At 40.0% G+C, this 119721-nt stretch overlaps 1 protein-coding gene and 2 long non-coding RNA genes across 3 annotated transcripts in view; 1 reads left to right on the top strand and 2 right to left on the bottom strand.

The window, feature by feature from the left end:
- Window positions 1-789: 789 nt before the first annotated feature.
- On the bottom strand, window positions 790-33056 carry PLEKHG7 (pleckstrin homology and RhoGEF domain containing G7). Its single transcript, XM_068668185.1, has 16 exons — window positions 32346-33056; window positions 31148-31170; window positions 25907-26034; window positions 24023-24063; window positions 22067-22156; window positions 21405-21554; window positions 19801-19900; window positions 17244-17335; window positions 16516-16629; window positions 15019-15193; window positions 13375-13490; window positions 12511-12604; window positions 9153-9232; window positions 8536-8695; window positions 5552-5649; window positions 790-2385 (listed from the first exon to the last, which is right to left on the bottom strand). The coding sequence occupies exons 1-16, from the start codon at window positions 33054-33056 to the stop codon at window positions 2278-2280; spliced, it is 2280 nt and encodes a 759-aa protein (XP_068524286.1). The 3' UTR covers window positions 790-2277.
- Window positions 14905-101236, top strand: LOC137848762 (uncharacterized). Its single transcript, XR_011091509.1, has 4 exons — window positions 14905-15244; window positions 19150-19250; window positions 100134-100174; window positions 100900-101236. It is a non-coding gene; the product is annotated as an uncharacterized lncRNA (long non-coding RNA).
- A 16715-nt stretch (window positions 101237-117951) lies between these two features.
- Window positions 117952-119721, bottom strand: part of LOC137850276 (uncharacterized) — a 7546-nt gene continuing 5776 nt past the window's right edge. Inside the window, exon 3 of the long non-coding RNA XR_011092427.1 lies at window positions 117952-119721. This exon is cut by the window's right edge and continues 546 nt beyond it. This is a non-coding gene — a long non-coding RNA (uncharacterized lncRNA).

Genomic DNA, 119721 nt, shown 5'->3' with positions numbered 1-119721 from the left:
CTTCAGGTTATGGGAGGTTTCACTTATTGGATGAAAACCTCTAAAAGAGCAGAACTGCAGTGCAGAGAGAATCCAGGCGATCAGTGTGTGCCCCATGATAAAGCCACTATTGCATTGTGGGGGCATTTACAAAAAACTACATTTCAAAACTGAAGTAGATCTTCCTAGAGGCTTGGTGTGTAGACAGTAGAAAAAGTTTGAGAGAGGCTTTCTCTGAAAGGGGATTCAAGTTGAGAAGTTGATTTCTGCTTTGATTGTTTTCTGGGGCATCTTCCTCTCCAGACCACAAAAGAGCCCGTTGAGTTTGTCTCCCTAAAGACAGCCTGTGTGAAAGTACTTCCTTCCCCTAGGGTATCCCCCTTAGAGATGTACTGACCTCTGAGAGTACTGAATCTCCAGGACTATTTAGTTACCTGGTAAACTGAGCAGACCTATCTTAAAGATCTTTCTGGAAGGAAAAAAAAACAAACAAACAAAAAAACACAGGTGCAAAACACCCCCTTCTCTTCTGCCAGTTCAGAAAGCACAGGGCTTAATCTGACAGGTGTGATTTCTCTGGGCTTAAAAATCTTTGGTATCATCACTGATTGCAAGATACTGTGAGATTCTGTAGAGGTGCTGGGGATGGAAGGGTGTGACGCAGCACACAGCTGAGTGTGGCACCAGTGGAGATAGAGCACAGCTGTTGAAGCCAAGCTGTGGCCGAGTGTTTGTAGCATGCGTGGCTTCCTGGAGCAGCTCTGCTGTGTCTGCTTGGTTCTGCTTTTCTGCTGTATGCATTTACCCCGGGCATGCAGCCTGGGTAGCTGTCCCTTTCTCAGTAGTCTGTGACAGAAACTTGCCCACTGTGGGCATAAAAGGGAAGAGCAGGAGCACGTGCTGCAGTGACATCGGGAGGACGATGGTCCAGGCAAGTACACACAGCTTCCAGACCAGAGTTTGTGTGTAGATGTAAACCGCTCAAGTGGAGAAAACATATCATAACATCCTGATGGGTGGAGCTGGATTACTGGATTAGACACAACATTTGAATTTATGACTAATTTGATGCCAGAGCAGAGACAAAAGATAGGGAGGTATGCTGATTTAACCGTGAGTAATGCAAACAACTGGAACGGCGCTCCCAAATTCTTCAGCATAGTCTTCATCTGCGTGGTTTCTCTGTTCAGTTCACCCTGAAATAATTTGTTACTGAAGGGATATTCTAAAGGTTTGCTTCCATGCTTAGGGAGAGACTGACTGGGCACAACAAGTGGGAGAAGTGGCAGGATCATTTAGACCGGCTTTAGAGAAGTCTCTCTTCCTCTGCTATGCTAATCTCAGACTAGCCCAGGCTAATGTGGTGAGAGCACCCTCCCTCTACAGGAGTAACGTTGTGTCAACCAGTTACAGACTGTTATGTGGGGCTGTTCCAGCATCTCAAAAAAAGAAAAAAACGTACACATACTTTTACTATATGAACCATAGATCTGGGATTGCAATGAAGTATTGAATGTTTTAATATAAAAAGAATGTTTGAGTTTTTGAAGAAAAGTTGAAAAGACTGCGAAATTGAACCCTGAAGGCCGCACTAAGCGTAAATAATGCATAGTGACGGATCTGCTGATAATAAAGCTGTGAAAAACTTTGGGTAAAAAAAGTCCCCATTAGAAGGGGGACATCATTGCACTTCTGTTCTTTTTACATATTCTGTAGCATCTGTAGTTTATCTGAATATTAGATGTAAAGATGACCATTTTCAAATAAACAGGGCACTAAGCAACCTTTTCATTTTGAAAATTAATTGCTACTCAAAAAAATGTTTTTACTGATCTTCCCCCACAAGCTGAGTGTGAGATGTTACTTTAGTAGGTGAAAAGGCAGTAAGTACAGGGAGCTATGGCTAGTTGCCTACAATTTTAATTTTATGAAATTTATTAATACAATTTGAATGAGCTCAGAATAACCCCTCTGGACTTCTGGTGAATAAGTTCTCCTCATCAACATAGGTGTTTTTCCTGTCCTGCTTTCTAGGAAAGAAGTCGTGTTAACACTTCCCTGGATAGCAAGAGCCTTCCCCTAGCTGAAGCAAAGGAGCATTTAAGAGTGATGTGTTTGGTGCCTGGCTCATTCTCCCCCTCCGATGTATTCCTATATTCTGTGGTCAAAACTCATCACTTCTGTCTAGTCAAGTCAGAAGTCTGCTAGTGTCAGAAAATAAAAGGCATGCTGGAAGGAATAACTATGTTATCACCACAATAGTATTCCACGGGATCTGTCCATGCTGTGCTGGCATTATTAAATTTCAGAGGATTCAGCTGGGGAGCAGAAAAGTGTGCTTTTCTTGGTTTCATGTTGCTTAGTGTAATTGGAGATTGCCATTTCTATCTGCGACATCCATGTTTTCTGTAACAAGAAAAATAATCTGTAAACCCAGGCAGTCTGCAAAGTTCTAGTAATTCAGACAGATGAACGCCCGTGAGCTTTCAGCTGTATTTGGTGTTTCTTCAGGCCCTTGCTCATAATTCCTGAAACAAAAGTGAGTTTTCCTTGAGCCCCAACACTCCCCATTGCGAAGGCCACAGCACATCACTAGAATCTTTCTCTGGAGCCAGAGATTTCCAATGAAACTTTACTTTTTGGTATAAAGATGGGACTTTAATGCTCTGTTTGCTTGAAATTTTGAAATTTGCTGCAGGCTATTTCACCTGTTTTTGTGTAGCATTTATTAATTTAATGCTGTCCCTGCAGTTTGGGCTCCCTGCTACCCTGATTAAGACAGCTCCAGTGCTATCAATATTGCAAGTTGTTGGCCCCTCTGAGGTCTGTCATGTGCTGCCACATGAATTTCAGTTTCCTGCACCATGCTGACAGCATTCATCTCTACATCCCCTATCATCCAGGTACGAAGGCAGGGGGTAGTGGCTGGAGAGAGGGGTTTAAATACATCAACGTAACTTCTTTCTGTGCTAGTCCAGATGGTCTGGGTCACAGAAGCTGAGCTGTCTCTGAACTGCTGTGATGAGACGTTGCAAATTGTTTGGCAGCAATACAAGCTGGAGGTCTAGCTGTGCTTCTGCCACCCCAGGGTTTTTGTTTTGCCTATTCAGTGGCTGCTCTCCCTGCTGTAAGGCACAAAGAGTCCCTGGGCTTTGATGCAGGGCATAGAAATGCATGAGAGGCAGCTCTGCTTCGTGCTACTTTAGGATTCATAAATTTTGTTATTGACCCATCTGGTTGCTTCCTATGTGTGTTCAAACCCCAAACAAGACAAATGCATCACTTTGGGAAACAGAAAGCAGAGGAGAGAGATTGCATGCTGGCTTCAGTACAGGTGGTTGCTCTGGCCCCTCTAGAACTGCCAGCAGAAGAGGGGATGATGAGCTGGGCAGTGGTGGTCGCACAGGGTTGGCTGGGCAGGAGTGGTCCCTTATGAGTCAGGGTTTCAAATGTTTAGGTTTTTGTGGCTCAGAGAGGAGGACAGGGAAGAAGGGTGGGGCAGCTGCATGGAGTGAGTAAGAGCAGCGTATTTCAGTTCTGTGTTTTTGTGTGTCTGAGAGGGAGGTGGGAGTGGGGACAGGTGTCCGACGCATCTCCATTACGTACATGGTGAATACTCAGGCAGCAAAATCCAGAAGATGTGCTCCGTGTGCAGTCAATGCGGAGCTGTATTCTGGTGAGCCAGTGAACATGGGCCTTGTGAGCGAACACAGAGCCCAGGCAGGCCCCTCACAACACTGGGAAAACTTGGGGGTGGCCTGCAGTGTAGCAGGCCTCTGCTTGGGATGACTCAATGGGAAAATGGCACCTACGTCTTCATTCAGCTTACCATCTCTCTTGTGACGTGGTTTATCCGATTAAAGGATCTGATCAGAGCTGGCAACACTTAAGGGTATTTTTTTCTTAGAGCACAAGAGCTTTCTACTCCCATGTGTGATAAATATTCCAGGGAAGGTAGGAAACCATCATGGCTGAATGAGGACCTGCTGGTCAAACAGGCAAAAGGAGGAAGTGCACAGATAGTGGAAACGTGGCCATGTGCCTTGGGAAGAGTACAGAAACACTGTCTGGATGTGCAGGGGTGGGATCGGGAAAGCTAAGGCACTGACTGAACTAAACTTGGAGAGTTGTGCAAAGAATAACAAGAAGGGGTTCTACAGGTACTTTTATTCAGGTAGATAATGGTGGGACAAAGGGGGAATGGTCTTAAACTGGAAAAGGATAAATTTAGATTAGATGTTAGGAAGAAATTATTCCCTCAGAGGGTGGTGAGGCACTGTCAGAGGTTGCCCCAGGGAAGCTGTGGCTGCCCCATCCCTGGAGGCTGGATGGGGCTTTGGGCAACCTGGTCTGGTGGGAGGTGTCCCTGCCCATGGCAGAGGGCTGGAACTGGGTGGGCTTTAAGGTCCTTTCCAACCCAAGCCATTCTATAATTCTATCTACCTCAAAGTCCTGATCTGATGGCCCTCACAAATATCAGTTGTCTTAGGAAGATCATCATCCTTTCTGTCTTGCAGATCATTATCAGCTAAAACTGTGAGGCCAAAACTTTGCTAAAATTAGTAAAGTTTGTTTTAAAAAACATGCTGACTGTGCTGGGATTGGGTTTAGGAGCAGAAATATAGTAGTTTATCCAAAACCGTGGTGGATGGGGTCTATGTTTCTGAAGAATCAGGGAGACAAGTCAAAATGCTGTAATGTTACTACATCCATGTGAAAAGAGACTTTCAGTGCATAGATAAAATGAAACTGGGAGAAGGTGGTTGTTACCTGGCATGAATACTTCAAAAGGGAATGGTAATATTTCAATCACAGGAGATGGTAACTGCTTCTTAAGTAGATACTTATTCCAAGTAGGAACCAGTGGCTTGGAAATGCAAAGAATTCACTTATTGTTTTTTCCCTGAAAAAGTCTGTCTACTGTAATTTATTTTTAAGAATTAGTATTAGTGGTAGTCAGATTTTTGTGCATTAGGTACTAGAGAATGAAATTCAACTTACAGGAAAAAAAAAACACCCAAGCTGTGAAGTGCCTAGCACACTTTCAGATGTTAAAAACAGCACTGCTGGTAGAAGTGTGATATGGTGTGAAAGTGAGGGGTAAATTTATATAACAGTAGAATTAATCATGCCATCTGTTCAATCTGAAACTGCAAAAGTGTGCTGTGCATAGATGAACACAATTTTCTGATCTGGATACTACAGATATGAATTGGGGGGACTGTTTTGTTTTTGACTTCTCTGGAGGAGCTGACTGTCTTCATTTCTGTTATGCAAGAAGTGTCATTTTTTTTTAAGCAAACAGAAATGATGTTGTTTTTCAAAAAAGATATGGCTTGCTATCAACCCTGATAGAAAGTTGGTACATGTTCAACAGTAAAAATTCTGTAGCAAATAAAATGTGTGAACCAGCGCTTTTTTTTTTTTTTTTTTGGTATGTTTGTTTTGGTTTTGGACAAATGTCACAACTTTAATAGATTCTTAGCACAGCATGGCCACTTTCAGGCTGAGGTCCTCCTCTAGGGCAACTGTAGCTGTGTAATTACAGAAGAAAAAAAGATGTATTACTTACCTTGGCAATCTCTGTTTGTGTTTGTAGCAAGAAGACTGCTATGCACTGTCGATACCTATTTTCATGCTGTATTAGGAAAGCATTTCTCAGGCTGAAGACTGAAAAAAAAAATGTGAAGAAATTATATAAATTTCCTCATGCAGCTGCCACTCCAATTTCATATCACAGTCTACTAATGGCTGAAAATATGATACGTGTTGTCATCTTTCCTGATTCTTAATAGGGCAAGGCACCCTTCTGGAGTTAATTTTTGTTATATGGGAAGCTTTGTTAATTCAGAAAGTTAATTCTGCTTGTACTAGTTTTATTTTTAATACAATTTTTACTCAACCATTGTGTAGCTCAGTTGCTTTTGAGTCTTGCTGAGGATTGTTAAAAGAAGCTTCCATTCAGAGCAGACTAAAGCATAACTGAAGCTAGAGAAGTACAGGTATCGACAACTTTTATCTGATTTCAAATATGTCCATTTGAAGGCTGCTATGTAGGGAAGTGGCTGTGCTCTCACACTGGTGTTGGGCTTGGTCTCTCCCTGGAGTGTATGCAGGGTGCAGTGACCCATTGCAATGCAGCAGACTCATTTGGCATTGCTTTTTGTGGCCAGTATACATGTACATTGCTGTAAATGAAGCAATGGTGAGCAAGGTGAGGGGCTGCCCCCCTGCAAGTGGCAGCCCTGAACCCACACAGCCAGGAGAGAGTACAGATCGCAGACCTCAAAGCATTTCTGGAGGATAGAGTGTCCTCTAATCTTGGTTTTATAGAAAAAGAAAGGAACGTAGACCATGTTTAACCATAGACTAGTTAAATTACTGTGGTAAATCAGTTAGCAGCAGAAATCTGCAGCAGCAGAGGGGGTACGTTACAGAACTCATGCCTTATGTCCGCTTGTGGACAAATGAAAATACATTTATTTTTTATTATTTTTTTTAGTCCTTAATATGAATTTGCTGGGTAGTGCTCAACATCAGACCCTCAGCAGTGTTTGTCAAAAGAGATTCTGCAGCTGTTACAATTACTGGTCTTATATACAGTGACAGACTGGTGGGTCTGGTGCCGTCGCACTTAGTGTAAAGCATTCTTAGTGGAGCCATAATAATGAATTGCAAAGATTAAATCCAGATCAGAACGTCAAAACAAAAATAACTTCCAAGTCAGAAAGTATGGTACTATTCATTGCCTTCAGAGATGGATCCCTACTATTACATGTAAAGTTGCATCTCTGGTACAAGGTCCTGCCATTCACAGGTAGTGAGTTTTTCCTCTTACCCCTTCACTGAAATGTGGAAGGCTTTGGGCTAGCAGTTTTGCTTGTTGCTTTACACAAAATGGTGAAAATGTGAACTGCATCCTCCCTGTAGTTATTTTTATCAATATTTTTACTATATTCCACTCCAACAGGTGTTGTATTAGGATGGGCCTTCCAAAGTGTAACAAGACTACAAGTAAATAATGGAGAATTGTGTGGCTACAGACAGTAATAAAACTGGTAGGAACATATGGGGAAGAAAACCAGCAATGAGGTCCAGAGCGTGGGGTAGGCCATAACCAGTGTTTAGAGCCTGGCTGGGATGCAGCAGGTGATTTTGTCTGTTCTGCTGCTTGTGGCTAGGTCACAGGGAGCCTGGTTAGAAATCCCTGAATATAGCAAATGGCAGCTAGGAAAAATTCCTCAGATATTATTCTCATATCCTGTGTGGCTTTTATGCACGGTGCTGTACATGCAAGCCGGAGGGCTGCTGCCATGTCCCCCCCAGCAGCCAGAAGCTGCTGATCCTGTGTTGGGCCTGGGCTTGGGAAGGGCCATGGGGCTGTTGGGGCTGCCCTGGCTGCCATGCTGCTGGTGAGGTGCAGCCACTGGATTCATACCGGGTTGGCAAGGGGATGTCTCAGGTGGCAGATGGCATCTGCAGGACGTTTAAAACAAGGTTATTCTCCTCTGTTTTCATCCACTTCTCATCTTTCTTCAGTTTCCTCTTATTGCCTACCTTCGTTTCACGTCAGTGTTGATGCTGAATGGTAATTACCCGAAGTGAATAGGTTATCATAAGTTTTATGGGCTCTAGGTTTCTTTTCCACGTCTATTGATTTCCTACAGAGTGCTCTAGCTTCCTGAGCTTTTCCTCCCTGTCCTTGGGGTTAGGATGGCTGGCAGGCCCTGGAGCCCAGAGTTTTGTATTTCTGTTTCTCTCTGATAGAAAGGAGGCTCCTGGGGTCTTGACAGTGTCAGGTCAGTGTCACTGAGGTGTGTGAGACCTTGTCCCAGAGGATCAGACTTGGAGGCCTGATCCAACCTCTTATTTGGTGACTGCATGGATGCTCCTTAGGCAGGGCAAAGCTGGATACTCTCTGTGGAGGCTGGTCCTCATTCCCTCTTCACCAAAGGGCACACCAGATGTTACCGGAGGTGGTTTTCCATGTCAATGTGTTTGGAAGCCTATGAGCAGGGAAGCATTGACTTAGGGTGGGTGATTTCCATCCTCTCAAGGGCCAGTGGGGAGGTGAGTCAGTGCAGCAGCAGGAGGTAGATCATCTCTCCAGCTTCCTCACATTTTGCTGCTGTACGCATAAGGACACCAAGGAGAGTAGTGCACTGTAGTGTTGGGAATTGGGACAACTGAAAAAATGTTTCATAACTACTGTGGGATTGACAGCGTCCTTTGGAAATAGCTCCAGGGACTGATATAGCATGGTAAGGTGGTTAGGGTAAGAAAATACTCGGCTCACGAGATAGAAGTCATTGGAGTCTTCATACCTTCTATGTGGTGAATATCTAGATCTGAAAGTTGCCAGTATGCATGTGAAAGTCACTGTTATAGACACTGCAGTACAAATGGATCTGTGAAGCCAACCAGTGCTGAGACATTGGCACCCCATGCTTCTGGGGGTGGTTTGTGGGCAAGCAGTGTCTAATCCTTTCACCGCTACATACACAAATGGATGAAGATGGTATTTATGAAAACATTCAAATGCACCCAGGCACGTACCTGTTACGTGGATGGGGTCAACATTTTTCAATATCAGTCTGTCCAGTGGGATGGGCTGGTCAAGGACTGAGCAAAACCCACCTTCTCTTATGAGCGACTGCAGCTCGGGAGTGAGGGAAGGACAGACAGGGATTATGCCTGTATCTGAGCCCCCGTATTTCTGGGAATAGAAAATGAACTTGATTAGCGGGTTGTCTGCCATCTGCTCATGAAGTAGAGGCAATAAACAGCCCTAAATTATGTACTTTGTCTTATCAAAGGTGTTCAGAGAGCTTATTTGCCTAAGCAACCCTAGATATCTTTTCTCTGAAAAACTTATCAGTATCCGGAACTCTCTTGTCAAGGTCATGGCCTGTATTAAAACAACACTATAGGTACACAGGCAGGAAACAGTCAAAGGTATTCAAAGATCCCCCCAGCCCCATTCTTTCAATATCAGGAGCTCTTCTCCCTTTCTTGGAAGTTATTTTACTATTAGCATAAGGAAATGTTGCCTGTCTTTCATGCCTATTAGTCATCTTGTATTTTTCTTGCTGAATATCAGCCTTCCAAAGTACATTCAAAATATTTACCAAGCCAGAAAATACAATAACGTCTGCAACAACATCCATTATTACCTTTTTGTTACGTTTAATTTTGGTAATTAATAGGAAATCATCAAATAGGAAGAGGTAGACATCAAGGAGTTTTGTGCTTTCTGAGGAAGAAAACAAAAAAGTCAGTTTGGCATGATTATTTTAAGGAATGCTAAGGAATTTCTAAATTGAGGCACATCTATGAATCATCTTACAATACTTTTTTTAAAAAAAAGAAGCATGACTTTCAGCATAGTACACAACTACTCATCCCCTGGTCTTCACTCAAATACAGTGCTTGTAAGTCATATACGCCTTTTGATGATTTTGGCTCTTAATATTTGTACTTTGTAGCAGTTACCACTTCATTATGCAAGAATAACTACTTGCCTTCCAGTAAAAGTGATCTGAATCACCTGCAGTTCCTATGAATACAACAGCTGACATGCTACGAATCAGCAAATTCTAACCAGTAAACAATGAAATTTCTGAAAATGTCAGAGAGAAAGAAATAGTGAAGTATTGGTATCTAGAGATATTTGTTTGCAGCCCTCTGCACAGACTTTCACACTGATGAAATGTTAACTGATAATATCACAAAGGCTTTTCAAAAACTATACAAAATAGAGTTGGCTTATCTTTTCTTCCTAATTTGGAGGTTGTGAGGATGCAAGGAATATAACAACAGATGTCTGTGAGAATGGTTCTAAGTTTTTAAGGTTGATCTCCATGCCTTGATGAAAATTCAAGTATTGTTATTATATAAATAAGGGAATAATTTAACAGAAGCAAGAGAACTTTTAATCAACATGCTGCTGGGAGTCTGGCTTTTAGGGTTACCAGGACGTTCTTTCCATAACTGGATTTGCAGAATTTGGTCCTTTGATCTCTTCCCTGTTTACAGTTCCTCCTACCTCTTTCCATGAACCTATGTTTCATCTCCCTATTTGGTCTCAACTTACTGCCCTATGTAACTTCCAGAATTACTTCTCTCTGCTGCAGGCTTTATGCTTTGTAATATCTCTGCTGACTGCTCTGTACTGATAGGGCATCTCTGGGCATGAAAAGCCTAGCTACTGTTCACTGCAAATAGGGATGCTCAGAGCTATTGCTTCCAGGTAATCTGCAGGATGATAAAATGCTCTCTTGCACGCTTGGTTCTGAAAGGCATTGGCTTGAAAACTCATCTCACTAAGATTGTTTAAAACATTTTCTATGAAAAGGAACTACCTTGAAGAACTTACGTGCTAATTGAGGATTCAGCAGACCAGTTATCATGTATTAGAAGTCTTTTGAAAAATTTCTGAAAAATTTTTGAAAAACTTCTGTGAGTTTCTGTGAAGTCAAAAACTTGGTATGGTGTTTTCCACAGCATCTCTTGTACAGCAGTAGGCTTTTGTGGGCATTACACATGAAAGAATTATTTGTTGCAAACTCTACTGCTGCAGACCAAATTTTCTGTTTCTTTGATCTATGCTGTGTTCAGAAAACCAACGAATGGCAGCAGTTGAAAGAGACCTCTGGAGGTCCCTGGCTGAACCCACCGCTCCAAGAGCAGGTCATTCAGTGTTTTATCCAGTCAAGTTATGAATATGTTCAAGGATGTAGACTATGCAACCACTCTGGTCTGCTGCACCAATATTTGACCACCCTAATTTTAGTAAGGTTATCCAAATATCTAATGGGAATACCCTATGCTGCAGCTTGCGTTGTTACTTCCCATCCTTTCACCGAGCAACTCTATTAACTTCCAAAAACTTTCCATGTTTTTCACAGAGTGACATGACAGCTTGATCTGGCAGAATGCTGATCGGGAGCTTTCTGATTGTCTTCTCTCTGACTCCCAGTACCACTAAGCATCAATTTTTGATTGCACTATTTTTAAATAGAAGCAGACAGCAGAAACACTTGCTTCCTGAAAATTCAGACAAAGCACCAATGTTTCTTCAAACAAGATTTCTAGCATTTCCTGTGTTATCTTCCTGATGCTAGGATTACCAAAAAAACATGCAATTGTGGTCTCAGAGATTGCAGTTTCATTTGAAGAAACATGGTTCGCCTCAAAGACAAATTTGTCTGAATCTGTTCAGAAGTATGACATTAGGACACACTTTTTGTTGCATAGCACTGTGTTTGAATAGTGATTTCATTTTTGTCTTGAAAGATATTTCATCTGGACAGGCGGCCAAATGCCAGGCACTTTTATACTGCAGATTGCAGGCATCTGGCTGTCTTGGGTAAGATTTATGCTTATACCTTCTTCTCCATTTTCTAATTATGTACTGCAGGAAGAAATGTAGCCCCCCGAAGGCTACCCTTACCTCACTGGATCATGTGCTGGTGTCTCATCAGAAGGGCAATGAGTGCAGAGGGGAGCACTGGCAGAAGAGAACTCAGTGGCTTTCTTCCTTCTCTGCCCACCATCCTCTAAACATCAGTAGCAATCTTATCTTCTGCTTTCCATGTGCCTGATGTTGCTGCACCTTCGCCTCTGCCACTATAAATCTCCTCACATGGGAGGAAAACCAAACCCATTGATCCATGGGCTGTGCCCCTTGACTGCTCCCTCTATGACAGTGATGGTGGGAGGCAGAAAATTTTGGGTGCTCACTCCCTTCACCTCTGCTCCTATTGAGGTGGTGAAGGAACTGTAAGGCAGAGCTGGGCTCGTTTCTGCCAAGGCCCTGCTATAGCCCTGCTGCTTCCAGTGCCCTCTTGGATGCTGGTCTTCTCCAGGCATGGAAAGCAATCAAACTGCCCGGGCTCTGCTTCAACGCCCAAGTGGGACCTCAGTGCTACACGTGGAATTAGGGGCACGTCCTGGGAGACTGCTGGTAATGAAAGGGAAGGCACTCATCTTGTTTACACATTACCATCTTGTTCCTAGATGTCCATCACAACAGCAGTCTGGGCAGAGATAAGTACAAAATAAAAAAAAAAAAAAAAAAAAAAAAAGGAAAACTGTCTGGACTTCTGGACTTTCCTGTAATTTTAAATACAACATTTAACAGATGTGGTGCCAGAGAGGTGGGGTTTGTTGACATCAGTCCCCGGGTATGTGGGGCAGTTTGTATGAGACAGTCTAAACTTCCTGATGTCCTTTTGCCACATTCTTGAACTCGACAGTAAAACTCTCCCTCTGAGTGACAGATGTAGGCAAGTCAGTCTGATTTCCTCTGCATCTGGCAGATTGAATATCCAGATGTGACAAGAAACAATCATGCAAATTACTCATCCTTTTGGTAGTTTGGGTATTTCTTGGCCTCTAACTATCCGTATGTTTGCTTTTTCTTCCCTGCATCTGCCTGAATACTATCACAGAGGTTCATTCCAGCCCTGCCATAACAAAGCATAATTCTATTAAGCCAGCGCCTATTAGAGAGACATTTAGGGCCATTACCTGCTAGTGTTAGTCTCCCTTCATGGAGGAGAAGTCTGCTCGCTGAAGACAAAATGTTTTCACTGCTATTTTCTCTCAGGTTTTGTTTCAAGCACTTGACCCCAAAAAGAGACAGAGAGAGAAAAATAAAACAGGGAATTTTGCGTTTCTGATTACGAACTGGGAGGCACCCAGCAGTTAAACAGACAACATCTCCTGTTATATCAGCCTAAATTCACCACATAGCTGATAACTGATTGTGGCTGTGTTTCATCAGCAGTGCTTCTCTTTAAATGTGTTTAAGGTTTTGAAATGTTAAGCTGTATTTTTTCATTTCTGGAGTGAGTTTAATGTTTTCTGCAGTTCTGCACACAAATAGATGTAATCCTTGAGGTAAGACCCACTTGATGATGTTACCATAATGCTGGTTAAAGTATGTCTGTCTGGGTAAGGGAGCAACCACAGCAGAAAGGTGCATCTGTTCCCAGAGACGCTATCATTTTCTGTAATGGTATTCAAGTAGGGATTTCTTTGGGTCATCTTGAGGAGTGGAAGAGGAAAATAATTTCTGTTTGCTGTGCTGCTTATAAAAGGTATTAATAGTTATATTTATCCCATTTCATTCTACCCTCTAAAAGTAGACCCTGGCAAGTCCTCCTGGTCGTACTCCCTCTGATGCTAGCAGAGAGCAAGCCATGCTGCCATCCAGGGGACTGTGCGTAGCCTGCACATTCAGCTTCAGCATTTGCAGTGCTCAGGCTGCTCCTGCTAGAGCAGAGTCACCCACAGCAGCTAGAGTATAGGCAGACAGACAGCTTTAGATAACACTGTAAAGATAGGAAACTGCCTTCTTTCCACAAGGAAAAATGCCCTTAAGGTGCTTACCTCTGGAACAAAGAATCTCTTGTCGCGATCCCAGATTTGAGGCCAAATTATGACCTCATGCAGCTGCCGGAACTTCTGAAAGTTGTCCAGCCACTTGACTTTGCCTTCCAGATCCCCTGAAATATGTAAAGCATCAGTTACTGCCAATACTGGCAAAAATAGGATTGTTTCTAGAAGATGCTGAATACTGATTTTCTTCAGTGGAAGCCAAAAATTCTCATGTATGAAACACTGGATGAAGTCCTCACCTCACTGAAATCAATGACTAAACTCTTCTTAGGTCAGCAGAGTTTCCCAGCAGACCCACACCATACATGTATAGTGATGAAAACCACCTTATTTTTCTGAGACCTGTTCTGTGCTGGGTCTTTTTGTTGTGTGGCTGTAAGGCCAGGCTCCTCACAAAATCTGTCAATAAGAGAAAGGATTCAAGTCTCCTGTAGGTGGTAATTCTGCCATTGGAGTATTTATCCAGGAAGCAGGAGCAGGTTTATCTATGTCTGGAAGACATGTGCTTTGTCTCATCTTCCAAAGAGACGTTTAAACCTTCAGCCTCCAGGATGGGGGGAAGAACAGCAGCGTCCAATCCTTCAGAGTCACTGCTCCATGAGCAGTCCTTATTTGTTTTTTTGGACTGGACCCAAAGAGGACAAGAGCTTTAATCCTTGCTCCAGAGACCCACTTAAATTTAGTGGGTACTGGGGAAACACCTGGAGAAAAACCCTGCCATTTTTCCTCCACAAAACTCAGCAAGAGTAGGAGCAAGGATCCCTCTCTCGCCCAAAGTTCAGCACTTGGAGGTCATGCTGAGGAGCTGAGAGGTCCAGACTGGGCAGCAGTGACCTCTTGCCGTGTACTTCCCTGTCCCTCAGGGCATGCAGCACCCTGCTCTGCAGGTGGGGATGCGGTGCTGCCAGGCGCCTCTTCCTGCCAAGACTGGCAGGCTGGGCATTTTCCCCACTGCTTGTCTTGTCTTTGATTTGCGTGGGCTGCGATATGACTTTAGAGAATAAACCTGTCTCCTGATAGGAGACCATAAGGCACTTACAGCTGTGTTTATGGCTTCCTGAACAAGACTGAATTAATAATTTAATTGCTTAAAACAGGATCCAGGAAAGAAAAATCTGCCTGGACCAATCCCTCCTTTTTCTACAGTAAGTAGGAAAAATCTGTAGCTGCAATAGCTCTTCTGCTACTTTACATGGTAGGACCCTGTCATTTAGCAAAAGGTCACTGGCATAATATCCCCCTTGTGAGTGGTATTTCATCCTATTAAGGGTTAGCCCCAACAAATCCTCCCTAGACATAAATCCAAGTCAAAGACTTCTTTGTTTGAGATTTTTCTTTATTTGTTCCAATTTGTGATCTGCTTTTAATTGTTTCCATGTCACTGCAGATGATTCTGTGCAAATACAAGTGACTCACTGATTTGGGAGTCCTGTGACCTTGCTCAGAGAGCACAGGGGTGGCACCAATCATTTCCTACAGAATGAGGAAGGACTCAGGATTGTAGAAAGGCATGCGTGTCCTCATTGCATCTCTGCAGGGAGACCGGATCTGTTTACACTCAAAGCACATGCACAAAAAGCCACGTAGCTTCCTAATTGTTAATTGCATACTTGACTTTTAACCTTAGCTACTTACGTATGGACTTTTCCACCTTCTCTTTCACTGACCAGATAAAGGCTTTCTCCATTTCGTCAGTGCTCCTCTTCCAGATATTGTTTAGGAGGAGGGGATAGCGGGTCAGTCGATGCAATGGAGCAACCAGCAGCTCCGGCAGGTGCAGTCTCTTGCACTGTTCGTTTTGTTCACACCACTGCTGAAGACAAAGAACACCGCTCTTAGGCCTCCTTTTGCTCTCTGGCAGGTAGGTACAGCTTTATACAAATGTCAAACAAACTGCTTTATGCATCATCAGCTGTAATGAGACAAGGACTAATTAAAGAATAACTTTTTACACAGTGAGAGCAAGTGCAGTGTAAAGGCTCCACCTCTGTACAGGGGGAACCACACTGCTCCTTCCCATTTCAGTTATTGTGGCCATGCTGGTGGATGAAGCCGTGCTCTTATTTGTTTGCCATTTTAATTCCATCAGGAAAACTTCAGTCTCATTTGAGGGCCAATTTTTACGTTCAACTGCTACTTTCTACTAGTGACCTTTCTCCTAGACATGAGTGTCTGAAACCCTTGTCGGAGAGGGAGTGATGTCCCTGAAAGCTGCAGCGTTTGCAGCTGTTACAAAAAGAAAAGCCTTCTTTAGATTTTTCTTCCTAAGCTTGTAACATTGAAGATCAGTCTTAAGCATTTACACTGGTCAGAAATAGCAGAGCCCCATCCCCAGGAGCTCTGCAGCTACCCTGGATGCAGTTACTGCTTTTAGGCAGACACAGTGTCAGCAGAGACAGAGCCTGCACTATTGTTTTAACTTTACAAAGACTTGCCCAATAGCTCTTTTCAGTTTTATATGAGGGAAGTAAACATTCATCTGCTGGTAGTGTTTTGATACCAAGTTCTACATCTGTTCTATCTGTAGTCAAGCCAAACCATGGGGCTAAATCACTGCCATTGCAGAGTGGCTGCTTGCCCTGCTGTCCAGGATGCTGCTTCCTCTCTGAGGGGATGTGGATTAACGAATACCCTTGAGCCCGGTCATCTTCTACAGCATGCAATACCCTATACGCTGTGATCCCATTCAACATTTAAACCAAGCTGATATGCTGGACATGTATCAAAGGAAAATCCATTAGAGGTTTTACAATGTGGCTTGACTTTTTTTTTAAATCCATTTCACTTTGCTAAAGTGTAGGTCACCATGTCAATGGATTATGTGCAAAACATAACATGCTCGATGCTGGCAGTATGTATTTTCTGCCTGCAAAAATGCAGCCAGATTTTCCCTTCTAGCTTTCCACTCTGGCCTGTTTTAAATTACAAATATGGACTTTCACATGCACAGGGGAACATATACTCTGAAGGGTGACTTCTTATGCATGATTATCCCCTGCAGTTTAATTATCTGAGTAAAATGCTACTTTAACAGTTTTGCTTCCAGTGAACTTTTCTAGCCTGTTGTTAAAATCTTTTCATAAGACAGAAAGCCAGAAGACAACAACAACAACAATAAAACCATCACTTTACTTTCAGGTAGATGCCAAAATCTTCTCTCTGTCTCAGGTTTTCCAAGTAGTAGACAGCGGATGTATAATTGAGGCAATAAATCTGGTGTGTCTGGCAGAGGTCACCCTGGAAAAACTGCAAAAGAGGCTTGGAATCTTGTCAAGAAAGAAAAATATCACAACAAAGGCAGGAACAACCCTCTTCATTTTGTAACAGGGTTTTACCTTAGATTTCCTTGTACACAGGAAAAGGGTCTGTGCCCGCCTCTCACTTAGCAGGCACAGGCCAAAATACATATCCCATTGAGATCTTAATTAGTCACTTAAATACATCTGTGGATCTGGTCCATGGAGTAAAGGGAGGTTCTACACGATGGATTGAAAGGAAGCAGGGTACATCTGGAGACAGGGTCAGGATCTGGCCTCAGGAAAACTTCTCCCACAGAGCAAGAAGCTCTGTTGATGGCAATGTCTCCAGAAGGCCTGGGTTGTGGTTCCCCAGGAATGGAAAATCTTTCCATGCTCTGTTCCATGTACAGGGCAGCTTTCCATGACCACCTCAGACATGTCAATGAATAAAAATAAAAATGTCCTACTGACAGGAGGTACTTGAGGCTAAGACCAAACTGCCTGTGACAGATGGCATGTCCTTGACTGACTTGACTGCTTTAAGGTAACCTACGAGCTATGACAAATGGTACATTGCAAAGATCTGCTGAGATTAAACAAAAAAGCTTCTGATTATGTTACCTTTCTGAGTATGGAGATGAAATCCGTAGGCGACCCTGACTCGCTGACATGTTCCTTCACAATTTCAAAAAAAACTTTCCACAAAACTGAGACTTATCTAAGCAACAGGGAAAAAAAAAAAAAAATTAGTATGTCTGATCTGCCTAAGTTTAAGACAACTTTATTTCTCATTCTTGGTCTTTTCAAAGGCTTCAAACCTCATAAGACACCTATGCTTCTCTCCCTGATGTCGCTAGAATTAGCATCAGAATTACACCCAGAGCTTTTTAATCAAACAGAAGATAAAGTAAATCTCTACAAACACCCAGTTATGTCATGATAGTGCCATATGACAAAAGCTTTGAAACAGGATTCTGGTTATTTCATTTAAACTTATTTTACAGTAGCAGCTGTATTTGATAGGAATCAACATGGTAAATTACAATGGATGAATGGTATCTACTTGTAAACATTGTGTGTGACAGAGCTGTGACAACTGGAGGAGACCCTGCTATTTTGAAGAGGACACCATCTTTCATACTTTGACTTTGTTTCATGCTCTGGGAGGTGTGGGAAATTTCTATAAAATGCTATAAGATGAAACCCCCATATTCCTTGTAAGTTAACTTCAAGTTCTTTGTGCCTACACTGTCAGTCAGAAGTGGGGGAAAGCCTGCTCCTAAACCCCTGCTCACCTCCCAAACTGTTTGCACTCATATTCATGACCAGACTGAGTTTTGGGCCAAAGTTTTGGTCAGTCTCAAAGACAGAGCTGGATACGTTCAGCACATTGGCAGAGACCCAAACTCTACACTGTCCATGGTTAGAGCATACAGCAGCCTTGCACATACAAGGGGTGTCAGATGTGTTTGAAGGATCTCCCAGGTCTTTATCTTTGTCATTTTCTTCAGGCATCGTTCTCCTGAAAAATTTGCATATATTACCTTATTGCATTACCTGGTATTTCCCTGTGACCAGAAGTCAACATTGCCCTCTGTGATACTGCTATGAGTTGTTGTTTTAGCTGTATGCATTGCTTTGTTTGATGTACTTACGAGGGCAGGGTTGCTTATAGGACTAGGTTTCTTTCATTTTAACAAGGGTTCATTTTGCACCTTTTACAGCATGCATTTTTTCCTGGATTCAGCCTGCTGTCAAGAAGAAATGCATGCTATATAGTGCATGAAAAAAGCATAAAAGGCAGTGAGAGAAGCTACTTTTTTGTACATTGGTCCAGTCTTTTATGTACAACTATGTACAATAAATGATCATTTCTCTTCCTCATTAATATGGACAACAAAATAAGAAAACAAAATGGAAAATACATTAAAGATAATTGTCTCAAGTCTTGATCAAGCTCTAGCCAAGCTCAAAGCATTTGTGTTCCCAGAATGGCACACCTTCTTTAAGTAAGAATGAAATAGATTAGAAATTACACATCAGCTAAACTCTACTAGATGGCTGCTTGTATGATTTTTGTCCATGACAAACACAAGAGCACAAATACATTGGTTAAAATCTCTTTCCTTCTGCTTCTGAATATGTTCATCTGGTGAGTGGTCAGCTACTGAGCAAAGATGACTTTCTCATGTATTTCTACTTAATTGTTCCTGCTCTGAAGAACTTTCCTGCTCTTCTTGTTTTGCCTAAAAATTGAGATGTTAGTGGTTAAGGCAAGGGTGTAACAGTAAAGAACTTGAAATAGACAATTTGTTTAAGACATTATCATGTGTTACGATATGATTGTGAGCAGACATTACACTTTTGAAGCTGAAGAGCCCCTTCCAAAAATCACTTTGCTGCTAAGGTTGAGGTGTTGAGTTTATTTTTGTCCCATAAAAGAGCTCTAAAGACAAGAAAAACTTCCACATTGCTAATGAAGCTTTGTAAAAGATATTCTTGACTTATTGTCTGTTTTAACTTTCAGGAGCTGAAAATGATCTCCAAGCAACTGGGCACAAGTGGCAGAGTCAGAGAGCATCACAGCCAAGCCTTGTCTTCCTCTTCCTTCTTCCTGGAAGCTGGAGGGTGAGTAGTAGTACATGGATGCAGAGCATCAGCTCAGTGTTGGGGGTAGCCACACCAGGGGAAACCCTGGCTGGTGAGGGATGGTCAGCATTTTATTTTTCCTTGCTCTGCAAGAGTGGCTTAGTAGATAAAAAGGTCTTTGTGCCCATAAGTTTGAGAAAGGAAACTTGTTATTGGAGTTATTTTATAATTCTTAGTTTTGCAGTAAGAATTGTGTAGTTGCTGTCTGCTTTCACAAATCCTTTTAAAAGGACTTTACTTTTGAGAAATTGTCTCAAACTTGTGTTTACTTCAGAAACAACTGTTGAATGAACTCTCCTCCATGCCTGTTTATCTTTTGCTGGAGGCATGTGAGAATTTGCATTAAAGACCCCCACAGAAATACCAAGCAGAAATGATGGAAAGACTAATTATTTGAACTCATTTCCTGTCTTGGGCATTGAGTCTGAATAAAGACCTTATTGATGGATCCTCATCTCCTTTTATTGGACTGGTTGGTTCCTAATCTCAGTAAGATTCCCCACCATTTATTTATTTATTTATTTAAAACTCACCTTGTTTAACTCCTCCAAGTTTGCAAAGAGTTTCCATAAATCCACATCCAAGAGAAATTCTTTACTCTGGAGGTATTTTAGAGTGTTCATAAATATCTTTAAAAACAAAACAAATGCATGCTATTTAGCAGTTTTGCCCATTATATATATGTAATTTTATATATGTGTGTATATATATATATATATATATAATATTTTAATGAAAAGAACATGTAACTCTTTTGAAAAGATTTTTTGATTTTGGAGAGAGCAGAAGATGATGCTGTGAGAAAATTTTTCTGCCATGCCTGAAGGCTAAACAGGGCTTTGTGTAAGGAGCAGGGCATGAGGGTTGGCTCTGGGGTCTTCTGCAGCTACCACATAAGTAGCAATGTCCCTGCCATGTTCTCTGTCTGCCAGGGGCTGCTGATCTGTGCAGGTCTGTGTGAAGGAATTAATAGTATCAGAGTTGTAGTGTGTAGGAATTAATAGCATCAGAATTGCATAGTTACAGAGTTCTATGACTTTTCTAAATGCTTTCCTTCTTAACCCATGCTACACAAGTTGGAGTTACTATGGAAAAGAGAAAAAATGTTGGAATAGCATAAGCAAAGGACTTGTGATGGCTTTCATCTCTTTGGATTGTTCTGTTAACCTGTGTTGAGTGAAAACTGCATTTGTATTGATTGGCTGCTAGGATGCTATATTACCTAAGGTCTGACAGTGATCTTGGAGCTGTGCTAAATCTGGCCTAAAGCTGAAAAAGGCTTAAGAAATGTAGATTATTAAGTGGAATTTTTCGTATGTGTGTGAAAAGCATTAATGAAAGAAAACCCATCACCCATGTGCTAAGACTGAAGAGCTAGTGAGAGTGTTTGCTTAGCCTTGCATAATTCTTTAACTGCCACAAACAGTTGACCTGAGAACTTAGTTGGGGCTTATGGTGATTAAGTCCCCTATGGGTATTCATTAAATCAGTGAAATACCTGAATGCTGGGAAATACTTAAAATAGCAAGTATCTGTAAAACTGGACACCTAAATTCAGCGTATTTCTTTGGCAGCAGAGTTTGGGAAACTGGTGTGGACTGAACATGGGTCATGTGGGGCTGGTGAAGGTTTGTCTGTGAAGTCCTATATAAGATTTAGCAAGGAGGCTGCACATCTCCTGTTATTCTCATCCTTCCCAGGATTCACTTTTTTTTTACCTTCTCAGATCGCTAACCAAAGAGTCTGTAAGTAAGGACACTTCAATCCTACCTTGGACTTATTGTTCCCTTTCCCATCCTTTTCTGTGCTGCTCCACCAAGGAGGAATTCAACCTGCTCCCTATTTATTCCCTTTACTTTGCAGTATTTATTGTACTGCCTAGATTACTTACTCATCAACAGATAAGATTAGTGAAATATTTTCTCTGTTTTTCCTTGAACTAATACTAATATATAAATTTTTTTTTTTTGGGGGGGGGAGGGAGGGTGGAAAGGGAAGGAGGAGTTGGGAAGCAATAGCCTATCATTCCCCTGTAGATGCCAAAGGAGAGGGTACAGATGGCTTTATGTCTACTGTGCTGTCAACAGGGCAAGCAATGTTTCATCATTCTTGAGAAATGAAATCTTAAGTTACCATCTTGAGAACCAGCAAATGATCCAGAAAGTAAGTGCATTCACTTGTGAAAAGTTCCCACACCGCTTCTTCTTTTTTGACTTCCAACCGGCTGTTGACATCTTTCTGCTCAGTCTGTTGAGCCTTTATAAACTCATGCCAAGATTTACTCTATTGATTGAGGAAGAAGAAAAAATAATTGACTGTCACATCAACTCCTTCAGACCATATGAAAAGAATCTAATATCTATTTACCCATATAGAGTCTGGCTGACAGTATTAGTAATTCTTCTGCTGAAAGTTTGAAGTTTTCATTAAAAATATTTAAAAACCTGACATTTTCCTCTAAAATATTCATAACATAAACACACCGAACTTGAAAGTAGTGCAGAATAATAGCCTATGTCTGTAGGATGCTGTACCAAAAAATAGTGTGCAGCTTGCAAAAGCTAATTAATGTAATGTGTTGTACTGGTGCTGCTGGAAAGCAGAGATGGAGGATAGCCTCCTGTTTTTCAGATAGTAAAATCAAGGTACCAAAGGACTAGGCTTTTGAAATGCATTTCATATCCAGATTAATGTAATAAAGTATGGTAACTTGAAAGTAAGACAAAAGTTTTATCTCCATCTCTTAGAGCTTAACAGATAGCTTTTATGGTACAGTATACTGAGTATTTTGATACCTTGCAACAGCAGAAATCATATGTGCCGCAATCTGTGATCTTAACAGTTGAAAGACAGTTTTCCAGATCTTGCTTCTGTTTGTCTTTACCCTGTTTAACAACAACAAAAAAATCACCCCTGATTCATACAGTGTTTTGAAGATCAGTGAGAAGTTTACTCAGCTGAATAACCTTGCTTTGATCTCTAAGGAGCTTGCCCTTAACCACGTGATTTTCTTATATTTCCATGCTTTCCTGCTCGGAGATGAGACAGCAATGGCAGGCTTATTTGTACTTATGGGTGGTGTGTGTAGGTGGCTTTGAGGTGTGGGTGTGTAAGATCTTGTTTATGTAACACAACGGTCTTAGGCAGGGCAGATCATTGGTATGGCAACAGACAATGGACTGCCACCACAATACGGAACAAATAAAATATTTTGTTTCCTCCAGCACAGCCAGAATTATGGGACAGCAAACTCATATCTGAAATCTTCTTCCTGCCATCTTTGGTGTATAAATCTTGAGAGATTATTTATTTATTTATCTTAATTTGAGTTTTGTATTAAAAATAACTCCTCTAGTCAGCTGCATAGCAGCGTCTGTAAAATGAGATCTTAGAAAGCTTAAACAGCAACTGGATTCTGTTCATGTAAGGGATCATGAAAGAAAAGCTTTTGGTTTGGCTTTATTTTTCAGGCCAGCAGTGCCATGTAAAAAGTTTAAGCAACGTTTAGGAACCCAAATTTAGTTCTGTGAACTTAGATTTATAAGGAGTGTCACTAAGTTTTATCTGCTCTCTGGAACTATATACACATACTTCATGGATTGCTATTGTCTGAATTTTAGGCACTGAATTTAAACCAACTTTGAAATATGTATTTAACTATATAATATTTGAAATTCACAATTTAAGCTGAGCTCTTAGTTCTGCAAGATGTCTTGAAAAGGAGTGGATGTAATGCACCATGCTTAACCAATACATTAAAAATGACTTTTTATATATTAAATTTTATGCCATGTAATAATATCAAAAATCACTTGACTAAATATTAACTGTATTTTATTGCAAATTTCAAATATTTCAAAGTCTAAACTGTGGTTTAGGCTGTGCTCCTTGAAATTCTGTATAAATGCTGTCAAACGAAGTGGGAACTCATATATGCTAATCCAAGTATTTGATTTACTTGCATAAACTTGTCTTTGACGGTAGAGATTTAGAAAATAAAATATAAAAAAAATGGGTAGGAAAGTTTCATGAATACATCTTTAGGGGTATAAAGTTATCAAGACACTTGCAAATGGTTTTGAAAAGAAATTTGGATACCATTGCAAGTGAAAATTTTCATAACAGAAGACAAGGGAATGTGTTAGAAAAGGAAATTAACTGAAAGGTGTTGGTGTGTGCTTTCATTGGAGAGAATCAGGGCACTCATGAGGACAGGAAAGGTGTAAGAATGCATCTAAAAAGCCAGCTGGAAAGGTGAAGCTCAAATACCTTCCGTATCAGGCAAAGTAAAGTTTGGGCTGGCATGCAGAAAATACATGACACAGTGAGTTTAAAGCAAGAATGTGAAAGAATTACCAAGGGTTTTGCCTGGGGCAGCCTCTCAGGGGTGCGGCTCAGGTGGGTGAGATGCAGGATCATGACCCTAGTGACACTACCCATGGCAGAGCCTGCCACAGCCACCATGTGCTCCCTCACCCTGTTGGGGTTGGGGGTGAGTGTGCTGGCTGTCTTCTCACACGTTACGTGCAGTGTCACCTGAGGCTGTGCTGGAGTCACCCTACCTTTATTGCAGACGAACGACCAAGCAGGTGCTTGGTCCCAGAGGCAGGTTAGAATTCCATGCTCTGCTCGCCTGCTGGCTGCCTTTCTTCAAGGGCAGTAGAGTGAAGAAACTCTTTTTACCCAGGTTCAGGTTAGTTGTGTGAGAAAGCAAGGTCAGTGCAAAGGAAAAAACATGGTGAAATACTCACAACTCCTCTTTTGGCAAATGGCCACCTTGGCTTTTTGGACTCTAATGGGTAAAACAAATGTATTATCAGTAAAGAAACAAATAGCTAAAAATAAAACTGTTATTTATGTTTTTTCCCCTTAATGAAGACTGATATACCATACTTTACTTGGCTCAAATTTAGTACTTTTGTTTCATCAGTTTGTGCACCAGACTTAAAAGCCATTAAGGCTGTTGGGATGGTGTCTGGTTGATGCTGAACTTTCCTGCTTTCTGCAGATGATCAGTTTGTGACTGACAATTTTTAACATGGGGAAATGCATCATACCTCAGGCCAATTCTTAAAGATATCCATTGTTCTGAAAGAAGAATTAACCTACATCTTCTCATTAGTGGTGTCTTGGAATTATGCAGATACTTATGGTACTTTGTACGAATCTTTTAAATTTGCTACACTGTAAAAGTATCATTGTCTGTACAGAGTAGTTTCTGCAACAGTAGGAATATCTTTGTGGAAAGTAGTGTCCATGGGATCACAGCTGTAAAGCATCCATGTATAAGCAGTCCTAAATTCCCCAAGCCTCAGAGCTGTCATGGGGCTAGCACAGTGGTGCAGGCTGTAACTCATGGTCCTCAGAGAGGCCCAGGGAAGGCTGGGAATACAGATGGAATGCACTGGTGGGAGGCTAGAGATGGCTAAGGTTGTACAGCAAGAAATATGGAAGGATTTTCTGAATTTATGTTACCTACCTTCAGGCCTATGTGTCACTGGGAATTGCAGTTGAAACCTTCTTTTGAATTTTGAAGACCTTGGCCATTGTTTCTGGGGATGGCCAGGTTATTTGTTTTTGTGAAGCTGATGGTTATAACCCTATTTATTTGTGGTAAATTTTGATCTCTGGTCACCAGCATATTATAGTCTTTGGCAATCACCTGTGCACTATACCATATTCCACAAGAGAGATTTGTAGAAACTGCTCTCAGGTCAATACTTCTGTGTTGGAGGTTCTCATGAACAACATATAGCGATGAGTTGGGTTTGCTACCTTTGTGATTAGAGCACTAATTGAAAAGGTAGCGTGGGGCTCTCTCTTTCCTCTGCTCAAACATCAGTGTCCTAGAATGTGCCCAGAGAAGGGCTGCGAAGCTGGTGAAGGGCCTGGAACACAAGTACTGTGAGGAGCAGCTGAGGGAACTGGGGTTGGTTATTCTGGAGAAGAGGAGGCTCAGGGAAGACCTTATTGCTCTCTACAACTACCTGAATGGAAGGTGTGGGGAGCTGGGGGTCAGCCTCTTCTCACAGGTAACTCTAGTGATAGGACTAGAGGGAATGGCCTCAAGTTGTGCCAGGGGAGGTTCAGGTTGGAAATGAGGAGTCATTTCTTCTCAGAGAGAGCAGTCAGGCATTGGGATGGGTTGCCCAGGGAGGTGGTGGAGTCACCGTCCCTGGGGGTGTTCAAGGAAAGGTTGGACATGGTGCTTAGGGACATGGTTTAGTGGGTGACATTGGTGATAGGGGGATGATTGGACCAGATGATCTTGGAGGTCTTTTCCAACCTTAATGATTTTATGAGATAAGCATTTGTAACTCGACTGCTTGCAGATGGAAATCCTGACCTGGCCACTGGTTGCTCCTGTGGAGGAGGGATGTAATACGTCCTGCCTCCTTCAACTATCTCTTACATTTTGCATTCAACAATAAAATGCAGAAAAAAAAATAAATCAAGACATTTTTATGAGCACTGTAGGTGCTTTGGTTTTGCTTAACAGAATCCCCCATTGTGGCTCTGTTGTTTTGTGTGGCATTGCTGCACCGATCCTCCTCCCCTCCCCATCCCATGTGCACACACACGCCTGTTGCAGCTTTTGCTGGGCTCAGATGAGCAAACCCCACACTGTATCTGACCTGCGTTTAGCAGCAGGGCTGTGTGGGGCAGGTAGTCCAAGGCACTGTCTGACACCAGGAGGTCTCCAGGGAATACCTCGAGTCCTGGCAAACTCACTACCACAGAGCTACGCCGGCGCTCGGCTGATCTGCAAGAGGCAACAGCAACATGTGTCAACTCTCTCCTCTTGTGGCTGCAGAGGAAATTCCTGAAGTGCTCCTTCCTGATGTGGGAGGAAATGAGCTAAAATCTAAATCACAGTGGGTATGACGTAAGGTATTATAGGAAAAAAATAGAAGAAAACTTCAGTGATCCCAGCAGATATCCCGTTATCTTTACAACTGCACAGTGCTGCTGAGATTGAGGTGTTCATAGTCATGGCCTGCCTCAGAAGAGGGGTACTCAGAGAATTTAAATATGAGAAATTCCTGCGTTCTTTGAAGATTAAGCAAAAAACAAGGTGAGACTTCAGGATATTTTTGGCACTGGAGTCCAAAGGAGCAGTTACATACTATGCTTCTACTGACATGTGCCAGTACTTTTGACCTTTATATAACTCAGGAGATATCAGGAAAAGACAGTAGAGTCTTACAGTTAAATGTTTGTTGTTGTTATTGTTTTATTATATTTAACCTTTTAGTTAGTTTGTGTCATTCTCTTTCTAAATCTTTAAAGATTTTTATGCTAATTCAGATATGTTGTATTTTGAATATAATGTGATTTAGCAGCCCTGCTGATCTGCAACAAGTAACTCCAACTATTGTTGTTACTAACGGAGGGCATTGTCTGGGATGTAGATCCATCAAGTGAAATGACACAGGCATTTTGTATCCAATGGTGTGTTTGTGCCAGAGGCTGCTTGCATTCAAATACAGAAATTATTGATGCATATTAAATACTTTATTGAATTTTGCTAATAATTCACACCCATACCTAATTAATGGTGTTAGCATATGGTTGCAGAATGACTGGCGTCTGCAGCTGCTATTCTACTGTCTACCATTGACTGATGCAAGCAGACCACATCTGATTTCAAAGGGTCGGTAACAAAGTAGCTGAGGAAGGAGGTGTGAAGTGTGTGTGCACATAGAAAAATGATCTTTTTTAAGTCTCCATTTATTGTGTGTAGTAATTTTGGTTAGTTAAGTATCTTTCCTTTATATTCTTTGCCTAGGCAGATGTCTTACTGGGAATATTTAGCCCTTTGAGCCCTTTGCCAACAGTTGATGTGAAACCTTGCAGGCATTTTTTTCTTTCTTTTTAAAATTTGTTTCCTCCTCTCCTTTCCTTCTCCTTTCCCCTCTACCCCTCTCCCCCCCCCCCAAGTGCACAAATAGCCACTTAAAAATTTATCATTTGGCACATGGGTTCTGAGGTAGAGAACTGCTATTTTATTTGCATAGTAGGAAAGGGAGATTTTTTTTTTTTTAATTATCTGATGGTGACACTGTTTGCAATTGTCTTAGATAAACCAACTAAATTGTACGTTGTAAAGGAAAGGTCTACTCCTAATAACTGACAGCTGCAGGCTGTCGGGAGGGCCAGGTCTGGGACTTTAGCACTTGAAACAAGCATTTTAGGGCTTGAAAACTAAGAGTTGAGGATCTTACAATGTGCAATTTATGGCTTCTCTAAAAGCTTTTCATTTTCTGATAGTCCTTCTGAATTGGGAACATAACATCTTTTTTATTTATATTGAGGAATTTGCAGTGAATCTTCTATGAGTTTCCCCATGAAATTAAACATAGCCCATGGTTTAAGAGCTTTTATGGATGGGGTCTGTTTGTTGGTTGTCCGCAAGCCTGCACCAGTGCAGTGGAGACTGCTTCCTGATGAGGTGTTCTGAGTGCTATCTACTGCAATTCTATGTTTTGGAAACAGTTGTATTAAGATACTTCTGAAACCACTTGTGATTCCACTATGTAATCTCTTGGTCAACTGGATTATTATATAAACTGGATGGTGCAATATAATACAAAAATAATCCCAAAAGTTGTCACTCCTGTACTGGGAAATTCAGGAGACTTATTTCAACTTGGCAAAATTTCATTGTGAATTCAATGTATTACTGATCTTTAAAGTATCTTGCCTACTGCAATTTCATAATATATTTTGGAGGTTGACCACTTATGTAGATGAATAAAGGGAAGCACGGTTTCATTGTAACAGAGTTAAATCTTGTTATTTCCCTAGATAAAAAAGGTCTTGAACTTCAGAGACACATCTAAACAAGCTCTTCATGTAGGAATGCAAGCCTGTGATGTGTGGGAGCATGCTAAGGTCACTTGGATGTGTATCTACAACATACCCTTGCATTCTGACATGTCTGGTGTGATTAATGACTTACATGCCTAAATTATGTACTCACCCTTCACAGATTAAGGTACAGATACAGGTATCTGTGATCATCTGGCCTGGTGCCTGTAGATATATTAGGTATATTAACTGCTTTTGTTGATTTTTACTGGAGAAATGAAAATACGTAAGTGCTGTGTGATACAATTTATCAGTATTTGGGTCAGCATGTGATGTTTTACCATCTTTTCTTGCCTGCTGACCCTGTAGCTTTGCCTTTTTTCAATAGCTTGTGTTTGATTTTCTTACTAAGGGCAGGGTGCTGTGGTCCTTGATTGGTAGGAATGCTTGTACTTTAGGGATGAATTTGATCACAAGAGGAGATATCATCTGTGCAATAATTCCTCCTTCAAATCTACTTGTTTTGTGAAACAAGATAATGTCATGTTACAAAGATATGGAAAATTGTTAAATATGCTGAAGCAGCTCATTGTCTGGAAAAATAAATACCCTGAGTATAGTTGTTCCTAGGGCATGGAGAGTTTCAGATGACTGCTTTTTAGAGGTGTGTGTCCCAGTATGTTCATAATCTTAGCCTACCAAGACCTTTAAATGTCCCAGAGAACAGACATTTATATGAATCCCCATACTTAAGTGAATACTACATCGAAGTATTTTAGGGTGGCCATGGTACTGAGGCAGTTGTCAGTTGATGACACTGTTAACCAAATGGCTCAGGAAGGGTATTTGGACTCCCTGCCTTAAAGTGTTTGCAGGACACTTTATGGGTATATGAGACATTGAAAGAGGAAGAGGAGTACTTCAAGATGGCTGAGCCCAGCTGTCTCAACTCACAGAAAATGACCTGCAGGTACTGAGAATACTCTTCCTTAGCATTATGTCTGTAGGAAATTGATCCAGTTTTGCACCCAGTCCCTGATACACTGAACAGGGCAAAGAGAAAACGAGCTCAGAGTAAATTTAAGACTTTTTAAATCAACATTTCCTTCCACTGCAGTGTTGACTTTAGCTTCTCACCCTGTCTCCACTACATGCACCTCTCTCTCTGCTGCCCCTCTGGTTCTTCGGTTTGTTTATTTTGGCTGATTATTTTTAATCAGCATCAGTTCAGCATGTTGCTATGTTAACAGAGACGTACTGCCATTACTTAGAGCTGTGTGAGGGAAGGCTGCTTAAAATGAGCGCTGCTGCTTAAAGAAAGGCTTTTACAAGTACAACCTGAGAGTGAGGAGAAGAGATGTTCATTAAAACTGAAGGACAGCAGCATGTTTTTACCCTGGATGATATGTGAGGCAGTGTCAAAGGAGGGTCGCCATTTGTCCCAAAGTTCTTCTAGACCGAGGGAATAATCTGACACTTCAGCACTTCTCTCTGGCTGTGTTAATAAGGGATTAGCTGTTAAGAAGTTAGACTAATGGTTTGGGTAAGGGAGGAGCTGCATACAGTCCTTGCCCAGACTGCGGATCAAATTCAACTTGACAAAAAAGTTAAAAGCAGAAAATAGGGATTATTATTTTACATTTCTGCACATTCAAACATTGGTCAGAACAACAAATAGAAGTTGTAGTACATCACCTAAACCTATTTTTTCTCTTTCTTTCCTGCTGGTAGCCAAGGAATAAAGCTTGAAATGTTCCCTGTGTTATTTCTTGATTTTTTTCTTTGAATGTCTGGATGAAAGCCCAGAGGCAATATCCTAGCTGGCATGCTGGTATGTATTGGATTCCCTCTGAACCTGCCAGGCAAATGGCACCAAGAGAAGGTGTGTGCACTAAATGTTTCATATTCTCCTGTTTTTAGCCATTTGAAGTTGATATTCTTCAAATTTTCACCTGATTTGCTATTAATCATGCAAATCTTCACCCTAGCAGTAAACCATGCTAATGCTTTATAGTTTTGCACGGGGTCAGTGCAGATAAACTGTTTTCATAATTAGACACAAAGATCTCTCACCCCTCTCTGCCACCCATCCCCTTCTCCCCTTTTCTACTGTAAATTCAAAAGGCTAAAGAGTGTTTTGAAAATTGCAATAATTCAGAAAATCTAGGAAGCCTTTTCTACAGTGAACGTGTTATTTCAGCTGCATGCACACATTTGTTAAACTTTGTCTAGGGAACTGTGTTGCATGTTGATTCATGGACTGTACCAGCCTTCTTCACCCCTCAGTCCCAAACACAAACAGACTTGATACACAAACCTGTTGGCAAACTGCTAATAATAAAAGAGCTTGTACCTCAATAATGTGTAACTATGGGGAAGAAGAGATACAGATCAAATAATGATATCTGCTGCCTTAAGAAGTGAAACACAGTAAGGTAGAGTCACGAAACCAATGTACTGCTGTTTGTTGTGAGGCTCCTTCTGTCTTCTCCAAGCCTTGCTCATCAGTGCTTTTAATGTACCTGACTCACCTGCATGCCTCACCTGAAATCTGTGAGGGAATCATGCAGTAAGGTGAACAATGCAACATCAGTGGGAGAGGTATTTTGTAGGATTAATGATCAGCAGCAGTCCTAGAGCTGCTTTGCTTGCATCTGAGAACAATATTGAGCTGTTCTGCTAGCTTCTTTGCTCCTTTTTCCCTCCCACAAAGTTTTGAAGAATGCCACTCAAGATTATGAGATGTTTCACATTCTTCAGGCTGAAATTTGACCCTACTAATCCAAACAGCCAGACCTTTTGGCAGTTAGTTCCTAGTGCAGAGCTCTCTGATGATCCAGCTGAAGTATTGTGTGAAATATGTCGGGGGAGGGCCACCTTCAAAAGAAAATCTCACTAAAAAGTTTAGTATAACACACTGGTGACAGGCATGTCACAAAGTAAATCTACAAATTAAAGTAGAATTATGCGTACATGCCTCACTGTTCAGATTGTCTTAGTGAAGTTGATTTATCAAAATATACAGAAGTGAAGCTTAAAATGAGATGAAACAAATATATGCATACCTTTGTATAGGCAGTCCACTCTTCTGGAAAAACAAACAAACAAAAGAAAAAAAAATAAAACAGAAAAAAAGTAAGATATCCTCATTACTTTGTCAGAAAGCAAGCAAGTAATCTAATGTTGTGAAAAAAAAGTACTGATTCATTAAGAAAAATATACTACATACACCTAGACACTGGCTAATTATTTCCGTTGTTGTGGATAAGGGAGCAGAACTCATTTGATATCCAAAATGTATTCAATATTTGATGGGGAGAAAGTACCTTTAGTTTGTGGAACAATGCTGACTAGTTATTAAAGAGACATATACCTATTTGACACCATCCATGTTCACTGAAACCTGTCTGGGCTTTGCATGAGGATGGAGTCAAGCAATATAGCTCAATATAGCTTCTTGTGCAAGTGGTGCAAAGCCTTTGACAGTGAATCTGGCAGCAAAGCTGACTTGTGTAGCACCTCTCCTTTTCTCCTCAGGGTCTGTTATGGGGGAAAGCTGACCAGGAAAAGCTGACAAGGAAAGGAAGAGGGCTAGCTTCTCTTTTGCTTCTTTTTGTTTACTGATTCTGGTACTCATCACACCAGTGTTTCTTTTTTTTCAGAAAAGATTGCACATTTGGCTGCATACAAATGGAGGGGGAAAATGAATGGCAGAACTAGGTAAGAGGACACAAAGAAAGGGAATGGGACCTTTCTTAAACCTTAATGTTTGCTTTAGTAGTAGCAAACCTCAAATTGGGCTCAATTGTGTTGAGTGACTTAATTCTCGGTTGTGCTGGGGTAACTAATGCTATTTAGTAAAAGAGAATACAGAGCTGCCATGGCTTATGGAGAACCCTGCTGTAGGACTCTGGAAAGAATATAACCTTCTGAAACTCGAGCCTGTCCTGGATAAGTTACTTAGTCTTATTTTTTCATAGCCCCACAGCAGTTACACTGGCCCACCAGGGCGAATGGACAGAGGTGGAAGGAGTGGCCATGCCACTAACAGTAGACTAGGCCAACGTGGTCACTAATAGCTGGAACTGTGCTCTTTTTTTGATTTGGAAAGAAAATTCTCCCTTACTGGTGAGTGTAGAAGTTGGTCTGTTATAGAAATGGAATATGGGCTGGGTGGCTGCTCAGGCTAAGAATTAGGCCATAATGGCTCAACACCGAATATGTAAGACTGCAAAGGAGGTCACATCATATCATTCCTCTTACCTGGATAGCCTCCTGTGGCATACAGCTGGGGTGGGGGAGTCTCCTAGGCAGCGTAACATAGTTGGCTTGCCAAGAGTTTTGGAGCATCTCATTGGGACTGCCATTTCTTAGAGGATCTTTTTGGCTTGGTAACTTTAATCCAGAGCTGGCAGACTCTGGATCTGCTATGGTTGTCTCCGACTTTGCTTTGGAAGACAATAATTTTGCATGGACGCAAGAAGGCAAAGACAGTGAGGAAGATTTAATGCACCGGGGTGGACTTTTACAAATGTGGTGGAGAGAGCTGGTGTATTCCTTTTGATTCCCTAGCTGAGTTGTGTTAATGGAGTCCTGAAATGTTGGTGCTTGTGAGGCAGAGGCCATCCGTAGACGCCTTAAAGTTGGAGAGGTGGAAATTCTGGCCAGAGCATGCCGGTCAAACTGGAAAGGTGCATGATGACTTCCAGTGCACTCCTCTGTGGGAAGCTTCAGGAAAAGAGAAGAAGACTCAGTATACCCACGTCTTCGAGTGAAGTCACTTGTAGGCATGGTGGTGTCCATACAAGCTGATACTGGTTGTGTTTCACAGGGACTGAAGACATCTTCTAGACTGCTGCTTCTACACAAAACAATATTTTCTTTATGAAGCTCATTTTCATTCTTTAGAAATTCCATATTGGTGCAGGTTCCTTTGACCAAGTCTGGAGAATAATCAGAACTTTGTTGTTGCATCTTTATTTGTAGCATGAGGATTTATAGCTGTGTGCACCAAGCAAAAATGATCAGAAAAGGTTTTTAGAAACTTGCTGTATGTTTTTTTTTTTCTTTTTTAATGAGAGAATACATAAATTGAAAAAGTCTAAACAAGATAACGTAGGTATGTGCATGAATACAGAAACTATTGCCTGCAGTTCGAATCCTGCTTAAATGCAGGTTTCAACAGCTCCAGAACAGTATTTCAGTGAACTGTGAGTGTGCAAGCAGTGTCAGCATCAGTCAGCAGAACTAATTAAATTGTAAAGACTAGCTGTGTATTTAGGAACTGTGCTCATCTGGTGCTGCAGCCACCTAATTTCCTGTTGCTACTCCCCCTAAATGAGGCTGTAGCACTGCTGTACACAGGATAAAAATGAAGTCGCTAGCTCTCAAGACTCCTACTGGTTGCTAAACAGTTTACATACAAATACTAATTACTTGCTGAAAGATTAAGCAAATACAATTTATCATTTATGTAAGGTGAGTCCAATCATTCTTTTCTTTTCTTCAGGAAAAGTATTTTGTAGTAAACATTATGTATATGTAATAAACTAATGAAAAAAACAATTTATCAAATAAAATTATCTTTTGATTGATGAGTAAATATGTTCCATGACTCATGGATCTCTATTTTAAGGTATTTTGATGACTAGTCTCTCTAAAACTGGACTGACATTTCAAATTATAACTGATGATTATTAAACCTCTTCAGCTTTAATTCATCTGCTTCTTTTGCTAGGAGGAATCTTAAAGCTGTTCATGATTGCTGGCTTGGTTGGGCACTATTATTTATTAATTTATTTGAATGATTTTATTCACACATACGTTGGCTTTTTTTCTTGAGCTATTATCACATGTTGAATATTAATTTTGAGTGACTTTGTAGTCCTCTAAAATGGATTTGTCAAATGACAAGAAACAAATTCTTTCATCAGGTTTGCCAGTTCAAAATACTGTTATTTACAAACTCTTCAGCCAGTAGAAGACAGTCATTCAAATGCTTACAGGAAGCAAAAGCATATATTTACAATGGAAATGGCTTCATTCACAAGTGTAGTGAATAGCCACAAATACATTAGCATCTGCTCATTCTCCTTTAATAAATAAAGGTTAATTAATGCATAGGCTCATTAAAATGGACATAAAATCACATTCAATATATATCAATATATAATTGTTACAATAATGAGTAACAATTACTATATTCCAGTTTTTAGTAAAGATACAATTGCATACCATTGCTGTGAACACATTATTGCTAAGTGATCTTTTAAGACTTATATTTTGTGAAGTGCAATTACATCTAGATATAATAAGGAAAAGATATTGCAGAATTTTATAGACAGATATGGAATTTCCAGATATTTATGTAGAATTCTATTGTAGAAATAGAAAAGATTAAAGACATATTTTCATGGAAGTTTCATATTAAACTTAAAAAAAAAAACAAAAAACAAAACAAAAAATCCCAAAGATAAAAGGTAATGAAAAATAATATTTTTAAAGTAGAAACTAAAGAAATTGTTCTTAAATGTCTCAGCAGCAAAATATTTGTAAAGAAAATACAGTGTAGAAAATTCAGAAATATCCCCCACACATGCAGAAAAATTAGTGTATATGATTAAACTTACCAAGCTAGCTAGGTGAAGATTTACCAGCTTCTAGAATGTCATGTCCTTTTAATGTGCAATTAAGTCAAATTTCCAACAAGTGCTTGATTAACTGCATATTAGGCTTAGGAGCAGAGACAGTGTTTTCTCTTTTAAAGCCTCCTTACTGAATGCAGTTATAGGGAACTAGTTTTTCTTCTTGTAGATTTGTTTCTAGGGGATTTGTTTATCAGGTCAGACGGAAGTGGCTTCAGGATCAATGCCCATTTACAAATGGTAACATGATCCATACATTTTATTAAACTTAATTCCCTAATTAATTCTTATTTTGCTTTTCATATTTTAAGCTTGGCAAGAGGGATGTCAGTCAAGTGCATAATACACTGAAAGGGCAGATGAAATGCCTCCACCCCTCCAATAACACATTTTTTGCTTGTCTTGATTCATTCAACTGGATCTAAGTATGCATTGTTCATCCTTCATGGAAGAATAGTGGTGACGTTATATCCTTTGGTTACATTATTTACAATCATATTTTTATTTAAGCAAGTGTGCCGTCTGAGTAATTCTGAACACAGACATATTTTAGCACTGGAGTACTTAGGAACTCATCTTAACATCCATAATTCATATATCCCCTGTGCCTGGCACTCTTTACAGTTGTGTGTAGTGCATAAGCAGACTTGTCCACTGCCTAACTGAAATCTTTAGAATGTACTTTAAAGCTGATACTATGATTTTATTTCCATGCATTCTTATGTGAAGGTATTTAGGTAGCCCTTTGCAAGCACCAGTCCCCAAATCAGTACAGGGTCTACCAGACCAGACCTTAGTCCTGCTCAAGGAAACCTCTTCCTAAATCTAAATCTAGCCTCAGGTTCCAAATGTCTAAACATTCAAATACTACTTTTCTTTTTGCCTACATGTAACTCAGAGGATGACAGAAATGGTTAGGCATGAAAGAAGGTTGTTGGTAGGACTGAGCAGTCAATTTGGTACCTAGGAAACTGTGCCTGTTTCAGGAAAATGACAAGCCTAAATTGTGGACTGGTGCTGGAAAGGGATACAATGAAAAGTAAGTATTGCAATTGTTCCTTTTTCAACTTCATGTTTAGTTTTCTCACCTTTCAACATCTTCCTTGGTAGAAGAGGGTTAACCTCTTACTTTCTAATAGTTCATGGAACATCAAAGAGTTTTTACATATTTTTATATGTATATATGCATTTTGCTACTGTCAGAGACAGAATTAACACAGAGCTAAGCAGAGGAGTATGCATTTGAATAGCTTAGGAAACACTATGCTGGCTGATGGACTGCATAATAAGAGGGCCAAAGCAGAGGCTAGAATTTGGGTTTGAGTTAGAGCTGGACTTTAGTCCAACAGAAATGTATGAAATGTGGGATGATGGCTTTGTCATAAGATCACTATGGTAAAAAGGGCAGAACCTTTGTCCATTTGTCCTCAAAAACTTGCATGTTCTCTACATTGAGGTAAAAAGCTCTCTGTGTCTCACTCTTCTTCCTCCAGTCCTCCACTGATAGAGCTATCTGGAAATGGGCATTACTATGTTTTCTTTCAAATGACTTTCAGAATTTGGTGTATGCTGAACATACTCACCTAGCCATTATACTCTTTGAGCACTGCTCCCAGCTTTGCTTTTAGTCCCTTGAACAGATGCATGCTTCTGAATGCATAAGACATTTTTATAGTCCTTCCAAAGTGAGTGAAGCAAATGGCATGTCTTTGTGATCCTGGTAGTAGCCCTGTGGGTTGTGGCAGCTTTGCAGTAAGACCTGGTCTTAATAATCAGGCTGTGTATTCTTACTGGTCTGTTGCACTCTTGAAGGAACAGACCAAGCATGATAGATTACCAATTCAGCGAGAATTCAAGTCAGTACTGGGAGCTGTAGCGCAAGCCGAGTTGGTCCTAAGGTAGCATAATCTATGCTGTGTGTGTGGGTATCCTAATGAGGGGTTAACACTTTAGAACACACTTGTAGTCTTATTCTCTGGTCTGTCAGTGAGACTCTTCTAAGAACATTTCTGTGGGGAGAAAGTCAGCAGTTGTGGTCTCAGCACAAGGCAGTGTAGATGTAGTCACGCTGACTGAAAGTCGCTGGGCAAAAATAACTCATTCTTGCTGTCCAACTCAAAGCATCTGAGATCTGGCTTTCAATATATTTAGTTCTGATTAGCTCATAACAGGGTCAGAGCACAGATGCTATTGACATCAGCTGCAGCTGTAAGTACTCAGCTCCCTTGGGACTCCTTGAGACTTCAGGTCTGAAGTCAAGGACCCAGATAATAAGGAACATGCATTTAGTGACCCCTTGTGAAAAGTTCAGTTTGGGCAGTACCACAAAGAAACCATGAAATAGATGGAGAAACACTTCTCTAGGTAAATGTTCACATGAGAACTCCCTTTTCTCCCTTATGAGCCCTAGCATCCATCACCTTCATTTCTCAGTTTTTTAGCAAATGAAGAACAGTGGTCCAAAGACAGCAGTCTCCTACATGCCTTAGTGTTGATTCATTCCCAGAGCTAGGACATCCTGTACTCTGAAGAAGGGTCCCATCCAACATACAGCATGCAGGTACTGTGAAGCTGGTGTAACCAGCACTATCATTTGAACTGATCCCCCCCCTACCTCCCATTTAGGCTTCCCCAAGGAAGCCTAAAAGGCTACTAAAGGGGATTTATGCTCTGGCACTTTCTCATTTCTTGGCACATAGCTTTGCAATAAAAATATTGGTCTTCCAAATTCCTACAGCCTTCTCCCATCTCTAATTAAAGAGAAAATAAATTTCCTTTTCTCAGTTAGAGAGGAAAGTTGTGGCTTGTATCTGAGCTGCAGGTACAGAACAAGCAAATTCAGATGAACATCTCTGTAAGTGTGGACAGAATCCTTTAGAAATTTAGCAAGAGATGCAGGGTTCACCATTTTTCCAAGGCTTTATCTTAGCCAGAATTTGAAAGACTTTCATTGGACCAATATGAATTCCATAAAAATGAACAAACAAACAAAAACTATTCCAAATGTCTAATCCAAAACCAAACTTATAAAAGAATTCCCATTTTGTTATGATACATTTTGTTTCTCTAGATTTTCTCTCTCTCAACAAAACAAAACAGAATATTTTGCCTGAGAAGTTTCAAAATCTTTAGTTAATGGCAGACACCCATTATATGAAATCTCTGTCAAATGGTTAAAATTTGACAATTAAAAAAAAAAAAATTAATTATGAGAGCAAGTACTGGGCCAATTTAACATGCATTGCCAGTTCTGCCTTTATAGTGCTGACAGTGGACAGTAATACTTCTAGAGAAGTTAATAAGAGAGGCAACACCTTCCTACCAATACACAATGATTTCTGTATAAAGCATTTATTATTTACCTTTCTTTGGAGTAAAAGAAAATATGATGCATTTAACAAAATAAACAAAGCAAAAGATAAAAAACAGTATTCATGGAAAGCTCTCTAAAATACCCTGAAAAGCAGAGGCCTTTTCTGCTCTTAGAATGAACCCCCATGGAACTTAAATGGTAATTTTTCTGCATATCCAACAGCGAATGGAGAAAAGCTTCTTTGTCTTCTGAAATGGAAATTCAGAAATAAGTAACACCCACAATATAACTAATAGCCAAAAGAGATAAAAGTCAGAGGGAGGCACAGAATTGTTAATTTCTCAAACACTTTTCTGTAGGAAATCTTTTATTTGATTTGAAATCATCTCTAGAAATTTGTATTAGGCTAATGATATGTAAACAAATAATGAAGGAGCAGCTTTGTTTTGGGCTGAAGTAGAACAGAAATGACTTGACTGTCTTAGCAAAATTTCACTCTACCTAATTTTGATCTGGGCCTAGTGAAGCATTTTTTCAGATGGGTAATGCTTTTGACCTTAAAGACAGGTCACTTAAAGAGTCAAAAGAGTTTTTCCATTTGAAGAGTTTCTTAAGAGTATATTTAGAAGACAGCATTTATTGAATACAATTACACATAATATCAGTTACTTCCAAACTACATAATTCATCAAATCTACTGTTTTTAAGAAGTCTTTAGACAGCTTTATTTATACTCCCTTTTATGTTTCCTTTTCTCTCCTGAGAGTTTCTTTATGAACGCCTTGGGGGTCAGCTTGAACTTTAGTTGTTCAATCACAGCATTGATAGCTCTTAGCAATCTAGGTAATTGCCTTTCCTGTCAGATACTGTGCCTGGTTTTCATCTCTCAGCACCTAATCTAAAAACTCATCATATCATGCAAATTAGAATACCGAAACAGAGGTAGAAGACAATGGCTAAAGGATCAGGTCTGAATCTCACCTGGCAGATCAGAGAGCTTTTGGCCTGCTTTCTTCAATTTCACATCAAGTTATTTGGAAGAGTAATTCACCTCATCCATGTTTAGACAGGCATGCACCTAAAGCAACTGTCCTTGTGGCAGTGGTAATGCCTATTACATACACAATGTGATTCATGGGATAATTCATCTGACCTGTGTTAGGTATCTGTTCTAGGATCTCAAGAAGATGATGATATTATTTTATTTTTTAAGTATTTATTAGTTTTTAATGTTATTGGTAGACCCTGGGCTGCCCAGTCCACTGATTTGTTGGACCATGACTTGTGGAGCAGTGAATTTCCACTTGTGGCCACCAAAATTTTAAGGGACCAGCTCTATCCGTTGCATGTTCATATGTTATGAAATGTTATATTATGAGAAAGAACTGGGGGGAGTGGCTTACTCACCAAAGGGTCATGCAGCCATCCAGAGGGAACCTGAGAGGCTCGAGAAGGAGGCTGACAAGAAACTCGTGAAGTTCAACAAGGAGAAGTGCAGAGTCCTGCCCCTGGGGAGGAATATTTCTATACCAGTACATGCTGGGGTCACCTAGCTGGAAAGCAGGTCTGCAGAAAAGGACCTAAGAGACCTGGTGGACACCAAATTGAATGGGAGTTGGCAATGTGCCTTTGCTGCTAGGAAGGCCAATGACATTTGTGGTTGCATTAGGCAAAGTATCACCAGCAGGTCAAGAGAGGTGATCCTTTGATCCTTCCCCTCTACTCAGGTGAGGCTGCACCTGGAGTCTACTGTGTCCAGTTCTGTCCCCCTCTCCCTAAGTACAAGAGAGACATGGACGTACTGGAGAGAGTCCAATAGAGGACCACCAAGATGACCAAGGGACTGGAGTACCTCTCTCCTAAGAGGAGATGCTGAGAGCTGGGGCTATTCAGGCTGGAGAAAAGAAGGCTGGGGGAATCTCATCTGTGTCTATAAATACCTGAAGGGAGGGTGAAAAGAGGATGGAGCCATGCTCCTTTCAGTGCCCAGTCACAGACAGTGGGCACAAACTGGAATATGGAGATTCTGTTTGAACATCAGGAAAAATTTATTGTGCAGGTGACAGAACACTGGAACACACTGCCCAGGAAGGTTGTGGAGTCTTCTTCCTTGGAGATCTTCAAAAGCTGTGTGGATATGGTCCTGAACAACCTGCAGTAGGTGTCCCTTGGGGCTGGACCCAATGAGCTCCAGAGACCCCTACCAACCTTAACCATTGTGTGATTCTGTGAAGTTGATGGGGACCAATGGGATTTGTCCCAGATTGCTGAAGGATTTAGTAGATGCTATAGCTGGGTATCGCTCAACAATTTACCGAAAGTCTTGTGAGTCTGGGGAGGTCCCTGCTGACTGGAAGCTAGCCAGTGTTATACTGATCTAAAAGAAGGGCATGAGAGAAGATCCAGGAGACCACAGACATGCTAGTCTAATCTCAGTATCAGGAAAAGTTATGTAAAAGATTATCCTGAGTGCTATTTAAAGACATTTAAGGAACAAAGCTATTATCAGGCATAGTCAACATGGGTTCCTATGAAAAGAAAGTCCTGTCCTAGTGATTTGATCTCTTTCTACAATAAGGTCACCCACTAAGTGGATGAAGAGAAGGCAGTGGTGAATGCAACCTCCCTGGATTTTTGTAAGGCCTTTGATACCAACCCTTGCAGTAAACTTATGGACAAATTGGCCAGCTGTGTGTTGAACAGGTTCATGCTGTTGCAGGAATAAAGGTGGAATGAAGAGAGCTGTAGTTTTCTGGCTGAAGGCAAAGCAGCATTGAAATGAAGAAATGAATCAGTTGGCAAATCATCAGTCAGGAGTACAGAGCTGAAATCTGTATGCTTGAGTGTTGATAAATGAGACTGATTCTTTTGCTTTAATGTGGTTCCCATGACCGCTGTCGTAAAATTGAAAGTTGCAGACATTTTCTCCCAGTTACTCTCATAGCTATCTTTTCTGCATCTTAATGTAAAAGCTATAGGCAGAAGAGTAACACTGAATCAGAAGAACCCAGCACTCTTATCACCACGAGCACTATACAAGGCTCTTATCGTAACAGGTATTGATTGGCCAGCTATGGGATAAATCACAAGATAAATTTGTAGGTGAAAATCATAACTTTCCATTAACAATCCATTAACTGGCTTTTATTCTAGCCTTATGGATTTTTATTTTTATTTTGCTGGGCAGCCCTCTTTGGCATACCACCAGAAAATGTAATGCTGTAGAGAAAGGTTTTGAAACAGCCCCCACCTCCAACCCACAGCACTGTTATGCTTTGGCAATGGTTTATCCAGATAGCTGGGTTTAGTGGATACTGTAGTCCTGCCAAGACAAGACATACTGTAAAGAGTGACATCTGTTTCTGTTCACTCATCAGTGGCTTCTCACATGATAATCATAGTAATGAAAATGACAGGATTCCAATCAAACATATACAGATATTTTCCCATTCTTTGTATGCTTTTTAGGACCTAATGTGCTGTGAGAGGAGATTACTGTAGAACAACAACAATAAAACAACACATTGTGTAAAGCTAAAAACTCGTATCTATTCTCATGAAGCTAATTCAAATTTATTATAGAAATTCAACATATACACCAAATTTCTGTGAGAAGAATGTATCAGCATAATTGAAGGGTGAGTTAAAGAGAACTTTGGCTGCACTTCCCTAGATGGTTGCCAGATGTTGCCCTAGTGTTAGTTGGACACAATGTTAACTCATCCTCTTCACAAATTTTTGTTTATGTAGGACATATCAGTCTGCTGTTTGGACATACAGATGATGGATCATTAGTTTTTAATAGTCACATTTGAAACATTAAAAGGTGGTGTTCACATGTTATCAAAGAAATAAATGTGGAATATGATTTTATGTTAGGAAGTATAAGGTATAAAACCAGCACTGAGCATTGAACACTTTTAAATTTTTCAAGTGATGTAGTCAGTTCGGTTCAGCAAAATAACTGGGATTATCTTAAGTTATCCTGGCTGAGAATTTGTAATGTTTATTTGTCTGACTCAACCATATGTGGTGTTACCTAAGTACAATGAAGCTTACCATCCCCAAAACTGTGAACCATTGCTTTGAATTTTAAATGAATTTAATTTGTTATTGGATTATTTTTTTTTTTTTCAATGATGGAAATGTAGATCATTGCTCCTGATGGATGTTCATGGAGATGAGAGAAAATTCATCTCCACTATAAATTCATAAGATATTTCACCTGTGAATTACCATGACTACATCCAGCCATATGGCCTATTTCTTTTAGTTTTAGTTTAAGGAGAAAAGATAATGGAATAGAATAGGGATGGTATTTGTTACAATGAAAACATAGGTAAATGTAGAATAGTTGTGATATTTTGTCTTTCTGCCACCTGGCAATTTCCTTACCATCCTCTTTACCTACCTAAAAACACCTTGGAATTTATTACGCTACAACTGACTTTAGAGTTTATTTTGGTGTTGACAGTCAGTAGGCAGCTATTAGTTCAGACAGCAAGATCAAAGACAGGCAAAAGAAAGCAGCTTTTTGTTACATTCATTCTCAACATAAAGCAAAACATGCTTTGACTAACCTATTAAAAGAGCCTAGTTCATATACGACATAAACATATTATTGTGTGACCACCTCTAAAAATCCCTGATCTGCATCCATGTGTCCTGCAGAACAAATCCAGAGGTGCTACTGACCATCTGAGAGCATCAGAAAAACAGGCAACGATTTCCTTAGAGCTGGAAGTCTATTCCTTGTTGCTGTGCTTTTGATATGTTAGATAGAAACTGTTATCGATTTTCCACTATAACGGAAAAAGCCACAGATTCATTGTTTCAATAAGATATTCATATGCATTTCTGTATTTTAAATTATTGATGGCACCCTATGATAACATATAGGTACAGACTACATACATGATAACATAAAGCTACAGACTACTATGAATAGCAATTCCCATGGACTTGATTTCAGCTATTTTGGTAATCAACACATTTAAGTGATTTACACATCCGTTTTAGGCATAAGACGTGGAATTTTAGCAGTATTTCTTAGACCAGAATTGCACCCACCCCCTCATACACATGTTAATCTAACAGATGGATTAATATAGTCACAATTTAAAGATTAGTACAGTTGCAATTCTTTTGTCTTCACTTGCAGAAAGAATTAATTATTTCGGAGTATAATTTCCTAAATGGGAAAAGAACAGAGTAAGTGCATCAAGTTACTTTACTTTTGCCCTGGGTTTTCTTTTCTTCAAAAGCTGTGATGGTTACAGAATGTATTCCACAACCCTTTACTGAAAGTCAGGGTTTGCCAGGTGGACTCAAGTCAAGAAAAAAATATTTGGTGAAAAAGTCCAAAGAGATCAGCAAAAAAACAATGCAGATACAGATGGGTATATCTCCTGATGGTAGATACTGGGCAGTGCTGAAGACAAAGATTTTATAAAAAATAATGAGTGCTGTCAATAAACAAGCTTACAATTGATTATCAAAAAAAGGTAAATAGAACTCAGTTGATAACCATATTTACAAAATATTTATCCTTGATATTTAAGTTGTTATTTTTCAGAAGAGTAATACCTTAAGCAGACAGCTGTAATAATAAGAAAGGCTATATTTATTTTGAGATGGAGTTTTGTATATATATTCAAAACAGATTAATAACAGAACTATTGGTAAGTATAAAGTGGCAAGCTTGCCGTATATAGATTTTTATTGAAAAAAAAAAAGAGTAAGTTTTTTCAATTTGTTTGAAAATTTGAAATATTCAGATAAATTAATAGGATGGTTACTAAGTTATTTCTTTGGCATATTGTTGAGTCACCAGTGGACTCATGGGCTAGTTTCACATCCCCTGCATACAAAAGTGATTGCTTTCCACTATACAAAAGGCTGAAACCCTTATTTCAGTGAGGGTGGCAACGGTCTCAACATTAAAATCAGTGAGCCTTGATATTTTGGGTTGAAAATAATGCCTAGAACGAAACTTTCCAGTATAACATAACTTCTATGTTTTCCAGTTGGTGTTCACTCCATCCATTTGCTAAATAAGACCTCCTAGGACCTCATCAGTCCTTGCCTCTGAAAGGCACCTTGCTTTGTGTCAGGGATGAAAAACTGAATCTGGGGCTAATGGAAGATTACTTATGACTCATTTCTGGTATTGTCTGCTTTTCCTGAGATGCAGAACCACACATTGGTTGGATTTGTATCATCTGAAAGAGTATGAACCTTCTGCTCTCTTTCTGTAGGAGAAGGATCCTGGGTCTGTGAAGCTGCCAGGCTGGAGGCTCCCTAGACCAAATTGGTGTGAACATATCAGTCAATAGAATTTCTTATGGTGGTGTCTTCAGATCACGGCATCCTTTAGCTTTTGGTTCTACCAAATTTGTTTCATACTTCACTCTTTCATTCTGTTAACTTGTTAGCTCTTAACATATAATGTGAACTGGTAAAAACCTTGGGTAAATGATTTTTTTTTTTAAATGTTTAGGACTGAAATTTCAAATTCTGTGAAATATTTTTAAGAGCTTTAAGTTTTCAGAAACCAGAAGCAGTCACTAAAAAAACATGAGATACATGAGTATTATTTTCACAAAATATTTCTGCATTGCTAAAAAATCTGTCTTGTTAAACAGTTCTTCCTTTATTTCTATGTTATGAGGAACACTTCAATATAGGAAACAGAAATATGTCATGAGTGTGTCATTTCTGAATAAATTCCTCTCTAAAAAGTTATGATAGCTGAAAATGATTATTGTGAAATTTTCCTTCCAAAGAAAACCTTTTTTTCTGCAGAAACTCAGGAGTGCTTCAATTAAAAAAGGTGGCAAGTCTTTAGTAACTTAATCTATATTTTATTTACGTTTTCTTTAATATGATTTTTTTAAAGTAGTCCTTTAGCTTTCTTTAAATACTACCTAAGTAGCTCTCAAAATTATCTTCATAAAATAGACTCAATAATTATCTAATTATGTCTGAAAGCTGTTTGAAGCACGGTTCAGATCTAGATCATCTCATGAATAAATTTTCCAGTCGGCAGATGATGCCATCTGCAGCATGCCAGCACCATGTTCATCACTGAAAAAAAAAAAAAAAAACAATAAAAAAACCCCACAGATCTGTTTAAACTGCCAAAACAATCAGTTGTAATAATGGAAATGATAATAAATAAAATGCCGTATTATTAAAATGCCTACCTACTAGTCTAAGTACATTTGACATTAATTCGTTTAGACAGTCCACTGCATTAAAACCATTATATTTATTTAAAATTGGTGAAAAGATATTATGCTTGAAAGCTGGGTGGAATTTTTGTAAGCCAATGAAATCAAAGAAAAACTGCTCTTAACCTAAAAAGGAGAATAGTATTAAGTTCTATTTATTTAGGATTAAAACCAGAGGAATGCATCCAGCTTTATGAACCTTTGCAGGTACAACAAGCCAGCAGACCTGTATGCCAAAAGAAAACATGTATGCCAGAAAGAACAAAGACATGATCACATATAGGAAAGATCATATATAGAAGTAGATCACAAATGGGAGAAAATATCACACTTCCAAAGATCCCACTGTTCCACAGTGGCGTCTGAAGTACAGCCAGGTCTCAGGATGAGTAGTCTATAGCAACCTCACACATTGTTACTGGTTTTCTTCCACTCGTATTACTATTTAGGTTATGTTGATTGTGGGTCATAGCCTGGATGTAGACACTGTTGGAACATCTCACATGTCAGTCCTTCTCTCTCCTGGTTTAGAGCATTTCTCAGAGCAGTAGTAGGACTTGTAATACATGGTGGTAAGCAGGCATGGTGGTAAGCAGGGCCTCAAAATGCGTAGTAGTTGTTCAGGAGGAACAGCAATGTATTACAAGTTTGAATTGGAATTTGCTTTTCTGACTGCTTGACTCTACACTGAGCTTTCTTCATAATCTGGATGAGCCTCATGATCTATACATCCCTGTAAAACAGACATCAGTCCTCCTCCACATACTATCTATCAACCTTTAAGGGGGTTGGAAAAAGTTATCACTAAGAGAGTAGCTTCTTTCATAAACAAATGAATTTTTGTGTACCCAAACTATTACTCTCTTTGAGAAATGATGGAACACTGTAAACTTTTAGGATCAAATAATAATTTAAGTTAAATGAAACACTTGGAAGTTATCTGGTTCAAGCCCTCACTAAATATGGAAATAATTGACTTTGATCAAGGAATATTACATATTCTTCACTCCTTGTATGCATATTACTCATTTTGCCTTGTGATATGGACAATTCAACTGTTCCCATGACACTTGGTAAATATCTTGACTCACTCAAAGAATTTGTGTAGAAACTATGCATGTGTTGATGAATATAGGAAAAATATATATGTTAACGAAAAAAATAATGGAAAAGCCACTCAAGGGGGAAAAAACACGAGGTCCTAAATAAGAACAATTTTTTTCTCTTCTCATGAACAAAAGAGAGGGAGACAACTCCTTGTGAGAAAGGAGTGGTTAGGCACACAATCACAATAATTGCAGTTTAGAATAAAATATATCTTGGAGTAATATGTAGATATGCTGTCTGAAACCTCCTTTTAAAAAAAGTTACAGTGAAATTCAGTCTACTGAAAATAGTAGCTTTGACTACATTCAATGAAGATATTACTGTCCAGTTAAAATCCTTGTTCTTTTTTTTTTTTTTTTTTTCTTTCTTGTATTTATTGGCTCTCAAACCTCTTCTGCATTTCCTACTGCTTGACTATATAGATAGTTACAGCAGTGGGCTTATAAAGCATGCAGGTGAATTAATGTAGGAGCCAAATAATCACAAGAGGCACTAGTCTGCAGGATGTAACTCTTTCATGTATGCATGACACTGAAGATTTATCTGTGCTCTGGAGGTAAAACACAACCTAGCAATACCCACATACATGACTGTACAAGTTTTCTCTGTATGTATATTTTTGTGTATCTATGGATACATACTGTGAAAACTTGGGAAATTTTCTGGCCAGAAATATGTTGTTGTCATTGTAATATGTGTGACTTTCAGTAATCAAACTGTATTCAGTGGTCATAATTAGCTCTGTCACTGTATATACTTTTCAAATTATGGGTCACTGTTTCCACTGACTTCATATTTAAATTTTGTCAAGTGTCTCGTAAAAGTGAATATTATGCAGTATAAGTAATGAAGGAGCTAGCTATAGATCCACAGTTAAAGAAGAGTTAAAATTTTTATTTTAATAAATTATTTTTCCAAGTCATATACTACTATTCCAAGGCATATACTACTTATGCCATAGTGATTTGCCTTGGAGATGTCCCTCCTTCTCCATTGATTACAGAAAGACTACAGTTTGTTTGGGGAATAATCCCTAAAATTCTACCCTACAGCAGGAAAAAGTTTTCTGAGTCATGTAGCTGCTTTGTATGTAGACATTACTTATATTTTGTTGACCTGGCATTCATACAGTGCTTACAGTTTTACGATATCTTTTTTCTTTGATGCATTTATCCTAAACAAATAAGACTGTGCTTTGAGCTAACTTCTTGCTCACTCACTAACTTAGTTTGCCTTGCCAGGAAACAGAAAGTTGTCATGTTTTGGCTTAAACTGAGGCTTTTTAGGATGATGACCATGAATTTTACAGACTTCATTCCTAGCCTGAATGGACAGTGGTATTAACTCTTGCCCAAGCAAAACCAATGGCTAGAGATCATTGAATAGCCAGGAAGGGGTCCAAAGTGTATTTAGCTCCCCAGGCAATCATAATAATAAAAACATGTAAAAACCCTGCACCCAAACCCATTATAGTAAACAGCCTAGTGGACATATATATATTTTATCAATACCCTTTTACTCCTCACTTTTACAGACCCAAGCACAGAACTAAACTTTCTACCATCTAATACCCCACTGTAGTTTTTTAGTGAAAAGGCAATTGCGTCTGAAAGGTTTAGAAATATTGCATATTGGATGGAGTAAAAAAAACAACCAACCAAACAAACAAAAAAAAAAAATCACCAAAAAAAACACACATATTTACAACTGAAAAGGTACATTATTTTTAAGCTTAAAAAAAATCTAAAAATGTATTGGAACTGGTATAGTAATTGTCCCCCTTGGACTGCAGAACATTATGTTTTTGCAAAGAAAATTAGGTTCTAATTGACTAAAATATGAACATTTGGAAAGTATGCTACTAGAAAAAAAATTAGTTGCTATTTTGAAAGAAGTGCTGTGCACTTGCATACTATAAACCAAACTCCTTGAACTCTAAAACAATTACAAACTAGATAGGACATAATTTTAAAAAAATATTTATGGGAGTCCACAGTAATGAAAGATAGTATTCACAATTCCATCATATATTGCTTTAAGGGCATCTTGGTTCCACGAAGTAGAATAAAATGATAGGATTGGACTAGTGTCTAGTCAAACACCAATAACTTTTGCATGGTTGCTCTGTAATTATTGTCTAAATAGCATAGCTTTGAAGCAGTAGGGATTAGCCTTTTGAAATGTTATCCTCAAAGGAAAAGTACAAACAAACAACAAATCCAAGTGGAATCAAATACAAAAGTTGACATTAACTCAAGAGTACGTTTACAGAGTTAACCACTAAACGTCATGAAATGCCACAGTTTGGTCTGGCTGTGTAATTTGTGCTGCTACTGCTGCTTTGTGTGCGTTATCTCACAGGCTGATTACATGGATGTCTGAAGTCCCTCAGACAGAATCTATCAGATAGAATGGCCCCATACAGACACAAACCTATGCATGTGTTCCGTGTTCATTATAGATTTGTCAGTAACCAGTGGCAAATTGGTGAATGTGAAATTAAAGGATAGGAAGGTATTCAAATGATGACTAAGAGTAATCAAAGCCCCATAAAATAAAAGTTAAAACTGTCACCTCAAGCTCCATGAAGGCCTCTGTAAGGGGATTTCTAGGTGAAGTCTGGGATATAACCTTAAAATTAAATTGAGGGAGTATGAAAAGCTCTCTGCAGATTGCAAGTGAATGTGTTGCTTTTCCTAGAAAATTAAAGTTAGAAGTTAACACAATACACAAAACTGAGATCTTGCCTCAGAGATCAGCAGCTGAGACTTCAGAGGTTGCCTCCAGCTGAGACCACACATGAGATTTCCACATGATGATCACACTTGATACGGGTCTCTGTATCTGTTCTTGCTTCAGTCAAAGCCACTTCCTTCTATGCCAGTTTTATTTTGGCAGGCTGCAGAAGGTTCACTGAGCTGAATCTCTCACCTGCAACTTCCTGAAAATCCTTTCTACTTTCACCTGACCAGAATGGAAGTTCCAGTTGTGAAACCTGGAACAGGGAAGGAGCTTCCCTAGTGCATACTGGTGTAAGTCACAATTTTCCTGTTCTCCTCAGCCTTGTTCTCATAGCTGGATCTGCAGTGAGGCATATGTGGAGAGCAGGGACAGGGATAGGCATGTCTGAGATGCACATGCAGCAGCATCTGGGAGGTAGTAGAGGGAGGTAGCTGAGACTTTATGGCAGGCAGCTGTTGTGAGAAGACAGGGCACTGCAAAGCTGGGACATAAATAGCCTGGGAATCAGGAGCAACAGGAACTCATAGGAGCAGTATCTGTGGTCATCATCCATGCTCTGAAGCATGTGGATGCAGAAAAATGCACCCTTCAGCCTTGTAGTCATTCTCTCTTCTTTTCTGAATTTCCTTATTTTCAGACTGTCTTTGATAGAGAGAATTCAATAGATAGGGTAGCAGTCTTACAGGGCGGTGTAAGAAAGACTATCACCTTTCTTCTTCTCTGATGTAGTTCTGTGCAAAGAGCAAAAAAATGCACAGCTTAATCCATTACCCTGTGACTTCTCACCAGACACCTTGTCAAACATGATATATTTCTTACTATCATTCCCTGCATATGGTACCACAGCCAGACTTTTCCTTTATCCAACTGATTTCAATGTAAGATAATGTGAGTGAACAGCTGGGCAAGACTTCCCAGTGTAGAAGAACCTTACCGAAATTGGATGGAAGCTTTCACTGGCACAATTTTTCCTGGCTTCCAGCTGCTGACAGTACAAAACTACCAGTTTATATGCAGTCTGCCTACCTGTGAGATATTCCTGGGTACTTGGAATAAGAAGTTGGATGAACAAAAGGACTGATATATCATGTGAAGGCGCATGGGTGTCTGGTTCAATTGGACGCTTGTGAAGCCTGTTTGGAGTAATTTCAGGAATTATTGGAGAGGCAGGTCATTTTCATCCACTTTCCTTCCTTTCGATGTTTAACATTGATGTTTTCCTAGAAGGTTGGTTCTGATAACAGTTACTGGGACTGTCAGCTGTATTCCCACCCTCCTTCTGTCAGACAGGCAGATTTTAAGTGAAATCCTCATCCCTTTGTTTTAGAGGAGGCAAGTCATGTATTAAGACTCTTACTAAAAATAACAGTGGAGGTCTAATTTATGCAAGCAATATGAAAATAGCGTCAGAGGCTGGAGGCATTCATAGACCGACTTCCACAAATGAGAGGTGTGCTCTGTCATGGATGGAGGTAGCGAGCAGAAGTATCAGAGCCAGGACATATGATCCTCCATTGCTCTAAAGCATCACCACAGTATCTGATGTTAAGAAGAACCATCAACAGCAGACTTGTTCTTGCTCCTGGACAGACTGGGAGAATGGTCCATTCTCCTATTAACATTAGGGGATCTATTGATGGAGGAGCTATATGGCAAACTATCTGTATTATCCCCTAGGCATAGAGTTGAGGACGAATGAACTTTTATGTTGTTCACCAGATGCTTTTACCAACAAGTCAGGAGCTAGTGATTGATGGGCAAATAGATTGCCTGGGAGGAAAGGGGAATAAGCCATTTCAGGAACACTACTGAGCAGAGGATGTGCTAGGCCCAAAGGGACTGTTTCTCTCTTGTTTTATCTCGGTAAGCCAGAGGGAAATGCTTATTCAAACATGTTAAAATTCATTAGATCTTGAGAGAGGAAAGCAAAGCCTGGGTAGCCAGATGTTTGGATGGGGCAATTGCTAATAAGCTGTTATAGAAGTTGGACAGGAAGTGGCAGTCTGGTCACAATAAAATAATAATATGCTGATCTTTTCTGTCTTTTTGTGTCCTACCCCCCTGTGGCTGACTGCTTGTTCCTTGGAGATATCAAACCCTTGGCCACAGCAGTTAGAAATGTGGTTTAATCAGCTGTCATTTTGCATCCTGCTGACTGCTTGGCTCCCCTTTATCCTCTGTCCCAGATGGGGGGCTCTCCTTCCACTGATGATTTACTTTGCACTGTTCCTCTGCTTGAAGTACCGACTGTCCTTCCTGAACAAGTTCTTCCTTGGTGTTATGTAAGGCAGAAAACAAACCAACTCCCCCCAAAGCAACTACATTTATTGTCAAAAAATATCATTTGTTGATGTTTGTTTATTGTATAATACTGGCAGCTGAGCAGCCATTGTCCAGGATAGTGTGCGTAAATCTACACAGCACAATGGGCTGCTGTGTGAGCATACATTTTCTCTTGTGTTTTCTTTAGCATGGGCAATTAAAAACAATATAGAGCCATTTCAGCCACAAACCCTGGGCAAGGAATTAAGAATTTAACAAAGAATTCCTTCAAATTATTGTAAGAAAAAGCAGCTGAAACTCATTTTCATAACAAAATGAATGACTTCTAACCTTTTGGTTGTGCAGTCTGAACTGGGAGAGAATACTAGCCCATTAAAAGTTACCAATGGCTACCATAAAACAAGGCTGACTTCCAAAAGCATAGTTCATGTGCTAGGGCTTGCAGCCAGACTTTTCCGGGAACAGCAGCAGGAGGAATTAAAGGACTACTTTCAAGGCAGTCAACTTTGCTGGGATCAGACACCAACAGTAAGATTTCCTGTGGATTTGTAATCCCAATACATACCACAGAACCTTGGTATTGGTGGACATTTTATCCCTGGCATGGATGACTTTTCTCCCTGTACTGTGAAAAGAAGGAACATTTTCAGATTCAAGCCACCATTTTTTCACTAGTTCGTATTTATACCCACATCTTACCAGAGGAAATCATGGCAGCTAGGTGAGCACTGTTAACTTGACGATGCTGTGACAGAAGAGGTTGGTGCAGTTATTCTTTTTTTTTGTTTGTTTTTGTTTTAAAGAGATTTCAATACATGAACCTCTAATATTTTGCTGGTATTTGGCCTCACAGATATTTGTGTTTATAGGCTGGCACACTAACTAAAAATGTACTTTTTGCAGGATCTAGAATGAGACCATGAGACATTTCTGCAGACGTATACAGGGAATAAGGCTCACTAACTGAGAGATACTCATAGACATATGTAGCCATAGTACCTATTTAGGAGCTCAGCAAATGACTTTAGAGAATGACAGAATGGAAGTTGTCATGGATAATGAAGTCTGAGAAACTGGCCCATTACTACCTTCTTTATGGCCTGTGGCCGGGAGGGGTCTCAGATTTAACCTATCTTGAGCTCTTTTAGGGCTAAAAAATGAATGTGTCTTGCTTTTTCCTTTGTATCAAAACCAGGAGGTAAAGTGCAGAGGATGAAGATGAGGAAAGAAAATGAAATGATGGCAAGGATAGTAACAAAGCAGTGGTAATAGGAGCACAGCCTTCTAATGTCTCCTTGATTGACAGAAGTGAGACAGGAGGATGTGTCTCTGTCCCTAAATCTTGGAAGACTCCTGAGAAAACAGAGATGGCTAGAAAGAAAGGAGGGTTTGTAGCAGTGGAAGTGCTGTTGCGGATCTTAATGGAAAGCCATCATGGGTCATGTAAGAAGTCACCCAAGACTACGAGTCTGATTTGAAAATTTCTCTTAGCATAGCTATTAGCAGGAAGGATGATATACAGCAAAAATAATATATTTTTTTCCCCTTTTCCCCTTTTCTGATTCTCTTATCTATATTCCTGTCTTTGAGCTTTTTTTTTTTTTTCTTTTTTTCAGTATTTTCTGTTCAGCAGTCACAGGCAGTGTGACTTAGGTTGCTCACTTTGATATAAAGCAATCCCTTGATTTGGACCTCTGTAGCTGTGCCAGAATATTTTGTGTAATTCACTATACATAGACCTTGCTAATATGTTCTCATGACTGCCTCCAGCACAGCTTTTGCTAGTTAGACATAATAATTGCAGATAAAAATTTATTATTATGAGATGTCAATAAAGTGAGGAGACACTCTAGTCACAGACATCAAAACATGAGTGGTAATTTATACTATACATACTTAATTTATTATAGTTCTATTTTATTTATTTATTTATTTATTTTATTGCTGTAGAAACACTTTCATCAGCCCTTCACATAATGCCTTGAAGATAGACACTGCAGTGACTGAAGTCAGTGAACCCTCAACACACACAGCATTGTGCTTCAGTCAAGAACATTAAACAACCCTGTTTTTATGACTTGGGGTTAGCAAGAGTCATAAATGTCTGAAAAAGTTCTTTACCATCCACACAAAATTAAGTGACTAGTTCATTCATTTATCATACTGCATGAAGCCATAGAATTTCTGTTCTTTTGTGCTGGGATTCATGGCATCAACAGCATTGCCTTTCTAGGAGGTGATGCACATGTCAACTGTTTGATGATGATGGAAGTAGCTGAACCACTTCTCACTAAATAGTATTACCACAACAAGATACTTTCTGATTTACTGGAGACTTGACTAATAACTGTTATTTACTGTACTAATAAAGTCTATGGCCATGGTGACATGGCCACCTAAAAAATAATCGAGCAGTCTATATCTGGTGCCTGACGTGGTTCTAAGCAGTAAAGCTGATATTGGATGTTTAGTGGTTTCAATAAGTTTGGAGATAATGTGCTTTTGAGTGGGCCCCAATGTTTTGAGATCAAGTCAGAGTTTTAATACTGTGCTTTCCAATCCCTTCCAGTTTGTAGATCTTTGAATTTCACAGAATCACAGAATTTCTAGGTTGGAAGAGACCTCAAGACCATCGAGTCCAACCTCTGACCTAACACTAGCAGTCCCCACTAAACCATATCCCTAAGCTCTACATCTAAACGTCTTTTAAAGACCTCCAGGGATGGTGACTCCACCACTTCCCTGGGCAGCCTGTTCCAATGTCTAACAACCCTTTCGGTAAAGAAGTTCTTCCTAACATCCAACCTAAAACTCCCCTGGTGCAACTTTAGCCCATTCCTCCTCGTCCTGTCACCAGGCACATGGGAGAACAGACCAACCCCCACCTTGCTACAGCCTCCTTTAAGGTATCTGTAGAGAGCGATAAGGTCGCCCCTGAGCCTCCTTTTTTCCAGGCTGAACAAGCCCAGCTCCCTCAGCCGCTCCTCGTAGGACTTGTTCTCCAGGCCCCTCACCAGCTTGGTCGCCCTTCTCTGGACTCGTTTGAGCACCTCGATGTCCTTCTTGTAGCGAGGGGCCCAAAACTGAACACAGTACTTGAGGTGCGGCCTCACCAGAGCTGAGTACAGGGGGAGTTTGTGGATAGTGAATGTAGATGTAGAAGTTTCTGAAAACTGTATATATATAGTTAATTATAAAAAAATATATTAACATGCCCTTCATAAAATTCTTATTTTGTAGACATTTTAGAAATAGCCCACAGGACTTTGTGGATCTGTAAATGACAAATTGCAAACAACTAATTTAAAGCATAAAGGAGAGTGTCCAGTGAGCCATCAGCAGGGACAGCAGTGTTTATTAACGATGGACAGAGAGCAGAACTGTAGTAATGCTAGCATCTTTAATACACATTTGATGAACTGTGTTCTTTGATCATAATTCTGCAAGGTAAAGTGTTTGCTGCAGAACAGCTTGCCATCTCTTGGCTTTGTACATGTCTACGCGTGTGTGAGTGTATATACATGTTGCTGTAGTGATTGCTTCACAAGGAAAACTGATCTCTGTGAAGCTACCATAAGAGAGGTTTTCTTCGAGTGATGATTTTGAAAGTTGTTAAAGTGCAAGGACCAATCCTGTCATTGTGTATGATTTATCTGGTGGGTGGGAAAGTTGTCTGCAGCACAAGGATTTATTCCAAAATGTAAGAAGCTGCAGCACTGTAGGAATTTTTCAATATTTGGATGTACTGATGTGTGAAAACTTGTTTGCAATATTTGAAAAATAGCCTTAGAGTAGGATAAAATCTCTCTAGGTTGTAAGAAATCCCATTATTCATGATGTAACTGTAAAAAAAATCTGCACAGGGAACAAAATAATAAATGTCCATTAATTTTCCCAGGAAAAAATAATTGCCCTTTTTCAGTTTATAAGAGCCAAAAGGCTGTTAATCATTAGTGGACATCTGCCACATGTTTGTGAAGACAAATTCAAACTGAAAATCAAGCATTTTTCTCTTTTTATGATCTCAAAACCAGTTTTACAACATTATATATGTATTCTTACAGACATGCATACCTTTCTGAAGGTTTTCCTTCATGCTTATTTTCTGAGTATTTTTTCTGTTTTGTTTTGTTGAAAAGTCTATGAAATATGAGCTATTCATATTTTTGCTCAACACAAGGTGGCAGTAAGACATTGTCCAGTGACATACAATAGCTTGGGCCTCTTGATGTTTTCCCTCCTGTTTACTTATCAGTCAGATAATAAAAGCTCTCCTGATGAATGAACTTTGAAAGCGAAAGAGTTTGTAATAAGACATCTAAAAAAGATGCATAGATGAAGAAAACATCCCAGTTAACATCTGAAACAATTTATTACATTATAGCAAGCCACATTGTATAACACTGTGGACAGTATCACGAAATGCTGCATTTCTTTCTCTTTCTTCCTGTTATTGTTTCCTTTGTATTTGCACATTAAATAAAAGCTTCTCAGGGTAAAGGGGGAAATTTACCAGGTTTAAAGTTTTAATCTAGCAATATTCCCAATATTTGTTAAGATCCTGCATTTTGGAAAGGAGAAAGCTTTCTACTTCAGTTCTTTGTTTTCTAGAAACCCCTCAGTGTCACTGAATTGAATAGTAGCTACACTGATGAACTCCCTTTGAAAAGCTGGGGGAGGGAGGAATGAGGAGATAAGTGCTATTAGGAGAGGGATCTTTCTTGTTCTGGGCAGATATAGATCATATGGTAACAATCTCAAGTGCACACCAGTGAGTTGCAAATGTAGCTGCTGTTGTTTTTATTTATATTCATATGCATAATTCCGGCAAGCCCAAACTAGATTCAAAGCATGGCTGAGTTACCAAACATGTTAATGTGATTAAAATTCATCCTTGTGGGATGGTTTATTGTATTTTAGGTCCATCTCACTCCCAGCATACAAGAATACCACAAAGCATTTATACGTCATGATTTTGGCTGGCTGTTCACCTAAAATAGAGCTTCAGCAGGATGATCGTAACCTCCCAGCGGCCACTTGGTTTGTCTGTAGCCTCTCTATACACTCTCGTACTTTTTGAGAGCCAAACAAAAATTATAGATGTTTCAGATGAGCTGATTTAACGGAAACTCTGCCTTCTTGTTTCACAAATTGTACACATGTGGTTTATTTTCCAAGAACTGGTTGGCAGAAATCTTATTATTTTGTTTTCCTTCAGAATGATTTACTTATAGCTTCTAAAATACATTGCCACTATTGATATTGTGAGATCCTGTGCATGTTAGTCATACACACAACTTAGAATAAGTATCCCTTAGAATCTTATAAAGATATAGCAGTTTTCTGTTGTTAAAAGACTGCTAGATGACAATGTAGATCTACCTCTTCATTTGCTTACCTGTTATACTTCTCTTTGAATACTTGCCACCATGAGATGAATTAATTGCTTTTGAAATAATACAGTTTTCAGAAAGGAAATTCCTAACTATATGATCATGAATTTATATTGACTTCCACTATAAATAATAGCCCTTACAAAGCACTCTTAAACTGGTATTCACATTGTTCTTAATGTGTAATTCATGTACAAGCATATGCTGTGAAGTAACAACATGGCAAACAGTAAAACTCATCAGCTTGATCAAATATGCCTTGAAATAATTCCTTGAGATAATAATACAATTGTGGGTCAGAAGGACTCTTCTGGAAATCTTCTTAGGTTTTATCTATTGTCCAAGAACAATGTTGTCCTAAATTTTTTGTGTCAGTTTCATGATTCTGAGTGCATCATAAGATCAGTTTAATGACTCTGAGTGCATCATAAAAGCAGTAAAATGTTAAGTATTGTTATTATTAGAACATGAGGTGCTGAACTATCAAGCTAGATGTCTTCTTTTTATAGAAATAAAGATGATAAATGCTACATTATTTTGCTACTACGTGATAATTATTCACAGGGAATCAGGGTTTCTGCTTTGATATATGTCTGCAGTTGTCTCGGATGGAACTCCAACAAATTTGAGATGGAAGAGTGATTAGGAGATTGAAATGTGAAATGTAAAATGTGAGCTCTTCTATAAAGGAACCTTCTCTGAAAATCTCCAGCAAATAGTGAGGTCTCCCCTTCTAGCATCTGATGACATTTCTTTGCAGTTTTTACTTTGTCTTTATTTTAATCATGCCACTTAACGAGCCATTTGTTGAAGCTTGTAAACCTAAAATAACATTACATTTTTGTCACTCTTATATTATACTTGGAATGGCTGAAACACTAGTAAACAGTGCTATTCCACTGAATGCCAAAGGGAGAAACATGGAAAAAAAAACAAAAAAAAACCCCCACACACAAAAACAAAAACCAAAACAAACAGTTGCATGCTCCAAGAAAGAAATCGGAGGTCAAATGGTTTTCATGGGAGACGAACTACGTGGCTGGGACAATCCTGGCCAATTGTGGGTTACAAAATCCCTCTTGAGGCTTAATCATGGCCAACTGCTCTATTGGCTTTCCACTTTTACATCTGTTCATGGGTGTGGATATCCATCAAAAGGGTTCTTTTTTTTTTTTTTTTTTTTAAGAAAGCAAGGGCAAGATGTCAAGATAGGCTCTGTTGGAACGGATAAGCCATGCCTCTTGCCTCTTGCAGACTTGCTTGTGGTCTTCACATGAACAGCACACAGCTTCCTGTTCTTAAGCTTCTCCACATATTGAACAATTTTCTCGCATAAGCCATGTTTTGTACACACATGATATACAGACAGCGTGATTTCCACAGAGAAGCAGGATAACATGGTGGTTGAAGATACTTTAAGGAGTCCGAAAGCAAGATAACTTGTCTACATAAACAAGGCCTGTCTACTAGTTCTGAAGCATTTCTTGCTTTCTGCCTCTAATTCACTCAGTTGCTTCTATTTTCATGCAAACTCATTATTTTCTAGCTCTTTTCCCACACTTATTAAGCTGGTACTACAACTATTAGTTACAGCTGAGTTCAGACTTGAGCATGTTATTAAAAGGAGTAGCTGTGCAGTTTAAGGCAAACCAGTCTGAAAAGATTTCTGGCTTAAACACTAGTAATTTCTGGAACCCAGTAACAATTATACCTCTTTCTTTTCTGAGTGTCCAATTAAGTAACTAATTATAAGTCTGTATCTTGGTGTGGCATGAAGTATGGACTATCATAATGTGTTATGCTTATCGTGGCATTCACCTCCTGCACAGAGGTGGGGCTTTTCTTTTGAAAGTCAGGGTTGTGACCAACAAGCAGCTAAATAGTGGGGTGGTACTTTTGCAGGCAGTCACTACTCTGTTTTATGAAGCTGGACTCATGGGTTACAGGCCAAGTTTTACTCACAAGTTCTCCGTGCCTTCATGCACAGAAAAACATTATAATTTTAAGTATTTCTTAACTGAAAGCTGGAGGAATTGTGATGAGTTTTTGTTCTTACAGTAGGTCATGAAGCCAAATAAACCTTAAACAAGTAGGGAAAGACATAGACTTTTCCCAGTGCAGATCCTGGAGTTGGTTATCCCAGGATGACAAAAGGGACTTTGAAGCTGAATTGTAAAATTGTAGCATGCTATGAAATGCATGGTCCTCTTAAATGATCAGTTGCTCTCAAGCTCATTTCTCATCCTTGAGAGCTGAACTCCTCATGTTCTATGCAGTGTTCATCCTCTGCAGTTTGAGAACAGACAAGACTAAGACATAGATTTCTTCTGTTTTCATGAGAGAAAAATCTTAGACCCACACTGAGTGCCATTTCCATCTTTTCAGTGATATCTTGTCAGTGGCTCTGGCTGAAAAGTAATAGAATTAGATTCCCATTTGTTTGTTTGTTAGAGCAAACTATTTTAAGGAGACTTGTTGAGAAAACATTTCAGATCCTGTATTTTACCCTATGAAACATTTGTTTCTATTCTGAACTATGTAAACATTCTTGTAGGAACATGTAGATAACACCACCTAGCAAATACCCACTTCAATTCACAAAACAGGTTTGCAAGATTCCTAAATGTGGCTTCTTTATGCAATGGTGGCATTTCCAGCATCTCTGTCCCTTGCTTATTTCCTGGACTGGCAAGGACTGGCAAGATTAGAAACCTATAATTCCTATAAATAAATAAATAAAATATTTTAGGTATTTCCAGTTGGATTTAGAATGAACATAGGAAGTGAATGAGAGCAAAGGAAAATGCGTGAAGTAACCATAGGAAATGTTGAAGTTAGAGATACTGGCATGCCTAGTCTTGCTAACAGATTTAGGTATCTACTTGCAAGCCCAGGCTGAATCTTCTGAGGAAGGATCAGACTCCATAACTGCTCTGGGGACGTGGACTCCTATCCCTGTCACTTCTGTGTTACTGAATTCCTAAGAGTAAGATCTCTAAGAGTGAGAAGCAAAGGAGGGAGAAGAGAATATGTGAATGACAAGAATAATTACCAGGGCATTTTCCTTCACGTCAAGGTAATTTCTTTTTTGGTCTGGATCATAGGCATACTTTTGTCTTCAGTATCTCTGTTTTGAAAAACAGGAAATCAAGAAAATGTTACCGAACTCTGAGAAAAAAAATAATAAAAAATGGTACGTTTGTTTGCCTGAGGCCAAGAAAATGAAACTCTGTATTTGATTTCACCTGTATTACTTGAAAGATCAAAAGGTTTGCTTGACATGGAGGGCAGAAGAAACTGGGGATTTTGTTTGAGACTCAAGGTAAAGAGATTAGATTTTCTTAGCTTTTCCTGCCTTTTACTCTTTGGCAGAGAATTGGGTATACAAGAATAAAAGTTTATTTGTGGCAGGGGAGGAAAATTAATGCTAGATTTGACTGAGGTTGCCGTTGATATTTTACATGGAACTCTAATGAGATGCCCAAATCTAGGACTAAAATCCCTGTTCTCACAGAACAAATCAGTCTATGTTCTGGTTCATTAAGCAGCTTATTATATGTTCAGGTAAGCTTTTTCCACATTTGGCTGTTTCTCCAGGAATTAATGACTGTCATTATTGTTTTCTGTCCTTATGTCAGCTACTCCATTCAATTTTTCATCTGTATTTTTCTAGTAGGAAGAGGTCATGAAGTTTGCTCTGTTGTATCACGCTATTGTTAGAGTTTTTATTGGCTTTACATGAAGACCATGCCCACAAGTTGAAAGTCTTGGTTTTAAATAAACCAAGAAAACAGGGAAAAAGAACTAAGGCCTCCTATAACAATCCACCCACTCAACCTGTTAAGTTTTCAAGAAACATGTGGATGTTAGGTCCATGCTAGAAAACAGAGCAGTATGGATTTCTTGTTTCCCCTCGTTTAATTCTGGCTTGTTAATGGTGTTAAAAAAACATAAACAAAAAACATTAACAAGCTGGCCAAAGCAGAAGCTTTAAGCTTCAGAGATTTTTGATCTTATTAAAACTTCAGTAGTGGTAGCACACAGAATTTTGCAGTTATTATTGGCACTAGAGAGACCACAGAAACTCCATGTGAGGCCTTGTGATTCCTGTAGATGGGTCACTGCAACAAAACTAGTCTGTAGTAGGCTTCATTGAGCTCTATGAATGTGTAGTTTTGTTGTCAGTACTTTGAATAGTTTGAAGCCCTGGTTCAAAAGTTCACTTTTTTTCTTGGCTGGAAGCGATGTTAAAAGCCTTCCCTGGGGAAATCGTACTGCTGTGTAATGAGTTAAAAGTACTGATTTATCACATCTGATAGGTTAAAAACAAACAAAGAAAATGTATCTGTGCCAGTTTTAAAGTACAAGTTTCAAAATTTTAAGGGGTGTGAGTTCAGAGTGACCCCATTCCCAGTTACCTACCTCTACATATTTCACTACACAGAAGGGGGGATTCTGGGTCTGTGAGCTCTAATGCTATCCCTATATTATAATAAGGACCTGAAAAATGAAATGCGGGTTCCAGATTCACTGTGGAGACCCACTGTCTAAACCTTATCTTTTCTATTAACTAGCTTGTACATCTGAACTGACAGTATAGGCACAGGGCTTTTAGCTTGGCTTCCTGGGTGTCAGTCAACCCTGTCAGCCCTTCTGACCATCTGGGTGCTGCTCAAGCTGAGTGCTGACTGTCTGCAGGTCCCAGGGTGATGGCCTAATGGCTGCTGTGTCTCCACAGCATTGAGCTGGTACCTGCCCTTAACCAAGGAAAGAAGAAAAAAGCACATGCCTACCTTAGCTGGAGTGTGACAGAGTTACAGAGATATCTCCTGAATTAAATTCTAGGTCAATAACAGAACTTGGAAGAAAATTGCAGTCTAATACTTTTGCATTAATGAGGTTAATTCTCTGAATCAGGCATCTATCCCTCATAGATGGATTTACAAAATGAAAGTAGGATCTACTGGTATATTGGTAGGATGCTTTAATTTATTTATTTATTTACTGATTGATTAATCATGTTGAGGAGAAAATAAAATGTGCTTTCAATCGACAGAAGCCCTTAGAGATCCAATTCGCTGTAGATTCACAGGGGGATTAACTAATGTAAATGACTGTTAACTTTGGCAGGCCTACCTTACACTACAAAAAAAATGATCATGTTGTATCATTACTGAAGGTGTTTGTCTAAAAATGTCCTTCTGTTATGTTAGATGATGTATGAAGGTACCAGGAAAAGATGATCACATCTTCAGTGAGAACTTAAAGCCTCTGAAAGTGAGAACATCCTTTCCTTCCTGCAACAACAGTACAGAGGGTCAGCTTTTGCTCTTTGCATAAAAAGTACTGCAGAGAAGCACATGAAAGAAAGTGTTTTAAAAATGCTCTTTTATATGAGGCACTTCATGCTATCAGCTCAAGTGCCTCTTGTTTTCTGATAAGACAAGTGAGCAATATGAAATACTGAAGACACAGTGGAAGCAGTACAGTCCTTGAACCAGACTTTCATGTTAAAATGGAAATAAAATGCAAATGTCTGTCTTGCTGCTGCATGCATTAAACCACGATGATAACAGCGTTGAGCTGAGTAGGAAATCATTTTTTGATGGATATTATTAATGGAATATGGTACAGATAGATCAGCTAGATTGATGCCTATTTTTATGAAAACTTGTCAAATTTCTTTTCTTCCTTGGGAAGTTGTGGGAGACTTTTAGCAACATTTACAAAATATTTTTTTGTAATAAGTTCATATTACAAATCGACAAGCTGATCAACAAGCTGTGTGTTGTGGTGCACTGTAGTGAATTAGGATTCACAGCCCTGAATTAAAATGTGTCTTTTAAATGAAGAGATGATTGGACCAAGCATTGACACCTAGGATATGCCAACCTGTATTTATGTTTAGGATTGCCCTGACCCAGCTGCAAGGCTTTGGACTTGGCTTTCTTGAGCCGCATATTGTTCACACAGGCCCACCTCTTAATGTCCCTTTGGATGACATCCTTTCCCACCAGCGTGGCAACTACAACACACAGCTTGGTGTCATCCACAGACTTGCTGAGGGTGGACTCCATCCCCCTGTCCATGTCACCAACAAAGACGTTAAATAGTACCAGTCCCAATACAGACCCCGGAGGAATTGTCACTGGTCTCCAGCTGGTTATTGAGCTGTTGACTGCAATGCTTTGAGTGCAACCATCCAGCCAATTCCTTATCCATCAAGTGGTCATGAGAGGTGAAGGGGAAGGCCCAGCAGGTATTACTGTTTTTAGCAACAATGCCTCTGCTTCACCTTGAAATTCGTAGCTCCTGTCTCATCCTTTTTAGTTTCCCCGCCTTTTAGACAACTTCCTTCTCTCCTCAAACTCTCTTCCTCTTGTGAGACAGACTCTTCCCTACTTTGCCATTACAGTCATTAGCAGATAGTCAGCCTATGCCAGAGGGCCCTGACTTACCATGCTATAAAGAGCCCTTTACATGAAAACAAGCAAACAAGTTTTCCTGGTTTCCTGTTACCAGTGGAGGGAAAAATCATATTTACCATTGCAATTCTTCTCCCACCTCCTGTAAAATGCTACCAGCCTTATACACAGATGTGCACAGATGCCTCTCTCCCAGACGTGTAAGTCAGAGGAAGGTAATACCACAGAGCAGTATATGAAAAGACAAGGGGTAAGGGGGAAGATGAGAGTTACAGAGATGTGAGACCAGAGGAGCAGGGTGACAGGTACAATAGCATATTGTGAGGTATAAGAGCACATCATTTTTGTCAGGTATGACATGAAAATGCATGAGAACACCCATACCATGGTTTTCTGGAGATATGGGGGCCCTCAAGTGCTCTAGAAGCAGTATTCCAAGGCTGGCAGCATCCAGGCTTTAGGGGCTCTTGGAGCACTGCATGAACCAGGTGTTCCTGATGTTTTCCTTCCCTGTCTGCAGCCACCCTTTGGTACTCTGGGTATGGTACAGGATGGATTATTGAAAATGCACCCCAAAAATTGATGCTTGTGGGAGTTGCTGGGAAAATGTGGCAGAAGGAGGGAGTGATAGTCATTCTCTAGCTTTTGCTTACAGCCAGTGAATTGTGCACTTACATTGCAGGCATAAAGGACAGTCTGTCTGAAATCTCTTCCCCATACAGTTACTCACTTATCATGGCAAGATCCCCTCTGACCTTTTCCTTAGAGAGGTTCAATCCATTTTGCTTACCAGCCTCTCTGTAAGACAAATTTTTCTTGAGAAGCTGTTTTTGGAGCCCTCTTCTGAACTTAACATATTAACAGTATCTAAACATATTAAACAGTATCTAAAGGATTGAGCAGTTAAAGATATATTATTTGCATTCCTATTCCTAATCATTATTATTATTTGTGTGTGTGATTTGAATGTGTGAATCCTTGCAATGCTAGAAGTGGTTGTAACCTAATATCAGCCGGAACAGTTTGTAACTTAATATCAGCTGGAACATGCCTGTGTATGTCACTCTGCTGTAACGACATTGCCCTATATTTACAAAAGCTGGTTAATGCTCAACGGATGAGATTAAAATAAATGTTTGTGGGGCAGAACCTGAGGAGAATCTTGTAATAGCAGCACATGAGGGATGTATCCACATATAATGTAGCAATACCACTTTTTACTAAACAGCTTTCTTTTGCTAAATAACTTTGTGCTCAAGCATGATCTGATTGAAAGGATTAAATAAATTCTCAGAATCTGTAATTGCATTTTCTTTAGGCACGTTAAGTCACAGCAATGGCAGCATCAAACAAATAGAATGATTCAGACCCTCTGAATCATGAGATTTAATAAAGAATGATCCATTAAATGCAATATTGCCTCCCTGAGAGCTTCTCTTACACTTCAGGCCAGAAAGCACCTATCTTTCCTCCCTCAGCTTGGATGGGAATTCATTACAGATACAATGTGCCATCACAGCACATGTGCCTGCTTCTGTCTGAGGGTGTCTGTGCTCAGAGAAAAGCTTCAGGAGGGGACTGAGTCAATCTGAATGCTCAAGAAAATGTCAGTACTGCCTCAGCCCTGACTCCCAGCTCTCATAAAGTCATCTTGCCCCGTCTGAGCCTGGTGGTCCAGCAGAAAACAGACTTAGCTGGGGGTTTTATGAGCTGACTACCTTCTATGGTTTAGTGAGCTGAAATGCCTCACTGAGACAGTGCCAAGTGCCAGTGCAGGTAGAAAGGCGGAAAAAGAAGAAACACTACCAGGAGATGAGGTCTGGGAAGAGGAACCACTCCCTTGGCAGTAGCAGGCTGTTAGACCATTGTATTTTGTCTTCAATTTTTCACTTTCTACTTCAGTGCCTAACAGGGTACTTCCTTCCTCATTGTACCAGATTCCCTAACATCTCAGTTTGCCTTTTGCCCTCTACCCTGTCTCTGGTCACATTTTATGGCCTTCTTCTCCTCTCTGCCAGTTCCTGTGGCCAACCCAGAAACCTATTACCTTCTGCTGAGGGCAGTCAGGCTTCAGCCGCAGAGGAAAGTATGGAAAATGGCAGGTCCTTTTGGCAGGTACATTATTCTTCCAGTGACTCAGAGATGTTTCCCTGTCCAGTAGCTCACTGCTGCCTGAATAATCCCTTCTTGCCTTAGCTGTGCCATGCCACTGTAGACCTTAGCTGCTAAAGACCTCTTGCTCCTAATAGATTTGGCTTCCAGTATTTGTACGAGAATCCCAGCAGCCAGTGCTTGTGCAGAGCCCTTTGTCATGGCCACAGAATAGTCACAGGTGTGTCCTGCCTCCTCCCCAGAGGAACCCCGTCCCACTGAAAGTGTCACCAGTTTGACCTCTGCTGGCGAGCTGCCGGCTCAGCTGTTTTGACGTGTAGGTTGCAATGATTTGGCAACTGACTTACAGGGGTTGGAGGTTCAAGGCTGAAAGTCCCTATTTTAGGCCACTGGTGAGAGTTCAAAATAAGAAAAAAAAAAGTGACTTCAGCTGTGGTTCAGCTGTGGTACTCTGCATTAATCTCACAGAAGAGAGTCAGACAATATTTCAGCAAGCAAATAAATTTGCAATGACACTATTCATTTAAATCTACATATTTATGTGTCTCTACTTGTCCATCTCTTGTACACACACGCATTTTTACTCGGCATACCCAGAAAAGTGAGCAATAGTTCATGATGCCAAGCCTTTTTCTTTGCAGAATGTCTTCTGAAACACAGTGATCTCTGGGCAAGAGCAAGAGCTGGTCAGTGGCAATGCATATGCACTGAAGGAAACATAGCACAAGTATCCACTCGCAAGAAGTCCTAACTTCATCACTGGCTGCTCTGTGCCCTTCAGTAAGGCAACCTAACCTCTCTTCATCACAGTCCTTCACACAATAACTGGAGATAATAACCCTTAGAACCAGAGTAAATAGGTTGATAATTTAAAGATGAAAAAATTATAAAATGATACTGTATTGCGTTTACTTGCAAAGATTACAAAGCATTCTGCACAGTACAGTGCAGCCAGCTCTAAAAGCTTCAATTTTCTAATGGCGCCTTTTAAAAGCTTAAAGTACAATACTTGTACAACGCATGACCTATTACTGCAGTCCCTGACATTTGGGGAAGTTCTCACTTCTTTTAATATATAATTTTGGAACTATGCTTTCTCCAGCTGGAAAATCTCCCAATTAGAGAGTTTGTTTTTCCTTTAACAGTCCCCACAGCATTAAGAAAACAGGGCCCAAATATCCAGACTAGGTTCAAGATGCAAGAACATGTCAGAAGCTGAGGAGAGGATGGCACAGTGCCACCAGTAAGAGAACAGTACGTCAGTTACAAAGCAGAGAAAACAAGCAGAAAGTGTGCCAACTTAGGAGAATTTTCTTGTTATGCCTTCAGTTTCATGGCCATACATTAGAAAGTGACTTGGCAATTATTCTGAAACTTCAGGTATGCCTCTTCTAAGATCCTCTAAAAATTCTTTCTTACCTAATAATTCAGAATACATTTTTATTTTTTTTTTTTGTGGTACAAAGATGACATACATAACCAGCAGTCTCTACATACCTGCTGAATGGAGTCTTGTGCTTGTTGGATCAGAGCCCTCAGTTCAACACTAGGAAAAATGTTGCACAATTTCTTTCACTTTATGAAACACATCTGTTCAAAGGCCAGTTCCAGTTGTTTGAGACTGTTCCTTCTCACTTTTCCTCTAGTAACAATTTGTGAGTTAGGGAAAACATTGGGTGCAAGAGGTTACCTCTCCTTGGCCTAAGTATTTGTATTTGTTTCCACGTGTCTACTTTTATATGACAAAAACTGTCAAGTTTTAGCAACTGCCTCCTGACAGAAGAGCTATTTACATGGGAGTGTACCAAAGCAATCATTGTTTTATTTGCCATTGAGCCCATGCTGTTCTCTATAAAAATCTAAACCAGGGGCAGAAACATGACCATAAAAAGAGTTGAAAAAGAATTCATCATGAACAGAAAGCCTTGAATAAATAGGTTATTTTCAGATCACTGGCCTTTTTTAATAAGTTTTGTGACAACTACTTGCCAATAATAAATTATTTTGATATTGTAGAAATCTTACCATGAGAATAAATGCAATAATTGTTTAATATTTTATTTTCATTTACTGGTAATGTAAACCCTAGGCCAGTGTTGTGTTAGAGGTAGAAGGCAAAGGAAAGAAACTGCTCAGAATAAAGCTGATGTGTAAATGACACGTGTAGTTTTCTGGTCTAGCAAGGAGTTGTTTTAATGCAGTTTTTCACATGTTAGTCTCTTGACGAATCAGATCTCTTTATAACCTCGCTCATCCCTATTACACTGTGGAAGTATAACTTTTCCTTTACAATCGGTCAGGCTATTTCTTGGAGCTGTTCTGCAAAGCAGGCTGTGGCAGTGCCTGGCACTACCCTGTGTACCCGGATACTCTTCATGGGGGACTGCTGGCACCTGTGAGTCCTTTCAGTTGTGCTGCCACCTGTCACCCTGAGTCGCACTTCTCTGCCAAGCTGTATGCATTGTTCCTGCTCCTATCTGTGTACCTTTGCTTCTTACTTCTGCGCTACATCAGCTTCCCTCCAACTGTGGTCACAAATGGTAGGGAGTCATGAAGAGACTCAGAGGAGGTCATGAAAAGATTGAAAAGAGACCGCAAAATACTGGAAGATGTCGAGTTAGTTGGCAGCAGCATGGTACTTCTCTGGGTGAGGAAATGAATGCTTATGCTTGCATCCAGTAATGACAGCCTGTTCTTCCTTTCCTGAGCTGGAGGAGCAGAGCTTCTGCCAGCTCAGAGGGAGCAGAGGGACAAAAGGAGGTGCATAGGAAGGCATCTGAGACACAAAAAGAAGAACCAAAAAGCAGGGTTGTGTTGGGAAACTGCTTGAAATTTATAATACTTTCTTTGTACCCCAAACTACTGAAAATTCCCTCTCTGTTTATCCCTCCCAAAACAGGAAAAACCTTCACAATGGAAAACAACAATATTAATGAGAAAGCATTTTCTATCTATCACCTGAGTTCCTCGATTTACCTCATGGTCTCTCTGCTTGAAAAAATAAAGCTCTGCATGACAGGGTCCAAAGGTTCTAATCAAATAGCATTCATAAATCTAATAAATAGTGCTAATAAAACAGATCTAAAAAATAGGTCAATAAAGTAGAAGTCATCTCAGTGCTCTTGAACTATAGTTTTACGAGCATATTATTTGAAAACAGAACAGACTTGCCATGTTCACCAACAGTCACCCACAAATCCCTGACTATTTGGGGATGTCTATAAATATAGTAATGGGGTGGTGACTATCTCCCCCTCCTTGCATGGATCCATACAGCATTCTCAAGGAAGCTGAGGGGATATGGAGCAGCATCAAGTCCACAATCCTTGCTGCTGCCCACAGTGGCATTTCCAAAGCTTCATGTTGATTTGGTAAGGCTCTGCTTTCAAGGCAAGAAAGATACTGAAATACTAATAATCTTACCATTAACTGTACTATTTCACTGTTCTGTGTTTAAATTAACTTTTTTTTTTTTTTTTTTTTCATTCACTTGGTACTCTCTGTTATTGCTATTATTAACAATAACTGTATAAGCCATCTAGTTGTATTATGGAAACAGCTCACAGCATAGACCTTGAACCTTGAACAGCACTGAAATGTATCATATGCTATTTTCTTCTTGTGTTTATCCACCCAACTCGCATTTATACTTTTCATCTCCCCTCTCTTTCCTTAGGTTCAGGGTGTTTAACTATGGCAAACTCACACTGCGTCTTTCCTCCTTTCGTATATCAGGGTATACCTGCTGAGGATGTATTTTGCCTCTGCTGTGGCTCAGGGGTTGCTGAAGGGGAGCAGGGCCATGAGGTGCTGGGCTGGAGCTCCAGCAGAGCCTAGATGGGGCTGTCAGTATGGGTGTGCCTGTGTTTTGTCCCCATACCCAGCAGCCCATCACACCTCAGGGCAGACGTCTGTCCTTTCTGGTGCCAGTGCCAGTGCCTGGGAGAGCTGGCAAGCCCCTGTGAGCCTGGCAAGGGGAGAGGACCAGGCACTGAGCCCTAGTGATGCCGCTGACAGCCTGCCTGCCAGTGCTCTGAAATGTTACCCTCCTGTAGTTTGGCTTCCAGGTACCATGTGGGTAAATATTTACACACGCAGCCACAGTCATAAAGGATGTTCACATCAGCTTTTTTTTTTTTTTTTTTTTTTTTGATCCTGATGGTGCCTTTCCTTCCCTTTCACTCCCCCATTGGCATATTTGGAGAACCTATTTTTACTCTTCCTTGAGCTGTGATAAATGCATATGTACCAGCCAGATAACACTTGTTCATTGTTAATAACAGACTTTGAAAGAAAGTTCATTATAAATTAACAATTCTTAACTGTAAAGGAAGCCTGGCTTTGGATAAACCAAACAAAAAAATTAAGATCACTTTCCTTTCCTTTCCTTTCCTTTCCTTTCCTTTCCTTTCCTTTCCTTTCCTTTCCTTTCCTTTCCTTTCCTTTCCTTTCCTTTCCTTTCCTTTCCTTTCCTTTCCTTTCCTTTCCTTTCCTTTCCTTTCCTTTCCTTTCCTTTCCTTTCCTTTCCTTTCCTTTCCTTTCCTTTCCTTTCCTTTCCTTTCCTTTCCTTTCCTTTCCTTCCTTTCCTTCCTCCCTCCCTCCTTTCCTTCCTTCCTTCCTTCCTTCCTTCCTTCCTTCCTTCCTTCCTTCCTTCCTTCCTTCCTTCCTTCCTTCCTTCCTTCCTTCCTTCCTTCCTTCCTTCCTTCCTTCCTTCCTTCCTTCCTTCCTTCCTTCCTTCCTTCCTTCCCAGAAAGTAAAAGAAAATAAAAGGTGGTTTTGTTCCATCCTCACAGCCTTTTCAGCTGTCTGGACTCTTCTAGAATCTTTTGAGTTTAGGCTGAGTGTTAGCTTGTACCATCAGTACCCAGCATACCCATTTTGAAAACAATACAGTTCATCATAAATACCAATGTACACATTCTTGTGTTTCTTGAGTCAGTTTGGTAAAGAATAATTTCTTTTTAACTGGAGACAGTGCTTGAAACTGTAATGAAGATAAACAGGAATGTCTTTGCTAGAAGTTAAAAGCTATCTCAGGAAGACAAACTCTTATTGTTATTATATAGCCTTCTCAGAAACTTATTAGCTTATTAAATGCTTGAGTGATGGGACTAAATCTGTATTTCACCAGTATTTGCAGATAATGAATCAGCGAGAACACTGCTTTACCAGCTGTGACTTCATCAAAGGCGAAGCAGAGGTGAAAACGCTGCGGCTCCCCTGCTGCTCCATTAGCAGCAGAACTGCATTCACCTCGCTTACATCCAGCTATTACATCTCTCTGCCAGCAAGCCTTTGTGTTGCTTTTCCCCCGCCTGCCGAAGAAAAGCAGGTGCCGTGCCGGTGAGTCCTGGCATCCGTCTCTCTGCCCATGGGCACGGGAGGGCGTTCATGTTTGTCTCGTGCCATGGGCCAGGCAAGACCATTCTTGCTGCTCTGCCTGGCAGGCGGGAGGAAAAGTGTCTGGAGCACCTTGCTGCTCTGGGAAGCCTGCCTCCAGCGCTCTCCCAGGAGCCTGGCCCCACCCTGAGGATGGATCCCTCCTGCTTGGGTGGGGACCAGGGGAGGGAGGCCTGAGGTGTGCCCAGCTACGTGTGTGCAGTAACGCCCAGAGGTCCTGTGTGGGGATCTGGGCCCTCTTGGGCATTCACAGCAAATACGAGGATCGATGTCTTCCTTATGCATCAGGGAGCTGAGGCAGACTTCAGTCAGCAGCACTCACCTGTTGCTTCCCACATGGGAAGCGGCAGCCATGGAGCTGGAGCAGACCCGTCTCTGGCGTGGCAGGGTGAGCTCGATGTCTGTACCCTGCACATGGTAGCATGTAGTCTAGTTAAAGCTGATGGAGGCAAAGACATACATGGCGAAGAAGAGATGGTAAGGGTAGCAGAATTAGGCTTGGTAAAGCTAAAAACAGAGATGGGTGAAGTCTTAGAAGAAAAAAATCATAAAATGATCAAGCTACTGTTGTACGGACTATTTGCCAGGTGATAACATGGAAGGATGTTGTTCATAACAAATCATAAGCTGGTTTTCTCTTAAAGCAGCCATTTACAGAAATGCTCCCAAAGTTGGGTAGTATATCCCACATGAACACCCAAATATGCTTTGAGACTTCTTACAAGTTTTTACTCCTTCAAACTTCAATTCCTCCATCCCTCTCTATTGCCTCAGCTGGAGGATAGCTCTGTGACGAACATGCTGAATCTTTTCCATTTGTATTCCCCTATAATTTCATGCCTACTTTTTATCTTGGTTCATTTTCATGTACAAAATGTTTCATCTGAATGGAAAGCTACAAGCTAAAAACTAAATTATTAGTTTTATTTGTTGTATTAGCTCTCTTGCAGTAATGTGTACAGAAATAGTTATGAGTGCGTATAAGTTGTACCAAGCCCTGAATAGATATGAACAGGAGAATTAAGCCATATTGAATATAATCTCTGGCTGTGTTTAATTAAACATTTTAAATAAATATAGCTAGTCATTTAACAATAGGCAAATTTGGATATTTTCTTACCCTGAGAGAACCTTTCAGTGAGTTTATTTTTCAAAGATAATGCTTTATATTTACAGTGCAGAATAAGTTTGACTAAATTAACGACATTTTTGACTAAGCCTGGAATTGTTTAAGGAGGTGCAATAAATTTTTAAATACAGATTGAGGATCCTATCCTTACTGTGAATGGAGAGGTTTTTGTTCCTGGCTTGGTTTGTTAAGTTCCAATGAAATCAATCCCTCCACATGTGACTCATGCTCTGATTGATGCTGCTGCACTAGAAATTCCCCATGTTGGCATTTATGTAACATTGGTCAAAATGCCTTTTTTGTATTGACATCTTGATTCTGGTGTGGCATACGGTACAGAGGGATGGAAAAAAATGTTCAGATTTTACAGAACCAAATGGAAAAACTCCAAATGAGGAAAGCTTTAGACTACTTGAAGAATAGGAATGGTCAAGCTCTAGTGCCAGATGAGCCTCTATGTTTGACAGTGGATATACTCCAAAAGCTGCCTGAGGCAGGAAGGCAATCCACTTACCAAGCAGCAGGAGGGAAGGCACTTCTAGGACACATAATTTTCCCCCCTTGGAGCTAGGGGAAAGGTTTCAATTAGAGATTGGTGAACCTGGTGGTGTGAGGTTTTGCAAACCTCTCCAGCAGATTTATTTTTTGCTTCACAACCATAGCCTAAGTTTCAAACTTCTAGTATGCACTTTGAACTCAAGGCTAATTCTATCTAGGAAAACAGGTAATTTTTCTCTCTTTCTTTTGGCAAATGTGGAACCTATGTTATTATATATTGTAACTGAGACCAGCAAAACTGAATGTCTGGTAAATGTTACATATGTATGGAACTTGCAATTTAGTTCTGTATTTCTTTCTTCCCCACCCTGTCATGATGAGGTTTCCTATTGCCTCTCTTAAATGTATAGCACAGAACAAGAAGCACAGGGGAGAACTACATCTGCATGGGGGTGTTGCATAGAGGAAGTCAAGCCACCCCAATACCCTTTCTGATGGGTTTCTGTGTGTAGGTGTAGAAGTGTCTCTAGATAGAGCCGCCCTTTGTAGAAGCTGGCTGGACATCAGTGCTGCCTGAATAGTCCCTGCCCTCCTATTCTGGGGCTCAGTGCAAACTCTGTGGCCATGGTAAGAGAATCCAGGAGGATCTCCATGCAGCAGCCTAGGAAAGTGTGTTGCCAGCATCCTTTTGCAGCCTCAATGAGAATTAGTATTCCTGTCTCCTTTACTCTGCCCTAATGCTTACCTGCCCTGAAGAAGCTGGCTCATGAGGAGAGGAAAGAGGAAGCACTTTAATTTCCTCTTCTACCTTCTTACCTTCTAAGCATGTAAACTAGAAACAAGCTCCAAATTTGAGTGGGAATTCAGCTCTCAGAAAGTATCCTGCCCACCTACCCACTGCCACTTACAGCTTCACTCACAATAAATGCAAATGGAAAGTTACTTCATTTTCTCACTTCCACTAGAAAATGGTTAAGTAAGACTTAACAGGCTCTATGGAAGGCTTTACTGATTCAGAAGACTCCCACATTATTGACAGTATGTGTGTTTTTTTTCAAAAAATGTTCAACTTTAGTCATTGAGTTAGGTGTTATTTTCTAGTAGCATTGCCCAATGCTAAGGAACACATCTTCAATGATGTGGAGCATCTGGATAGAAAATATCTCAGTGTTTGCAGAGTGTATTTTATAAATTGGCTTGGAAAATCCTGTGTACTGATTTGGTAGGGTGGAGGGGAGGAAGAAGAGGAAAGGGAAAGACAAGGGATAAATGGAACTGTGTTCTAGCTGTTGCTGGTCCATCTGCCAAAGCTGTAACAAGATACTTGTAAAGCAGTAATCAACTGTATCGGTGCTAAATTTCATTTAAAGTAGGGATGCATGGTAAAAGAATCTATAAAGGATTAGAGTGCTAAATTTCTCTGTTAGCTTTCCAAAAAATGTTCTGGTTGTCATGAGATAATTCAAAACTCATTTAGAATTGCTTTCCCAAAGGAAATATTAGGTAACTTGGCACAAGTATATTTTTCTGACTAAAATACTTGACATTTTGGTTGATGATGAAACACGATCCCCAGGGCTGAAGAGTCTCCTCAGAGTTAAGTTCCTGGATGTCATTGACTCTTTGCCTTTCACTTTGCTCCCTTTGCCTTTGGTCTTATTTGTGAGCATGTGCATGCATTTGCCTAATTCATGGCCTCCCAATAACCTTCTGAATTAAAACCTTGTCCCGCCCACGGACCCCAGATGGTCTGTAACATCACCACAGCTGTTCTCAGCAGCAAATAGGCTATGCACCTCTTCCCATCTCAGCCCCCTGCAGCAGCTCCCAGAAACACTGCAGCCTGCCCTTTGGGATTTGATCTCCAAGCAGTCATTTCCTCTTCATTTTGTGACTAAAACATCCTTTTTTTAATTTATTTTTAATTATTTTTTTTTCTTCACCCTAATCATCAGTTTTAGATGGTAATGCTTTCCAAGTGGAGTTAACAATCTGGAATTCAGATTGTAGCAAGTTTCCAAGCTGCTGTATCTGGCAGGTCTGATCTACTTCAGATCACTTGCTGTGGAGACGTCACGGGCACTGTACTTCATGAACAGCCCTGTGGAACCAAAAGGTGTGCCACAGTTTGCAACACATTTGCAAACATTTTAGATCATCTCTTCAGCATCTCAGCCAATTATCCTAATTACCACTCCCTGCTGATTCTTGCAGTTTTGTGCCATAATCTCCCCTTTCAGGGCAGAGTCAGGAGAGCTGCCCTGTGAAGCTAACCCACCAGTACTTGAAGACCTTTCTCTGATTTAACACTACTCCTCCTCTTGCACGTAGTAGCAGAATCCAGAAGACCTCTTTCCTAGGTGGTCCCAGGACATGATTTCCTGGGTTATCTCAGACTCAGTTACAAGGAGGGAGGGATGTCTGAGAGCCTGCCAGCCCAGCAGGCCATTCAGGACACAAGGTGTGACGTGAAAGCACAGAGACATGCTCCTACAGTGCCAGCATGTGCACGTGTCTAAGGCTCTCACCTGTGTTTGCCAAACAACCAGCACAGCCAGGTGTGGCCAGCCCCTTTAAAGCTTTGACCCCCTCATCCCTTTCATGACCTGACTGCTTAATATTTGGTGACTAAAGATCCTGTGCCAAACAGAGCTGGTGCAAACCAGGCCCTGCTTTCTTGCTGTGCGTTTACCTAAAGCAGAGGGGCAGAGCAGAGAACTGGGGAATGCTGGCACGTTAAACCACTGCACTTAGCTTCCTCAGGGCCATGAATTGACAACAAGAGCATCTCATGTTCTTCAGGGCAGTTTATAACAGCTCAGATGGAAATTAATAATCAAATAAAACACTGCCATACTGCAGTAGGAATGCCCACACTGTACCTGGCATCAGGGAAAGGGATTTACTTATCCTGTGCATAAGATCTTTCTGGCATGAACTTTCTTTGTCATATATTGTAAGAAAATGTTTCAGGGTCCTTTTCACTAAAGGGTGTATTGGCAAGTGGAACATAAACAGGCCCTTTTTGCAGAAGTATTAGCTGAACTAATCTTTTTCCTATTCTCAAAGGTTATTCTCTCTCCTCCCTTACATCCTCTACCCCATGCACATTTGCAAATCAGATTTGCAAATCAGAGCTTCTTTGTACCTGGGAACACTTCCCCAAGCCCTGAACTCCTCCTGGAAGAAATCTCTAGTTCAGAGCTTCTTAAAACCATCTTCTGTTGGTAGCACATCTAAGTCAGTCTCCATTAATGACACGTAAGCACTGATAAAAAAAAAAAACTAAGACAAAAACTGTTTTCTGACTGTTTTTACTCTTTGAATGCACACAAAATTCATTTAATTAGAGAGTATTTCAACATCAATATCTCCAGCTTGCAGGAAGTTATTACCTCTTATGGAAATACTGCACCAGTAGCCCTAGATAGTGTTAGTGACAGTCTGCTGCAATGAGTTTTGAAATGCAGCAGACTCAGCGAAGGTGTGACATCATGAGTGAAAAGACTTGGGGCTGCTTCAGTTTCTGTTACACATTTAATATGATTCCTTTTACTTTCTCTCTCTCTACACTGCTAAGTTTTTGAGAAATGGTGTTAGCATAAAACAGACCATAGAGTAATGCTGCTGGATGCAGTTCAATGACTAGATCATTTCTTATTTCTCTTCTTGAGAAATAAGAAATGATCCCCCTGAAGGGTGTCAGGCATGATAGTCCTAGATATAGATCTTCAAATCTAAGTTGTTATTATATACATATTTTATGTCAGAAATATATTTGTGTTTGAATATACAGATCTGTGTATATGCATGTATAAATATATACCTGTATGTGTACACGCTTATACACACATACGTGTTCTTGTAGCCTGTAACTTTATAAATTACATAGGTCTTAAAACTTTAAAGCTGAGAGCTTTCAGCTGAAATCAAATCCTTATATTATATACCCTATTACATTTTCAATAAGAGAAATTCCCTGCTCTGAGCAATTTGCAGTGTAAATAAGCAGAGAATGGGAGATTATGCAAGTGCCAAAATACATAAAATGAGCCCTGGTTAACACTGTAGTACTCGGATACTCGAGTGAGTTGATAGTTCTGCAGTGCAGATGACTTCATGCTGATGGAGATATCTCTGCTTGTCTTACCTTCCTGAACAACATTAGCTGCGCAGATGCAAGCTTGCTCCTGCTGACACTGTTGCACTGTGCCTAGGTTTCTGTGTGGTGGAAGCCCCCAGAGAAGTAGGAATTTGCTCTGAGCAGACTAGCTAAGCTGGTCAGCTTTGTACTGTGTCTCACAACTGTGCACTTGTGTGCATACCAGAGATTCAATACCACATGTAGGAGAGTGAGCTTGGAGCACTGCACACATGCAGAGCATCTTCTGTTTACATGCACATGCAGTACTCTCAGATGCTCAAAATGTTAATATAAGCATGGATTGATCAGGATTATTATTTTATGCAGACTCCAGGTGCTTTTCTCAAAAATTGTGAAATAACCTCATCTTCCACTGGGCAGTTGCTGCAAAACAAGAGTGGCAGGAGTATAGATCTACACTAAGAAAAGAAATGTGTTTATTCATTCCTACTAGCACCACTGAGCTCAAGGAATCATAGGATCATAGAACATCCTGAATTGGAAAGGATACACAAGGATCATTGTATTCAATTCCTCTGTCCTCCAAGGAGAGAGAGTAGTTTCGGGGGACCCAGTCTAGAAGTTTGACTTGAATTTTGCAGTTGGCCCCAAGAAAATGAAAAATCAAAGCAATCTCTAGCATGCCTCTTCTGCTTCTCAATGTGCATATGTGCCCACTGTTTGCAATAGTGTGTATGGTGATGTCACACAGTGCTTACATGTGCTCTAGCTAGGCTGTTAGCTTTTCCCCTTCCTCACATCACCAGGGCAGAAAGACCTATCTTTGCCATTCTACAAAGACAGATATGATTTGAGATAGAGGGCACACAGATTCTTGCAAATCCTAACATGACCCAAAAGAGTACATCCGTTGTTGGTCTCCTTTTGCAACACAGTTGAAATGCCTTTTCACAGGAAAACACATTTCCTGCATCCTATGCTCGCTAAGTCTCAAGAGAGTCCCATTGTGTGGAGCTACAAGAGGAGGCAGTACAGAGTATTTCTGCTAACAGCGTTGCAAAAGTATCTGGACACCTCATTGAAGAAGGGAAGCAGTTAGTGTGAACCACTTTATCGGCAGGTAGATTGCAACATGAGGTTTTGTTTATGGTGAATGGTAGCAATAAGTGTATATTTAATTAACAACAAAAATATAATGTCATAAACCCATACACATCACTAAACTATTGCACTATAAAGGCTTCTGACTTATTACATAATTTATGCATGCAGCTCCTGAGAAATGTTGAGTCTCTTACTAGAGAAAATTTCTGTTTTGTTAAGAAATTTACTTCAAATTTCTGAACAAACTTATGAAAATTTGAGGAGAAGTGATGTATCTTCCAGGCAAAAGTGCAGCTTACTGGACATTAAGAAAGCAGTGGCCCAAGCACAGTGCCAGCTCTGCAGAGTAGCTCTCTTGATGTAAATTTGTATCCCACTATACCCAGCAGCAAATCCATCAAATATTCACAGTCCACTTTATTCCTGTTTATGTGCTCATGCCATTATGTTGCTTAAGAAGTTCCCAAAGAGGTAAGCACTGGGATAATACAGTGATATTTGTGAACTGGATTAAAAAAAAAAAAGAGGAAAGTTCAGTTGGTTAGTGCAAAATTAGTACAGTGTTTATCAAATTTCATTAGAAGTCAAGAAAATTTGTTAGTGTCGCTAATGTAAATAACAATTCTTATGACTTTGCAGAGCAGTCATATGTCAGCCAATTGTTGCATGTTAGCTGCAACACTCTGTTATGTATGGTATCTCCACAGAGACCTTTATAACCTTAGCATAGAAGTGTGGGTGCTTTGGAAGACATCATTTCTAAATTCTTCAGGCTAGGAATTTCCTTGATCCTATCAGAGATCAAACTCTTCTTCATATGGTGACCTGTCATTATCCTTGTTTAACCTAAAATGAAAACTCAAGCTCTGTGTCAGGGCAACATTGGCAAACTTGAACTTGATGTGTGTTGAGCTATATAGCATCCACAGCATATCATGTCCATGCTAAATGTGTTTTTGCTTCCACCCTAGCGGAGAAAGAACCAAGCAAAGCATATAAAACAAGTCATGGCTGGCCCTTTAGCTGTTTGTGGGCAACTGTTTTGCAGCTGGCATGCACATGAACCCTTGGAAGATATACTGGAAAAGGAATTTAATAAGCAAAATATTACAAATTCTGAAAATGTTTATGGGTATACAAAAGACCATTTTTCCTGAACTTGGGGACCATTGGATTTAAAGTGTTGAATAACTATTTTTAAATATTTCTTCTTCTAGAAAAATAAATAAATTATTTTTGCTCCTCTTCCTTTCTAAGTCTTCAGATTTGATTTTGTTTATTTTGCAAAAACAGAGAAAGCAGTGCTTCTGTATGCGTAATATGTTCTCTAAGCTTTATCAAGAATGATAAACTTGGAAGCACGAATGATTTCAGATGATCATATTTATTGTTTTCCACTCTGTTTATTCTTGGTAACTTGAAGGATTTTTTTCAGAACGATGTTAGTGACATTTTTCTGTTGCTTCTCTGTAACTCCCTTGTACCATCACTTTATTTTAAACAAACTTTTATTTTTGAGTTGAGGTTGAAAAACTTTAGATCAAAACAAAAAAATCTGTGATGTGAACTAAAGAATTTTTCATTTTCTGCTTTGTTCAATACACTTCAAAACTGAACTTTTTTTTTTTTTTTTTTTTTTTTTTTTTTTTTTTTTTCCTGGAGTTATGCCAGCCTTCAAAGACCATTGTTTTGAATATGTGTTAGGTGTTTGACTCAATTGTGTTCCCAGATAGAAATAGACTTTATTTATTCTTGGTTTAATTGTTCATACAGAGCAGCTCCTCATTAAGGAAAAAGCATGCAGAATTGCTACCTTTCCTCTCCCTGAAAAAAAAAAAGAAAAAAAAAAAAAGAAAATTCATGCTTGAAAGGTGAATGTGAAGGCAAACTTGCAAAAGAAAGCTGGTTTCTTTCAGATTTCAGTGCCTGTGACCTTTATAACTTCTCAATTAAAAAAAAATCCTGCTGAACTAGCCATCCCTTCACAGTGCTTTCTCATGTGTAATAATCCACATCCCTTTGGTGTAGATAATTACATCTCTTGTGGAACTGGATTACTGCCTTGAAAAATTAAAAAAACCCTGTAGTTGTATCTGAAATGCCAGGCTAATATTAAGAACAATACAAAAGGTATTAAAACCCTGCATTGCAAAGCTCTAAAAATATACATTTTATTACCATTTGCTCAAAATAATTTTTCCATTGATTTCAACGCTGGGATAAGTACTATAACAATTACTGAAGTCAGTGACTTACATGCTGTCTTCACGAGGCATGGTTACTTAATTCATTAGAAATGATGATGCCTTTGAGCCTATTTCTGTTGCCCTAGTTGTGTAGCCAGGGGTTTGGTAGAGGCAATCTGTACCTAGTACCATATTTCATGGTGACTTCTGGCCTTTTAAGCTAGGTGTAGACACATTTAGAATTCCAGTCTCTTCCTATATTCTTCAATAAATTCCAGTGATTTGGAAGATTTTCTGGCGTTTGCTTAGATAATGTAAACTGTATCACACTCTCAGGGTTTCATGAGACTTCATCTCTACTCTTTCTGTTGATTTACAACTATTATGTACATTTCCATGACAAATCTTTTATTTCTGCCCATTTTTACCTCACCCCATGAGACGCATAGGAGACTCCTGATGAGAGAGAATGTCTGTCCTGCCATCTGTCAGCCAGGAAGCCACTGCCAGAAATTTAGTTATGTCCTTTGGTCTGTCTGAAATGTTTAGCAATGCTCTATATACACTATCAGGAAGAAGCTCTACAAGTGCATTACAGTCCCCCCAGCAGAATTACTGATATCTTAGTAAACCTAATAATGTCTGGTGGGGGGAAGCAAGTGGAGGGAGGAGGATTTTTCTTTAAGCCTGGAGACAGTATTGAAATATTTAAGTTAATGCTATGAAGAGATATCATGGTATACATAAAACATGAAGAGCCATGCAGGAAAACTTCTAATATTGTGGTAGCTTTGCAAACACAGATGGTGTAGCACAGACAAAACATAATATTGTTCGGGCATTTGTTAGCTTGCAGTCCTTTCCTAAACAATATGGTTAGTTTAAAATCTATTAAAAACAAAGGAAATTCTGTCTGCCTCCTGCCCAGGTTGGAAGGAACAGTCTACTTCTTTTAAAAATGCCTTGTAGCATATCCTGTGCAAGGTATGCTAATGCTGTCCTTTCAAAAGAGGCAGAGATCGGATTTGCCTCTAAACATGTTTGCTTTGTGTATGTTTTTTTTTTTACAACCAAGCAGTCCTCATGAGCAGTATTTCAGATGCCAAGAGGAATTAGACTCAGGCAGCAATTTAAAAAGAAAATTCTTCTAAATAAAGCATATAGAACCATATGTTCAAGACTACTGTGAAAAACCCCTCAAGAGCACTAAGCCTAATGCTAACGTATGAAACATTCCTACATAGGAACTTAACATGATTGTAGGATTTTTATTTTATTTATTTTATTTTATTTTATTTTATTTTATTTATTTTATTTTATTTTATTTTATTTTATTTTATTTTATTTTATTTTATTTTATTTTATTTTATTTATTTTATTTTATTTTATTTTATTTTTTAATTTTTAACTTGTGGAGAAGGGAGGTCAGTTCAAATCTTAGCCCTTTCCTTTGTCTTGCAAACTCAATGAGTGTTTCTGAAATAAGGAAATGTGTCACAGATGGATCCTATAGCCTAAATAAAACCTGTGTAAATCTGTCTTGATAAATGTAAACAGTCAAGCGATATTTTTTTTTTCCATTAATACTTTCTGGAGAATTGTAAACCAGTTTGTGTTACATTTCTGTATTTTCCATTGTTAGGTGTTGCTAGCTGTTCCTGTGCTTGCCCGTGCATTTTCTAATAAACAAAGGTTAGGCCTGGTGTCTCATATCTGTTAATATAAGATCACTCAGAAATAGCTGGAAAGAACTTTACAGCAAAAGATGATCAAGCGTCAGCTCTGATAATATTCACTGTCATGGAAACTTCCTGGTCTAAATGTATTACATGGAAAAACTGTTCCTCAACCGAAAAACCTTTCCCCTCTCTTTCCTCATCAGTGCCCACTTGGGGTGTTAATACCTAGATGAGATGCCAGCTCACTGATATCCTGCCAGAGAAAAAGTCTCAGGGAAAGAAGCTTTCAGCGCACTCTGCATTTCTGAAGTGCAAAGGAGTGATGAGGAGGGCTGTGCTGAGGCTGCTGAGTGCTGGCTTAGCAGATCTAGCTGTTCACAGCACAGCTGGGCCCCAGCTCTGCTGCTGAAACTGGTTCGGCAGAGCTCTGCTCCCCTCTGATGTGGCTGCCCCTTGGGAGCTGTGTTGCTTAAGCTCTTGGTAGGTGGTTCCTTTCGACCTCTCCCTCACTGTCAGTCTCAGATCTTGATGCCTTTATCCCCAGTCCCAGACTCTGTCCCAGTCAGCATTGCTGGTGGTTTCAAAGTGTGCTTTTGGCAGTGGGTACAGAAGCAAGCAATTATTTTTCTAGATAAAGATATGGGGCACTAATTCTTAACCACTCCAAATGGCAACACGATGGCAGTCATCAATGGTTTTGATGCCAGCCAACATGTCCAGGTGGACAGCAGAGCCCTTAACTAACACCAGGTTATGAAATGAACAATAGTGACACTGATGTGCTGGCTGGTGCAAGGGCACCAAGGCAGTGTGTGAGTTCATTGATGAACAGAGTATCCCCGCTGAGAAGGCCCAGGTTCCCAAACTGCAATGCTCCCACTCTTGCTGGAAGGGCTGGTAGTTCTTCTAGGGTGACAGTTGAGTGTCCTCGTGGCACCTGGTGGTTCTTGCTGGTCACCTCCTCAAAGGAGAGCAGCTTCTCTATCAGGGGAAACAAAATCCTGCTAGGACTCATAGCCATAGAATCAGAGAATGGGTTGGGTTGGAAGGGATCTGAAAGAGCAGTTAAAATGTGCATAATCCCCCCCCCTGTCTGGCTTCAGTAGCACAATGCCTATCTTGAATGTTGAGCCCTTCATAAAGGCATCAATCCATAGCTCCTCATCACCCGCCTCTGTCTAAGCAAAGAGCTAAGGCCACCTCCCAGCCTGCAGCTTCGCCAGTGCTCAGCCCAAGGCCGTGTGGTTCCCTGCCTTGAAAAATGAAGGAAGAGTGGCAATTTAACAAGATTCAGCTGCACTCAAACACACGTTAAATAATGTAATACATTTTCAGAAACCTCATTAAATAGTCATAGGACTTCTCTTTCTTTTCCTTCTCATCATTGCTGAACAATTAGCCATGCATTTGTACATAAGTGGGAGTTCTATCCTTTCTATAATTAGAGAATACTATAATTATAGATGCCTCCAACTCTAATTAGCCTTGGGCGGCCACCTCTGAGATCAGCCTCTGCATATGCAGATGTACACAACCCTAGCACCAGGATGCTCAAAGGCATTTTTTTTCCCTTTTAACAAAGCAAACTCACCTTTGCCTTGCCATTCTTGGGACTCCTAAGAGATCTGTTATGCACAGAGTGGGGGTGAGGTGATTTTTGATTTATTTGGCAGTAGGTACATCCTACATCTCCATTATCTTCCTATTTTGTAGTGCAGGAAATGAATGGGACAGGGAGATGGGATCACAGAGCAGTAGATTCTGCTCTTGACTCTGCAAAAGATTTATGGAGTAGTTTTGCACACATCACATCACCTCTGTGACACTGTCTGTAAAAGCAAGATGATGATTTTTAATGATTTTATGAAATGTTGTCAGCACTTTTGTTGAAAAATGCATTGCATTCTTAATAGCAGGTGTAGATCAGTGGGAGAAAAAGGGCTGATTAACAGCAAGAGTTTGTATTTATGCATATTTACCAACCTTAAAAATAAAAAGGAAAATATTAAGTAAATGTCTGATAATTTTTATTTGATGAAATTTTATATACTGGTTCTTTAAGAGTAACTGAAGTGTTTTTTAACACCAAGATCTTGCAATTCATTTCATTTGCCGTATGTTGTTAGAAAGATATCTCTTCCTTTTCCTAATGACTTTTCCTGCTGTTTGTCAGTGTGAAATGATCTTAGAAAAGAGAAAGAAATAAGCAATATGATAAGCAATAAGAAATAAGCAAAAAAATAAATAAATCTGTGTCAACATACTGCATTACCCAAGTTGAAATCTTTATTACCAGTACTACCAGTACTCCACTCTCTTTACTCAAATATCTTCTGTGAAGTCTCTTCAATTATTCAATTATTTTTTGTCAATGAAATGAATTTTAAAGGTGCAAACTATGACATCCTGGGAAGGGGCGTATGTAGTTAGTTTATCAAAGGCCTCAATGAAGCTAACTAAAAGTGCCTGAGAGTGTTGGGGTGAGGGGTGAGGTGGGGGGGGGGAGTCATTCTTATGTGTCTAATACCCACACTTAATCTTACAACTGTACCATGTGTGCTTAGAAATTAAGCTTAACATGAAAGTATGAGGCTTTATTAAGTAGAAAGACAATGATCCATAGAGGAAGACATTTTTTAGGAAAACTTTTTTCCATACAATGGCCTTGGTGGCAGCATCTCATGTACTACAGGCAAGGCACCATGAGTTGAAGTGGAACTCATTTACCAGATCCACTTTGTCTTATGACTACAGAGATTTTAGCACAGGTGTTGGTTTTGTGGAAAAAAACTTCAGCTCTATTTCCAAGGCACAGAAGAAATAAAGTGAGCATATATGAGAGCCAGGGTCTGTTCCCTCAGGTGGGACAAGCTGTGTTAGGCACTTGCTCTTGTACAAGCCAGCAGCTCAGAGTGATCCTGCATGTGCCCATATCAGCTTGATTCCCTGCACCTTCCACATGACATCAGGCAGGGATAGACCCTGGCTGCAAGCATGGTTCAGGGACTGACACTCAGAAATCAGTCTAGGCTGGAGCCTGATTTAGGAGAAAGTGGGGTGCAAGGGGTCATGGCTCTTATCCCTCTCAAATTTCTTTTAGGCATCTCAGACAATTAGGAAACTTCCCCAGTTTTCTGTGATACATGGGGTATAGAGTGTCCCTCTCTACTTGTCACAGATATTTTGATGTTAAAAAAACAAACCAAAAAAAAAAAACCAACTATGTATGTGTCACCTTCTTTCCAAACCTATTGACTAAGTTGCATTATATTCAGAAGAAATGTTAGAAGTTTCATTTCTTTTAAAGGAAAATTTTTATTAAAAAGCTCATCATTATGAGCTTCTCTCAGTTCTGTTTTCTTTTTATTTTTATGGTATGTGAGGAAGAAACTTTGTTCTCTCTTTCTAGCAGTGACCTCATAGGCCTACAGTACAACGAAGCAGTTTTAAAGGAATATCTATCTCTCTATCTGAGTCTTGACTTGAAAGCACTAGAAAGTAACCATATTGAAAATATTAGCTGACCTTTAATTTAACAGAACTAGTTGATACTACTTCCCTGAATAGACTGTGAAAAAAATCCCCCTTAGACCAGACAAAAATACCCCAAGCATGCGTGTAAACACTAGAAAAAATACTTATTCTATCACAGTTAAAAGCTTAAATGAAAGAAACTATTTGGATAGCTTGGAAAGAAATTATCTGAAATATATGTGTAGATTCATCTTTAAATTTATTTATTTATTTATTTATTCTGGAAGGGTGATTTCTTTGCTTTTTGTAAGATGTAAATTTGGATGGAGCTGCTTCACCCTTGTGAACTAGAGCCATTTCCTTATAACCTTGGAATATTTCAGAAATGCATAATTCACCATCAAATGGTTCAGAAAGGAGATGTGTTTTTCAATAGCTTTTGTGGGTCATGATGTAACAGATAAAGTCTGAAATAAGAAAACAGATAATGTCCAGCAATATTCTCCAGTGGCATCAAGATCGGCAAACTAAACATTAGAGTTACCTCATTTCTGGAATCACTTTTTTTTTTTTTTCAAATTTTGGGGAGCATAGAAGGACTGAACCTTGTAGCATGCCCTGAAATAGCTATTCCAATTTAGAATATTGAGGAAACCCTAAAGCTACTGAGTCCTAAAAAAAAACAACTGTCTTCCACTTATAAGACATCTTGCTCTGCCTTCATAATCTCTGTTAATGTCTTGGGTAGAGAAGCCCTTGCACTGAAATATACTCTTTGTATGAATAGATCACTGCTTGCATGCTCACAAGCTGCTGGCACAAATCCTGGTTTGCTCTCATTATGTTTACTCTGAGATACTTGGCTCAACAAGTGGACAGTGGCACAGCAAAGCAGCTTCCTGAGGTGTAGGATGTAGAAGGGGGATGAAGTTTTAGCAGATGAAGTTTGGTGGCTCTTAAATATACTGCATCTGAAAAGATGAGTCACAATAAAAACAGGTCAGAAATTCCACCTCATGTGTTTGCTCTTTGAGAATACTGACCCTTGGTGCTGATATGGACCGAGGACATAGCTTCATTTCAACACAGGTCCTGTAGAAAACAACCATACTCTTGACAGTCCAGCTACTCCCTTCCCCAGCAGCCAGCCTCTGCTGTAACGAGTTATTATCCTTGGATCATTTACAGCTCCTGATTTCCTCCTAGGAAAAAGTCTGAGGAAGTGTATTTAAAAGCTTACAATTTGCTGTGATCATTAAAATAGTATGTGCCTTAGGAGCCTTTTTTAAACCAAATATATATATATATATATATATTTTTTTTTTTTAAAAAGAGTTGGCCAGTATAATGGTGTTTCATCTGTTGCCATTAAGAATATTTTCTTAGATTCCTTTTGAGTGGGATCCAAACAGGGGAAAGAAAGATTATAAGCATTTTTGTCTCAGATAATTTGGAGCAGAGGCATAAAACTTTTTTTCACAAAAGTATTCACATTTTTCCATTAGCTTGAAACTTGCACATAACTCATACAATGAAATACTTTATAGTTGCCTTGTTTTTCTCAGTACAGCTGCAAAAGTGAGCTTCTGCCATAAATACCGAAAGAGAGATTAAAACTGATGAAGGAATGGATGCTAGACACCCACTTTTCCAAGGGATGAAATTTTGAATGGGAAGGGATGAGCCAGTATCCATATTATGGATGCTGTACAATGGAATGGGTTGACAGTCACACTTTTTGCCCTTGAATTTGGTGTGAGTGTGAAGTGTGCTAGAAGCGTTTGTTTCACTAGTTGTGTCAATGATGGCCCATATTTTTCCAAAATCTCCTTGAGCCTTGGCATTTCTCAAATGTCAGCAATAAGTCACTAGTGTGATACAAATTTTCACATGGCTGCCCTTACTGTTTAACTATACCGTTTCCAATATTGTTGAGTATTAAAAGAAAACAAATTAATGCCCCTTACCAGCCTCTTTTGACACTAGGCCCCATTCATTTCTTTGTGACCAAATGGAAAGCGACAAGTGCTTCTTCACAACATGCTGGCTATATGAAGAAGTGTTGATAACATGGGTTGAAAGACACAGTCTGGTGCTACCATGCCCAGCTGTTTCTTCACTAGTTACCATTGTGTTGACTGCCTTTCTTTTCAGGTTGGCAAGTGCGTTTCCAGCTAGCCTCACATTTTGTCTCCAGGGTACTGTATCTTTGGTGCCGTTTGCCAGGACAATAGATGAGCCTCTTTACAAGTTCTGAATGAGATGCTTTTGTGTAGACTTAATCTTTGGTGAAACAGGTTTGTCCCTGCTGCTTACAAAATTTGCAGCGCTTGGTGCCAAGAAATGCATCTGCTGTTGGCCCTGTCGCTTTGCTCTACTGAAACAACACTCATTTTGTGTTTCTGGGCTCTGCTGTGCTGATTTACTAAAGATGCATTTTGAGGAGAATAATTTATTTTTATGCTTTGTTATGGGGGTACCTTCCTAACACAGGGTGTACAGCCCAACTTTGGGGATAATCAGGTTGAACTGACTTAGAAGGTTAACTTAGAAAGTAAACTTCAGATTTAAGCCCTGAAATTTGCTGTGGCTTTCTCTGGATATACCCATGGAACTTGTAGCTGCTATGCTGGCCATTTTGGAAATTGTCTGCAGCCATGTGTCCTCCTGAGACCAATCCCAAACACCCCCATTTCTTCATAGATTCAGACCGTGTATCAATCTTTTCTGATTTGCTGGTAGGTATTGTTGGGGATCCTGGACAATATCATCTGCATGGACTTGGACGGGGGATGCCACTGCAATACGTGCAGACAATGAGGGCAGGCAAAGCCTGATAAAGCCCAAGATAACATATTTTGCAGGCTCAGATTTCTTGAGATTTCTCCTAGGGAATGCCTTATCTCAAGCCCATTCCTGTTAGGAGAGCTGGCAAGTTTAATATTGTGTCTGGTCTTGAAGCAACTCTTAAAATTTACTATACACATGGGGGGAATGCTTTCCTGCAGAAGGTGTGAATTACCTTCTTCATTAGATGGCAACCTATTTATATATATATGAACTGCATTGCCCTTTAGACTTTATTTTTTTTTTAATGTCAGTTTGCATTAGATATTTTGACACCTAAGTGAACAGATTACATGCATATTTGTATGTGATTCACATACCCTGTGCAATCCATGATTTTCTTGTCAAATGCCTATTCACACTGTATTTTGACTGGTGTGAGCCATACTAAAGGACAGCCATTTGTACTCACCTTTAGAAGCTCTTACAAAAGCAAGAACTCTACATAGTTGTTCCTAAATCAAAGTTTAACCCTTTTTCAAAGGACAGAAAAAACATTTAATGTACCACTAATTGGTTGAACTTTCTATTACCTTCAACATATTCAACACTTGCAATCAAGAAAAGCTGAGGCTGATGCCAAATACTGTGAAGCAGAGAGGATAATATGAGAGGAAAGGATATTTTTTGCAGTGAGCTCCACCTAATCTAGGCTCTGAGTTGTCATTCTGACCCTGTGTTTCAAGTTATAAGCAAGGATATCCTTGTGTTGGCTGTGCTTCAGTCTCTGCCAAGGACAGCGGTCTGAGAACAGCAGATTACCATCCTAAAATAACAGAAGTCAGAGAGGGATAAGGTTGCCTGTCAAGTCCAAGCACAGCAGAGTTGTCTCCTGCTACACACTGCCTGGTGCTTTGTACAGACTGTTTATTAGGGCTTCATGTTCTTGCTGGGTCTCTTGAGAGACAAATTTTATGTTTAAAAAATCTCAGCTGACAACCATCCTAAACTATGACTCCCTGTTTAGCAGTTATGGCCTCCTCCAGTAAATGCTTAAATGGATGGCACACCTTATAGAGGGTTTGAAAAAGAAAGTGGGACAGCCTGCTCTGTACAGGGTAATGGACACTGGTGTCTCGAGCTTGAATGAAGACATGGTAGTTAATGGAATTTCATGTCTCCTCCCTTAGCATGCAGCTGAAACAAATAGTTCGTTTGCTGGTCCATCACAGTATCCCTGAGCAGCAGCAGAGCATGATGCAAAACTAATGGATATCCTGAGATACGCTTCTGAAAGAACTGTGGCACATCTGCCAATTTGCTCAGTTTCCAAGAAGATCAAACTTTTGATTTTATTTACTATGTCTGGCTGCAATAAATTAAAGTCTGAACCAGCTTCCATTTTAAGCCCTTTCTTGTGGAAAGCTGACTCTGAGGGTACAGTTGCAAACAGGATTATGTAGGCTGTCACCCACTGCCTTTTGATAACCACTGCTCTGGAATTGCTGAGTCTTCTGTAATGTTGCCTGGAGATTGAAATTGAAAGCCATGTCTCCCACTCCAGTGGATATTTTCTCCAATGGCATGTATAGAATAACACTATATTTACAATAACTAAAGTGGGATCAGAAGAACATTTGGTAATTTTTTTTTTTTTTTTTTAATTATTTATTTGTTTTAAAGTGAAATGAAGATTGGAATGCACCTTTCTTTCATGATACAGTTATAATTGTTATCACCATGGACTTAATCTCTTTCATATTTTCTCCATTTTTACATATTTCTTATCAGCTACATTTGTAAGTAACATAAGTATATGCAGATCTGGTCTTCCATTCTTTTCCTGCTGCCTTTTCTCCTTATGACGTGCTTGTAATAGCATGTCCTTTTGGATTGCAAGCCTTGCAGGGTAGGCCCTTATGAGTGGGATCAATTCTTCCCCAAGTGAACCACCTGAAATCTAGCCCTCTAGTCTAAGCTTATTAACTGTGTTCCCTCTCTAGTCAATAAGGTATGTCAGATACCAGGCAAGATGAGCCAACTCGCCTGGCTAAGACACCACAGTGAGGGTGGGCAGACTCTAGAGATGGATTCTTCTCTATATTGTGTAACATAACTTCAGATACTTGATATCAGGGTGTAAATTGTGGTGTCATGCTCTGGATTGCTCCTTGGAGCCTAACAAGTCATCTAGGTTAAACAGGAAGTTCTCTCTCTCTTGGGACACCAGCAATGAGCTGGGAGTAGGATCTTAGGAGCAGGCTGAGCTTTTTTAGGATGGGTGTTGTATTCAGTAACATACAGTGGTTAAACATAGGACAGTGTCTGGTTGGCACATTGATTAACAAGACAGTGTGTGCCGATGATGAAATATATACCCTGTCACTGTATGCTGCTGGCTGGGCTGTAATGTAAGGTAACAAACTAGCCAGTCTCCAGCCTGTTCCAGTGCTTATACCCATCTTACTAACCTGGAAGATGGATCTTTTTGACCTATGATACTCAACCAGATCTGCTGTCTAATTCTTCATAGCAATGACCCCTGTACACCACAGAGCTACTCTGATGCATTGACCTCTGATGCATATATCTGAACCTCAAATATATCTGATGGTCTAAGAAGGTAGATGGGCTTCCTAATACTATGGACTGCATTTTTATAGGCACTGTCCTGCTGACTTCATTCAAAAGGATTTCCCATTGAACTGTAATGCAGTCAGGATTAAAGGCTAGGGCTTAACAGACAGTCAGTTAATGAGCACGTTCCTTACTTCTGATTTTGTTCTATAAGTTTCTTCTCATGCAGATTTTCTGTGTCGTCTTTTCCTTTCCTTTGGCATCTTCTCTCTTGGTTACTTGCTTGTCTTACTGCACATTGTGGTGTTTCACACCACTGTAACACAGCCAGAAGACCTTGCCCAGAGCATTTATAGGAATAAGACAGTAGAGGGTGCAATGTGAGCAATAAAATTATCTTCTAGATACTGTCTCCTTGGATCATGATCACCTTTCTGACTCACCAACAAAAACAAATCCACAGTCAATGCCTGAGCAATGGTACTGTGAAGATAGACCTGTCAGTTATGAGCCTGATGGATAGCTTTAATGCAAAGGTTTCAGCAGTGTTTTGCAAGTAATACATCGCATATTCTTTCCACCTTTACTCAGCATAGTTACTATATAACCTCTGGATGCTAATGTGAATAATCTAGGTAGAAAGTGAAGCCTCTTCTTCCCAGTCCTGAACTCTTCCAATATTCGTGCATTTTTCATAATTCTGGCTGTGGATCAAGATCATGAATCAACCTGTTCTTGGTTTTGTTAAAGAAGGGTCATGAATTATTCATACCCTGGCAAAAGGCAAAATGAAATAATTAGGCATTAACTATGCTTTGTAAATCAGCCATGAACACAGATCCCTCCAAACTGAAATGATATTTCAAAAGATTTATATCCATATATATAATAAATATCTGGCAATTACTTTGATAGTTTTCTGAAATAAAAACAAAGTATATCTTTTTTTTTGGCCACTTGTGATGAACTGGAGATGTAGAATGTGAAGAGAAGTTGTAGTGATCGATACTCTGCATCTTTTCATCTTAACGTGGGTCCCTGGGTTTGAGAACACTAGGTTTAGGCTGTCTGACAAAATCAGTCTCTAATCTGGCAAATCCAAGAGAATTAAAAAACAGGTAAATTACAGTTTAGTGATTAGTTAGTATAAACACTTGGCATGACAACAATTAAACTTTCTATATGCTTAATAGGAAGCATCAATTAACGTGTTAGACTTCTTTAGACCAAGACTCTGAAGACATCCAGTGTATTGTGGTTTCTTTCAGCTAACACAACTAGTGCAGTGTGGCAGTACTGGATTATTATTTAATTTCCTTTTTGGTAGATGAATTGGAAAAGATACTGTTTAATGGAGATTTGCATAGCCATTTAAGGGAATATACTTATAAGTAGCTAGTCCTGTAAGCTACAATGCATTCCACCTACAGTTTGGTTGTTAAGGGGTGATCAGTGCTCTCTGGCCTCTGTTATTAAATTAGAGATGAATCATGAAAAAAAAAGTAAAAATAACCACCAAACCCCAAACATGTCTCTCTCATTTGTGAACTATGTGATCTTGAAACATCTTTACATAAGGCAGAGGAAGTATAGTTGTTGTAGTACAGTTTACTTGGGACAGGCAGAGTGGGAAAGAACACATGCAAGGAAATGGGCATCAGACTGTACCAAAGGTGTTGATCCATTCTGAATGCCTTAAAGTATCTAGTGTATGCACCTGTATTTAACCACTGCCCATCTCCAACCTACCACACATCAGAAAAACGATGATCTGTGAAACACACTGAAACCCAAAGCATCCACAACCCAAACATATCAGAGCTGTTGTCAGACTGAAACCATAGACAAAAGCTTTCTTTTAAGAATGCAACTACTTAAAAAAAGCTAACCACAAGCTAAACAACTGGAAATACACCTTTCACAGTTCTCTCTATTTTTTAAAAAAAAAAAAAAAAAAAGGAAAGGAACACTGAAAAACACCTACCTGCAGGAGAAGTTTGAACATTCTCCAATGTAAACATGAAAGCACAAAAAACGAGTGCAGAAATCATGTTATTGTAACAACAGAGTTGCATGCTAATGTAAGGAAACACATCCCCTATAAACTCATGAGCCTGCGTGCTCTTGGAAGAGTACCATAATACCACAAAAACTACCTAGGGCTATAAATTGGGTCATAGCTGTACTGTATTTGAAGCAAAGTACAACTGTGTTGAAAGGACATGAGAAGGGAAAGCTCTTCACTTTAAACAGTAGCAAAAATTAACAACGTCTACTGGTAAATTCATAATGGAGTCTGAAAATGTCCTTATAAACAGGAAAAGAAACCTATCATGGGTTAACACAGCCACTTGGGGAAATACACAATCACAGAACCAAAAATGAAAGTGTTATACCCAGGTGCTGGAGTCTACAGATGACCCACATATGAGAGGCATTATTCTATTACATGAACACAGAGAACCTGGAGTAATTCTGCCTTTGCAATCAGGCATGGTTTTTAAAGCTACCTCTTCATTACCCTATATGCTTCTCATTTGTACTGCATATCTAGAAAAGGCAGTCTTGATTAATAGTGGCAATAGGTGCCAAGTACAGTGGGCGTTCTCTGTCATTTGATCGGGATTTAACTAAAATATCTGTTGACTAGGTTGCTCTGATGTTTTCAGAGAGGAACTCAACAGCAAAGCCTTTCCATCATATATAATTTCCATTTCTAGTACAATAAGTGTATGTTGAAGGATCAATATTAAATCAGAAATAAAATTAGATGGCATATTGACAATGTTAAGTATTCCTAAAATCTTTGAAATGACTTTTTTTTTTTTTTTTCCAATCTGTTCTCCTGTCACAAGAATTCATGAGCTGATTTTTTAGAAGGACATTTAAAATCTGTAAACAGCTTAATGGGTTTGCACACTTCAGGTCGTGTAAGAGATAGCTAATAATCAAGTCCTAAACATACCAATCGAAATCTTCTTTCCTTATATGTGTGGCAGCTATAATAGCCCTTGCATAGGATTTTGAAACATTTTCATTTGAATAGCACTGTATGTTTTTTTTTTTTTTTGTTTTTTTTTTTTTTTTTTTTTTTATTCTGTTTTGGAAACTCTGATCACTCTTGTCAAACTTTCCTCACAGTCTTCTCTACCAGCTATTAGATTCATATTGGTTTATGGCATGGCTGACTTCACACTTCTTTAACCCTCACCTCTGAATCCTGATGAAAGGAATTGTGACAAATGCCTTCCAATCAGGTATTCAGGAAAAGATGATGACAGGATTCTGCAATTACATGTTGTCATATGATTGAGATAGTATCCCAATTGGAGAGAAATAGTGCTTGTAGTAAGAGGAGCATGACTGCAATAATCCAACAAGACAACCAGCTCTTTTGGAGTGATCTGAATGTAGATGTCTGCTGGGTGAGAGACAAGTACTGCCTTCTGCTGTGTTATACTGTCACTTTCAAACTCTTCTGCATGGCCTGGGTGGTGTGTGTGTGGGCCCAGTGCCAGAGCAAGAGCCATTGTTCCTGCATTGCCAGGAATCTGCAAATAAGCATCTTCCAAGTGCAGTATTTAAATGGTCTCCTTGGCAGGCAGTGTCAGGCTGGACTGTTGAGACCGACTTTGATCACAAGTTTCTCTCAGGAAGAAACTGGCCATCAGTAAGAACTGATGGTGTAAGTCCATCATGTAACTCCATGTTAAGGAATCAAGGTGTTTGTATTTGATGTCAATACACCTCTGAACTATTTGATGGTGAATATTTACCCATGGGCTTGCCTTCCTTGGGGCTGTTCTGATCCCGCAAACAGCTGGCTGATGAAGATGGGGAGAAAAAAAACAGATTTTATAGACTAGGAAATATGTCCAGTCCTGTTCACAGGCAGGCTGCATTCCTGGATTGAGAGTGTCTAAGATGTGGGCTTGCTTATTTCTCCTGTCCCCCTTCTTTGGCACCATGGCTGCCCAAGGGAAAGTGGTAGTTGTTGTTCCCCTGCTCTCAGGGACATCTAAATGCCCACACATGCAGGCATGCATGTACACACACACGCCACAAACTCTCACTAAAGGGAAAGAAAAAGAAAATAAAATATTAGTGCTTGTCTCCTTTCATTTCTGCTTGTTCTGCCAACATTATGGGCTGTGTCTAGTGAGTGTTTTGCTTATGGTACTTTCTGGGGTGTCGTTACTGGAGTGACTGAGCTATGATCATGTCCTTACCTAGAGACTGAAACACAGTAATTGGTAAAGTACCGTTGTAATGATAAGATTGACTCTGAAGTGTCTCCAAGAAGAAAACTCTGTACCTGGCTTCACTGTCTAACGTTATTCATGGCCTGCTTTTGGGAATTCACACAAATATGAAAGGCTTTTCAGGCAAAAAAAGAAGAAGAATTTGTTATACACCAGTAGCCAGGACTGTGGCTGGGCTTGATGGATATTGCTTCTTTGGAAAGTTTTACGTACCTGGTAAACAGCTTCTATTTCTTGGTAACACAAATTACTCAGACAAGCTCATGCCTCCTTACAATAAATACAGAAAAGGAAGAAATAACTTTTAGTGGAGTTTATCAGACCATCTGATGGTTCTGTTTACACAAAGGTTCTATAAATGACCAGGGAGGCACACTGGATGCAGTTTTCTGCCTCTCTGGAGAAAGGAGAAGCTCCTTACCTTCCTACCCCTGCCCGATGGCTCTGCCACCTCCATGGACAGCTCTCCTATTTCTAGTCTTGTAACAATTGATTTTTACCATTACAAAGTACACACGCTTCTCATAGTGGTGAGGAAAATGCCTTAACGCACTGTGATTGCTATCTGGGTCTTTGTTTGTTATGGTACTGTCCTGAAGCCTTGGCTCACACAGAGGCCCTTTTCATGCTGAACTCCTCACAAACACAGGTCAGGATATTTTCCACAGCCTGGAGGGCCAACATCTGAGAAATATTGGCTATGTTTGTATTACAGCTGAGCCTTCTGTCAAAATCCAGAAATACCATAAACTATCTTGCATCCCCACATAGAAGTCTCTGACTCATAAGGTGCAAGTCCGCAGCCTGGGCTGTGGATCCCTATAACATTAGTGGATGTGTAAAAAAAGAGGTAGTATCTACATCCTGAGCAAAATTGTCTTGTGTCCCAATCTGCTCATGGAAAAGACAGGTGACAGGGTGCTGCCACGAGGCTGTGGGCTGCAGAGCTGGCAGACAGCTCTCCCTCCCACCTCTCCCAGTGCACCACAAAGCTAGTTGTAGGACCTCTGCTCTGCCTCCTGCGTGGCTGCAGAGTCACGTCACTGGTGGAAGATGTCCTCTGGGACAAGGAGAGCTGTGTGGCTGGGCTGCATTAAAAACACAAATTTTCCCATTGTCTCCAGTCTCATCAGGCTGATGACAGGGTGACACACAGTGGAAGGGGGCTGGTGTAGTGCATGCTTCTGTATGCTTTCAGCATGTAGAAAGAAGCAGAACCCTTCTGCCTGGGATGTTTGGCACCACAGATTTTTTATTTATTTATTTATTTTTTTTCCAGCTTAAAAAAAGTGGAAAAGGCACTGGAATGTGCTTTGTCAGATTTGCCTTAACTGTCTGTATTTAGCTTTCAATGCTGGTGAGCGTTTTCAAATCAGCACTGATTTTTGGATCTCGCAGTGAATCAGAGTTCATCACTTTTCCTTCTGAAACTATTTAAAAACCATTCCCTCAATGGTCTTGTCACATTTTGAAAGCCCCAAGTGTTTTGTAGATGGTGCTGAGTCACCAGCACAAAACTTCCCATACAGGCTGATGTGGGAAAGAGAAAGGCATATCACTCTTAAAACACAGTAAACCTCAGTGCTCTTACAGCCTTAATTCAAGGGTACTCATCTCCCTTAAGGAAATACCTCAGAAATAAACTGGTTTAAATTCCCTTTGATATTGGTCTTGCTGTCTCCTTCCAAAGATGAATTCCTTCCTGTGTCCTGCAGCTCTGGCTCAGCTTTTGTGTCCAGGTGGCCTTGCTGTGAAATCAGAGTGCTGGTAGTGCTTGGCGGGCATGTGTTTGAACTTCACTTAAAATTAAGTTGATATTTGGCTGCAGCCAACAGATCAGAATCATTTGTAGGTCCCTCAGTCTGTACTTCACCTCGTTCTCTCAATCAAACCGGTCCTTGCAGGGAGGAGGAGATAACTGTAATACTTGAAGTTCCTACCAAATAGATCTGACCTTGCTTAATGATGATCAATGACAAGGTCAGGATCTTGTGAAGAGTATGTGTGAGGATTGGCTTTTGCAAGGAAGCAAGTTTCCAAAGTAGTGTAAGGAGGCATCAGTAACATAAGAGTACTGGCAATGACAAACACCTCAAAAGGAAGAACAGGGTCACTAGGCTCCTTAAGCTCCAGTCCTTAAAGACATTTTATTTATTTATTTATTTTGTACAGCTAAGTATAAGAGTAGAAGGAGGAACATTTAACTTCATGGTGTGTAGTCCACCAGTCTTTGAAATTACTGGGTATATCCCCAATGAAGAGAGAACTGGAGGCCAGGAGAAGGGAAAGATGGAAACAGCTGCTTATTTAAAGGCATCAAACACTTAAATACATAATAAACGGGGATTTAGACCCTTATCTACAAGGGCAATATATATTTTTTAATTTCTTATTTTTTCAAAAAGGATGATGCTAAATGTTTTCATGTGGTGGATGGGAGGCTGCTGGCAGGTGCCATTAGAGCAGAGGGTTTCCACATTCAGCACACCTTTGGGAAGGAACATGTTCTTCAAGCTGCTGTTTATGTTGGTTTTCACATCTGAGTTGTTTCAGCAGAAAATGCAACAAGTCCTTGATGATCTAAAGAGATATTTTAATCTATGCAAACATAGTGGAAGAACATGATCAGAGGCTTTGAACAGCTCTGGAAAGAATCACATTGGCTGGACTAAACCTAGACAAACAAAAATGTACATTCTCTGTAGCAAAAATAAGGTACCTAGAAGAAAAAATATCATACCACAGAGAACAAGTAGGTAACTATAAAGCTGAAGCTAACACCTCATACTTGTACCTGCAGGCAGCAAGGGGCACAACAGTTCTTTGGAGCAGAATATTGGAATGTCTATGCCTAATGCAGCTGCCAAAATCAGCGACCTGAAGGTACTACTGTGCAGAAGTATCTAATTGCTGTTGGGCAGAGTTCTCTCATGGATAGGTTTTGAGAAATTGGAGTCAGTTCAAGAGTTTCCTGAAAGGTGACAATATGGAAAAAAAAAAAAAAAAAAAGGAACTTGGCCCTGGAAAACTTCAAAGACAATATTGGAACATCATTCTGAAACAGCTATTGCAATTATATATATATATATATATATATATATATATATATATATAAGACATTATATATATGTATATAAGACATTATATATACGTATATAAGACATATATGTCATATATATACACATATATATTAAAAAAACATTTGTTTTGGTAAGAGTTTAGGTTAAAATGTCTACAATTCCCGTTTGTCTTTGCCAAAAGGGCCTGGTAAACTTCTCTCATGGATATAGAGGTTACTTTCTTCAAGTACAAACTGAATACAGACTTGGGAGACTTGGTTTCAACAAATAGATGTATTTAAGTGCCTTTAGGGAAACTACAGAGTTGTATTTTGGGCATGTCAAGTTTATAACATCCTCTTCAAGTCTCACACAAATGATTATAGAAGATGTCATTGAGACAAAGTTCTTCCAGGAAAAGTTGCCTAGGTCAGTGTATTCTCAGATCTTTTGATCAACTTCATTTTAATCCTAGACAGGACTTTCTTTTTAGCACATCTTGTAATTACCAATGTGCAACAGAAAAATATGTTAACATGTCATATGAAACTCATTTAAGAATGGGAAAAAGCCATGTGCAGGGCTGGATATGCTTTATATTGGTTTTAAAATTACAGTGAGAGACTGGAAACTATTTAGATGATGTCTATGGCAGAAATACAGTCCAAATAAAGCAAAGGGGCCTACTTGTTGGCAAAAAAAAAAAAAAAAAAAAAAAAAAAAAGTTATTGATCTATTGAAAAAAATATAATTACCAATTTGTTTGTTAGCTAGATATAACATGAATGTTGGAGTTGTCCTAAGCTGTTTCCATTTTCCTAAGATACTCTTAAGAGTAGGTACCGCCATGCGTATCCAGTTTTTGGTAGCTAGACAGAAGTTTCATGAAAAGTTCATGTCTGACGTTTAATTGAATTTAGGTCATTTGGAAGGAAATACAACTTTAGATGAGTAACCACTAGACCCTATTATTTCCCATCAAGTAGTTGGAAAATATTATCAAAATAATAAAGTGCCTTATAGAAGATTGCTGAATCAGACTGTGATTTGAGATGGGAACAGCAAAACTGCAGAACTGCACTAATGAATCATGAGTTATCACCTGCTGACAATGTTTTCAGGAGAAACCTAGATATAAGAATGCCTGCCATGTTAGAAACATATTGCAATTGCTGGGAAATTGCAATTACACAGGAAGACAAACAAAGCTGTATGAAAATCCAACATGATGTGATCCTGGAGCTGCTACAATTTCACGTAAATTATGCCATGCCCAGACAAGATAGGAAATATTGTTCTCAGACAGCAGGGATCTAATCAGCTTTGCAGTTTAATGAAGTTGTGATTCTCTTCTTTATACAGTGACATGTCCAGTGATGGTGGAATAGCTAGAAAAATGGAGATGGGGATGGAAATAAGGATATTGAGCTAATTGCTTCATCTGAGAATGTCTCAAGCAGATGACAACCCTGACAGGCTAAGTGGGAGCGCGCAGATGAAGCAAGCAGAGCTGAGGGTTGTCCAGCTGCCCAATAACGTTCGGAAGACTTAGGGGAAACCTGCAGGTTTCCTAATGGCATAGGGTGTTTGGACATTTTTTGTCATTCTATGTTATTATATATGACTTCATATTATTTAGACATTTTGAACTATGTTAATGCTTATAGTAACTGCTGTTATTCAGGGCTGTAGGAAGGACATTGTGGTTAGGGTGTCTCTCAGAAGAGCCAGCTAGAAGCTGTTGCTACGTTGTGTCGGGCAGAGGTCTAAAATTACACACCACAGATCCGTTTGACCTGACCCTTCCTGTGAAGCAGACCCTGCCAGGCTCCTTGGCACTGTGCAGCTATTGAGCAACACAACAAGAACCTTGTTTTTAGCTCTTCTTAAAGCTTTAGTGCACTGCTGTTGCTATATAGTCAGCGAGCTATTCAGGCCATAGCCGTCTGTGTAAAAGCCCTGCAGCTTGTCCTGGAGGCCGCGGGGTCAGGCCCACTCTTGTTCCTATTTAGTACCCAACGCATCACATGAGTAGCTGGGACTGTGTGTGCTTGGTGAGTGGGAATCCACCCTCAAAACTGATGCTTTGTTGGGAATGGTTTTTGTGTGGGGACAGGCTGTGGCTGGATGAATCTACCCTGCAATTGCTTGCTGCAGTATGAATGGTCCTACTGATAAAGCTTTTGTGTTTATGTGCTTGCTAACTTCAAAGGACACTGTTGCCTATATGAATTCAGATCAAATTTCAGGAGCTGGATTAAAATCCAGCAAGGGCCAGATGGCTGACTGTTTGAAGAAGAACTTTCATGCTTAGCTTTTGAAAAGGAATAATAATAATAATAAAATACAATTCCAAACCCGTAAACTAAGAGCAATGTCAGAATGACATTTTTTGTTTTGACCACTGATGTCCTTTTGTTTCCTTCTCCCTTCTTAACTCAATGGTAATTCATAATCCTGAAAATTGTCTCAGCCTCAAATTAAAATTCTTGAAATTTTTTTTTTTTTTTTTTTTTTTTTTTTCCTTCCTACATATCAAGTTTCCTCGGCATCATCCTTGGGTGGTACTGTTTGTGGTTCGGTGAGGACAGAGCTATTCTCTATATGCTGGCAGGAAAAAAAAATAACTGAAAAACAGCAAATCTTGTCTGGCAGTTTTACTTAGTAAGCTAAATGAGCCAGTCTGAATAGACAATGGTACGCTGTTGCTGTGACTGTAGGTCCTATGGACAGGACAGGCATCCCTACCAGCCCTATCACCAGCCCATGGAGACTCCCTCCAGTCTCAGCCTGTCATTCAGCTCTTTCTAGTCACCCCTCAAGCCTTCAAAAGTTCATGGCCTAGACCACGGGGGAAGGCATACTGCACTTAAATTTTTACTTGCATTTATATTTGTTAGGGCAACATTCATGTGAGAATCCCTTAAAATAAACTCAGGTGGTTGAAGAATCTACAACAGGCAGCCAGCAGAGTAAGGAACTGAAAGAAAAGATATTAGTCACTTGATTGACACTCAGGAGAGACATTGATTTGGTGGTAATGAATGTCAGAAATATACATTTTATGGAAATAGGGGAATTTTGTACTTGTGTTGGGCATACTTCTGTGGAAAAATCAAAATAGAATGGAGGTGTGTAGTATTCTACAGAAGCTTCAAAGGTTACAGTATAAATGGCATTTACCTAAAGAATATTGTTTAATTTAAAATCATTTTATATATAGTCAGCTATACCTAATTATAGAGAAAACACCATTTCATTATATATTGACTTTAAAAAGTCCAATTCGATATCTTATTTTTCCAGAGGATCAAGTGAGCAACGGGTGGAGATGTGAGAAAGATGCTCCTGTGATGACTCCTGTCTAGTTGTAAAACTTGCTACATTTTAACTACTATTTAGCTACAGATGGATGAATCCTGCACAATCAGTAATTGAGTGGATTCTATTATTTTCTGCACGTGGAATTAAACATAAGATGCTGTTCTCCTTCATCATCCCCTAAACTTATTGCTTGATAATTTTTGAGAACTTTTTATCTATTCTTACACACTTACAGCATGCACTGTGCTAGCAAAATAAGGCCATTCTCTGTAAGGTTGTTGTAATAATAAAGTTCAGCAATGACTGTGAGATATACAGATATGATAGAGGGCCAGGAAAGTTCTCTGCTGCTGCCAAATACACCTCATCTCATGTTAATTACCAGTTTCTCTCAATAGTTGGAATTACTGGGTCTTTTCCCTGGAGAAATTTTAGTGAAGCTACTTTATCTTTTGATGTACTTGGATCTGAGTGTATCTCCAGATGGAAAAAAACAAACAAACATTCCAAATAATGTGTTCAGACTTGTGCATTTTTAAATCAAAATCATATGTAAAGCTTTGGAGAAAACATATTGGTTTTGCAATGTAGTATAATTTTGTGCACATTTACACTTCAAAAGGTTATATGGGGAAATCCTAACTCAATTGTTGGTGAAGTTTCTAATAAATCAGAGTCCTGAACACATCCTTCAGTGCTCAGTTACAAAAACTGACTCTGCGCTACTTGGCCAGTCTGTTGATATTTGTATTGCCATGAAATTGCAGACTCAGCAACATCCAGCATGCTGCTGCCGACCACAAGTTTTGAACTACTGTAATGACCTTGCTCAACAAACACACTCGTTATTTTTGACACAGAGGCAATTTACCAACCAGCCTGTACTCTTTTGGGTTGACATTCCCAGAAGTTATCATGTATTTGGAGGGTTGCTTAATGTATAGCTAGTAGTTATTTTTGAACTGAACTGAACATTTTGTAACACTCCTATTGACTTTTTTAACCTGTAAATGAATCATGGAAAATTACATCTGCTCCTTGCTGTGAGGTTAGAAACGTGATCTTTTTGGATGTTTATATGGGGCACTGTGATAGGGATCTCTTTACACTGTACCAAATCAAAACAGAGCCTGGCCCATGGCACATAGCCCTGTGATTTACAAGCTGAAACAAGTCTTAGTTCCAGCCTCCCTAGTAACTCAGGCTTTCAGATAGAAATACAATCTCCGTATCTCTGAAGCTGGGAGAACTTATTAATCAGAGAACCTTCCCTGAGGTGATGTGTCCTTGGGAAGGAAATAAAAAGGGGGGGAGGGGGCAGTATTGTAACTAATTAGGTCAGTTAAAGTTCCCTAACCTTGTCAGATCCTCAGCAATTCTTTACTGCTTCCAGCACGCGTGCATTCCAGCCAACAAGCAAGAAGAGTTAAATTTCTCCACTAACATGCACACACAACATCCTGTAACTTTTAGAGTGGAAATTTGATGATATGATGTTAAATAGAAAAATGCAAATTTCACACACCATGTTTTAAAATCACGTGCACACACACAAACACACAACTGTTCGTGAATGCTGGTTGGATTATTCCTCTCAAACCTGGGAACTGAATGAGCCATTTCTTGTGTGCCTTCCAGCTACCAAGAGATATTCAGGGCCCAGATTTACTTCCTGTGGCTTTTTTTTTTTTTTTTGTCCCTCTCCCCTGTGTTGACAAAGGTCTTTCAACATTTTATTTAGAAAGAATTGGAGAAATACTGTGTACTGTGCTTGTGGGTGCACCTTAAAACCACCAGCTCAGACCCTGCTGGATTCTGCCTGCAGAAGTGCCTGTCGTGGGTTGGCACCCTTGGGCAGGGGCTGTCCCAGCCTGGGAAGGGGCCTCCCTTAACCTCTGCAGCTCTTAGAAATTCAAAAATTAAAAGTGTTCTGCAGGCTTTGGTCAGCACTGCAGCTCTGTACATAGGCTTTTCTCCCAGTTTTGTTGCAGTCATGACCCCATGCAGTCACAGACTTGGACTTTGGTGTTTCCAGGCTCTGCCAAATGTCCACTGATGGTCACTGGTTTGCATCCCAGTACAGGTGGGGTCACTACATCAGGAGGATACTTGTTGGAGCACAATGTCTGCTGTTTTATCAAAGCTCTTCTTTTGGTATCTGTGTTCTTACCGTTGCCAGTATACAGTTCATAAATTTTTCTTTTCAATGTATACCTTAGCCTTTTGAGGTTCAGTTTAGGGGCTTAAGTATGTGTTACCTAAACATACTGAGAACTAAGTGTCAGCCAGTTCAGCTATAAAATTAGTCAAATAGAGTCTGGGTAATTTTTTATTGTGAGGAAGGGGTATTTACTGTTGAATCATAGAATATCCTGAGTTGGAAGAAACCCACAAGGATCATCGAGTTCAAGTCTCCTCTCATCTTTCAAACAATAATTCTGCAATGCCTTTTTTTTTTTTTTTTTTTTTTTTGCCTACTTTTGAAATAACAGCTTACCTTTAGAACAACGACCTTGTCTGGAAAAAACAACCCTGTGGGCAGCTGTTTATCATAGAAGCCAACACCTGAAAAAAAGAGGTCATAACACAAAGAAGGTTTGCAGCCACACAGTATTTCTTTTCTACTCAGGCTATGATTGCCATGGCATCCACCAGGTGTGGACACACACAGTGCTGCATTCATAGTTTAGTGTAACCTAGGACAGGTCATACCTTTTCTGTCTGTCTGAACACCAAAGAGTGAGCTGTGGCACCCCTGGCTCACAGCAGAGCAGACAGATTATGGCTGAAGCAAGCACGTGCACTAATTCACCTGACGTCCCCAAATTATGAGATTTCCTTATGTTCTCACATGCTTATCAGTCTGCAGTCAGACCTCTATCATTATCAGGCAACAGAGGTGGACAGGAAAATGAAGTCAGTGCCAACAGTGCCAGCGATTTGCCTTCAGAGAAGCCAATCCTTGCTGGGGGATGAGTTTGGTTTCTGGTCTTTGTACATGCTAAGTGTTGTAAATGGAAGAGAGAGGAGTACAGAGTCTGGACAGTATCTGTGGGCCACTGAGTAGTGTTTTTTTTCTGATGTCTCTTGTAGGAGTTTCTGCAGGCCTGTTGAGTGTCAAGGGGATTCGAGGTATCAAAATGAGCTGCATGCCTGTTCCAGCTGTATTTCTTAAGTTTTGTGGTTAATCAGAACCTATCAAATTAAAAGAACATGAAACTGCAACAGAGATGTACAGTACAAGCAAACAAGAGACAAAGAACAGCTGAGTTTATTGCAAAGCGAGAGCCACACTGCTTTTATGGCTTTTCACTGAAAATCTGCAGCCATGTGAGTGGCTCTGCAGACTGTGAATAGTGCCTGAATGGAATGCTTGGCTGTTACAAGAAAACATATAAAATGTTGAGCACACAGAGGACCTGCCTCCCGTCATTAAATAACACAGCTGGCTTATGTTCACACTAATACTTTCCTGTGGAATTTTCTCCCCGCATCACTTGAAGCCCTTGCCATCCTGTGTAGCCCTTTTCCATTTTGTGCTCAGTCTGTGTTTTCAGTGGAACTGAACTTAATGTGCTTGTTCTGTTTTGGTTACGCCTAGAGGTGGGCACGACTGGTTTTGGATTCACCACATTTTAAATTAAACAGTTCTCTGTCCTCTGTGCAAACCCCAACCCCCCTCTGACCAAGGAAAATGTTTAAACTTTTTTTCCTGTGTGTGTGAGCTTTCACCCACTGCTCTACTTCCTGCTTTCAGCCAAAACATCGAGGCGAAGACATCAAAAGGAGAGGGCAAATGCAAAGCAGCAGTTTTATAAAAAGGGCCAATGGGCATGAAAAGCAGAACCTTTTCTGGCTTGACCTTGAAATGAATGTTGAATGTTTCTTTGGTATTTAAAGAGCTAGATTTCTTTATTTTTCTTCCTTTTCTGCAGTAAAATCTGCTTGATCTGGACACTTTACTAAAAAGCCAAAATTATAATCAGTATCCTAAACTTTGTACAGCTCTGTAGATCACCGCAGCTACTGCTTTCACAATTAAGTTCAATTAAAGGAAGGGGATTCCAATTAGAGAAATCACTTGCATTGTAATGGTGTAAAACTGGGAACAAAGCCCTTACAAACTGTGCTGCAAGCCTTCATCAACAAGCCAGGGCAATGAACAGTCTCATTTGCATGAACACTATGCAATGACACTTGGCACCTTCAGTGCATCATACATCAATATGCAAATGTTCATCAGTAACTAATGAAGCCCCAGAAAAATCCAACAGGGTCCAGGGAAATGCTTAGTGGGACTCAGTGATGGAGCCCAGGATTTTTCTGTCACATAACCCTGTATCTTAGTAAATGTTTCTTGATCATTTACGGGACCCATGAACTATCTTATTTTTCTGAGGATCCACTCATTCATCATCAAATGCAAAATACAAAATTTCTATCTGCCATCAAGTATTTGGCAAGGTGCACAGTATTTGCTTTCTCACTTCCCTTCAGTATTTGACTAAGCAAATGTTAGAAATGTTTGTTACATATATAGCAGCGTATCTTTGTCTATATTACTATAACTTCAAAAGTTATTCTTTTGAGATCTGTTCCTGGGTTTTCCACCCAGCACTTGATTTGCATCTTTGCACTCTTTCCCTACACAAAGTGTGTGTACACCACATATTCTTTGTTCAACCTGGAGAACAAGTTAGATTTTCTAAGTCAGTTTCTGCTGATACTGAAAACTTACCCTTTTTGCAGTGCTTTGTAGTAGTTCCTGCTGAAGCTTTTCAACAGTTTCTCAACACTTTTCCATAATTCTTTCTGAAGGACAAACATATTCCTCATGGCATCTGATGAATACAGAAATTGTAAGGACAGCTTTCAGGTGGAAGACTCTCACTTGTGTAAGACTATTTTACATTTGTGGACAACATATCATTTATGGTGTGATGTCTTGAATTAAGATACAGGTCTTGCACACAAAAGCCAGGTTGTTTTTCATTTGTTTTACATGTGAAATTGTTTTACTTACTGTGTTTTTGCCTCACTGCATATGCATAAAGAAAAGAGATCACTACATTTTATAGGTGTTATTTGTATATGTTGAGTGGACAAATATTCACACTCCCCAGTCTCTCCCAATAATTTGAATAGGGTCTTATCTTTAAAATGTACATGTTACCAGATGAATCATAAATGAATCTAGTGGTTATCCTGGAAAAGTGGATATTTCTAATGTTTTGTAATTGTTTTTATCAGTAATATTTTATCCCAGGCTGTTGATACTACCTTGCTGCTGGCTCAAAAGGAACTTTTAAAAATACGTTTTATACTTCACTCCATGTGTGAATTGAGTCTTTATATGGGAAATCTCACTAACATATAGTACTCCCTGTTGACTACACTGTTGACAGCAGCCAGTAGAGAATTTTATTTGATTTTTTTTTTTCTTAATTTTGCTTCAGCTACTTTTTCATGGCAACTAAGCCAAACAAAATGTATTTGAAAAAACACTAGGTCAAAGTGATGATGAATAGGTCACATTCATAACATTGTAGTCAATGGCTCTATGTCTGGGTGGAGGCTGGGGACAAGTGGTGTCCCTTAGGGGTCTGTCTTGGGACCAGTGCTTTTCCATATCTTCATCAATGACATAGATGATGGGATTGAGCGCATCTTCAGCCAGTTTGCAAGCGATACTAAGCTGAGTGGTGCAGTTGATACAACAGAAGGAAGAGATACCATTCAAATGGTCCTGGACAGTGGGAAGAAGTGGGCTCATGTGAACCACATGAGGTTCAACAAGGCCATGTGCAAGGTACTGCACCTGGGTCCGGGCAATCCCAGACATGAGCAAAGGCTGGGAGAAGAACTGATTGAGAGCAGCCCTGCAGAGAAGGACTTGGGGATTCTGGTGGATGAAAAGTTTGACATGAGCCAGCAGTAAACACTTGCAGCCCAGAAGGCCAACTGCATCCTGGGCTGCATTGACAGAGGAGTGTCCAGCAGGTTGAGGGAGGTGATTGTCCCCCTCTGCTTTGCCCTTGTAAGGACCCACTTGGAGGGCTGCATCCAGGTCTGGGGCCCCCAGCACAAGAAGGATGTGGATCTGTTAGAGTGGGTCCAGAGGAGGGCCATGAAGATGATCAGAGGGCTGGAGCATCTCTCCTGTGAAGAAAGGTTGAGAGAGCTGGGGCTGTTCAGCCTGTGGAAGAGAAGGTTCCAGGAAGACCTGACAGCAGCCTTTCAGTTTTTAAAGGGGGATTGTAAAAAGGATGGAGAGGGACTCTTTACTTGGGTAGATAATGATAATTTAGTCTTAAACTAAAAGAGAATAGTTTTAGGTAAGACTTTAGGGAGAAACTCTTTACTCTGAGGGTGGTGAGGCAGTGGCACAGGTTGCCTAGAGAAGCTATGGATGCCCCATCCCTGGAGGTGATCAAGGCCAGGCTGGATGGAGCTTTGTGTAACCTGATCTAGTGGGTGGTATCCCCATCCATGGCAGGGGGGTTGGAACTAGGTGATCTTTAAGGTCCCTTCCAACCGAAGCCATTCTATCATTCTGTGATAGTGTTGTCTGCAGTTTCAATTAAACTGATTTGTGTTATCCATAAATCAGATACCTGCATTTTAAAAGATAAATAAAAACAAAAGCTTCAGCTCTCTGTCTACAGAGTTAAGTTCAAAGTTGTTTTCTGCTTGCTACAGCTGGAGCAATAGTCTTTTATTTGTGAACTGTCTGCCCCAAACACTGCTAAATGTAATTCTTCTCTTACTCTTAGGATCAATAAGCATTCAATGCATCCATACAAAGAGCTGTTCCTCTGGAAAGAACAACTCTGTCTGGGAAGAGCGAGGAAGAATAGCACACATGATGGTTAAATTCCTAGGTTACTATCCTAATAGTAAAAAATGCGGGCCCACATCCCCTCCAGCAGAGGAGAGAATGGAATATAAGTTCTTTGCCAGGGTACGAGGAAACCTACTCCTCGACTATGTAAACCTGCCCCAGATTAATATTTCAGACAAAACCATGAGGTGCATTGTTTCCAGCTTCATCCCTTACAGTAAATCTCTGGATGATCTTTGATCAATTGCATCAATTATGCATCAATTGATGCATTACCTCAATTTTCTGATATTAACAATAGAGATGTGCTGACAATGGGAGGGTTTGATTGCTGTGTCTGTTCATTGCAGTTGTAAAGGATGGGATTCAACTCAGGTTAAAAATTAAATATACTGTGTACAGGGAAGTATCTGTATGCAGGGAAAGTGTATAAGCTCTATGTATAGTCAACAGAAATAAGTTCAATGCAGCAGGAATAATCTGGAAAGTGATTCATCACAGCCTAAGATAGACTTAGGTATGGTTAGATGCCTAACCATAGCCATCTAGAGCTTTTGGAGAGGGAGCAGGGAAACCCACCCTGCCTTTAGCTGCTGGACAAGAGAAGTCATGGGTCTCACACAGCTGAACTGAACTCCCACTGTGTGGTGAGCTGAGTAGCTTTTTCACTTCACTGGCTGTACTGCTTACACACTTCATCCAGTTGCCTGCACACGCCAGTATCTGGTGTAATAGCAGGTGCCCTGGGATGGCATGCTGGGGCTCCAGAAAGAGATGGATCTCCTGTGGGCTCTGTGCCATATCTGCCAGCCTGTGTGGATGTCCTGGGTCTCCTAGGACATGAGTGAGCACAGAACTGAGCATTAAACCTGACTTAACTATAATGCTCCACTGCTTAGAGGATTAACAGACATCTGCAGACACAAAAATTGGGGTCTAAATGTCAGACTGTACTTGAGAGCCCCATCTCATTACATTTGAAATAATCCATTTTGATGGAGACCAGATTCATTAGTTAAGCCAAGTGCTCAGCTGCCTTGTGTCACAGACATACAGAATAGGTGGAGTTTACTATTGAATATGTCTGAAATTGCAGATAGTGCCAATGCGTGAGAGAACGGCAGGAGGCCGAGCACAGAATCTGTGTGTACTGATCTACAGCTGGTGTGTTTTCTTCATTTATCATGTTCCTTCCTCTTTGCTGAGGAAGAACTTTGCTGAATTGGCTTTTTTTTTTTTTTTTTTTTTTTTTTTTTTTTTTTTTTTGTGTGTGTTGGACAAATCAGCCTAGTTCTTTGCATCATAAACAAGAGGCTTGCCATCCTTGAACTTAATTGAATGTCAAAGACACGGTTTATCTACCCTCCTTAAAAGAAGCTGAGGTACAGTGTGACAGAACAGTACCCTGGCTTCAGTTCATTTTATTTAAACTTGTAAAATGTCTTTGCATAGTGTTTCTTAGATGTATTTGAAATAGAATTTTGTGTGTGTATTTCTGCACCAGAAATTTATTGGAAAATACAGAGAATCTCTTAAATCATATTTTAAAATATGCTCTATGTGTTACAAATTTATGCTTTACAGTAGCCTGTAAAAGGAGATATTTCTTGATACTCTAATCTGCCCACTAGCCTCTCGTGCTGTATATAGGAAAATTGTGAAGTGGTAAACCTAAATCAAAATTATGTCAGCTTAGTCCTTTTCATCATGTTTCTTCCTCTTTATTGAGAAGGAATTTAAATATATATTTTTTGAAAATTCTCCCGGGTACTGAAATTACTTATATATACATGCATATATTACATATACACACACCTATTTAAGGAATATTTCACAATATGATATCATATATTGTGAAACTATGCATACTTCCTTAACTCCTTAAATAATGTTAAGAAGTTAAGAACAGCAGAATAAAAGAAGTTAAATATGGGTGTCAGACTGCTACACAGAGAACTATCTCTATGTGTTCATTACTTTAGAAAAAGACAGAATAAAAAGAGGAAGCGTTAAAGTGTTAATGCTTTTAAATTCTATTCTGAAGTCATTTATATGTCAAATCAGTAGGGCAATTTTATGTGAGTTTGTAAACTAAACTCCCTGAATATTGTGAGGTAGATTGTTTAAATAATCTAGCAATTTATGTTGAAAGAAGCAATAGAAGTAAAGTTCCTGATAATAAATTGCTGGCAAGATCTCTATTTTGCACTATGAGAAGATAGGTGAATTAGCTTGTCTTTTCAGTATTAAAAAACAACAACCAACCAACCAACCAGCATGTTGGCATGTGTATTTTATTAGATTTATCTAAGATATGCTTTCAAAAATCTCTTAAAATGTATGCAGAAATATTTGTTTTGTCTTACTGCTTCCATTTCTTAAAATGGTAAATGGTATAGTTCTTCTTATAAGTAGGATTCTGTTACTGATACTTTTTTTTTTTTTTTTCTTTTTTTTCACCAATTGAGTAATGAACTTCTTGAACTTCCAGAAGTCAGGAAAGTACTCTCCCAGAGCTGGATCTATTTTCCTTAGCATTGGTTTCTAACATTTATTTGTGAGGAAGCAGACCAAGAAAACAGAGAAACGTACTCTGTTCCATGCTATACGTGGTAGCAAGCTGTCCTTGACATTCACTCTGTCCAAATCATACTTTTGCATCTTAACAATCCACTACTTTTTCTGGTCATATTCACAACTCCAAAGTCTTATCTTTGTTTTATGACTATTTCAATCTCTGGTAACTAGCCTTTGCACAGAGTTTGAATCACTGTATCACTACATATCATTTGCCTTTCCTTCTCTGCACTCGTCTGCATCCTCCATGGCTTTCTTCATTGTTTCACAGTGATGATGCAAATAACGGTCCTGTTACACCTAAACTTAGAGGAAATAACACTTGTGCCTGAAACTTCAGGCTAAGTTTGTCTGAAAGCGAACGTGCCCTTGTCTGAAAGGCAAACACAGATTATCCTACACCTTCTGCTGCATTCACTGCGGAGTCTATTTATTTAGCTCAGTCTATTATTTTTAAACTAAGGCCATAAAAGTTCAAGGCCTAGTGGTGTTCCGAAGTGCTATTTGCAGATCTGGAGAAACTTTTCAGACCTCCTTGGGGTGGTGCTCCTGCTCCCCTGGCGAAGGTGCATCCCTGTTACTTGGCTTGGCCATGTTGCATCATGATGTGCCACACTTGTCAGCTGGGATATGTCTTCCAGCAAGAGGGCAACAAGAGGTGTCTGCCTGTAGGCAACTCTCTGTGATTAGCTGAGAGGATTATAATTAAGGGGTGGCAAATTGATTCCAGTCCAATAGGAAAAGGCAACAATGAAGAACCTTAGCTTCCTTGTTCCCATATCCCATTGCAGTTCTCAAAGAGCCTAAAGGCTCCAAGTTGTCAGCACAAAGATCAGCAAAAGTTTCCCTGAGGTCTTGACACAGAACTGCCAAGTATTGCCACTTCTGAAGCTGCGTGGACCATAACCCCTGGCTGTCTAGCTGGTGTCATTCACATCCCCGTTACCTCAGAGTAGGAACAGTACAACCTTTGTCATTGCATATACAATGCCCAGAGAAAATTAACCAGTTGTAAGACTTTTGCTGGCCTCGCACTGCTTACTGCCCTTCCACGGCACGAACTCTTTATCCTCTGCTGAGTGCAATCAGTTTGTGTTCAATATTGTGAGTGTGATGTAGGAGCTGAGGCAGCAGGTCTACCAGGAACTTGTCCTTTCATTTAGTCTGTGACTCAGTACCCTGCTGATTAAGGTTGAGCAAGGCAGCAGAGAGACTTTTCAGACGTGTCTCTCCCCTGGTTCCTCATGGCTGTTGTAACTTCTCCCCTGGGGCCCAGCCAGGCTGTGAGGGGTCTGTGCCCAGTCATGGAGGGGAAGGACAGCTCAGACAGGGAGGAAAGATTTGGGACAGGTCCCATCTGGACTGGCAAATTTTTTCCTCCAGGGACAGGAACCTTGAATTTTTAGCTCTCTCCGAACTATGTTACATCTTCCAGTTGCTGTGGAGTAACAGCTTATTCACACATTCATGTGTAGGAATGTGTTACTGCATGAAGTGTGTCTGCCCTGCTGGGTACCTCAAGGCATTGCAGAGTGACAGAACTGTGCCAGGGTAAATGCTGGTGAGGACACAGGATGAACAGCTTTAGGAAGCTGGCAACAAGGAGAGAAAAGTGTATGGCAGAGAGTGGGAGAGGATACCCATTATACTGGCATACATTCAGTGGATATGGGGGAGACAGAGTTCGAATCATCGTTTCGGTAACTGGAGATATGAAACCAAAGGATGGCAATGAGGAGTTGTGGAAGTTGAAGATGAAGGGTTACATGGCTGTGAATCAGGGAGAATCAAAGGTGTTATCTGGAATAAAATGGCTTAATTTTAAGTCTTCTTACTGCCTGCAGCATCTGTGTTCCTGTGAAGAGGAACACAGCACCTCTTATGAAGCAGTGATGAAGAGGTCCATGGTTGACTCATGGAAACTATTGTACATTGCATTTCTGAAAGATTTCACACCTCATGATCACTGGAAAGATGTGAGCCATGATGACCCTTCACTTCAGTTGGAGAAAATCAGACTTCTGTTACAGAAATCTCAATTGTAATATGTACTGAAGAATTTATATTAAATATATATATATATATATATCATATCTACGTACAATGAGCAGAGCACTCCAGAAATAGTTCAGCAGAGTAGAGGACAGTGAGTTGCTACTGGAAGGTGAAAACAAAAGAAAACAGTCAAACAAAAAAGGTAAGTAAAGGTGAACTAAATCTTCCTCTCATCTTTCTGAAAGCACTGTAAATTAAATATGCAAGAAGGGGATCCAGAAAGCTGATGGAAAGTACTGAAGCTGGAATAACGGGGATCAAGAAAATCATATTTGCCTGTTAATACTATAGAAGAAAGAATCTCCTCTGGGATAGTAGTAGGTATCTATTGGGCATATACAATGCTGAAACTCTGAAGTGACTGCCTCCCAGACCTTCAAGTCCATAAATCTTGGAATATTTTACATTGTCTGTCTTAAGTTCTTTCTTGGTTCTTCCGTTAGGATTTGCTGTCAAATGGAAGGAGAGTGCTGAAGGGATGAGGGAGATAAAATTTCTAACTTTGACAGATATCCCATTAAAAAGAGAGAGCTGACAGTCATTTTTGGCTGCTATTTAATCAACAGTGCATCTAACTATTCTCTTCCTAGAGACTGATATTTTAATGATTTTAATTCCGATGGACATAGGTGCACTTTATTTTAACTTTTAAAGCCTGATCAGCAAAACATCAAGACAGATTTGTGTACATTTTCCCAGTCTGAAATTGAGAATGCTTGGATTGCTCTTGAATCCGTAACAGTGGGTCTGGGTGCTATGCGGAAAGCCACTGGTTTGGTTTCTTCTTTTGGCCTGGCTTTATTTCTAGAAGGGACTGCCACTAATTTTAGAGGCAATTCTCTGAAAAAACAACACTATAATAAAAACAGTAAAGGAAAGAATACAGGATCTGGTTTTCAAATTTCTGTTTTTCCTTGGTGGCTGCAGAACAAGCAAGTTTAAGAGTCTCCTTATTCATGTGGATGGTTTCAGAGAGCACTCAAGGAATTTTTGTCTGTGAAATGTGTGTGTGTGGCATGTATAGCAACTTTCAATAAACTCCATATTCAGGTAATGGGAGTCAGTGTGGGTTTTTTTTAGGAGGGGGAAGGGAGGGCAGGAAATCAATCTCAAGTGGGACTGATTCCAAACACTGACCACTTTTATCCTGACTGCAATTTTGCCTTGACCTTTCCTGACTAATGCAAAATGAGACTGGCTACGTGGAGATTTTTTTTTGCAGTGTTTATACTGTAAGAGTCACGCTGACTCAAACAGAACCCGGCTTGTGCTCTTCCACTGAGCCACATAATAGATCCTTTGAGAGGAGTGGTGGATGTAGTGTGGAAGGTCATTGACTCTCAGTCTCTGTACATGCCAAGAGGATGCAGACGAATGGTGGTGTGAATTCACACTGCTCAAAAACACCTGATCACAAGACACAACAGGGCAGCTCAAAAACAGACAGAAGCAGCAAGGTTCTGGGAATTCCTACAGAAAGCTATAGGGACACACCCCCTCCCCTCCCCACAATAGATTAGGGCCACAATAGATTTACAGACTCTGTTTTACCTCTGCCTTTGGATGGCCCTCTGTGGGCTTTTGAATCTCTTCTCCAAAATGCATAATTCTTATGAGAACTGCTGGAGATGCTGGGCCATCCCATCTATGTGAATGATTTAGGAGTCACACCTGTGATAGTGTCTAAGATCAAGACAACAATAAGTGCTTTGAGCCTTGTCCTAGCTGGAGCTGCCAGGCCCTGTCACTGCACAATCAGCAGGGGGAAGGAGAGTGAATACCAAAGTCACACACCCACTGCAGGTAGTCTGCCTACAGGTCACAACCACTTTCCCACAGTGTCTGAGCTCTGGCAGCCCCAGACAGAAGGGGTTTTACTCATCTCCCACTTCACTTTCAACACTGCAAGAGGCAGGATAACTCAGTCAGCCATCAAAGTGAGATTTTTTTCACCTGACATTAGTCATCTGAAAATTGGAGACCAGTGTAAGCAAGTCATCAAGGCTCTTTCTGTCCTGCAGCTGCCTCGATTCACCACAGGCCCCTTAGGCCTCAGGATGGCATGAATCAGTCCAGCCCCTCTTCATCTCCCCATGGGGAGCAGAGGGAGCTGAGAAGGCAAGAGTTTACAAAATGTCTAAAATTCTGAGATCTTCTTAGGGAATGTAAAGATGGCTCTACCCCACTTTGCTCTTCTCTGGTGTCCATCAGTTACTATGTGGGTGCTGTTCCTTTTGCCTTCAAACTCCTCACTTCTGCAGAGAGCTTGCACTGTGAGAGAGGACAATGCCTACAACTCGGGTGTGCTTCTTTAACAGCTGTAGGGTCACTAGGACTATTCACATGTGTTAGGTTAGATGTATAGTACATTGGGTATGTGACTTGTTAGTGTTAATCTGCATCTGTTTCTTTTTATTGCTGACTGGGGACATATTTGTACAAAGAATGGCCATTTCAGCAAAGTCTACACGCTCCCTAAATTCAGATCTGAAGTCCTGCCAAGCATCTGTGGATGGAAAGAAGTCAGTATTGTGAATAGCTTGTCCCTTCCTCTCATTGTCATTTGTATTAAATTAGTGATAGTACTGTTGTCTGTAATGCCTAGGGGCTGCTAATTAGATTTAGGGTCTCATTCTGCTAGGTCCTGTGCAGGCAAATAAGTTGTTACTGGGTCCATAGGGAGTTTCCAGTTTTGCAAGTCTGCCACCCAAATGCATTCAAAAGTCATTGTTGTTCCCCCCCTTCCCACCCACTCCCCTTTTTTTTTTTGGGGGGGGGGGGGAAGAACAGGATGGAGGAATGTCAAGGTGGATTTGGTTTGCTGTTTGTAGCATGGTGAAGAGCAAGTGGCCATGTTACAGTGGTCAGAGCTGAGGAGAGCAAGCTAAGTTCCATGAAACTGGTGGCTGCTTATCTGTAGCACTGCATCTACCTGGTAAAAGGCATACCTTCCCCTGGCAGGCTGGAAGCTCCTGCAAGCCCAGAATAAAGGGCTGTGTCCTCTGTCTGGCAAAAGATACCCCAGCCCTCCCATGATCTGTATGTTCTCTGAGAAAGCAGGAAGGGACACACTGGTGTGGTAAAGGTCAGCCGCCTAATCTGCTAAAACCAAAATGATAACATTAAATGATGTAACATATTTTAAAGTAGAGAATGAAAATGATATGTTAATTCAGCAGCAGTACTGTTACTGTTCCTGTTCCTGCCACCAGTTTATTTTGGAAACAGGTGTCTCAATAGGACCCAAAAGATTTTTAAAAAGTGTTGCACTTTCTAATATTGGGAATACACTGTTCAGTGATAATCCTCTCATCTTCCATTTATCATAAACATTTCAATTTCTAGGAATGAATTTTTTGTTTGTTTGTTTGTTTGTTTTTACCCCCCCCCCCTTTAGAATGCACCGCAGTGTAAAACATGAACTCTGTTATATGATCCATTGTTTTATCACAGGCCACAAATAAATCAATGAGCTAAAACAGTATATTATCCCTACTCTTAAATACAAAATCTGGTCTGCATTTGAGAAGGTACATGACATAATTTCCCTAACTTATTTTTTTTTTCTTATCATCATTTTTGCAAGCCCAAATGCAACTCCTCGTTGCCTAAGATGTCCTCATCCTCTCCCCCTTTTTATGTGCATGCACTTTGTTCTGTTCTTCCCTTGTGTACTCACCGGACTAGGACAGTTACCGATTCTGACATTGATACTGACCTAGAAAAGTATTCACTCCAAGCTGTGCCTGGAAATAAAGCACTTCTATATTGAAAAGATAATGTAGATTTTGCAAACAAATGTAGACAAGAGAGGACAGATAAGGTTTTAGGCCTGCCAGTTTGACAGCATCCCTTTGACGTGCCAAGCCTTTCTAGCTGCGAATGGATTTCCACTCCAGCTCTGTGCAGAGCAGAGCTGGGAGGCTGAGCAGCACAGAGTGATTGCCAGGCTGGCACAAATGTTAGGTGTCGCTTTTTACCCGCTCTGTGAACCTGCAACTATTCCTGTGAAATGGAAACCGAATATTTCAGCCCTCATGGTGTACACAGCAAGCTTGAACTCTCTCCGAACTTGGCTTGTGTTGAAGTCTGGAATAGTTCAAAAGGGAAGAATAGATGAATTGATAAAGGGGAAAACTGTATAGCTTCATGTTCTGGGTAACAGTGCCTGTATTGCTGTGCTAGTACAGCCAGATCAGAAAGCTGTTGCAGCCTGAAAGAAAGCTTACACACATGAATTTTATTTTTATTTTTTATTTTTTCTTGGGCTCTACTGGTTAAAGTTATTGCTACCTTGCTGGTGCTACAGGCCCAGATAACCAGAGGTATGGTAAAATAAAATAAACAAAACAAAACAAAACACCATCAATTAAGGTAGCAAGAACCCCAATTCAAGAAGTCATGGTATATATTTTTTTCTTTCTTTCTTTTTATTTATTTTTGTCTTCTATCAGTTTCTGGCAAGAGGTGTGGAAAGAAGGAGCCTGATAGATGCCTGTGTTTGCTCCCACTGGAAACAAATGGCTCTTCTGATAATGTTATCTCTGGGACTGACCTTAAACTGCCAAGTTCACTCCATTTAACATATCTGCTGGGTTAACAGCCGGCTGGAGCATGATCCCAGGATGTGCCAGGTGCCTGGGACAGTCTGTTGACGTCAGTGCTGGGGGGATGACTCTGTCCTGAATGTGTGCAGGAAGAACAGCTCCAGTGTTTATCCAGATCTTGTCCACTGGCAACACCAGTGGGAACGGCAGCTAAGTCTCTCTGAGGGTACTTTGAACTCCAGCAAGGAGATTACCTTTCCAAAGACCACTCTCTCAAATTAGTCTTTAGCTTTTCTCTTTCCTTGTCCTGGCCTTGTCAGAGGAAGTTCTGTGGGGGTGATCAGTGGGGCAGAGCTGAAGCCCATTGGAGACTCCTGCTTCCTTTCCTCTGTAAAGCTCTTTAATACATTACAGTGATATTTCTTGGGAAGAAAAGACAAACAAAGAAATAAATGTGTATGATTTGGCAAGGCAAATTAGGGAAGGATAAGCACTTTATATCTGCTATTTTTTTTTTTTGCCATGTGCATAAATATTTATAATTGAAACCTGCATCTATGAGCTGTTATATGGTCAAATAAATTACTATAAATATATTTTATATTTATATTTATTACATATTATATGCAATAAAGCAGCATATGTAGGAATTTTTTCTTTGAAGAATTGTGTGGCTTCCATTCTCATTTCCATCACACATTCCTCAGTCATGCAAAGAAAACTGACAGTCTTTCTGGATCAGGATTATTCACTTAATTTTAAGGGGTTCCACTTGCCCAGACACTGCCTCAAAATTCACAGCCAATAACCAGCTAGAAAGGAGCATTCATTACAAAGCAGTAATACAGTGACATGAATTCTGAAGTTTAAAATTATATATTTTTATTTCATTAAATGAAAGCTTTTTAGACAATTTTCTTTACATTTTCTTACATTAATATTCTTGTTTGCCGTTGCTTTTTTTTTTTTTTTTTTGGCCCCTGTGAGGGTCTAATTTTCTGATGTGGGGTAGAGTGCAATTCTGTCTGTTCAGAACGAAAGGAAGTGAAGAGTTTTTGCAAAAAAAAAAAAAATAAATAATTGAAAGTGCAAGATCTCCACACCAGTTTCTATTTTGGATACTGGTTGTACAGAATAAAGGGCATCATGGAAAACAACTTCTCTATTTTTTTCAGCTCTATGGCAAGATGAAATCCTGGCATGAACTTCAGGGTTGTGATGACCCTTTATGTCTAGATTTGCCTTACCTACTCTCAGCCATATAAATGCCAGGTATTTGGGCTCAGCTAGCCTTCTGTAGCCTATGAGGACAGAGCAGCCCCAGAGGGCATTTCATCCAACCTTTCTCCAAAAACAAGCTTGGGAGGGGGCAATCCTCCTATACAGAGTACACATCTCTCCTTCATGGTTGTTATTAGGCCTAGATGACTAGCTTCAGTTAGACACCTACCTTTCCAATGACTCATTACATGAGACAAATCTGATGCTGATCTAGGTGCAGGGGGAATACAAGGACTATGGCACTGCCCTGCGCTGCCCACCAGCCTGGAAGTGCAAGAAGAAGGGAATTTGAGTCTAGACTGACTGCAACAGGGTGGCCTCTGTGCAAAGGAACCTGTGACTTTCCTCTTGGTACAATTTTATGGTACCTCTGTTGCCAAACCAAACAAATTAAAGGCCACGGTCTGTACATGAAAAATGTAACTGTATAAATGCAACAAAGATAAGAAATAAGCTCCAGATCAGAACTAAAGACAAGGCTGAATATATTAAGGTCATATTGCAATAGGTTTGTTATATGTATTTTTGTTATGTGTCTTGGAGGTTTTATCAAATGCTGATATGCTATATTGTTAGAGCTGATCTCAGAAGTGATATAGGTCAAATGAACATTGCACATTCAGTAAAACTTCATTGGTGTGGTCCACCTTGTGGTAAAAGAACAATCTTTATTGGAAGATTATTTATATGTGGAACAGAATCAGGTCCTCCGCAAGCTTGAAAAAGGTGAAGTGTAAAAAGATGGGTTTCTCCAATTACTCCTGTAATTGTGATGTTGGCATTCAGAACCCAATGCATGCAGGGGAGTCCACAGGAGTTTCACTATTGACTGTAATGGTGAGTGGCTGGGATTCTTGTTTGAGCCTTTCTCAGTGCACAGTAACCACTGCCACGGGAAACCACTTTGTTTGGCTGGATTTTAACCCCCTGCTGGTAAACAGTAGTTTGAAATACCAACAGGAATGGCAATACTTGTCAATGTCAGAGCTTTGGTGAGATGAAGGGGAGTGGCTAAACATTTGATTGACTGAAAACGATAGCATCCTTCCACAGAAATGTATTAAGTTGAATGGTGTAGAGAAATGACCAGTTCACACCTCCTGCCAGTTTTTGTGATGAACAACCCAGCTCAGACATGCTGGGGAGAGAAAGGGGGAGGGAGACGTGAGAATGAGAACAGTCTCTGAATCAATATCTGTTTTTTAAAGATATTTCTGAGAACTGTTGGCTTGGGAATTGTTCATTTCTCTGACTTAATTATTCATTTTCCTCCACCTGGAAAAAAGAAAAAAATAAAGGTATTGTTCATCATCAGTGAACAAAGTCCATCAGTGGGAGGGTGAATAGCAGGACAGCTCTTGCAGGACTCCGCAGCATTTGCCCCTGCCTCCCCCAGCTGGAGAATCCAACAGCTGTCTTCATAAATACTGTCACTCAGGATTTGAATAGTTTTACATAATCTGGTCTGGAGTGGGGAATCCAAGCTTTTTACTGGTCAAGTGG

Source organism: Anas acuta, chromosome 1, assembly GCF_963932015.1.
Source record: "Anas acuta chromosome 1, bAnaAcu1.1, whole genome shotgun sequence".
Classification (NCBI taxonomy): Eukaryota; Metazoa; Chordata; class Aves; order Anseriformes; family Anatidae; genus Anas; species Anas acuta.
Note: the sequence above shows the minus strand (reverse complement) of the source record. Positions and strands in the feature narration are given on the sequence as shown.

Coding starts and splice junctions, on each gene's coding strand:
- PLEKHG7 (XM_068668185.1), bottom strand. CDS start 33,056: ATGCAACAACAAAGTTCTGATTATTCTCCAGACTTGGTCAAAGGAACC. Junction 31,171..32,345: donor TGCCACAGGAGGCTATCCAG/GTAAGAGGAATG, acceptor TTGTTTTTCCAG/AAGAGTGGACTGCCTATACA. Junction 22,157..24,022: donor CATTTGCCAAAAGAGGAGTT/GTGAGTATTTCA, acceptor GTTGTTAAACAG/GGTAAAGACAAACAGAAGCA.